Genomic DNA, 111,416 nt, shown 5'->3' on the forward strand with positions numbered 1-111,416 from the left:
AGACGTAGGTCGACTTGCTCGTATTCGCGTCGCTTAACTGCGGTGTTCCCCTTGCGTCGCGTGACACGTGTAGGGAGACGGCGGTTCATGGGACATAATGATGGCGGGCGGATGGCGTTTGGCGTCTCAAAGGTGATTATGAGGCACTTAGGAAAAAGCGTTTCCTAAGGAATATAAACCGCTCCTCGAATATCATCAAGGGGTTTTATCATTGTTGTGCCTAAGCTTCCCTTCATTGTCTTTGCTCTGCCCTTTTCTTTGTGCCTTTTCATTTCTTTGCTTCGTCAGTCAGTGCGTGGTTTCTTATCTGCTGGCGTGTTATTACGTTTGAGAAATACCTAGAGTAAGCTTTAGCTCATGCCGCAGTAACTTTGCTGCTAGGTTAGGATGGCTAGATGTCGTGCGTTTGTGAGAGAAACGTCACCACTATCAATGGAGGAAATGGAGTTTGATCCTCATGTTCATGGCGATCGTGGGAAGAGAAAGGTTGCTGATGGAGAAACGAAGGGTCATAAACGACCGAGGAGAGATAGTCGCCCTGCTGGCGGCATTGTGTTGTTCGTCGCGCAGCCCGAAGTGGGCTTAGCTGCTGGTCGTTCGGTGGCCGCTTAATTTGGGGCAAAGGTCGCCGATCCGCGGGTGAGAGTTCATCCCCGCAATGTAAGGATGTGGGGAGCGAATTCTACTACCTGGGGAAGACGGGGAAGAAGCGGATGGTGAAACGTTCGGATTGTAGCTTCCACTCGGCTCCCATAGCGACTAAGCGTTCGGGAAGGGATTGTGCTAGATGGTGATAAAGCGAGAGGTGGAGGACGAGGACATGGGGACACTACTGGAGGCGATGGATATGGCGCTTGTTTGGTGAGCTCCTCGATGCCTTAAGGCTGTTGGCCGACTTCTTCGGGGAGAGTCGGTGTTCTAACGTTGCTCATGCACGGTTTCTTGCGAGGGTATGATAATTTGAAAGATCTTTGTCGCGGCGTCTTGATCGAGACTAATGGTAACCCTCACGTGGAGTGGGGTTGACGAAGCGTGGGGGTGGACAAGAAGAAACTAGAAGTGATGTCCACCAAGTACCGAACGTAGGCTCTTGAGAATTTCTTGGTGGACGGATATGACCGATTTGGAAAGGGAATTGGGTGTTGTATTTGCTTATCGCGAAGAAATGTCGGAAGGTGGTATGGCGAAGAAGGCGATAATTGAAGCTGTATCGCCTATGCCGCTATTTGGACGAAAAGTATGACATGTTGAGGAGGAAAACGATTGCGGCGAGGAAGGAAAGCCCGAGATCGTGTGATCTTTGAGGTCATTTCGACATCTTGCTTCGACTAAGCGACCGGAAGACAAGCATGTCATTACTGAGAATTGATAAGGTGATCTTTATTTGACTCTGTTAGTCTTGAGTTGTAAGTGTAGTCTACATTTCTCTCTCTTATACGAGAGCAAACAATAGAGCTGTGTTTTCAGGCTTGCCTGAGCAGTTCAGCATTTTCATTCAGAGAACTGGTTTCCACGAAAGTGGCAGTTCGATACTTGGTGAATTTTTGTAATGATCCTCGATCTGGATTTCCTGGGTAATCCCAGTAGATCGGTGGATGTATTTGTTATGACGTATGGTCATATAATGTTATTTTGGATGTGTATGCATGCTGCCGTGTACTTGTGTGTAACTAGCATCCTGATTCTGATTCTAGAAATATGCGTCCTGTTATGTAGTCAGCCCTAGAAATATAGGTCGTTGATGTGACAGGAGTTGGAGAGGCTACGGTGCCTGTGAGCTCCGGAGAGCGTTTGCTCGCGGAGAGCGTTCTCGTGTGGTCGATCCTAGAAATATAGGGCCCCGACGTAACAAGACTTAGAAAGGCTGTAGAGCCGGTAAGCTCCAGAGAGCTGTATGCTCGCGGAGAGCGTTCTCGTGTAGTCGATCCTAGAAATATAGGTCCTCGACGTAACAAGAATTGGAGAGGCTATGTAGCCAGTGAGCTCCAGAGAGCTGTATGCTCGCGGAGAGCGTTCTCGTGTAGTCGATCCTAGAAATATAGGTCCTCGACGTAACAAGAATTGGAGAGGCTATGTAGCCAGTGAGCTCCAGAGAGCTGTATGCTCGCGGAGAGCGTTCTCGTGTAGTCGATCCTAGAAATATAGGTCCTCGACGTAACAAGAATTGGAGAGGCTATGTAGCCTGTGAGCTCCTGAGAGCTGTCTGCTCGCTGAGAGCGTTCTCGTGTAGTCGATCCTAGAAATATAGGTCCTCGACGTAACAAGAATTGGAGAGGCTATGTAGCCGATGGTGAGCTCCAGAGAGTATGCTGAGGAGGCGTTCTCGTGTAGTCGATCCTAGAAATATAGGTCCTCGACGTAACAAGAATTGGAGAGGCTATGTAGCCAGTGAGCTCCAGAGAGCTGTATGCTCGCGGAGAGCGTTCTCGTTTGCGAGAGTATGCTGCTGGCTGAGAGTGGCGAGCCAAGTAAAACGTGTTGAGCGTCTATGCTGTGTAAACTGGTTGACTTGCCAATACAAATAAAGATAGTAACTTGTATTAAATAACACAGGAAACTTATTTGACATTAATGTGAACCAAGAAATATACACCATGGATGGCGCTATTGGTAAAAAAAATTCAGTAGATAAGTATTCCAAGGTCGAGGCAACATCTTCCCCTCTTGGGTTCTTATCCAGTATGCTCCATTGCCGACGACGCGTTCCACGATGTAGGGGCCTTCCCATGTGGGTGCTAACTTGGAATCGTCCTGCGTCTTTTTGAGCACTAGGTCTCCAGGTTGAAAAGACCTAGGATGAACTCGCTTGTTGTAGGAGTTCTTCAGAGTTTGCTGATAAGACGCGACTCTGATGGCAGCTAGATCGCGCCTTTCTTCGAGCAGGTCGATTTCTCGCGCTAAAACGGAGTCGTTGTGTCCGGATTCTACAAGTTCTGAGCGAGTCGTAGTGACTGTCAGCTCGGTAGGAATTACGGCTTCTGTGCCATAACACAAGGAGAATGGTGATTCGCCGGTGCTAGATCGGCCGTGGAATGCGGTGAGCCCACAGAATATTTTCCAACTGATTTGGCCACTGGCTTTTGTTCTTTTCGATCTTTTTCTTTAGATTCTCCAGGATTGCTTTGTTACTGGCTTCTGCTTGGCCATTACTCTGAGCGTACTGCGGAGTAGAGAACGCATGAATGATCTTCCACTTGGCTAGGAACTCTTTGACTGTTCGGCCTTTGAATTGAGGCCCATTGTCCATTACTAGTGTATGTGGTAAACCAAATCTGGTGATAATGTGAGTCCAGATGAAGTTTCGGACATGGGACTCTTTGACGTGTGCAAGAGGAATGGCCTCGACCCACTTGGTGAAGTAGTCGGTGGCAGCTAGGACAAAGCGGAAACCAGTACTCTTCTGTGGGATGAATGGTCCCATAATGTCCATGCCCCACATGTGAAATGGCCGCGCTCGCTCGCTATCTTTGTCGGTTGAAAGCAGGTTGGATGATATTGTGGCCGAACGTTTGGCATTTGAGACATTTGAGGACGTATGCTTTAGCATCGATCTGCATCCGGGGCCAGAAGTATCCTTGAGAGATGGCCTTGTGAGCTAATGAGCGGCCGCCGGCGTGATTTCCACATTCTCCTTCGTGGATTTCTGCAAAAATCAATTGACCACAATTGCGGGGGTAATGCACCGTAAGTGTGGGCCCCGGTGGATTTCTGAGCGGCTTGTTTTGGACTAAACAATAACGACGAGCTTGATATGGGACCTGCGGCCTTGGGTGCGCTCCTCGGGGGCGCGGCCGTCTTGGATATAATCGATGATGGGCTGCATCCATGTTTGGCTCAACCGACCGGGCGGAGAGAGGAAATAGGTAAACTTATCATCAAGGTGTGGTCGATTTGGTATGCGGTCGATCGGCGACTTCTATGAGAACTTGTCGGGGAACGCATTTCGGTCAGGTAGCCAAGTAAGCTAAACCTGTCTGCGTGGCGGTTCTCCTCACGCAAGAAATGATGTATGTGTACCGCTTAAAAAAGGCAATAAGCCCGATGAACGACACGAAGATACTTGGAAAGGTTACCTTCGTGGGTAGTGTACTCTTTTTTGCAACTGGCGAATGACCGATTCGCGAGTCACTAAAGACTTGGATCTCTTCGACACCGAGCTGAAGCGCCATCCTTAGTCCCCTAATTAGCGCTTCGTACTCCGCCTCATTATTGGAAGTTGCAAAGTCAATGCGGACTGACTTTTCAATCATATTTCCGTCGGGGGAAACTAAGACGACTCCGATGCCACTTCCACCGAGATTACTCGAACCATCCACAAAGAGAGACCAGGGCGATTTGACTCTCGTTTTTGTGTCTGGGAGCTCAGTTTCTTGTTCCCAGCTGGGGTCCTCTACTGGGAAATCTGCTAGGAAATCGGCGACGACCTGACCTTTCTGAGAAGTGCGGGGGACGAACTCTATGTGGTGTTCTCCGAGTTCTTCGGCCCAAACTGCCATTCGAGTAGTCTTGTTTTCTTTGTGAAGGACTTTCTTCAATGGAAGGTCGGTAAGAACTTTGATTTGATGTGCCTGAAAGTACGGCCTGAACTTCCGTGCGGAATACAACAAAGCAAGTACAGCTCGTTCCAGGAAGGCGTAATTTTTTCTTTTAATTTTGGCGTGGCGTCTTACTCGTGAAGTAGATTGGCTTCTCTGAATTGTTCTCCTCTTTAAAGAGAACTGAGCTGATGGCGAAATCGGATACGGCCAGATAAAGCCCCAGTGTCTCTCCATATATTGGTTTGGCTAAGACGGGAGGCGTGGTGAGATACTCTTTGAGAGTAGCGAATGCATGATGACATTGATCGCTCCATGAAAACGGCTCGCCTTTTTTGAGGAGCTGCAGGAACGGTCTACACTTATCTGAGGCCCTTGATATGAACCGGTTGAGCGCCGCGACCATTCCCGACAATTTCTGTATCTGTTTCTTTGTGCGTGGATCGGGCATATCTAAGAACGCTCGGATCTGGTCAGGATTTGCCTCGATCCCGCGCTGCGACACCTGATACCCTAAAAACTTGCCGGAGGACGCCCCAAAGAGGCATTTTTCTGGGTTCAACTTCATGCCCGTACGGCGTAGTCTGGAGAACGCTTGTTCGAGGTGGGTGAGGTGATCACCAGCTTTTTTGCTTTTGACCACCATGTCGTCAATGTAGACCTCCATGGTGTCGCCTAACATGTCTTGGAACATGTCAGTGACCAGGCGTTGGTATGTCGCTCCGGCGTTCTTCAAACCGAACGGGAGGACGTTGTAGCAATAGATCCCTTGCTCCGTAATGAACGAAGTCTTCTCTTGATCTTCCTCGGCGAGTGGGATTTGGTTGTACCCACTGTACGCATCCATAAAGGAGAGGAGCTCATGACCACAGGTTTGGTCGACAAGTTGGTCAATGCGAGGCAAGGGAAAACTGTCTTTTGGCGTGGCCTGATTGACATTTGTGAAATCGACACATAGGCTTAACCGTGCCATTCTTTTTGGGGGACGGCGACAATATTTGCAATCCACTCGGGGTAGTCTACCTTTTCGATGAAACCGACTTGCTTGAGTTTTCGACCTCGTCGTTGATGGCTTTTTGAAAGCGAGGGATAGTCTACGAGGTCGTTGTCATTTGACCGGGTTTAGCATTGGGGTTCACATTTAATTTATGGCATGCGATTTGAGGATCGACTCGGGCACATCAATATCGACCAAGCAAAACATCTTTATTCATAGATAAAAATTTACAAAAGTCGGGTCTTTAACATGGGGTCGAGGTTGGCCCCTACATAGACGAACTTGGGGTCGTCAGCGGTGCCTAAGTTCACTCTTTCTTTTTCTGCCACTGGAGGTGTTACAACGGATGGTGGAGCGCTGCTTGGTAGTTCGCTCTCAAGGGGGTCTTGAACGTGCTCTGGGCTAGTCTGGCTAGCAGTTGGGGTCTGAACGACTTGAGCATCAGCGTTGATGGGGGCATCCCCAAGCTATGGATACAGCACTGGAGGTATGGACACTGGTGGTACGGCTGTTGTTGGCACGTGTGTTGGCCCACCACAATCCGAAGCGATTCTTGACACTCTAGTCGATGGGGCGGCTGATTTTGTATCAATGCTGGGTAGCTTTGCTTGTGCAGGAATGAGTCGGGGGCGCATCGCAGGTATTAACTTCTTTGGAGCCCCCGCCGCTTTCGCTTTGCAAGTCGAAACGGACTCCGCCACTAAATCATGTGCCATTGTGTAACTGGTGGGCTCGTGTATGATGGGTGTCAGTCCATGGGCAGTCTCACTGGTTGATACTATCTGGTTATAGTGATACGCTTCAAGCTGATTGCTTCTAAGCTCCATCATTCCCCTAGGTCCTGGAAAACGTAGAACTTGATGCAATGTTGATGGAACTGCTTGCATCTGATGGATCCAGCATCGCCCTAGTATGGCATTGTAGGACGACTTAATGTCGAGAACGCAAAACCGTGTATTACAGGTAATCTTATCCTCTCGAGATCCCACCGATACTGGTAAGATAATGTCACCAATGGGGTCGGCTCTGGAGCCATTGAACCCGTAAAGGGGGGCGATTGGGTCTACGAGAACGGACTTGGGGAGGTTCATCTCTTGCATGGTGTGGTAAAATAAGATGTCGCAGGAACTGCCAGGGTCGATCAGGACGCGCTTGACTGTCCAGTCGCTGATTTTGACATGAACTACCAATGCGTCATTATGAGGAAGGCAGACTTTGCTTAAGTCGGCCTCTGTGAAAATGATATCGCCTGCGCTGCGACCTGAACCCCGCGGGGCGTGGGCTGCCTGTGAAGTAAAATGATAGACTTCCTGAAGAGCGCCTACCCGACGTCTTTTCTCTCGGGAAGAGGTCACGGAATCGTCCGGAAAGGTAATCACATGAATAGTGCGGGCATTGTCCGATCGATCCGGACGAGTCTTTGCCTTCTCACATGAAACGATAGGGGGCGGCATTTTGAGGACGATGAACTTTGGCGGTGAGGTGGAGATCGACAAAGCCATCAACTTGTGATGCAGTGCAGTCGCCATCGGGAATGCTAGTGTATTGTTTGATATGACCATCTTCCACCGGTCTTGGAGATAATGCTTGAGCCCCCAAAGATGCATCGGTTTCATGGCACTTTGCTTTGTGAAATGCACAAAAGGCTTGCCAGTCGATCGCGGGGCGATGTTTGGCCGGAAAATGGGGCGCTTTAATCTTATCCAAGATGTATCGGGGAACGATGTCGGACGGCGAACTCTGGCTGTTATCCGGTCGTGCATGAAATGCTGGTGCAAAGCGACTGGCGCTTCTTGACCCGTGGTAACGATCCGAGACTTCGGCGACCTCGTGGTTCTCTGCTAAACCATGGAGTTTTAAAGTTTCCTGCAACTTGATGTACTTGTCCACTTGGCGTAGAGCTCGGACAGTGTCTCTGGGCGTTCCTTCATCAGCGACCTAGCGAGGTCACTGTTTCGCACTCGGCAAGCATTAGAAAAGGCCAGTGTGGCGAAAGATTCTTTCAAGCCACTTTCCATGCGCGGCCGATTCGACCTTGAACCGCCCTAGGAATTCCACGAATAGTTTCGTCCTCCTTGAATGATAATTGAAACAGAGAATCAAGATCTGCCTTCTTCCGCCTGTTGTGGACGCATCGGGTGGCGAACAAATCGATAAAAGGCGTTGAAGGTGTTTATAGAATCAAACTCGATGAAAAGAACAATCGAGAGCGCCATCCCCGAGGTGTTTGGAAATAATCTGCAGTGAAGATAATCAAACTCGGGTGAGTAGAAGTGCCAAACTCGAATATAGCGAGCCACATCGACCCGGGGCATGTCTTTGCCGTGCATACATGGGAAAGCGTGGCTGGATAAAGTCGTGTGGAGAGGATTTACTGAGGACCTCTGCGGTGAACGGAGATGCGCGATACGTCTTAAGCATCTTGTGCACAATCTGTGTCGAATCCTTCTTCGCAGCGGTCTGGCCAATCCTTTGGGATAACTCATTAATCTGCTGATTAACGTCATTGATGCTGTGCTCGGCTCCGTTGCCGACTTGTTGTTGCTGGTAACTATCCACCTGAGCACGTAAAGTAGCGTTTTCCTCCCTGAGCAAGGAAATGCTCTCATTCGTTATTCCCAACTGGTGGGCAAGGTTCTGAACTTGATCTTATATGCTAACCATGCTTCGTGGGCTGGAGAGTTAGAGATGGATGAACTGATCTAAAGTGGCTCTCCAGTAATCGAAACCACAGACGGCGCCAATGTAAAGGAGTGTTTTGATCTTCTCCTAATTACAACAAGGAAGAACGGGAGGGGTTTGGATTTTGGATGTGACCGAGGTCGCTGTGAGCGAACTGCCTACGTATCTTCTCTCGTTTTTCCTTTTCTTGGGGAGAGAAGAATCAAGTCTGACGTAGTTCCAGTAGGTGGTATTTATAGATTTCAGGGAGAGGAGATCCTTCTGACACGTGTACTCTTTTGTGCAAATGTAGGGTGGAGATCGCGGATGAGTGTTGAATTGGATTTTGGATATGCCCTGTTATGATTGGGGGTAGATGCGGTAGTCCCTATTTCCCGGTGATGAGATTACCACTAAGATCTTGGCAATCATTACACCCGGTGGGGTGTGTTTCTATCCGAAGCGTTTTGTATCTGCCAAAGTGTTCGTACTGAGATATCTTCGTTCGCACCACCTACTCGAGCCGCTCGCAGGTCGGTCTTGGAGGTCGCCTTGGATTCATCTATCTGCCAAGACTCGTGTACTGCTAGGGCTTTTTGTTCTCAGGTCTGTCTTGGAGGTCGATATCTTCAGTTCGCTTATGCTCCTCGCGAGTGCGATGCCCTATGAGGATATCGCTCCCCTACAGACAAAATGCACCACTGCAAAAAGAGCAGATCAAACAATATTTTTCACCTCAAGGCAACCTGATTGGTGGCTCCACAAGAATTGACGGTCATGGCGCACTCTCACATTTCTCTCCTGCCCTTACTGAAGTGTACGTATCCCTAACAAGGAGATTATTTTTTCTGTATGTTTGAAGCTTTGGATGCTCAAGTTGGTTGTTTCTCCATTGAGCTAGAGCCTCCAACGTTTGTGTATAAAGTATAAACATTGTTCAACTACTACGAAGGTGTACTTTTAGTGCTAGGCAGTTCAACAAATTTTTATTAGGCTTCACACTACTCAGATTTTCTAAAAGAAACTCTGAGTATGAAGTATGAACTAATAACTTGATAAGTTGTAAGTAGTAACCCAATTTTTTTTACTTTTTTATTTGCTCCAAGTTAACCCTTCTACTTTCAGCCCATACGAGGAAAATGATCAAGAAAGTAAAACAATTCCAGCCAATATGGAATTCAATTCGAGTTCCACTTTCAAGCCACCCCTTAAGAGCAATCTAGTCGATCCGCGAAGAAGCGGCTTCAATATTGATAGGTTTGTCCAACTTGCTATGAGATCTTTCTTTTTTGGGTTGAAAACGAAAGAAGTTTTCTTTTCTTTTTGGGCTAATGATGGTTAATTGATCAATTTTTCTTTCGAGCACAAAAATTTTCAATTTGAGTTTGAGCATAAAAAATTTGTGGTAAATAAAAACAATATATAACTTTTTTTTTTATTTGTAATTAACAATATATAACAATTGTTGTGTTAAAACTTATAACTATTTTTATAGTTTCTAATATCCATGACTGTACTCATATCAATAAAACTATCTACATTTTTGGATTTTCATAAGATGTATGGTGGTCGACTTAATCCTTCTTTTTATCTTTTTCAGCCAGAAAGAGAAAAGACTTCACGTGAGAGATGCTTCGGGTTCCACTTTCGTTGACCAGAAAGGAAATACAAGTATTGAAAAGGTGACATATACATGGGAAATGTTGCTCGAAAAATTTCCAAAAAAATGCCCTCCAGGAGGTGAAAATTCTGTTGTTCTGTACACAAGTCTTGAAGTCATGGGTGACACCAACCGAGTTCGTTCCACATTTCAAAATATACGGATTAATTATTCGATGAGAGACATATCAAATCTAGCCTATGAAGAGGAATTGACAGAGCTAATGGGGAAAGTGGAGCTTCCTGCACTGTTTGTGCAAGGAAGGTACATAGGTGGAACTAATGAAGTGCAGAAGTTGAATAAAGAGGGTAAACTAAAGATTCTATTTGGTGGGATTCCAAAGTATTAACATTTCGAAGAAATCGGAAGACTTTGACATTAAGGAGAACATCGATCTCTTACTACTTGGACTCTTGGAGGTTTTGGGTTTTACTTCTTGTATGCTTGAATATTCTGTCTTTTCTTGGGACTAAGATTTGCAATGTATGTTTGGAGACTCTTGCAAGTGTTCTACACTTCTACTTCATACACTGGTTTTACCAAAAAAAAAAAACATACACTGGCTTCAGTGCTTTATACCAGTGTAGTCAAAGCATTGAGGCGCACCTAAGGCGTAACACCATCTTTGTGTCTTAGGTGCGAGGCGTGCACGCAATTTATTAAAGTGAGGCGCACAGTAATAAAAAAATAAAATAAATATTAAATATGACATAAATTATTACTAATTTGCTTAGCAAAACATTAAAATTAATTTTATGTGATTGTAAATATTAGCAAAATGAAACTTGTATTTCTCAATACAATCTAGTTCAACTTCAATAAACTAAAAGAGTGAACCAATCGAATTAAACCAAATAAGTTTTTCACGAAATAGAACACATGATTCGAATTTTGGAATCCCGTAAAATTTCATTTAATCCATCTCCGTGTCTTCTCTCAATCCATATAACTTAATAAAAAATAATCAAAATTAAAGCTTAGATAGAGCGTACTCCAAAATGAAACTTATTAAATTTGTACAATTTCTTGTACCATACAACCATTGGATCGAGTGTAAATGTGTCAAATATAACAAAATTTGTACAAAAAAAATGAAAAAACTGTGAATGTTAATAAGGCGTGCACCTCAAGAAAAAGGCGCAAAAATCACAAAAGGCACGCGCCTTATGTTAGCTCCCACACCTTGGTCAAGGCGAGGCACAAAGGTGTGCCTTGCCTTGCCTTGCCTCGTGCCTCTTAGCGCCTTAACTACACTACTTCATACACCCTTTTTTTCGTATTTGCAGAGTATACAAAATACTCCTATTTCGTTTGTTCTTCCAAACCAAGGCCAAAATATTTCGATGTCGGGTGATATATCGGACCCACCCTAAAAACCGATATATATTTGATATATCAGTAAATATTTTTTGTTGACCAATCAAAATTTTGTTTTGTATGTCGATATATCAGAAAATATTAGAAATATCACCGATTATATTGAAAATATAGTTAATATATTAATAAAAATCGGTCAAAGTCAACGATCTATATTAGATATATCATATATACCATATACAAAATGTGTCAATATATCCATCCGATATATCACAATATATCCATATCAGGTATCTCAAAAATTGAGATATATCGGCGATATTTTGGTCCTTGTTCCAAACAAGAAGTATTACCTCTCTCTATATTAAAGCGGAGTACATCTAAGGTGGACTTCCCTATCTTATATGGACTACTCTAGATATAATTAGAAGTTTCCTAACAAAACTTGAACTTTTTATGTTAAGCATTTATGGTAATTACGAGATTGAATTGATTTTTTTTTTTTTTTTTTTTTGTTTTGTTAAGGAGACTGAATCGATTAGGAAAGGTCATCTCAAAACGTCTCTCTCTCAATCCTTCAAACCATTGGATTACAAGAAGAATCGATTAGGAAATGTCATCTCAAAACGTCTCTCTCTCAACCTTCAAACCATAGGATTACAAGAAAGAAAGTCGAGGATCTAATTCTTCCATTCTTTTAATTTACTATCCATAAAAAAGTACTTTACCCTATTTGATTAGTGTTTTTTTTTAAGTACTTGATTAATTAATTTGTAAGTTGTTTTTGCACGTAAACTTGCATCTGTTTAGTGTACCTTTATTTAATTTACTTATATGATTAGATGGTTTGGCATGTGCATAAGGGTTCACCTAATTTTTTTATTTTTATTTTTTTGAAATAGCTAGGGGGTGAAGGGTATCCCAATCTTTTATTAATTGCAAAATCTCAGATACATTTTTCCTTCCTTATCACCCTTATCAGTTCATAAAGTAGAGAGTGGTGTAATGAAACCTAATTAATTTCATGCATAAGCCTATCTGAGTTAATTGTTTACTTTTTCAATGGCGCGGTATCGGTATCGAGTGTTTAGGTTTCATCGTGTTGTGTCTTTCAAATTTGTATAATTTTTTTTTTATCAAGGAAGTTTGAAGATTCTTCAAATATTTATTTGTATAATTGGGTGGTTATGTTTGGGAATAGTGCTAATTATGTTGCAATGGGTGTAAGATAGATCAAACATGAGTTGAATTGTGCTATTGAGGTCGGATGTAGATACAATCAACGAGTACTTTGATATTTCATGTTTTGGTGAGAACAGACTGAGACTATCTCATCTCATGGAAATCTCTAGATACATATACTACCGACTTGAACTGTAAATCTTTTGGCAATCTTTATATAGGAGTAGATCTTTTGAAAATGTCATGGGGTTGTTTGCAATCAAACTGTCTTGGTGTGTTGATTATGAAGCCGAGTGCAATGCCATTCTATGAGTTATGGAAATGGTAGCAAACCGAATCACCACCAAAGTTCGGTGAAGAATTGTTCCCAGGTGGCACCTATCCCATTCAATAGTATTGATATGGAGCCATGGATATGTACAATACAATGTTATACCAATTTGTTCACCAAAACAAGTGCACATTATCACCTACCCATTAATCTATGCAGGACCATAAACATGTTTGTCTCCCAAGTATATATGTGTTTTCCTTCTTAGCTCAGTGGTGGAGGGCGTGGTTTTTAACCACGTAGTCCAGAGAGCTCTGCTTTCATGAGTTTATACAAAAAAAAAATGGCCTTGGAGTTTTTTAGTCTCTCTTGTTGAGCCAACTATTGATTTACTACTTCATATGGACTTAGGTTCAAGTTAACTAAACCATTGAGAGCCCACCCAACTACTCAAATTAATGTTCGACTACTCTAGATTTTTAGTTTAAATGGTGTTGATCATTTCTTAGTTGAATTGATAGTTTTGCCTATCCACAAAGTTTGCATAATTGTGTAACTGAAGTTAAAGCCTTCTCCGTCACGCAAAATATCTGAAAGATCCCGACCATATGGCTGGGTCAAAACCGTGTATCAATTGTAGCAGCAGTAACATATAGCCAAAGTGTGACACCCCGCAAACAAATATATGTTTGGAATTGACATCAATTGATATTTGATTCCAATTTTATATTATTCATTATTTCATTGCATACTTGCTTCTGAAGTAGACGTTCATTTATTTATCCCAAATATCTCTTAACCGATAGTCCGCCACACTATCAACAATTTTTTTTATGAAATATTGATCTATGCATTAGGGCATTTCTAATGGGGAGTGTAAACCATATAGAGTGGAAATTTTACACTCCAAATATCATAAAACTCTCTCCAATGGGGGTGCTATACCGTAGGTAATAGTGTATTAGCTAATAGAGAGGGTGGGAAATTCCTCCTCTCGCTATTAGTTAATAAAAACGAGGCGACTTTTCGAACCGACGCCCGAGTGAAATAATTTTTCGGACGTCCACTGGAAGACGTCCCTTTCTAATTCTAAAGTAATTTTTAAGCTTCGGACGTCACTCCAAAGTGGCGCCCCGATTAAATTAAAGAGGGATTTCACTTGGAGTGACGTCCGAGTTTAAAATCTATTTTTTTTTTTACACTCTTCCATTGGAGAGTATAGAGTGTGGATATTTATAAACTATACAATACTATACAATTAGAGGTGTAAAATCATAATGGCACCTACGTGGAGCCTGGGTGGAGGTGTAATTTTACACCCCCCATTGGAGATGCCCTTAATTCAGAAAACTAGCTTTGTGCACATTTTTTAGATTGTTGAGTGAAGTAGAGCCCATGAAGTTAAAAAAATAAAAATAAAAAAGACTTACAACTTTACCCGCGTAATAGATGTTATTTACGATTGTGCCTCCACGCACGTGTCCAAACACGTTTCTCTATTTTCTCAAAAGCCCACCAATATTTGACAAATGTCCAAAAAAATTAGAATTTAAAAAAACTGCAAACTACCAAAATTGTCACCGTAATTGATGCTATTTGCAAAAATGGTAGCGGCAGAGGTTGCTGTGATTTTGGCCATCTCATCTAGGTGGAAAGAAGTCAGATTTGAAAGGGATTGGTCAGAGGTGATCAGAGCTTTGTCTGGCCACACATATTTATGGGCCTTGGAAAGCTTGAGAGCTTCAGTAAACAATCTTTTGTTGTCTTTCAATTCTAATAGTTTTAATTGGGTACGTAGGGAGTCGAATGGGGATGCTCATGAGTTGGCACGATGGGTTCACCATCAACTGAACATGAGTAATCTTCCAAAGTGTATCTTGGAACGGAATCTGGTACCTATGGTTTTATAATTACATAATATATGAGTGATGTTTATCGGAAAAAAAAGATTGTTGAGTGAAGTGGATCCCATGAAGTTGAAAAAATAAAAAAATAAAAGACTTATACTGTCACCGTAATTGATGTTATTTGCAGAATTGCCACCGTGACAGAAACAGAATCTACTGTTCCTCAGAGTGATTTTTTGCTCCCAGCGATATTGCTCTCCAAGGGGACTCTAGAGCCAACCACCTGTCCATCATAACTAGAAACCCAGCCTAGCAGTAACCGACTTTATTTCCAACTTCCTAATTTGTCTCTTACCTTATATCAAAATAAAAATAGAATTTCTCTTCATCTTCTCCACCTGAGTACGTGATTCCGCCATCGAAGTTAGTTTGGCTCTACCTTGTATTCATCAAGTTCTGCTCATTCACAACTAAAGTCAAACCATGATTCAGTTTGGTAATTGTGATATTGACATCATATATATTTTTTACTAAATTAAAATTTGTAGTGTTTACTCAAAACAGTGAACAATGTTGTTTCCTCTGGAAAAAAAATAAGGAGGCGAGAATCCCATCGCCGCAATTTCTCTCTTTTTCATTTTATATTTTATAGGAATAAAATAGGAAGTCAAGATTTTCAATGGTTTTTGGCTGTCTGGCTTTCTTATTTTACTGACAGGTGGTTGGCTCTAGAGTCCGCTTGGAGGCTTTGAAGCAATATAACTGGGAGCAAAAAATCACTCTGTTCCTCACACGGTCACACCCTAGATTTTTTATACCGTTTAGATGGGCAGTTAGACATTTCTTAGGCTGAGTCCAATGGTGTGCTACTCTTCATCTCTATCCCTCAAAAGCACAGTGATATACGGATAGAGAGTGGAGTTGGCGAAGCAATGGTTTGAACCATCCTACGCCAGTTGAACTAGCGCGGTTTGAAAAAAAAAAAAAAACCACGCCGACGCCACTTTGACCGGTAGCGAGAATGAAAACCCAAATTTCGAAAAGATGAAACTGCCCCTACGTCCTCTTTTAAACAGAACCACTTTCTTCCTCAACCAATCCGTAATAAAATAGAAATAGCGGGGGTAACCTAGTAATTATTTGTTCTCATAATTACGTGGGGACACTTTGCAAACCACTCCAGGTTCAAATGGCGGTTTGAAATTGATTTCAGATTCCACGCCACTTCAAAAGTACAAGCGGCTTGGGTTTTTACAAACCACTTCCATTCAAGTCAAGCGGTTTCAGACTCTCTATCCTCAATATTACTCTCTATATATAGAGAGTAATTTCGAGATGAGGGACAAAAACCACCGCCACACCCTCCACTTTTGAAGGGATAGGGGGCCATTGCACCCAGCCTTAGCGAAGAAGTCTTGTTGAATACTTGAATGACCAAGTATTTTGTTCCGGTCTAGAGGCGTACACAGATTAACCACCGACCACTTACCACCATGCATTATGTTCATCTTCAATTCTGTTCTCTTCTTGACTTTTCAGCACACTCTCTTTCCTTCAATCGTGCAAGTTGCAGATTAAAAAGTAGCCCAAAGTGACTACAGCATCTGCGTCATGGGGTATTACGCACGCCGTGATTGCAAAGGGCGAAGTGAAACACCACTGATGACTTTTAGAGAAGGTACAAGTAATAGAACGAATATATGTACCTGCTCTGTGCAAGGATACACAATGTACGTAAACCGTTTTGTTTTCTAAGTAGTAAATCTTCGATTACGGATGCATGTAGCACTTTCAGTGTGAGTTGAATAATGTGGAACTCATTGTATTTAGCCTATGTGACACATTACACGAGTTGAATGTATTGGACACAAATCTCATACAGTCAGACTAGTTTGAAACTTTTAATTCTGTCATCATCACCCTTTCTTCAATCACCTTCAAAATATCCAAAACGTGAATACCACGAATTTTCAAAAAAGACGCATCGTGTACTCACTCAGTCCATACGATTTTCGAGACCATTCGTTTACTATTACACCATGAAACGTTATCGCCTGCACCAGGGAATTAGATTGCAACACTCCTCGTTGTGTATTGTACAGAGTACAAACTACAAAGAACTGAGTTAGCTGCTTTAACAGTATTTTATCGAGTACCCGAGATCCTCATTGCAGGGGCATCGGGATGAAATTCGACTTCCTTCTGCCATCGGTCTAAGCATTGGACTACGCACGTTGGTTCAATTTTTCAAGCCAGCACTCGAGTGTAGGTGATCCTACAGTCTTCTTGATTGAGTCGGCGTAGGTCATATGGGCATGAACTTTCTCTTTCAATCCTTATAGTAAAAAACATTTGAACCCCACCAAATTCCCTTTCTAGCTTTGTAAATTGAGTAAGAGTAGTTGGAGTATATGATAGCCGGGTATTCTGGAATACCCTTCCCAATATCGACAATTTAAAATTTCTTTATTTACTTAATTTAGAAGAACTTCCCTCACTAAATTTAGAATAAATCCCACTATAATTTTAACAAGGTCCATTTTTTTATTAATTTAGAAACACCTCTCTAATGTCACTTAAATTAAATAATTATCTCTATTTCCCACATTGAAATTAAAACAATTCCTATTTTATTATTGATAATTTAAAAGAACCTCTTTAATGTCACTTAAATAACATAATTATCCCCATTTTGTTTTAAAAAAATAAATAGATGAGTCTCTTTTATATAATTACAATTTACTATTAGAATCCAAAAAAACCATAATAACTATCGATCTCGAGGGACGGATTTCAAGACTTAAATCCCTATTTTATTATTAATAATTTAAAAGAACCTCTCTAATGTTACTTAAATAACATAATTATCTCTCATTTTGTTTTTTTAAAAAATAGATGAGTCTCTCTTATATAATTACAATTTACGATTAGAATCCAAAGAAACTATGCTAACTATTGATCTCGAGGGACGGGTTTCAATACCTAAATTTAGAATAAACCCCACTTTTATTAATATAATTTGAACAAGGTCTATTTTTTATTAATAATTTAGAAACACCTCTCTAATGCCATTTAAATTAAATAATTATTCCCATTTTCCACATTGAAATTAAAACAAGTCCTATTTTATTATTGATAATTTAAAAGAACCTCTCTAATATCACTTAAATAGCATAATTATTTCCCATTTTATTTAAAAAAAAATAAATAGATGAGTCTCTCATATATAATTACAATTTACGATTAGAATCTAAAAAAACATACTAACTATTGATCTCGAGGAACGGGTTTTAAGACTTAAAACCCTATTTTATTATTGATATATAATTTAAAAGAATCTCCTTAATGTCACTTAAATAATATAATTATCTCTCATTTTGTTTTTAAAAAATAAATATATGAGTCTCTCCTATAGATAATTACAATTTACAATTAGAATCCAAAGAAACCATGCTAACGATGGGTTTTAAGACTTAAAAAAACCGATGCCTAACACGGTTTGCATACTTGTATTGACTTAATAGGAAAATGCTAGGAAGGTTCACGTACTAAGCTCTCTACCAATCCAACTCATATAAAGGAAAGAAAAGAAACCATTAAAGTGTGTAAACATAACGAACTTGAGTTATAGGGTAAAACAACCATACTTCACTCTGGTTATCTGGTAAGTGTACGCTATTATGGAAGTTTAGTTGTATATAAATTATCACAAGATGTCAAACTAATTGTCCTTTTTGTTTCGCACTAGTCAGGAACAAAGATATGGGAGCAGACCATATCTTGAACTTCGGTGAAAGCCGAGTGATCTAGTCATTCCAGGTAAAAGCTTTAAACCATTGGGAATTTTTTGGACAGTTGTTAGTTTACCCTTCATCTTTAGTTATCCCATCTCATTATGTCAGTTTAACATGACAGGAAACTCGTCAAGAAACTGGTGTGACATACTCACATTCATATCGTCGAAGATCTAAGTTGTCCACTGTTGCAGAGGTACTCATAGTTGTGGCCTTGTTTGTTGTTACATCCATGCTTTTCACAAAGTTAAACTAATGCAGGAAGTGAGATGTTTTTGTTATTTCATGAACTCTGTTTCGGACCCAAATAAGTGTAGGATGTTACACTCCCTACTTCCTCTTGCATAGTGCAGTAGTGTCTACCAGGCTACCACCAATATCAGATTGACTCAATTGTTGACTTTGAATTATATAATCCATATGCTTTTTGAAGTGAAAAAAAATCTTTATGGAGGCTTGATCTGATCAAGAAAAATGAAAGATAAACAGATTTTTTTTAATCTGCTTTCTGTTCGGTCTTTTATTTATTTGAATTTACCAAAAAAATTCTTTTTTGAATTCACCGTGTACCCCCTCAGTTTAATTTTCCTTATCTTTTCCCCTTTCAGGCATAGTGTGGTTAAGTCATCAATCTGTATCAGTCTGTCTTCCATATTCTTCTTTGTTGGACCAGAGGTCATGGAGAATCCTGGTAGACTAGAAGAAAATTTTGATGTTTTTTCAGCTGAGATTGGAGTTTTGAAACATTTAAGGGACGAAGTTGCAAGAAGAGGCGAACCACGAATGAACCGGTGGCTGGAAAACGTACAAGGAAAAGTACACGAGGAGAATGAAGTACGAAAAGAGTTAAATGAAATACAAAGAGGTTGTTATCCAAATAATATAAAGGCAAGAGTCAAGCTTAACAAGAAAGTGATTGAAGGTCTAAAAGCTGTGAAAGAGTTGAAGAAGGAAGGCAATTGCAATGTTTTGGCACACAGAGTTGGCTCAGCTGCTGTCCCACAAGGGACTATGCTGCATGGGAATGACGGCTCAGAATCAATTGAAAAGTTCTTAAGTGAAATGGAAAAGGAGAGACCATTGCGATTTTCACATAGGAAGATTAGGAGCTTTACATCAAATTTGTCTAGTCGAGTAGGTTCTGGTGCCTACGGAGAAGTCTACAAGGGTCAGTTTCCTAACGGTGTGCAAATAGCTGTTAAGGTACTGAAAGACAATGTGCCAGATGTCTTGAAAAACCAATTCATGGCTGAAGTGAGCACAATGGGCAGAACTTACCATCGAAACTTAGTTAGACTCTATGGGTTTTGCTTTGATGCTGAGATGAAAGCACTTATCTATGAGTATATGGAGAATGGATCTTTGGACAAGATTTTATATGAGAACCGCCTTAATGTGGAGTGGGAGCAGTTGTATGGTATTGCAATTGATACAGCAAAGGGGCTCTCGTATTTGCACGAGAATTGCCATAAGTTTAATAATTCACTATGACATAAAAGCTGGGAATGTGCTTCTCGACTCAAATCTTTGTCCTAAGGTTACGGATTTTGGAATGGCTAAGCTTTGTAACAGAGATTTGAGCCATGTCACCTTGACTGGATTTAGAGGAACCCCTGGTTATGCAGCCCCAGAGGTGTGGATGCCATTGCCTGTGTCTTACAAATGTGACATTTACAGTTTTGGCATGATGCTGTTTGAAGTTCTAGGGAGGAGGAGAAATTTTAATAACAGTTTAGGCGAAGGAAAAATTTGGTTTCCGAGACAAGTTTGGGATAAGTATGAGAAAGGACAGCTTGATGAAATTATGGAAAACTGTTGCATTGGGGAGAAGGATAGAGAAAATGCAAAGATATTGGCTTTGGTCGCACTATGGTGTGCCCAGTACTTGCCTCAAGAGAGGCCTTCTATGAGCACAGTGGTGAAGATTCTTGAGGGGGAAATACAAGTCAGGTCGCCTCCCAATCCATTTGCACATCTGATCTCTTCAGGTGTAGGCTCGTCAGTGACTTTAGCAAGCACTGAGACTATGCCGTCCCTGGTCTCTTCCAGCACAAGCATCACTAGATATGGTTCGCCCAGAACTGGTCTACTAGCTCCTATGAAGTTGTTGTCTTATTCACGGGTTTCTTCAAAAGTCTCTCCTGGCCTTGATGAACGGTATGATCACTAGCGTTGTTATACTTCTTTTCCTATATACATATATTATTTTTTGACAGATTTAGTGGTGGATATATGCGTATAGAACCTTGTTCTTATATGTTTGACGAGGCATACTGTCTAACTTAAGGTTATATAATATGTTGATTATTTGAAGAAAAATTTCCGGATCATTTGATTCAGAAGCATATTCAAACTCCTGTCTCACATTTGCATATAATTTATAAAAATGTTGAGTCACATGAAACAGTCAGTTCGGAAAAAAGAGTTTGATGTGGCATTATATAGTGCCCTGCTTATTTGCATTTGTTTTTTTATGATTTATTTTGGTGCACTCATGTCACAGACAAGTTGAGACTGTACATTCGTCCCTTGAACCTACGGTTGAAGTTGAGAACAAGACTGAAGAGGATAAGCTGGACAGCGTCAAACCTGAAGAGCAGAAGGAAAAGGTTCAAACATTTCTGATTTCGATCAAATAATACCATGTTTCTTTTAGCATTTCTTGCTAACATATATCTATTTTTCAATATCTCATCAGTTGATTACTGTGGTGTTAAAGGTCTACATGCACTGTGAAGCTTGTGCTCAAAAGATTTTGAAACATCTAAAAAGAGTGGAAGGTGGCTTACGACCAAATTCATCAAGTTTCTTTATCAATTATCATTCCTTTTTTTATCTTGATATCTTACGACCAAATGTAATTTGTTTTCTTCTTTTAAAATTTCAGGAGTTTATTCTGCAGATGCTCATCTAAACAGCTCCCAAGTAACTGTGAAAGGCGTAGCACTCAGTCCACTTAAACTCGTAGAATATGTTTACAAGAAAACCAGCAAACGTGCGGAGATTGTGAAAACTGAATCAGAGGAAACAGAAAAAGAGAAGGCTATGCTGAAAACAGAACAGATAAATAAACAAGAAGAAAATGGTGTTGTGAAAACGAAAAGAGAGAAGAGAAAGGAAGAAACGACGAAAGAGGCAATGGATATTATAAACTCGGATGAAGACGAGAAGAAAGAAGAAAAAATGGTCAATGTGAAAACACAAGCAGAGAAGAAATGTGAAGAGAAAATAGAAGAGTTCAGTACTGCAAAAACAAAACAAGATATGGAAGAAGAAAACGGTAGCGCGAAAAGGGAATTGGAGAAGAGAAAAGAAGATAAGGGTATCATAGAAACAGAACCAAGGTGGAGAGATGAAAAGAAGGGTAAAGAACTGGAAGGAATAATTGCTGAAACAAGGTCAGATAAGAAAGAAGAAGAAGATAATGCCAAGGAAAAGATGATCGAGAAGAGGGCTGAGAAAGACAAAGGAGGACAGGGAGATAATACAGAAAAAGAGACAATACCTAAAGATGCAAAGCAGGTGGAAGAAGAAGAGAGAACCAAGGGGAGAGCAGAACCCAAGAACAGTGACTACTACTTTTACTACCCTTATGAATACCGTCCCCAGATACATAGTTATGAATACACTCCCCAGATATTTAGTGATGAAAATCCGAACGCGTGGTGTTCAATTCAGTAAAAGTGGAGAAGCTACAAGGATTGAACAGAAAAATAAAAATAAAAATAAAAAAATATGGCGAGTAGCCAGCCCCTATATATATAATAAAAAAAACATAGCCTCTTGTCAAAAAACAAAAACAGAAAAAAATCCTGCATTTTGATTTTCCTAATTTTTGTGTGTGAATCTGCCTATAGAAAGAACCGTTCTTTGTGAGGATATTATGTAAAACTTTACATGTAAATGGATGAACAGTTTATTTATATACTTGTAGCTCTTCTGTATTGTTTATATATAAAATGGAGAACAGCAAAGTCTAGTTGATCTTTGGGCCTTCATATTTTGACAGATGATTTTTACTTATTAAGTAGACTGACGGAGGCGATCTACAGGGGAGTCTACTTAAAAAGGCGGTAGACATTTGATGATCCTAGTATCAACTAGTAGGAGCCACAATTGATCAAGATTCTTTAGGCAAAGAAGCCACCCAACCCTTTCAGGCTTGTGGACTATTAAGATGCTGATTCAAGTTTGAGCATCAGACCTATTAATAATTTAACGAGAGCTGGAGATATCACTGACTCTGATACAGAATATTTCTCCCCAAATGGAAGCAAATGTGATTGATTAGAGTTGTATTCACTACGATAAATAAACATTAAATTAAATTTTGTGTATGCAGAAAATTATTGATGATTGATAAAGTGTTGCGAAGTGGGCTTACAGTACGCATCTGGAATTCAGCACAATCCAGAGACAGCCATAACTCGCAGCTTGTTGATCATTTGCTGCCACCTCTCAGCTTAGTCCACCTCTAAACATGCAATCAGTTCATATGCAAGAACTTGCCATGTTAAAAAGCGTATAATATCTTCCAAACGTACAATTTTCACATTGAAAAGGTCTATGATTGATGCGTTGCAAACAGTATAGATATCAAGATAAGTGAAAACGAGGCATTTGAGCTTGCTAAACAAATCAGTTAAATTAAGCTAAATTCCGAGTCAACAATCTGCTTTTCAGAGTCTTAGCCCAACAAGAACATAAGACCATTACACTAACAAAAGCTGATGTGTGCCATTATCTTTGATTAATTAGATTGAACTTTCTATTGACATTGGAGGCACGAAAATGAGATGAACTTCAGTGGAAGGAAGATTTGGTTCCTAGTCACGATGGTTAAAGCATTGGTGCTGTGGTGATAGAGAGTTTTGGATGGTTATGACGGGCACAGTATTAGCGTTTATTTCTGTCAGTCTTGGAGAATTACTGAGGCACAAACTAATTGTATCTAACAAGTTCGTTTCTCAGGGAATCTAAATGCTAGTCATTTGTCCAGATAATCGAATAAAGGGAGTAATTAAACTAAATGGGATAGCGGTTATATTATGCTAACACTATCGCTCAAAATCAAAGCAACAGTGACTGAAGTATCATGATCTAGTGAAGCTCATATTACAGTTGTCTTCTATACGCATTACTTTGTGAAGGAATGATTGTGATGCACAGGCTGAACAATAATATCAGATTGGACCGTCTTTGTAGATAACTGCTGACATCTATAGTGGGTGGAGAAGCACGTCATCTTGTGGTAGCTCATCTATGAATTCGAACGACGAATTTTTTTGAATTTTGCATGAGGTCAGATTGTTATATGCATCTCAATGTAAGTCATAGGACTAGGCTCTTACATTTGCTCCCAGCCATAGACGTAGTCGGGCTTATTGAAGACACCAGTACATTTTACTTACATAGAAGTTGACCGAAAGTCTGAAACTGAAACTGTTTGCACTGCGAACAAGACATCAATCATCCAGAACCATTGTAAATGCTGTAAATTATCAATAAATGATCAGAGTGTATCAGAGAGAAGTTACCATCTAAACTAACCTATTTTAGGAACAAATACCGGCTTAAATCAATTGATGCACCTGATTACACATATGTAGTACGTATTGCCTTAGTGATGTATTGGCCTTTCTGGGGCCTAGTACAGGACACGGTCTACAAAACTACAAATCATACTTCCTCTCCAAACTGAACCACATTTGGAGGTCATTACATTAAATCGTGTAGGCCCAAATATATGCCCATGTTCTCCATTTAGCTTTTCTGTTTTCTATTCCAACTACCATTTTAGAGGGAAAAAGAATCTAATCATTTTTCAAAAGATACACCATCACTTCTGTTTATGCCGAGTTGCCAACAAACCCCACCAATGCACCATGAACATATCTATCACAATTATTTTTCTTAACAAACTACGCACCATATTCTCAGCCACACGTATAAAACCTTGTAAGTATATGCACAACAGCACAAGCAGACTCAGACAATAAGCTAGTCAAATAAAAGATCAGAATTTGATGAGCTGATAATTCTCTATAAAAAAAAATTATTCATCTTATAAAAACATCTGTGTTACTGGACATGCTATATTTTGAATAAAAAGTTGTGTCGGATACATATCTACACGTTTGTGTCGGACACATATCAGATTAACTCAATCTTTATATTTCATTGTGTCACACTGTCACAAACATTGTATCTGTATCGGATATGAACACACCTATCCGTGTCAATGTAATTTAGCAAAAAAATATATCTCATCGGTCACACTCCCTAGTCCCTACCACGTAGGATGAGAGTCATACTCTACCAAAACTTTTTTAGATTTCGCTTCCTTGGTTTTTTATATAAATTTTTTTATGATAAATGGATTTTACTCATTCAAGCTGTCAATTCAAATATAAACTAACATTATGGCTACTTAATGACAAGAAACTCTTAAATTATATAGGATTGACCGATTGAGAATTACAAACGAGAGCAGCACCTGTAGCAGGAGATTCCAATTAAGAAAGACAAATACCCATAACAGGAAAAATATGATCAAGTCCTTGATAGACCTTAAAAAATTGTCCTAATATGAAAAAACTTCCAAAATATATCTTAAGCTAGAGCCCAGATTAGACCAGCAAAAGCTATAAATCCCAAAAGGACAGGCAGCAAGAATAATACAAGGTCCACACTAGTCTACTCTTAGCAGATAATAAGTCCAGGAAAATTTTGAAGTGGGGAACAGCAAAATCCATGCTTTCAAGCACACCTCAGTTTTAATCAGACGACATACTCTTCAACTCTTCTTCTCCTTCATTTAATTATAATCAATAATGTACTACACTGTGAAGAGACAAAAACGCAAGTAAAGAGCAACACTGACCGACCAAAAATTTGGAATATGAAGTCCAGATCATAACAAATATGAATCAAACAAAATATAACAACTAACATTATAGTGATTGTTCTTATAATGAGTGCAATTATAATCAACACCACACTTATTGTGATATTATTGATAAGTAAACATCGTGATAAGACTAATCAACGGAGAGTCTGAGACTAATCCTCTCTCAAAATATCCAGTGTCGAGTCAGAACCAAGGAGGATTAACTAAACAAGCAACAAACTATACAACAAAGTAACAAACACGTCTCTTTTCAATTTACTTGGAACTGTTATAAACCCAAGGACACAAAAGACATAGGCCTGCTTTATGAGGAAAACAGAAAACAGTACAGAGGTGGAGAACATGACAAAATGAGAGAAAAAGGCCTATATGACAACCTCATCTCGTCCAGCTAGATATAAACCCCAAAACCCAGTTGGGTTCTCTGGATTTTTCATAAAATGACTCTGCTTCTATGTTGATGACAAGTCAGAAAATTAATGGTGTAAAAGATAAATAGGTATGGTAGAAGGCTTATTCTGCTCCTATTTATGAACATGCTTGTCTTATATTCCCTCCAGCTTGTGAGTCGTGAGTGGGTTCATCTGTTTTCTGTATTTAAAAGTTGCTTTTAATTTATGACAAAGGCAGAGAAGTAAAGGTGATAGCATATTCAGGTGTCAAATGCAATAAGGAAATGAGCAGACCTTCTTGTTCAAATTTAAGAATGGGTTTTCTATTCTTTTTGTGAAAGGCTGCTGTTTTTGCACAAAACCTCTCTTGCTTCTTATTTAATAGCCAGAGAATTTATTGGTGTTAGGATTTCCAGGTGGTGATGAAACTTCTTCTGGCCATCAGTTATGTGGGTTTTACGTATCTTTCAAAATGGTGATTGAGATAGGTCTCTCTTTCTGACCTGTGTGCAAAGCTGCTTTTTGGTTGATAACGGGTCAGAGCTGTAAAGACATGCGTGGGTTGGGTTGGCATGGCTTGGCTTCCCAGGTGATTAGGATGTCTGGTGATTAGATATAGATCTTTTCCCAACTCAAGAACTCCAGTTTTCTATCTTTGTTGGTGGGTTTTTCTCTTCAGTTTTCTTTCCCTCTCTTCCTATTTCTACAGTAAATGGAGTCTTCCCAACTCTTTGGAAGCACAGAAAAGTGCAGCAGTAGTGAATCTGGGTGGACCTCCTATATTCTTTCTTCTTCACGTCATCATAATGATCACAGTGATCACAAAAGTGTTGATGTTGATCATGATGGCAATGGAAACTACAAGCGTCATGATGATAGTGATGATTCTTTGGCTTCTGATGCATCTTCTGGTCCAAGTCAACTTGAAAATGTATACGGGAATGGGGAGGGTGTACATTTTAAGCATGATGAACAAGAAAGCACTAGCAAGTATCATTCATACAAGAAATCTTACAAACAGAAGGAGAAGAAAACACATGAGCTAAGAAGAACAAAAGATGAAGACGATGGTGATGATTACAAAGGTGTCCTTATTGCAAGTAAAGTTGCTCGTCCTATTCAGAGTGGAACCAAGGTAAGAAAAAACAACAGGAAAAGCAAATAGAGCAATGTCTAGCTTTGTCTGTGTAAGATGGCCATAGTTAGAATTTATGTTTCGTTAGATTTGCAAAATAGAGATTCCATGACAATGTTCAGTAGATCAAAAATGGCTGTTAAATCACAAAATCCAATGGTCAGACCAGCTAGCACATGCATGTATGCATCCAAAAATGTCTATGCATGTTTCTGTTTTTATACACAAAGACAGTACATATGCATGTGCAAAAATGTCAATAGAATGAGTTGGTTTGGGCTGGTTGCAAATAATGCTAGAATCATCATGAAGTACTGGGTACCATCACAACTTCACAACCACAGAGAAAAACCCAGATCAAAGAGTGGAGGTGTAGAGTCAAATAGAAAAGTAGGTAAGCATAGAGAAGATTAGGGCTGGAAACGCCATATACCTCATAAAAACGCGGAGATGTGGTATACCGTATACCATAATAATTATTATAAAATCATTCCATTTCCAATTCAGTGGATTTAAACTTAAAACTTTCATACCGGAAAACTAAAGAAAAATAAAATAAAACAATCTAATAGTTTTTGTTGAAAAAATAGAGCAAGCACTGTCTTTCTGACATTTACTTTCATAAGGAATATGTGTGATTATTATTATTATTATTATTATCAGTGTGTGAAATTATTTATTTATTTATTATCCGTATCTAAATTGTCATTATGACACGACAGAAAAGTCTATTTTGTGATTGGAAGCAGACACATAAATACACTTAAACATCAAGACTCCATATTAAAAAAAAAATCATGTCAGATACATAATGGATACAACACACAGACAAATTGAAGGTTATAATCTTATAATGGTTATATACCTGAATTTTTTGGCATTTCGCCGTGTCAGATACACGATAGTCACCAACGTCAATGTTACTTAGGTTTCTAATAGGCAACACTACCTCAGGTGATCAATCTAGGTTAACGAGGTGGTTAACGTGTTGCTTGTTAATTTCTGTTATTGGAATTTCTTTTTGGAAGAGAAGAAGCCCCAGCAAGATTGAATATTTTTATGGTTTACCTTATTATTCGATGGACTACAGATAGACCAGTTGATGGTCACTTTAGGAGGTATGGCTTTCAAGGGGTCTCTAGATAACCAATGCAAACACATCAGACAAGGCTACTAGACATACACTTTCTTTTCTTTTTTACCCTGTCATGGGGTCTGGTTACCCAGGATAATCACTTAATCACCAAGGCAAGACCTCCGAGATCACAAACTCTCGTGTCTTCTATTGTTATCAGTCCTTCATTTGATTTATGCCATACAGTTTCTGCCAAATTAACAAACTGTAAAGCATTGATTAGATTAAAATGATACTTCCTAATGACTGGCCTTCAAAGATATCCATGTGACAGTTAACTGGGACTCCCTCAGTTGACACGAGTAGATAGGAAACTAAGCATTTTGTGGAACTCTACACGAGATGATAACCACGACTTCTTCTTCCTCTCTCTTCTAAGCAGCTACCGAGTACCAAGTACCAACTACCATAAGTTCCAAGGGGTTGCACCAACACATAATAACCAATGACGTAGGTAGTGGTTCAACAGCACCCATTCAAAAAGACTTATAAGCCATATCAGTTACCAGCATGTAAAACTCCAATTGCTCATGTGTTGCATGTACTCAAGCACCCCCCCACCCCTCCTTTCTAAACTCAAATGCTGCTTACAGCCTACCCAAAGTCGTATGGTTTATGTATTGACCTAGTTTTCCACATTCCTCTATACAGGCACAACTACGGTCACCGGACCCTTTACCTGTGAAAATTCAAATCTGTGGAAAATGGATGCCACTTGTCACTATTAGAACAAAATATTATGTGTGGTGAAACAGCTTTGGACCTGAATATGTTTTTTTTTTGCTCGGTAAAGTGAAATATCATTATTTATTTGCTTGGACCTGAATGTGTTTAAGGGTCAATCAGAAAAGAATTATCACTTCGGCTTTTATTAAAATGTACATTGGTTCGTAATGGACTAACTCAAAGACCATACGATCAAAAGTGTTGGTAAATAATTTCAATCATGTATTTACATAAAACAGGGATAAGGTATCATAGAGAAGATAGAGACACAATCAACAGACAGCAAAACAAAACAGAGAAAAAATCATCAGATATGGCACTTAGTAGGGAGTGATGATTCCACGCACCTGTGAGACATAAGTTTGACCAAATGTTTTCAGTTCATTATTTGCGTCCAGGGCATTTTTTTACTAAAGTAAAAAGAAACGACAGAATGGCTAAATCTTTGAACCTTTAGCAATCTTGAACCATTTGGTATGGAATGCTCCCCGTATATCGGTCCTCTCATAAGTGTGCGCTCCAAAGTAATCTCTTTGAGCTTGGACCAAATTAGCCGGAAGCCTAGCCCTCCGGTAAGTATCAAAATATGCAAGACTAGCAGACATCCCTGGAGTGCTGATACCCAAGTTGATAGCAAGACAGACTACTCGACGCCATGCAGACTGACGTTCGATCATCTCCTTTGCAAATTCTGGATCCACAAGAAGGTTCGCAAGATCCGGGTTCCTGTCATAGGCCTGCTTGATGCGGTCCAGGAAGACAGCACGGATGATGCAACCTCCCTTCCATATCCTTGCTAATTCCCCCAACTTCAAGTCCCATCCTTTCTCAATGCTCTTTGCACGAATCAAATTCATCCCTTGTGCATAGCTACAGATCTTTGATCCATAAAGAGCTTGTCTCACGTCGTCAATCAATCTCTCTTTATTAACAACTTGGTCGGTTAAAATATCACCCAAGCCACCGGCTTTGAAGATCTTAGCAGCTTCAACTCTCTCTTCTTTCAACCCACTGAGGAACCTTGCATCCAACGATGAAGCTATTGTTGGAGCTGCAACTGAAAGATCAGCAGCTTGCTGCACAGTCCATTTACCAGTACCCTTCATACCAGTTTTATCCAAAACCTTGTCGACCAAATATCCATCCCCCTTGTCATCCTTGATTCCATAAATATCTGCCGTTATCTCAATCAAGAAACTCAGAAGCTCTCCCTTGTTCCATTCCGAGAAGACATGATGTAATTCTTCATTAGATAGCTTCCCAACTGATTTCAATACATCATAAGCCTCAGCAATAAGTTGCATATCACCATATTCGATCCCATTGTGCACCATTTTAACAAAGTTGCCCGAACCCCCCTTGCCAATGTAAGTAACACATGGACCACTATCAAGAACTTGAGCAGCCACCTTCAGTACAATGTCTTCGATGTTCTTATAGGCCTCAAAGGACCCTCCAGGCATCAAAGATGGCCCATGTCGAGCACCCTCTTCGCCACCAGAAACTCCCATTCCTAAATAAAGTAGACCCAATTCAGCCATAGCTTTCTCCCTCCTCTCAGTATTCTCATACCACTCATTACCACCATCAATTATACAATCACCCTTTTCCAAGTAAACCGATAAAGTATTGATTGTTTGGTCGACAGGGGCGCCAGCCTTAACGAGCATGATTATAACTCTAGGCTTTTGTATTGAATTAACAAAGGATTCAGGATCATGGAACCCGAATAACGGTAGATTTCCTTCTCTTTTCGCACGTTTAACAGTCTCGTCAACTTTGGAAGTAGTTCTATTGTAAACAGATATAGGGAATCCTTTCTCAGCAATGTTAAGTGCTAGATTTTGCCCCATTACTGCAAGTCCTGCAAGGCCAATTCTCGACAGGTTCGAAGAATGGGCAGCCATTTTTCGGTCTGTTAAACTAAAAAAACACTAAATCAGGATTCACCAAAAGAAAAACTACAAACAAATACACCAACATCATTACTTATGTTCTTCTAAAACTAACTTTTTTTAAACTTTGCTTGAAAATCAATTAAATGGTACCTCTAAAACTTAAAATTCCTAAACAATAATTTGAATTGGTAATAAAACACCAACCACTTTATAATCCTTCATTCGAGAAAAAAAAAACTGTATTCACTGACATGTCACATGTGTTTCTAAATGTTAAGACAACAACTAATGTACAACTTTCAATCAAAGCATACCAAACAATTGAGAAACAAAAAATGCCCCGAGTAACGAAAATGCATAAAAACAACAGTAATATTATAATATCAGATTACAGTTGGTAAAGATAGAACTTATTACCAGAAGAAAATAAATATGAAAGAATGCTTCGGAACGGAAACCAATGAAATCTAGGATTTGGATAGATTTTCATGTTTTGGAATAGAGTTGGTGAAAAGCAGTGCTATGTTATTTTCTTGGACTCCTTTTAAGGCCCAACATTTTGATTATCTTCCAATACTTCCATTATATTTTGATTATTCACCACTGACTTTGTCTTTTATGTTTTGATAATTAACACCTGCTTTTACGCGATGCCAGATGACGCTCGCGCCTAACATATGTTCAGTTGAAGCCAATAACCAAAACTTCGCCTAACTTCAATTGCTCATCCCCAGTGCTCAGTGCAGAGCAATAATCCAAAACTTTAAATTGTACTACATATTTATAGCCATGTTATGTTGCTCTTAAATTTTTTGGGCAGAGATAGTTAGGTAGTACAGAACAGACTCCATATGCAAGAACCAGGAGGTGTGGATGAATACCATGTGAACATTTTTCATTTCTAAGACTCATGCAACAGTGGTCCATATAAATTTCATTGTACGATAACAGTACAATACAAAGATAAAACATAATTTCTGTCCCACTCCCCCTACTGCATGTCTAGGTTAATATGTCTCATCTCCTGATCTCCACCACCACAAATTCTGTATGATTAATAGCAAGGAACAAGAAACTGGAAGATCAGGGTACTTCGTTTATGTCTTGAGTGTAGATATAATCTGTATGATCAACCATAGCCTTGCTCATTGCGCATTCCTCACTCTCCTTTACTAAACCTTGACATTCATCATCACCACCTTCTGTACTTCTTCCCTAGAATTAATGATAGATGAAACAGTATTAATTTCTTCCCTAGAATTAATAAGGACCAATATGTAACAATAGACACACCAATATAGCACAGAGAAGAGAACAACAAACTTACTGGTGTTGATGGAATGGGAACCTTAGAATGTGGGGGTGCTTTGTCTATCTCTCCCATGGTGGTGGTGGTGCCAAATGGTCTTGTTCCTACAGCTTTAGAGTGTAAGAGAAGAGCAAGAATGAGAGAGAAATAATACATCTTTGCTATCATTGTGCTCCAAGCGCAAACTGAACTTAGGATGTGATGTGAATATATTGTTTGGTGAGAACTAAACAGGACAGAATTTTGAAGACAGAGACAAATGAATTGGTGGAGAGAGGTGTAAATGTAATTAAGTTAAAAGTTAATGAGCCGAAATGGTATTAATGTTTATTGAAAAATGGGAAGAGAGGGTGACTTACTGGAGTTGGTAAAAGTCAAATGTCGCCACCCAATCCAGGCATTCATCTCACCAGATCCTCTCGTCTTCAATTCCTTGGGAACATTACCTTCTAGCTGATAGAGATTTTCTGACTCTGTGAATGAGGTAAGAGAGAGAAATTATCATGGGGAAACGTTACTTTGGTCTATTTCTCGTACGGCAGCAGGCAAATGGTTTAAATGGTGGTGTGGTAGAATGGTACACAACTTTGAATTTGTTCTATAATCAATAGAATGGTGAAACCGGGAAACATTACAGGCCTACACCCTTGTTTACCTTGAAAAGAGGTCACATTCATGGTAGTATGGTACTATGGTAATGCATTCGCAATACCGCAACTCATCTCCCCACGTATTTCATGGTGCAATGGTAATGCATTGGCAGCACTGCAACTCATCCCCCCCCCATGTATTTTCTATACACTATTTCATCTAGAGTCTAGACTTATCTTGCACGGACGTGGACTTACGCGGCAACTCGATTATATCTCAAAAAAGTAAGACGAAGACACGGCAAAGGACGCGGAAATTAATTAATATTTATAATTCTATTTTATATAAATTAAACATTAAAAACTAAATTAAATGTATCAATATTCATAAATTCAAAATTATTAAAAATAAATAGCCACAAAATTAAGTTTAATATTTCCTAATCAAACTTTAAAAACATATCATAAATCTTAACAAAACAAAAAAAATGAAAAAATTGAGTTTTTTAATATTATTTTGATTTATTTTATATTTTTTAAGTCAAAATCTGCATCCTAACCATGTTGACCGCGTCCTGACTGTGTCTTGACAGTCTTGACCCGCGTCCAGTTTAGTTGACTGCATCTTGACCGCATTCATGTCCTACGCGGACACAGCCTATTAGGAGGTGCGTCCGTGCTTTAAAAGTCTACACTTATTTCAATTCATTATCTTACCTTGTATTCACTCCATTGTTCCATACTTCCATCATGCATTATGCATAGCGCTCTCAATTTATAATTTTGTATCACTAGGACATCATGAACCATACCGTTTTCTATACTCCCTCAGACTTCCCGGCAACCATGAGTAATAAATCATTGTTTCCCATCTGTCTCGGAGACGAATATACTGAGCTTCCATGCATTGTCAAAATGTGACAGCACAATTTTAAATTAATCATAGAATTAATTAAATAAAAATAAATCACAAAATCTGGTAAGTGAACATAAGTATAATTAAGAAAGGCATTCGCATATCGAGCCAATATTGACCAAATAAGATATGCTATAAGACTTCCATGAATCGGTAAGAGCAATTAGAGGAGAGGATCAAGGGCTTGTTTTTAGTTAAATTATCTTTTGGAGATACAAACCAGTTACATCATCACCTGGTAATTGGACCTTAATTTGAGGGATCTCTTTGATCAAAGTCAGCTCTTAACCAATTTGCGCCTCGCTTCGGGAACCAATGTCATTAAGTAATCAGTATCTATCATCATTTCCAACTCGGCCCATATTAAAATTTCTAGCCCAAGCCTGTTATTTTGATACTCTGCCGACTTTTTAGTTTCTAGTCAACCATCCAGCAATACGCCACGCGTGGGTCCCACAACTAAAAAAATCAACGGCCACTAAAACACTTCCACATAAATATTGAACTCCTTTCGTACAGTCTAAAGTTTAAATTACCATAAAACCCTGCTGTCTTTCTTTCTTTCTTTCTCAGAGTACAGACTCTGAACAAAATCTGAGATAAGAAAAATGGCAGGTACTGGACACCGAAGTACCCGATCATCATCTTCCTCCGGAGCAGGATTACTACGAAACATCTTTTCCTACAGGATATTTGTCTCGTCAATGTTCACACTTCTCTTTTTAGCTACACTATCAATCATCTTCACAACCAATCATGATTCAGTAAGTCTTTACATTTTTTTATATATGTATATATATATATTACATTCACATCCTCTAACTTTTACTAAATTTTCAAACAGGTCCTTCTACCTTCATCAACAACAAGTCCTTCACTTAATAATTATTACCATAACAATTACATACACAGAACATTTCTAGCATTAAAATCAGATCCGTTAAAAACACGTTTTGACTTTCTACATAAACAAGCTAATGACCATATTGCCCTTGTTAATGCTTATGGTTCTTATGCTAGAAGACTTAAGCTAGATAACTCCAAACAACTTCGGGTTTTTGAGGAATTGAGTCAAAATTTTACTAGTTTGATTACTAGGCCTAGTTATAAAGTGTCGTTATTCGATACTGAACAACCTATAGATGAAGATGTGTTGAGAACATTTGAGAAAGAAGTTAAAGATAAGGTTAAGATTGCTAGGCAGTTGATATCGGACGCAAAAGAGAGTTTTGATAATCAGTTGAAGATACAGAAGCTTAAGGATACTATATTTGCTGTGAATGAACAACTTAACAAGGCGAAAAAACATGGGGCGTTTTCGAGTTTAATTGCGGCGAAATCTATACCCAAGAGTCTACATTGTCTTGCAATGAGACTAGTTGGTGAAAAGATAGCGCATCCGGAGAAGTATATGGATGATGGGGTTAAGTTGGAATTTGAGAATCCAAGTCTTTATCATTATGCTATTTTTTCGGATAATGTGATTGCTGCTTCTGTTGTCGTGAATTCGGCGATTAGTAATGCGGATGAGCCTTGGAAACATGTTTTTCATGTTGTTACCGATAGGATGAATCTTGCAGCAATGCAAGTTTGGTTTAAGATGAGGCCACCTCAAGGCAGTGCTCATGTTGAGGTGAAAGCAATAGAGGATTATGAGTTTTTGAATTCTTCTTATGTGCCAGTTCTTCGACAGCTTGAGTCGGCAAATTTGCAGAAGTTTTACTTTGAGAATAGGGCTGAGAACGCTACTAAAGATGCGAATAATATGAAGTTTAGAAACCCCAAGTACTTGTCTATGTTGAATCATCTTCGGTTTTATTTACCTGAAATGTATCCGAAGTTGCATCAGATACTGTTCTTGGATGATGATGTTGTAGTGCAAAAGGACCTGACTGGTTTATGGAAGATTGATATGAATGGGAAGGTGAATGCTGCTGTTGAGACTTGCTTTGGTTCATTTCATCGTTATGCACAGTACATGAACTTCTCTCATCCGTTAATCAGAGAGAAGTTCAATCCCAAAGCTTGTGCTTGGGCTTATGGAATGAATTTTTTCGATCTTGATGCTTGGAGGCATGAGAAGAGCACAGAGGAATACCATTATTGGCAGAACCTGGTAAGTCACATGTCTCACTTTAGTTACCTTTCATTTTTTATCCATATTATTCCGTGTATGCTTTGCTTTGAGTATGTGCATGAAGTTCTGATTTTGTCTTTCTTTTGCTTGCTAGAATGAAAATCGTGCATTATGGAAATTGGGAACACTGCCACCTGGTTTGATCACATTCTACTCCACAACAAAGCCACTCGACAAGTCGTGGCATGTGCTTGGGCTTGGGTACAATCCAAGCATAAGCATGGATGAAATCAGCAATGCGGCAGTTATACACTACAATGGAAACATGAAGCCGTGGCTTGACATTGCCATGAATCAATTCCGGCCCTTATGGACAAAGTATGTTGACTATGAAATGGAGTATGTGCAAATGTGCAATTTTGGACTCTAAATTTATATATCCTTTTCTTGGGTGATGACCTATTGCCACGAAGAAAGGAAATTTTAGTCCTTTTATTTATGCTGGGAATCTTCATCAACTAATTATTTTCTTGCGGGGCAAAGCTCGGTAAAGGTAATCTTTATTCATTTTGTGAAGTTGTATTGCCATTTTTCCTTATGTAATATCTTTTGTAGTTGTCAAGCCTCGAATCATTCTTTTGTAATGTTCAAATATTAGTTCTATTTGACATAAAAGTGCTTCCTCTTTTACTTGTATACTTTTGCTGATGTACTCAGCACCGGAAATGCAAATGTACGATAAATGGCAGAGGAATGTGTTATAGTCAAAATCCTGTAGTTTCATCTTGCAGTTTTTAAAATTGATCCACTTTTTTAAACTGATTGCCGGATAGATTCAAGAATATAGTACCCCTAGTATATAACTTAGCTGATTATATGGGCAATTTCTATTCATTGTATTATTCAACCTATAACCTATAACACACCAGTCTAAAGAGAAATTCATTTCATGTCAATAAGACTCTACATGTTCTTTCACAAAATGGAAGTTTTAGGTAATTTTGAGTCAAAGTCTTGATTTTGTGGGAGCTTTTCACCACTAATTAGTTGTGATTGTGTGGGAATGTTTCTGTAAGTAGGGTGGAGTGGAAGAGATTGGGTGATATTAGAGCTCAAGTGGGAAGAATCCCACTGAAACCAACATGTAGGATGTCACCCTATTGTTTTCCAAAATATGTGTGGGAATAATTCTCACAAATCAAACATACCCGAAGATTAAATAATCAAGAAACTAATTACAGAGACGAGCTGAGACATGTATAGACAGATGTAAGTGAAAAGAAATATATAATAGAACAATTGTAGATGTAACTTTAACGTGCTGAGGAGATCCACAGAAGCATGAACCAAGTTCTACAAGGAAATGATAGATACGAAAGGACGTGTTGAGGTATTGAAGTAGAAATTACTCCTGGTGGAAAGAAAAACATTAGTTAGATTGGATAAAGAAACAGGATGAGCCTGCCAACTGCATTCCTCACAGGTATGATGAAGATGATAGTGTGAGTCTATGTTGCCCCCTCTCTGTACTCTCTCAACTCATGTACTCTGAAAGTCTGAATGACTGAATCCCTGTAATTTTTTTTCATTACTGGAAACTTAAGCTCACTTGGCCACTAATACAATCGATGTTGTCCGAGTTTTTACTTTAGATGCTACTTTCCTGAAACCAACTTCCTTTATAATTTCCATAGTTATGGAGCAGAGGCTTTACTTGTGTGCAATCTTTGACATAAATTTGGAACCTATGCTGTACATGCTTCTGGGTGTGGAAAAAGGTTTAGGTATTAAATTGTGCATTCTGTTTTCCGTACCTTCTCTAGTTTTCATCTTTCATAATGGATTCCTTGTATTCTGTAAGCACAATTAAGATCCCTGTTTTGGTCACCTTAGGAGCAAGCTCTACATTATAAACATAATTTCAAGAAACCCTGTATGGCAGTATCATTATCCGTTCAAGCTTAGTAAGATATACTCATATAGGCTTCCTCGCTACTTTGATTGTTGTGTGATATGTTTACGATACTACTATGTTTTTAAACTTTTACAAGCAATCATATACAGGTTCTCTCCATGTTATATAGTATTCTTTAAACATTTTAGCTTCTACATTTTACCGTTCTTTTTATCTAAACATTGGTAGATTTAGTAGTTCTCGCCATCTAAACATTAGTAGATTAAGTACAGTCCAGTTTCCATTTGATATCATTGCCCAGTACCAGACTGGCTCACTATTTTACTTTTATCCATTCAAATTGAGTATTATTTGTTGTAAGGTTAGCAAAAATGCAAGTAAACCTAATGGACTTTCCACGTCAATTATGTTTGTTAAGATAAACCAAAACTGAAATCTGAAAAAATCAAGTTTCTTGATTATTTCTTTGTTTGCCATTGTTTTAGGAAGTCGCCTAGCCTCGTTTTGAGAAGTCACCTATGGCTCCGGAGACCTAAGAGCCGCCCCTGAACGTGTTGTGAAGCATATTGTCTGCTTGTTGCAAGTATTTTCAGTTCCGAGGAGTTAAACATACTAGGTACTAGGAGAGAACAGATCATTATAACTAACTATTATGTGCAAGCCATTAGATTATATGTATATTTATGCAATTTTTGGTCTCTTCTTTCTCGTTCTTTTCCTTTTATCATCCACAGACAACTCTGTTCATAACCAAATTACCATGCGTTTGGCATTCATCTTCATATTCATTTTACTGCAAATAAACATGAGAAAATATGGCGTGCTTTTAACTTTTCATGTAGATTTTGTTAATGCGATCATGCACCTCATACGGAACTTGTGAAACCTCGACTTATAGATAAAACCATTAAGCTTTAGACGTGTGGTGTGCTCAGGGATGGTGCAAGATTCCATTACTAATTAGCTTGCTTACACTGGGGTAATATCATGTATATGCCTTCGGACTAGGGGTGACTTCGGATCGGATCGGATTAACCTCTTTCGGAATTTTTCCAAATTTTTTTCGGAACCTAATATGCTAGCCAAATCCGATCCAATTTTTTTTCGGATTCAAAATATATTTCCACTTTCGGAAATTTCGGAATAACTCGGAAATTTCGGAATACTTGGTAAATTTTCAAAGATCTCTTTACTTTCAATTATTTTTGGAATATCATACGCTAATGTTCATTGTAGGGAGAGAAAACCATGTCCACAACACAAATGTACCAACAACAATACGCACTTGTTTACTGAGAAAACCCATTTTCATTCAAACAAGTGATCCAAGAAAAAACGAGAAAAAGAACCGCGACCACCAATAGCAAGCATTGCATTTCGTTGAGGTTTGGGTATTTGTAATGTTTCAATCTTTTTCGTGTGTGGAAATTGAAGCGTGAAGTATCTGCATAAATAATGGATTATGGTCTTGGACTCTAAGTAGTTTTACATAATATTCTATCTATTGGAATTTGGCTTTTGGATTGGTCTGGAAGTCATTGTATGACTCAATGACATTTTTTTCCATATCATTGTTGTTATAGCAGACGGTGTAATGACAGTAGAGTGGTCCAATTCAAGTGGGGAAGTAGCGGCTAGGTTATGTTTTTGTTTTGTTTTTGGAAGTAAAAGACTAGAAAATGAATGAACGGTCGAGATCTAATCAAGTGGATAGTGAGAGAAGTATATATTTTCATAATAAATTGGCAATAATATCGGAAATTTCGGATCGGATCGGATTTTAGAATTATATTCAAATCCGATCCAATTTTTTTTCCGAATTTTCAGAAATCGGAAAATCGGCCCATGAAAAACTACACGAGAACGGACCAATTTCGGGTCGGATTTCGGAAAAATCAGAAATTCGGCAAAAAGAGACACCCCTACTTCGGACCATAATTTATTTAGATTTTGAAATAATAAATATGAAATGCTTTCTTCTTTTGCTTCTAAAATTTAACTAGCTTTCGAACCCGTCCTACGAACGGGTGTCGTTATATTAAATTATTGTAAAAAATATTAGCAACTATGCATAGTTATGAGATATGAAAATTATATTAATCAGTCATTCAAATTTCTTGCACCAATCTCTATAAAAATGAAGCATCAAACCTTGATAAAACTCATCGACTTCTTTTTGTTGTTAGATTTAATAATAAAAGTTTGATTGAAGTTTTTGTGAGAATTCTCAATATGACGAAGATAATATTGAAGCTACTTGAATAGCATGACATTCTTAATCATAATAACAAAATTATGATAAACACTACTTAAAATGCAAAACTATATTTGTCGAGACATTTATTCCCCCTATATATAATACAAACATGTTTTAGGGTTATTAGTTTAACGCATTTGCATCAAGTTTATGATTTTTCATTAATTATTCTTTGAGGTTAGTTCAATGTGGTACATTGCATTCAGTTTCCAATTTCTCATTAATTATACTTTGAGGTTAGTTCAATGCAGTTGCATCAAGTTTCCAATTTCTCGTTAATTATTATCTGAGGTTAGTTCAGTGCAATTGCATCCACTTTATAATTTTCCGTTAGTTATTCATTAAGGTTAATTCATTACAGTTGCATCCAGTTTTTGATATTTCGTTAATTAGTCTTTGAGATTAGTTCAATGCATTTGCATCCAGGTTCCAATCTCTCGTTAATTAGTCTTTGAGATTAGTTCAATACATCTGCATTCAGTTTCTGATTTTCCGTTATTTATATTTTGAGGTTAGTTGAATGCAGTTGTATCCAATTTCCAATTTCCGTTATTTAATTTTTGAAGTTAGTTCAATGCAGTTGCATCCAGCTTCCGATTTCTCGTTAATTATTATTTGTGGTTAGTTCAATACATTTGCATCCAATTTTCAATTTCATGTTAATTGTTCTTTGAGATAAGTTCAATGCATTTGCATCCAGCTTCTGATTTCCGATTAATTATTATGTGAGATTAGTTTAATGAATTTGCATCTAGTTTCCGATTTCTTGTTTATTATTTGATAAGATTGCATTTGTATATAGTTCTCGATTTCCAGTTAATTATTGTTTGAGGTTAATTCAATGAATTTGCATCCAGTTTCTGATTTTCCGTTAATTATTTCTTGAGGTTAGGTTAATGCATTTGCATCCAATTTATTATTTATGCTTTGAGGTTAGTTCGATGCAATTACATTCGGTTTCTGATTTCCCGTTAACTATTCTTTGAGGTTATTTCAATGCATATTTGCATTTAGTTTCTGATTTCCCACAAATTATTCTATGAGGTTAGTTCAATGCAGTTACATTCGGTTTTTGATTTTCTATTAATTATTTTTTGAGTTTAATTCAATGCATTTGCATCCAGTTTTTGGTTTCCCATTAATTATTATTTGAGGTTTGTTTAATATATTTGCATACCGTTTAAGATTTCCCATTAAATATTTTTCAAGGATTTGCATCCAATTTCTAATTTTCCGTTAGTTATTCTCTGACGTTAGTTTAATGCAATTGCATCCAGTTTTCGATTTCTAGTTAATTATTTTTTGAGTTTAGTTTATTGCATTTGCATAAAATTTTTGATTTCCCAATAATTACTCTTTTAGCTTAGTTATGTATTTGAATTTAGTTTTTTATTTCCTTTTAATTATCCAATGTGGTGTATAATACAAACTTCTATTGATCCATCTATAGTGTCCTTGCAAACATGACATAAAAAATAAATTATGTTTGATTTACTATATTGGATCATCAAAGATTATCCAGTTCCCGATTTCCCGTTAATTATTCTTTAAATTATGCATGACTTACTATGTGAAATCTGCAAAGATTATCTACGAACGGATGTTGTTATATTAATTATTCTAAAAAATATTTGCAAATATGCAAAACTATTATATATTAATACTATATTGATCACTCATCCAAATTTCTTATAATGTAAAACTTTACTCTCTATTAAAGAAAAACTCACATTTGATAAAACCCTTCAACTTCATTTGGTTGTTTAATAATAGAAGTTTGATTGAAGTTTTGTGAGATTGTCTAATAAGGCGAAGTTCCTATATATTGAAGCTACTTGAATAGCAAGGACTTACTAATCATACAGAAAGAGATAAGATAAACACAATTTTAAATGCAAAACACAACATATAATCCAACTATGTTTTGAGGTTAGTTCAATGCATTTGCATCTAGTTTCTGATTTTTCGTTATTTATATTTTGAGGTTAGTTCAATGCAGTTGAATCCAATTTCCGATTCCCGTTATTTTTTTTAGGTTAGTACGTTCAATGCGGTTGCATCTAGTTTCCGATTTCTCGTTAATTATTATTTGTGGTTAGTTCAATACATTTGCATCCAATTTTCAATTTCATGTTAATTGTTCTTTGAGATAAGTTCAATGCATTTGCATCCAATTTCTGATTTCCGATTAATTATTCTGTGAGATTAGTTTAATGCATTTGCATACAGTTTTTGATTTATCGTTTATTATTTGATAAAGTTATATTTGCATCTAGTTTCCGATTTCCTGTTAATTATTCTTTGAAGTTAATATAATGAATTTGCATCCAGTTTCCAATTTTCTATTAAGTATTTCTTGAGGTTAGTTCAATGCATTTGCATCCAGTTTATTTTTTAAGATTAGTTCAGTGCAATTGCATCCGGTTTCTGATTTCCCGTTAATTATTCTTTAAGATTAGTTCCACGCATTTGTATCATGTTTCCAATTTATAATTAATTTTTCTTTGAGGTTAGTTCAATGCAGTTACATCCAGTTTTCGATTTTCCGTTAATTTAATCTTTGAGGGTTAGTTCAATGGATTTGCATCAAGTTTATGATTTCCCGACAATTAGTTTTTGATATTAGTTTGATGTCTTTGCTTTCAAGTTTTGATTTCCCGTTAATTATTCTTTGAGGTTAGTTTAATGCAGTTGTATCCATATTCCGATTTTCTATTAATTATTTTTTAAGATTAGTTTAATTCTTGCATTTACATCCAGTTTCTGATTTCTTTTTAAATATTATCTGAGGTTAGTTCGATGCATTTGCATCCAGTTTTCGGTTCCCCATTAATTGTTATTTGATGTTAGTTTCATTTAGTATTATATATGTTTTAAAATATTTGTCATTATTGCTTTGCCGTTATTTTTTTTTTCATTTTCTATTATATATTTTGTAATGTTATTTTTTGTATAATTTAATTTTCTATATGTAATTTATTTTGGTTTGGTATATAATTTATTTAAGCTCAACGTTCACTTTAACTTAATCTCGTTATTCCACTGAATTGTCTTCCTAAATGAACTGAAATTTTGGGAAGATAATCATTATAGTGAGTGCTTTATAACCACAAAAAATTATGTTTGAATTCATTTTGTAGGTGAAAATTTACGTACGTGCTTATTGTAAGTTAACTTAAGTAGTTACTTTTTAGAAAATTACCGATATATATATATATATGTGTGTGTGTGTGTGTGTGTGTGTTGAAAATTTATAAATTTATAAATTTAATTGGAATATGTCATAATTATTGTGATTTTTGGAATCCTTAACTATGAATAAATGTTTAAATCTCATTGTGGATGACGCATCAAATCGAAATGGTTTTAGGAAAATCGTTTTCGGTGGAAACTATTGTTTTTAGCAATTTAGTTTTTTGTCTCATATTTTTTTTCATAATTAGCTATATTGTTTAGGAAAAGTTGGAGACTCTGTGAAACTCTAGATGAAATTATTTTTTCGTAATTAGTTATAGTGTTTAGGAAAAGTTGGAGACTCTGTGAAAACTCAGGATGATATTATTTTTTAAGTAATTAGTTATAGTGTTTCTAAAAAGTTAGAGACTCTCTCAAACTTTAGATGAGATTGTTTTCTTATTTATATCTTACTTTTTTATAAGTAGTAATAGGTTTAGAAAAAAACTGGAGTCCTTGCGAGTGTTCCAAAAAATATATTGGTGAGGGTATAACTATAATATATATCTAAGGAATTGGAATATGTCGTAATTATTGTGGTCGTAATTGTGATTTTTTGAATTCTTAACTGAATAAATGTCTAAATCACACAGTGGATGACGTATCAAATCGAAAGGGTTTTAGGAAAATCGTTTTCGGTGGAAATTATTGTTTTTAGCAATTTAATTTTTTGTCTCCTATTTTTTTTCGTAATTAGCTATATTGTTTAGGAAAAATTGGAGATTCTGTGAAACTCTAGATGGGATTGTTTTTTCGTAATTAGCTATAGTGGTTAGAAAAAATTGGAGAGCGAGTCTATGAAACTCAAAATGAAATTGTTTCCTTATTTATATCATACTTTTTTATATTTAGTAATAGAGTTTAGGAAAAACTGAAGTCTCTATGAGGGTATAGCTATAATATATATCTAAAGATAAAGATAAATATTTGTTTCCTATTTTATCTCCTATTTTTTCTTAATTAGCCATGACACGTGGACACTCTATAAACGCTTCATCAATTGAAGAGAGTAGAGCTATAATATATACTAGCTTGTAGGCCCGTGCATTAGGGGTGGGCAATGGGCCGGGTCGGGCTAGCCCGGCCCTAAACATTTAAAGCCCTTCATATATTAGGTAGGGTCGGCCCGCCTAAAAGTCGGCATAGGGTAGGGTCGGGTCCCGGTCACAAGTCTAAATCTCAAAGCTACGACCCGACCCTAGCCCCTCTTTTAAGGGCTTTAGGGTCGGGCTTTGGTCGGCCTATATATTTTTTTTTTTACTACATCAGTTTTAAAACTCATTTATATTACAAAATGTACAATAATTTTACAAACTCAAAGTCCAACCAATCTAGTAATAATCCGTATAAGTCCAAAAATTTAAAATGCACATCTACAATCTAATAAACTCAAGTACATCGAGAGAGTTCGAATTTGTTCTTCCTCAGACTCAAACCTCACTAAAATTACATTTAACATTGAAATACACATAGACAAATAATTATATTATCATTTTAAAGGAAGAAGTAATAGATATAAAGAAGAAACATAATAGTTTTGGTTAAGGGTCATGGAAGTTGTTAAACTATTTGTAATATCATAAATTATTTCTATAATAGATTCAAACAAATATAATATTACCTTTCTTCTAATTTAAAAGTGATTCAAGCTTTGTATATGGAAATGAAAATATTGGCTTTTGAACAAGTGATGGAGAAAGGTTTGAGATTACAAATGTCATTTTTCTGACAAAGGGTGTTTTTTGGTTTCTATGTTACAAATGTCTGCTCTGTATTTTGCTTTAATGGTGTGGAAGGAAACCTTTAGTTTTAGACTTGGCTTGGATGTGAATAAAAATATAATTTATAAGAAATAAGTGAGAAAAGAAATTGAGAATAATAAGTTATGGACTTTGACTTGATGATCAAAAGGAATAAAGTCTTATTTTTATTAGGCTAGTGCTCATTGTTCTTCGTAGGCTACGCTAAGTTGACAAGTTTTTGTTATATAAAACAAGTTATTGGAAGTACCCTTGGGTGTAAGTGATAAATTACAAAAGCCGACAATGTTATTTTAATTGAAAATATTTAACAAAGAGTTGGACAATTATGGTATGTGTATTTATAGTGAAAGTATGAAGCTTGGGGGCGGTTAGGGCTTGGTTAGGGTCGAGCCTATGTTTTAGAATCTTAGCCCTAGCCACCCTAGAAAGGCATTAGATTAGGTAGGCCGGCCTAAACTTCTAATGAGGGCTTTAGTTGTGAGGGCTTTATAGGGCTTAGGGAATCGGAGATTCGGTCAGGTAGGGTTAGTGGTCGTTAGGGCCAAATTCCCACCCCTACCGTGCATACGCACCGGCTCTTTTGAAAACATGTAGTTTTTTTTAGAAAATTGAGATTACCGTTTTAGTCGTTAACCCATTTTAATTTTCTAACAAATTATTTTTAATGAAGTTTTAATTAAGTCTTGTAGGCCCGTGCATACGCACCGGCTCTTTTGAAAACATGTAGATTTTTTTTAGAAAATTGAGACTACCATTTTAGTCGTTAACCCATTTTAATTTTCTAACAAATTATTTTTAATGAAGTTTTAATTAAGTTTTAAAAACCCGTTTTTTCAATTAGGAGAGACATCCTGTTTTAATAGGAGAAGGATTCTCACTTTAATTAAAAGTGCTACTATTTGAGTTTTAGTTCTAAAAGGAAAGGAGATTCCCGTTTGAAGTTGGATTCTAAAAGAAAAAGAGTTTCATGTTAAATTAACTATTAAGTTGATGACGTGGAATTTTGTGGGAGCTTGAAAAATACCCCTTGCGGGAGCTTTAATATTAAGATATAGATATAAAGATTAATTACATTAGTGCATAACAAATAATAACTAAGGCGGGTGATGGTGGATTTTGTTTGGCGGTGCCAATGTGGTGCTTAAAGCATCTTTAATGGTGAGACCGTTTGAATACAGACCAAATAAAAAAAAATACCAACCCAAACACCAAATCGGCTCCCATTTGGTGTTTGGTTTGATGTTATGTCAAACGTACTACTGCGTTTAGTTGGATGTTATATCAAATGTACGACCGGTGTTCAGTAAGTTGTGTCATATCATCGTACGGCTGTTATGCGAAAACTAGAAATTGAGTAACGTTATTAGGTTGATATGATATGTTGTTGAGTACCCCCCTAAATGAGCCAATTAGGATGGACTAGGTCGATAACTCTGATATGTTGGTTATTGAAATCCAACGTTAGTCTCTCATGTTCGGATTCATCTCATGACAGAAAGGTATTTGTGTTCCTTCAAGTCTCTCATATCCCGAGCTAACCATTTGGTTTCTGTATGCAAGATCAACTTATTGGCCATGGATACCACGTGAGACATTTTGATCCATCAGTGGCCAGTGGCCACAGACGAAATTCAATTTGACAAGCCACAAAATCAACAGAAAAGTCAAAAAGTGCAATTGGAGCGAAAATGCCGGGGTCTTAGTATCACTGACGATCTGAAGTATTTACAAGCTCAATAAAGTGTGCATCATTGGGACAGATACTTGTCTTCCCATTGTTAGTTGTTACTGTAGAAACTTGATAAGAAGTGGGCAAAGCAGTTGTCATACTTTGGGATGCCCTCACGATGACAAATATTACTAATTGCTGGACTTCTTCCTGCTTGGCACACTTGACGGAGCTTTTATTGTAGAAGCTGACAGTTTACTGTGGTCTTCAAAGCTCTTGATTGGGTCTGTAAAGGATCTTGTGCAAGGCCACCTAGGGCAGCATAAATACCAGAGCTTAGCTTAAGGAAGCTGTGGTTACCTTAAAGATGATGCACAAAGTGATGGACTTAAGATGCAAACCTGCTCGCCTTTAGAGTCATGTCGTCTATTGTCACTTCTTTTTCATATATATTTCCTGTAAGTTAAACCATTTGAAAGTTGTAAAGAGAAATAGTACATGAAATTTAGCCCAGCACACTCTTCCCTTTCAGTTGTAACAGAAACTTATGGAAAGAGAGAGGCACTAGAAAAGAACGTCACTTTACTATACAAAAGAAAAAACGTAAACAATGGTAGGAATATTTGATTACACAATCTAAGGCAGAGTTATTCATTTTAGTGGTTAGCAGCAGTCCAGTAGTCTCAGCAACTAGGAACTGCAAGGATTTCCTTGCCATAAAACTTCTTGTTATATAGAATAACTGTCAACTTCTACGTCCCAACATCAGTTCTTTGGTTCATAGTTACCATTAGTCCATTACTACAAGAGATAATCTCAATGGAAATAGATAAGTTAACCATCTCTATGCAATCTAAAGATTGATTTACGGAAAAAACTTTTCCTTAATTGTTTCAAAATTTCCCCCTGCAGCTAAAATCTTCTTTAGTATTTATAATAACACATACAATCATGACAAAAGGCTGTAACTTAATGCATAAAGAACATATATAGTTTCATCCTTTGACACATGAGAACAGTTAGTACCTCCATACAAGTTCTTCCCGGAAAAGTATTTGGCCTTTAAGTAACGGGTATAATCAGCATAATATTTTTCATATCTCTGATTGTCTTCTTCAGTATTCATATCCCTAAAGAAGAAAACAAATGCAACCATCTGAGCTTTAGTCAAGAACATAAATTAATCATTCTAACTCTAGAGATTATAGTCATAAAGAGAAAAATGCAGATTATAATCATAGAAGACAAATTTTAATCAAACTCAATAGAACGTATCTTTTCATCTGAAGAATGAGTATCACATTATTTTTCTCAAGAGTTCATTATTCTTCTCAATATTATAGATACAACAATATGGAATTGTATGATCTTGCTCAAATAGGGTCGTGGGCTGCTAGATACATCTTCAATTATGAACTCCTATCATAAATGATCTAAATCGCGTTAAACACTGGCATATATAATAAAGGGCTGGTGCTAACTGGTTACCAAACACCATAGCTGAAACTAAACAAAACCCAATTCTGACTATTTTCAATTAAACATGAAAAACAGAAGAATGAAGAACTTACTGAAAGCTGTCCCAAATGTCAGGCATTATATCTTCAGGTTCAAGTTTATCTTCTCTGGTTATCACACAACTCTTCAAGATATAACACAAGAGAAAAATAATACGTAAGTTCAATAATACAAGTGTAAATAATTCAACACCAACTTTGTTTCAACGTGTGTGTGTGAAAGAATGAAAAAAAGAAAGTTAGATAGATATACCTGAGTGGGGTTGGGAGAGTTGGAAAAATGGATTTGGTCTAAAGAAGAAGATGGAATTGAACTAGCCATGCTCTCTCTGCTACTCTTTTTAACAACTCTCAATTTGGAAGCTCCTTAAATCTGCGCATTTGGCTGCTCAGCTCAGAACATCTCGCGGCATTTCGCGATATTTCGATTTTGGAAGCTGTCGAGATCAATGTCCTAAAAAGCGATTGGGGCCTAGAGACAATAATTCTATACAGGAAAATTGAAACAGTTGACCGATACAGTAATGTGACACAGCAATATCAATATTGCACCACCATGAAAAATTAATAATTTGCTATAAAGAGAAAATGATAATAGAAAGAAAATAAATATTTTGAGACAGAGAAAAGAGATACTTAATTCTTATTTTCAACCTGCAACATCATTGTGTATCGACTGTGTCATTTTTCCTGTGTACTCGTTTCCGAGGTGTATGCCCTCAGTTGCAAATTTCGTTTGCTTGATATTTTCGAAAATCCTTCCCTGAGTATCGTTGAAATACTGTTCACTGGTCGAAATGTAAAAAAATTCAACAAAATATCGATCGAAATGTCTTCATCCCGTCGTCTGAAATGGTGAAACTTGTCGATACCGTGGAAACTTTGACCAAGTAATTTTTTCCTTTCGTTTTCGCATTTTGAAAATCTTCATCTTTATAAACAGATAAGGTCACAACCATTCTCTCATCTGAAAATTCATTCTTTGAAAATGGCTTGCACGACGACAGTAGTTGGTTTAAGACCAAATCTCAAATCTATCAACGCTACTACTACTGGTTGTTCAATCAAACTATCCTCGTCGCGGTCGGGGCGGAGTCAAATGGTTATAAAAGCAAGTGGTGAACATGATGTGGCTAAAAAATCTGGGAAAAGTATTCAACAATGTGAAGCTGATGTTGTTGCGGGGAATGCTCCAGAAGCGCCACCTGTTCCTCGTAAACCCGCTGCGCCACCTGGAACTCCTGTCATCCCATCATTTGTATGTATATGGTTTTAGTAGTAATGTAGATGATGATGATGAGTTTTTTTTTTAATATATTGGGTATTGGTTTGTTTTTAGTCGTTGAAAAGCCGCCCTCGTCGTAATAGAAGGTCGCCAGTGCTAAGGGCAGCATTTCAAGAGACGTATTTGTCTCCTTCGCATTTTGTTTACCCACTGTTTATTCATGAAGGTTAGTTGTGATATACAATATATATATATATATATATGATTGGTTGCAAAGATTAGTTTTAGTTTTAGTGTATGACTTGCATTTTGGTGGTTCTGCATATATGTTTTGGGTCTTAACTCGCGAAACGTGCAGGTGAAGAGGACACTCCTATAGGAGCTATGCCTGGATGCTATAGACTGGGATGGAGACATGGTCTTCTGGAAGAGGTGAGTGAGCTAAAATTTCTATAGTTTATCCTCTTCTATGGTTACAAACTGAAAACTTATGTTCACTATGGAGATATGTGATACATCTCAAACATGGTATGTTGTCAGATTTCTTTATTGGCTGCCTCAGTAATGCCTTTGACAACAACCTTCAACTGTTTTTCATTAAGATTGGTGCCTTGGGGCACCTTTGACGACATAGCAAACAACTCTCCTGCTTCATTATTTCCCCCCATTCTCTAGTCTTATTATATCAATTAATAAATTCAAGCTTTAGAAATAATAGAACTTGACTTTAATATCGTAAGCACTTCTTTCAAGTGTAACTCAAATTGTTGGTCCTTCATGAAATATTTTAAACGTTTAGCTTGTATGCTGTGATATATGAATATATGAACAATGGTCTCTTTGTATTATTGTGAACTGCACTCCACATTTGGCATGTTTAAAAGTGCTAGCTTCGTGAGGATGGTTAAATAATCAGGACTCAGGAGTCACCTTCATGACAAACCCAATTCAACGCTGTGACTTTGTGTTATTTAGTTTCTCATAACTCATGGAAACTCAACTCAGTGTGTAATGTGGCCAATTGCTATATTCAGATGAGTAAATGACTGGTTTGTGTTTGTTATGTTCTCGTCACCTTGGAAACCATATTGACAACAGTTCATTTTGATATTTCTAGCATAAATGAATTTTGATGGATCATGGATTATCCACTTTTATCATCAAGTGGATACAAATTGGATATTTCAGAGTCAATAACTTTTTGGACTATGAGAAAAGTTCATAGTATTCTTTGACTGTACCTGAATCTGCCAAACGACAATTTAGTTGGAAAGGAAGGAATCAAAAAACCTTCAAGGACATATAAGATGACAATTCCAGTGTCAAGTAAATTCTCTTCCAATGGGCTGCGATAGAGGGATATTTCATGGGCACAAAATTCCACAATTTGTCTTCGGAGGGGATAAAGTGAGCAATCAATAGCTTTTTGTAGGAGATACTGATTTAATGGGCATTGGCACTGTTTCTTTCAATCACCTAGGCCTCTGGATATCTTTATTCCTTTTCTGTTCTTTTTCTGATCAAGAAAATTAGAAACACTTAAGAAATCAAGTCTTGTGAGTTTTTTAACTGTGAAGGCACCTAATTGGAAACTTTGAGCTTGAGCATGATGTGATACAGGTCGCTAAGGCCCGTGATGTTGGAGTCAACAGTATTGTGCTATTCCCTAAAGTTCCCGATGCTTTAAAGGTTACCTCTTTTTTCACTTTTCCATGTTGCATAAATCGTCATCATTAAATATCTCGAGTAATTTATTTATTATCACTTCTGTTCCCGTAGACACCAACAGGAGATGAAGCCTATAATGAGGATGGCTTGGTGCCTCGAGCAATCAGGCTGCTTAAAGACAAGTACCCTGACCTTGTGAGTCTTTATATTCAAACTATTTACCTTTACACTGTTTCTTTTGGGGTCTGGTAGTGTTTATATTATGCTATATTTCTTAGGTTATATACACTGATGTTGCTTTGGATCCATATTCCTCTGATGGACATGATGGTATTGTCAGAGAAGATGGTGAGCGTATTACTTGAACTTTTGTACCGCTTTTGGCTTACAATCTATTCCAATATGCATAAGCTTTAACTAATATTTGGACATGTCTTCCAGGAGTGATAATGAATGATGAAACAGTTCACCAGTTATGCAAACAGGCTGTTGCTCAAGTAATTTTTGAAGGCTTAATAAGATGTGATTCATATTGATACTTTATTCAATCCTACTTTGCTTCAGATGGAATTCAATTCTTTTGGCATTGTCAAAATTATAGGCTCGAGCTGGTGCAGACGTTATCAGTCCAAGCGACATGATGGATGGACGAGTTGGAGCTATTCGAGAGGCTTTGGATGATGAGGGGTTTCAAGATGTGTCCATCATGTCTTATACAGCAAAGTAATAGACATATGCCCCACTCTTCTAAGTTTTTTTCTTTTCTGTAGGGATATCTGAATGGTTGGTCTGTTGCTCTCTGCATGTGATCTAAGTTAGCAAATACAGGATAGGCAACTTCCCTTTCTGTGTTCTGTTCTCATGTAGTCGTGTTTAGTGTTCATTCTCTATGTCAACAGTAATAGAACATATAGAACCCCTCCGCATGTAGCCATTTGACCTAACTGTCAAATGCCCCTCTAAGAAAACTTTGTGGTCAAATGTTTTATATATGAGTCTAATTATATCTCCAACAGGTATGCAAGTGCATTTTATGGACCATTCCGAGAGGCACTGGACTCGAACCCACGTTTTGGAGACAAGAAAACGTATGCTATTCGCCAAACTTTAGTTTTATTTTATTGTTGATTCAGGTTGGTTTTTTCTGCAATTTGTGCTTACTATCACCTATATATTTGGCTTGGCAAACAAAAGTTACCAGATGAATCCAGCAAACTATAGAGAAGCTTTGATTGAGACTTATGCTGATGAGGATGAGGGAGCTGACATCCTTTTGGTAGGCATTCACCATTTAAGTGTTGCAACTTATTTGACATTATGATGGCAAAAGAGTACTAAATGGATTTAATCTGCATTTACAGGTAAAACCTGGCCTCCCTTACTTGGATGTTATACGGCTTCTCCGAGATAGATCATCTTTACCAATTGCTGCATATCAGGTATCTTTTCAATTGTACTCTCTGTTCTCTGTGTCAATAAGTCATGTGATGCAGTTCTGGATTACCTATGGCTCAGGCCTAAGAATTTATGTTGTTTGTCCTCCACAATTTTTAGAAAGTCTTTCTCAGGCTTATTTCTTATTCTTAAAACAAAAAATATCATAGTTGAATTGGAACTGTACTTGTACAGCATTCAAAGTTGAGTGTGCCACCATATGCCTAATCTGGTGCCTCTTCTAGGGTTATTCACTTTAGTGCAAGCATGAAGTCTTTGTGCCTTCTAGCTTAGTTGGTAAAACCTTTGGGTGATGATACTAGAGGTCTGGGGTTCAAACCCCGCTACACACTATTGAGTTACTGATCTCTTTAAAAACAGACTTGCCCACACATTTTTGTAAGTGCCTTCTAGCTTAGTTGGTAAAACCGTGATGATACTAGAGGTCTGGAGTTCGAACCCCGCTACACACAATTGAGTTACTGATCTCTTTAAAAACAGGCTTGCCCACACATTTTGTAAGTGCCTTCTAGCTTAGTTGGTAAAACCTTTGGGTGATGATACCAAAGGTCTGGGGTTCGAACCCCGCTACACACAAATGAGTTACTGATCTCTTTAAAAACAGGCTTGCCCACACATTTTAAGAGTTACTGATCTCATTTAAAACAGACTTGCCAATCAAAAAAAATGAAGTCTCTATGTATAATTGTTAGGAAACCGGAGATTCATATATAAAATAATCAAACTATACAAGCCTTTTGGGTTTATAGGACTATAGCCTATAGGAACGGATAAGGATGGTGTATACTGGTTTGGAACATCTTTTATGGATAGGTGTCATTTTTTTTTTCACTTGTGATAATTCGAATGTCATTCGATGCGATGAACCTTTATTAGACTAGATAATACACAATTGCAGGTACCATCCGTATTAATGAAAAGCCTCTACTGTCACTTGTCAGCAAATATGTGCAATTCATTATCCACTTTAAAACAAATTGACGTCTGTATTGAAATTTAGGAAATGACAATAGTGCCCTCACAGTTCTTTGCAACAGTTCTAGAAGAAATGTAGAAGACAAAATGAAATTTTTTGCATACTTATTGCGAATTAGATGTTATAAATATTGCTTAAACATCTAGTCCAACCCTGCTCAAGTGCAAAGCATCTGGATGTATCATTTCTAAAGTTGTTTTTGCTTTTTGAATTTTGGGTAGGGAATTTTATGGTGGTTTTGGTAATTTTAGTTGAGTTGTAAATTGTTGTCGACTTGTCAAACAAAAGGACATTTGTAGCTTCTTTTTTTCTCACCAACACCATGCTGTATATTCATTTTTACAAAAAAGGTGTAGTATTGTTAATTTGTTTGATTCAGAGGTGGTGTCTTATACATACCATTTTACCAACCACCATAATTTTGATTTCCAAAAGATTTTTCTAATAATTTTTTTATACTTTACAGAATGCTGATCCTTGAGTTTAATTTTTAGATTGATGCTTCTACATTTAACTCATATTAAATGAGAAAGAAATCAAATGTCAGAATGATATTATTGAGCTTTTTGGCTCATTTCATGTACACTGGCATCAAATGGACAAACCAAATTTCCAGGAAAAAATATAAAATATATTAGCAACTCATGAACCATTGTGATATTTATCTGAGCATACAGCTCTTCCCAAAAATAATTTACTACGTTAGCAACTCGAGGGCTCCTGTCCCAGTTCAATAACTTAGTAAACATCTCGAGCCCTGCTAGACTCAGTTAAGTTAAGCTATTAGTGCTCCCACCAAAATTGAAGAACAGTACTTGTTTTTGTAGTGGAAAGCCTTTTCATGTGTTTTTGCTTTTTATGGTAGTTTTAGTATGAAAAACTCGTGAACTCATGAACAAAACAAGCATCAGCTCCAGCGCCCTGTCCACCATACCAACTCCTGTTACCCTGTCCAACTCTGGATGGGTAATGGGACCTCCTTTAATAGGTATTGGACCATGTTGACCATACAAGTTATCCACTCCGAGCTTTGCTCTCTCTGTTTTAGTACACCTGATGGAATTACTATTTTTGTTTTCTAGTAATATTGAATTTCAGTTTATTATTTTTTTTTTGTCCCTCCAATAAACTTCTTTTGTTTCACAATTCAGGTTTCTGGTGAGTATTCAATGATCAAGGCTGGTGGCGTTTTGAAAATGATCGATGAAGAAAAAGTAATGATGGAATCATTGATGTGTCTCCGACGAGCCGGAGCAGACATCATCCTCACATATTTTGCATTGCAAGCAGGAAGATGTTTATGCGGTGAGAAAAGATGAAGATATATTGCTCCGAATGTACCATTTTGAAATGTGAGATGCAACTGTGGATACATGAAACCTAGCTATTTAAATGTGAGGACACGACATTATCAAATTATGAATTGAAGAAAGTTGCGCAAATGCTGTCACTGTGTTTGATCTAATAGAGCCTCATGCAGGCCCTTAAGAGGATTTAAGTAGAATGAAGCAAGAAAAACAAATAAACAAGGACTTCATTCTGTTGTAGCAAATCCATGCAACTGATAATGACTGGTTTGTAGGTTTGACCGTGAGATGAGCTGTTGCAGGTACCTTGTCTAATCTCTCAAATGTTTGTAAGAATTATCGATTTGCAGGTTGTTGATCATTTGGCGAAGTTCAGAAGCTTCTTCTTTGAGGCGAGTGTTCTCTTGTACAGCTTGGTTGTGGCTATCTGACACATGGTTGAGCTTGTCAATGAGCTGACAGTTTTCTGAGCGGAGCCGAACAACTTGTGACCAAAGTTCATCCAGGTGCTTCTGCTTACGCATTCTTGAACGACGAGCCGACTCTCTATTAGAAATCATTCTCCTTTGTTTCCTCTCATCTATAATGCTCAGTTGATGTTCCTCCGCTTCATCGGACGTTGAAGTATTGCTGAAACTAGATGACTGTTGGGTTAATTCATGAATTGGAGGGGAAATCTGATATTGATTTGAAGGTCTCAACAGTCCATTGACATGAAGGGTGTTCATGTTGTTTTGCATGGTACTAAAGTGACCTAAGTATTGATGGTTAGCTGGTTGCAGGCACCGGAGTCGACTGATTTCTCCTGGTTGCATGGTCTGGTTATAGGATGGAAAAGTGTTAGGAAGGAGACCTGCTTAGAAATTTGCAGTGTGCTTAAAGAAGAAGGGGGGAGCATGGAGAGTGGGAGGCGTTTATAGGATGGAAAAGGTTGAAGTGGCCCACGTTTAGCAACTAGCTTAACAGTAGCAGAGTAACTCTAAAGGCAGACAATATACCCATGGCTATGGTCTTCATGTGTTATGAGTGCATTAGAATATGCATCCACACGTGTACCGTGTACGAGCACAATTGTTTGCATTATCTGTGATGGATCTATAGGTAAACACACAATCTCCTGTGGGTGATTGACAAACGCAGGATATTGTTTATTAAATTCTATGGAACTACTTTTTTATAGCCACAACTCGAAATGCATCGTCCTGAATAGAGATTGGAGTATGGGATTGGGCTGATAAGCTCTAGGTTATTTTATGCTTCCATGGGATGAGGGAAATTTTTTTATTGTTAGGAATTAAATATATGCATGTATCATGATTGTGGGTATAATTTGTGTATTTTATGTACTTGTTTTTATGCTTTCCATAGTGTATGGATCAAATATGTGTGATAGTGTACAAATGAGACCTGGATTTACATACGGACATATGCATATGGATTTATATACAGATAGATGGAAAATATTTTAAGGAATTTTTTCCAACAAAAGTGAGCCTAAAGTCGATTTCCCTATTATGACGAGTTTAACCAGTCTCAGAAGCTCCAAAGTCCAAACAATTAAAGAAAACAAAGAGAAAAAGATTATTCCCTTGAGTAAAAGAAGTGAGATTGTTTATGACAGGATCATCTCACCAGGTATTATCAGCAAGTGCGGCATGTTTTGTGGTGATTTTTTTTTTTTATCAGAGGTTGTTAATGAGCCCTACCCCTTAATTCATAATAAAAAGCTTTTGAACTGGATTACAATCTCTCATACTCTCTTCCTATTACATCATCATCTATAATTTTCATTACATCATTAGTAAAAGAGTATATACTAATATCTACATATGCCTCATCAGGAATAGTACTAACTAAAGAATCAACTAAAGAATCCGCTAGTTAGTTTGTTCGCTTCTCTGTAAATGTAGACTATACTGAACTCCTCCAGCTCTATCTCCATTCTTCTAATGTTTCTCATCATTTTATTCGCTTCCCATGAAAAAAACAGATTTATGTATAAAAGCTATTACATTTTTTTGAAAATCTGTTTGTGCCTGGAGTTTCCTAATGTTCTGAGCAATTGCTAACTTCATACCTTTTTCCACGCCTTGAAGTTCCACCAAAACAATAGTGTTATATTCTGACTTTCCTTTTGCTGCTGCCGTGACTCTCCCCTTTCATCTTTGAGCACAACTGCCCATGCCCCTTGTTGTCCTTGCATAGTCCCCTTGTTGTCCTTCTTCGTGGTGATGTATCATTCTATGTCCTATTTCGAGAGAACGTAGATTCTCTTGATAATAATCTAGCTTGTCTTTTCTAGTTTTAACAGAGAAAAACCTGGCATGTTTTAGTTACATGTTTTTTCTGGATATATGGTCTAAATTTTAGGGTGTCTGATTGACACAACTCTTTGTCCAGGTATAGATTAATTTACTTCTTCATCATATTAGAAGATAAACTGCTAACACGCCAGTTGGGGTACCTAAGATATAAATTTCTGCATTTGGCACATTGACAGGGGTAGAAAATGGATGAAATATACAAGTTTTAGTGGCAATAAACTGGCAATAGCGACAAGTCCATAGTCTACCACTTTCATCTCTTTGATACTTTGTAGCTTAAGTCCTGCCTGCATTGAAATGGCAGTGCTGTTGGTCGTAGTGAGAGCGAAGCAAAAGAGCGATGAATTACTGACCTTTTAAGTGGAGTTGAATGTGATGCATTGTGAGCTCATCTGATCTCTGTTCCTACAGAGATAGAACCAAAAAATAAATTATACAAAAAATAATTAAATAAGTAAATTAACAATTTGCTTTGGCACTAATAATAGCCTTGAATTGAACCAAGTTTGAGCGAAGAAAATTGTCCAATTGTGTCTTTATTGGAAATTACTTTGGGGGAAATAATGCATATCACCGACAGAGCCAGTGGGAAAAAAGAAGCAAAGAATAGAGAACACCTCAGAGTTTTACCATGGTTACTAACATATCTTATCTAATTTTTAGCCTGTCATGTCATTGTCTCACAAGATCATAGAAGAGAACAATAAACTTTTTTCTTGTATATTCTTCGTTTTCATTTTCAAAACTCGAGTCATTTCTCAAAGGTACTATTTACGTGGAAGTAATCACTTCTTCGATGATTTTTTGACATTGTGATTTGTGAAGCATATAGAATCCTATCTTGATTTAAAAGTGTACCTCTTTCAGGCATTTTTTCCTCCTAGTGACTAATCTATTGTGAACAAAATTACTGAAGCCTTTTCAGGCATTGTTTCCTACTCCTTGTTTCGTTTTGGAACCATTTATTTACTTTCGTTTTGGCTACAGTTTGTATGTTGTAATCTTTTATATGCAATCACAATGTGTATACCATGTTGATGTTATTACTTACTTTCTTTTGATAGTTCTAAATATTGATGAATTTGTGTAGTTTCGTAGAAAAACTACTTTGTCATATCTACTTAACCAAAAATATCAATTATATACGAAAATCGTGCTTTCCCCACTTTTGTGTAGTTCAAATAATTTTGTAGCTTTCCCCAATTTCCAGTCATTCAACAGATTGCTAACTCGTTCTTCGTAACATTTCTACTGGACATAAAATTCCCTCCGTACTAAAAGTACAGGCGTACAGCGCATACACTATATATATATATATAAGATGAGTGCATATGATGAGAAAGTGTACATATAGTGATGTACTCATGTATATACCCCAATACCCCATACACTACTTCAGATTTCCATGAATTTCAGCGCCATGCCTATTTATAGGCTGTCGTTTCAATGTTTCGCAAGGTCTCCAAATCAAACAACAAATTTTCTAGGAATATTTTCCACTTTCACTAGTGACTACAATACAAATATATGACAAGGACACTCAGATCTCAAGTGCTAGGCTCATTTCTGATATTGGGAAATGTAAAGTTTCCATCTGCATAAACTTAATAAAGAAGTTTGTTTTGTAACTTTTTCAAGTACAAGCAAAAACAGTATTCGGTATTCCTGAGTTTGTGTGGCACAAATCTTATCAAAGGATTTAGCATGACAACGAGGCCTGGGAGCTTGGATGATTGCATTTACTAACTACCTTTTAAGTTTTAACTAATGTGGTAATTATTATAATCTAATGGCTCCTCGTTCATATAGGTATTGTGAACCTAAAATTTAATAGTCCCATATGATAGAAGAGCCAAATTCTTATGGGTTAATAAAGTGGGATCTATTACAATTTGTACGGAAGCCTTTTCAAATAAAACCTCATATCCATGACAATACGTTTGTCCAAACCCAAGAGATGGTTAAGTTGGGGATGATATTGGTACTCTAGTTAGATCCCTAAAGTTTATAGGCCCGAGGGCAGGCTTTATATGCATGTAAGCTTCAAATTACAACTAATCATTTTTTTTTAAAAAAAAAAATAATCTAGATTCACAAAGTCTCATGCACATTTTTTTTTTCAATGAACCATCTACCAAATAAAACTTCACCTAGAAAATAAATTCAAACCTAATTTTTTGTGGATATGATATACTAAACATTAAGATCATCTCTACAAAATTTCAGGTCATTTGGAAACATTTAACATTGACAAAAAATGATTGCAAAAACTCAATATTTCTAGACAGTTAGATTTCTTTTTGAGAATGAAAACAATTTTTATCTATGTTAGAGGTTTCCAAATGATTGAAACTTTGTAAAGATGATCTTAATGTTGAGTATATCATATCCACAAAAAATTAAGTTTGAATTCATTTTTAAAGTAAAGTTTTACTTACGTACTTATTTTAAGTTAACTTAAATATCTACTTTTTAGAAAAGGACTATATATATAAACATGCTTGAATTCATCAACATAATCAAAAGCATGAAATATATGAATGTGTTAGAATCTATGTTTAATTTGGTTCATGCTTTTGATTATGTTGATGAATTCAAGCATGTTTACATTTAAAGAGAGACTCCTGTTGATTACGTAGCCTCCCAGTACTTAAATGAATGTAATAGTTCTAGCTATATGTTAATATTTCATTCTCCTTTTTAGGGACGCGGTATTGGCACCCCGATAAATGGGACTAGCACCTTTTTGACAAAAAGTAAAATAATAATGATTATTTATTATATGTCATTTTACACCCCACATGCCTATAGTTCTACGGCAGGTAGTTGTCGCGAGATCTCATATCCCACGGCAAGCAATTGCCGCGAGATTGCACAATCCACGGCATCGGGTTGCCGTGAGATCGCATATTTCACAGCAGGCAGTTGTCGCGGCATATTTTTTTTGTGTTTTTTGTTTTCTTTCACTTCAAATTTTGCGTATTGAACACACACGACACATGGATGCCTCGTTTTCTTCTTTAAAGTTTATTTATACACTCCAAGAACAACACCAAAACCATGACAAAAAAAATATATAATCGAGCCATAATTTTACTATCTCGCGACAAATATTTTCATATGCTATAAAAAAAATTTGTGATCAAATTAATGAAGAAGAGTTTTGATAATTAACACAAGCAAAAATTTCATTTTAGTAAACAAAATCATCTCGCGGCAACTAACTTTTTTTTATGGTGGCTATTAAAAAAAAATTAAAAGACCCACGTCAGCCACCTTCCATTGGATATGGGATATCGCGGCAACCCGATGTCATGGATTATGCAATCCCGCGGCAGGTGCTTGCCGTTAGTGTTTTTTGTGTATTTAATGGAAATGTGCTAATACAGTTGAATTAGTTAAAGGGGTGCTAGTCCCATTTATAGAGGTGCCAGTCCCTTTTTTATGAAAGACTTAGCACAATTGTAAGGATGGACTAGATACTCTGTGTCAGAGATTTATTAATGAAAGCTACGAACGTTGTAATCCCACTTTTAAAAAACACACAAGGATATACGAAGAATTAGGACCCAAGAGAAGATCACGAAACTGTATACCATTGAGTAATTGAGATTAAGTATGATGGACATTGGTCCTATAATGGCGCCTCAAGTTACGTACGGATGTAAACTGATTTAACTGCTACCCACATAATCCAGAACCAAACAAAAGCAACTGGGTCCCAAATGGCATTAGGTGCTATGTGCACCATTGAGCCACCTTATTGCTCAGCCATCAATTCAACCAAACTCCGAACGCTCTACTCTCTCACACAAAAACATTTTCTTTCTTCTACAGACTTTCAGCTCCCCATCATGCAATTAGGCTCTTAACTTTTTGGTATTCTCACTATAGTACCATGTGTGCTTTGTCTCTCCACTATAAAACCAATGCTTTCCCTTTATAGTTTCTCTTTTGAGGTCATCAGCTTGGCTGTGAGGGGATAAGTTCATCATCTAACGCCATCTTTCTCATAATATAATCAATCCATATCTTTCCTCTTCAGTCCATTTTATATGAGATCATTGAGAATATTAAAAATGTTGTTTGCCTATTTTTTTTTTTTATTTTTGTTTTTAATCATTATATACAATATATATTGTCGTCTACTAGTAATCCGTGTTTACTCGGTGGATTGGATTTGTACGTACTTAACTAGTTCTTAATCTGCAGGTGCATTCTAGAGTAAATAATTTCGCGTGTGATTAGACTTGCTTACGTACTTGTTAGAGGGTCTAATAATTCCACTAATTATGTGGCTGATAAAGGATTAAAGGAGATCATATATTTTAAGTTCCATAAGTCTTGTTAAACTATTGAATTAAGTCAAACTCACATCTTTCGTCATTCTGCTAGGCTTGTGGCTGTTGTTGTCATTTAAGTTAATTGTTCATGTTTGCCATGTGTCCACTGCAGCGTTGAACCTGTAGCAATTACTACTGTCATATAGGTCTCCTCAACATTTCTTGGTGAAGTGGCACATATACATTAGAAGGCGGTTGTGTAGCTAGATATGTTCTGATGCCAAAATCTGGAATTAAGCTTGCTGCTGACTGCATTACAAATAATCTAACAGTTAACTGTCATATTAACAAAAAAGTGGCAACTACATACTGGACTGAAACCTAATATTGGATCCATGATCATTCATAATTGCTTGAAGTAGTACTAGACAGTAGATTATTACTCTTGCCAAAATATCAAAAAACGGGTAGCCCAAAATTTTAGGACCCACTATATTTAACAAACCATCTTTTAGATCGAAATGAGGCGCCTAGTCTGAATGTGAACCAAAGCCACTCACCAAGACCACCAAATTTGAGTGAAGTCAGGACATGCAATGAGAGCAAGTTGATTGTCTGCTTTCTCTTGGTTGATCCATTAATAAAGGGACCTCTGTTTCCTTGTATTATTCTACCTGTGTCTTGTGTTTGTGCGCACGTTTGCTTATGGTTTTAGCTGCACTTTTCACTGAACAGTATGAGCTATAGAACACTACTATTGTATGATAATTAGCAACATGACAAAGGACAATGATGTCCATAAAATTGATACCCCTTCTGTGACTTTAAGAATTTAAGCCATTTTACTGATTGGAGCCAACTCTTAAGTAAATCGACACACTGGGATTCAAATTTTCTAGGAAAACACGCATGAAGAACAAATGAATTCAATCACCTGCAACTCCGCAAGAAACTCTTTGTAGAGTTTGACTGGACCGTCAAATAGTTTAGTCCGGTCACCCGTGAATATAGGGTACGATAGTGAGATCGTTTTGTCAATATAGCGTATGATGGTGAGACCATTTTGAGTACCCGAATGCTGTGAACTTCTTCTTATGAAATCCAGAAAAACAAAATCTACAGCACCTTCAGTCATTCACAGGGCTTCTTCAAACATGTTACTCGAAACTTGTCGAACTTAAAATTGATGCATTTGTCAAGGTTCAAGACTTGGAGTCTATGGTTTGGGCTTTTTCTTGTTCTCAATCTTGAGCTGGACTTCAATTACATTCCATCCAGACCCAACGCACTTTAAGAAAAGTTTGAGATACTGCATTTACAATAATTATGTCTCTAGTTAATGTGCTTTAACATGTTTACTGGCTTGGGGAAAAAATTGGTCTTGTCTTTTTTCCACCTACGTGCTGACTGAGTATTTGAGTTGTTGCTGCCCAAAGCCCAATGTAAAGGAGTGAATTGCGTATGAAGGATGAAATTGGATCAGGGTTTGATATTATAGTTTTACAAAGTGAACAGCTTGTCTGGGTGGTGTAGTCGGTTATCACGCTAGTCTCACACACTAGAGGTCCCCAGTTCGAACCTGGGCTCAGACAGACATATACTACTGAATGTTTTAGATTGATTACATGGTGACTTGATTTTGGATGGAATTTTTTGTGTTGCTTGCAATCCTTTTAGCTCAACACCAACATTTTATAGGCGTGTTTTAGCTCAGACATGTACGCAGACACGCAGTCCGTGTGAAATGTAACACGCAGGTGTTTTGAGCACGTCACACTTTAATTTGTTAATTCAGTCACTCGCAAGATGCAAATCAGGTCATACTCTGCTTGCTCTTGCCGTCACAGGCATTCATCAAGATCGCAGATTTCTTGGAAGATATAAATGCTCGCTGGGAAAGAAATACTAGATACACAGAATACACTTCAAAAAAGAAATGCCCCAAAAAGAACCCCTTCTATTATTCATCCATATTCAATTAACCATAACTCACATTTCATGTCTTTCTCCATCCATTGCAATCACAGCCGGCAGATATTGTGATTGAAATCACACTGCTGATTCCAGCTTTGACAATAACCTCCCAGACCTATTTCACTTGTTGGACAACCACAAACATCAACGCACATCGATGGATCACGACAAAGATACTCACAATCGTGGACATAATTGCAGTTTCTAAATACATTATCTCCCATTGTTTCTGTCATCCCATGTGTGAGGGAGTGATATTCTCATTCAGGAATATCAGGCACGTGTCCAGTATAACGGAAATACCATACCGACTTCATGCCCTCATTCTCTGAGCTGGCTTCAGAGCGATTCACATCATCAGCTCGCGCATCCAATATACTAGATCGCTCCAGAGTGGCTTAGCTCACACATCCTCACGCAGAACGTTCTATCTAATAACATCATCCATCTTCTAGATGCAATAATTTTTTTTTTTTGTTTGGTGGCTTTGTTTTTAAAATGAGATCGGTAACTCTTTGATACCCCGGACCTCGGTATCATTTTACCGACTTTGCTAGTCGGCACCTGCTAGATGCAATAATTACCAAGCCATACTTACACAATCCATTACCGCAAAATACGAACCATTGTAACCACTCTCCATCATTACAGAATTTCTACCAACACCAACCATACACTCCTTCTCAATCTCAACCCTACATCTATGCTTTTCAATACACATGTTGCGTGGATCCTCATGTTCAACAACTATAAATACCCTCAGTATGAACTACACCAGACCTGATTCTACTCTCCCCCCAGAAATGAGAGATAGATACACAAGCAGTTCACTCATAACGAACTCGGTCTTTCCAATCTATTATCCCCATCTCCTCCACCTTAATCACATATTGTAAAGTCTAAACTAAATAACACATTTACATTTGCGCCGTCTGTGGTCTCGATTTCTTGAGAAACCACTTTACATAAGCAAAACCCTCAAATACGAATAGCCTGGAAATCAAATTGCGGTTTTGACCCGAATCCGACCGATCAAACCCATTTCAGCGGGTTTGGACCTTAATAATGAGTCCGAATAAGAATATGGGTCGGATATGGATTATCCATTTTTAATTCGGATTCAAATATGGTTTTACTCTAAACGGTTCGGATCCTCCTAGATCCGAATCCAAAATATAAAATTTTGTTAATATATATTCCAAATAATAATAGGTCTCTCTTGTTTGTAGACCGTAGGTGATTGAGAACTTGTGGTCCGCAATTTTCATCCAGTCGGGTTGGATTGGAATTATCCCATTTATATAAATGGTTGGATATGGTATGCCATTTTGGATCCATTCGGGTCATGGATCGGATCTGGTTTTGTATTGAAAAAATGGATCTGGGCATGGATATAGTCTGATCCGACCCGAACCCGCTCCATTTCCAGCCCTACCCACGAAGCATGACAAGCCTCGAAGCTCAAATCCAGAGTTTAGCTAGTCAACTAGGTACAATGAACGAGTACATCACCCTGCTCAGGTACAATCCAGAGAATGTTGCATTGCGAGCACAAGTGGACGCGCAAAATCCACTTAGTGCCATAGCAGAGGACGGAATCAACGAAGTTAATCAGCATATTAACAAGTTATCGCAAAGAATAGATCAGAGTGCAGTCAAGAAGGACACCACTCAGATCGTCCAAAAGATGCTAAAGACGTATCGTGCTTCCCCTTTCACTGCTGAGGTACTGAGTAAACCCTCTCCTCCAAATTTCATCCAGCCACGTTTTGTAATGTATGATGGCAGCACCTGTCCCGATCAACAAGTGGCTCGCTACATTCAGAGCCTCGCACTCTATAGTGCCCAGGAGTTCGACCATCTCCACTGCCGTTTGTTTCCTGCTAGCCTGAAAGATGGCGCTCTTGATTGGTTCTTTTCACTCGAGCCAAACTCGATAAAGAACTTCGAGAATCTCACCGATCTATTCACTAGCCAATACGTCCACAACAAGCATAAAAAAGTTAACCTCGATTCACTTTTCTAGCTCTCATTAGGCGAAGATGAAACCATCCGCGCCTTCTTAGGTCGGTTCAAAACCGAACTGCTATGCATGGAGAATGGTCGTAAAGAGTCATTTGCCACATTGGCATTCACCAATGCTTGCCGTGTGCTCTCCATATCGCTCTTGAAAGAACGTCCAGAAACTTTGTCTGAACTATATGCTCGGGTAGACAAATATATCAAGTTACAAGAAGGCCTGAAATGTCAAGGCCTCACCGAAGAACAACAATTGGCAGCAATCTCTAAAGACGCCCCACCTTCAAAAAAATGACCCAGACAACAAGGACAGAAATCTGGAAACAAAATGCCCAACAGCCAAGAGTTTGTTGTACTCATCCAATCTCCTAGTTACATACTGAAAAATATCAAAAAGTTGCCTATTACCGACTTGAAGTGTGGCAGCCAGAGGATCGACCAGATAAGCCCTACTATGCCTTCCATAGAGCAAAATGTCATGATACCAACAAGTGTTGGGGGCTCAAGTACTACCTCTAAGACCTCGTCGAGTCGGGTCATATCAAGCATTATACCAATATTGTTGATGGTGACCTGCGCCATAAACTCATGGCCAGAAGGCGTAGCAGATCTCTAGCTTCGCCATAATGTTCAAGCTCGCTCTCGTAGAGGAAGGACGTCCTAGTGACCGCTCCCGTCATGACCGCCATCAACACTCATCAGACAGAGATAACGACAAGACGATCAACATGATCACGTTCCAGGATGATTTTGTTACATCCACTAGAGAAAAAAGGAGGCGCGCAGGCGCTCTCCAAGAAATCTACTAGTTCTCCTCCCAGGCAGCACCTGTCCCACGCAGTTGGCGACATACCTTTTACGGAGGCCGATCTCAACAAGGTTTGCCTCCCCCATAATGATGTCCTAGTTGTCCACGTCAAAATCAGCGACTAGACAGTCAAACGTGTCCTGGTAGACCCAGGTAGTTCATGTGATATCTTGTTCTATCAGACCATCAAAGAGATGCACCTACCCAGATTAGTCTTCATAGATCCAATAGCCCCTCTCTATGGATTCAATGGCTCTCGAGCTGATCCAATTGGCGACATCATACTCCCCGTCTCCGTTGGATCTCGAGAAGACAAGGTCAACATCACCACGCGATTCAGCATTCTGGACGTCCATTCATCCTACAATGCCATCCTAGGACGTCGCTGGATCCATCAAATGCAAGCAATACCATCAACACTCCATCAGGTACTCCGCTTTCCTGACCCCAGAGGTATGATGGAGCTTCACAGCAACCAGCTCGAGGCTTACCATTGCAATCAAATCCTCTCAGCGAACAAACTTGCTGGGGCTTCCATCCGAACCAAGGGCGAGCTCACCATCACCACGATGGCCAAAGACTTAATCGCTGAGGTCAAACCCAAAACGCCAAAGGAGAGCACTAGAGGATTTGTCAAAATAGTCCTCCACCGGTCCGGGACCCGGGGTAGCCCCACCCCTGTTGCTCCACCCGGTCGGGACGGAGGAGGTCCCCGGCCCCTCTTACTCCACCAGTCAGGACCCATATTGTCATAAACCCTAAATAAGTTTTTAGAACTAAACCGTTAAAACACAAAGATCGAAGAACGGAGACAAAGCGGATTGTGCATCTTGTAGCTAGCTTATGATTGGATTATCTGCGTCATTTTTCTATATACTATTCGCGATACGAAGGTGAGTAGTTATTGTTTTATTTATTCACTAAACCTAGAATTTTTACATGCATAAAGAAACGACTTTACTGTCAAATGTTTCCGCTCCTTAGTTTTATGCTCATTCTCCTATCCATATTTTTTATCGTGTCGAATTGTTAAAGAGTGTTAACTTTGGGTATATTGATTTGCGGAACTAGTGTTGAAACTATGAAATGGTGTCGTGCAAGCCCAAAATAAAGAAATCGTCCTACATTTTTTGTTTGAACTCTTTTTTGTTGTGGTTTTGAATTTGTTGGTTGATGTCGAGGGTTAAGTGTTTGATATTGGTTGTTGGTCGATTAGATGGGGCTGTTGAAGCTTGAAGGAGCATTAATGGAGGCGCAAGCCCCAAACATCGTCTTGTCCTATATACTTTTCGAACTGTGAAATTGTTGTTATGTTGGTATTTTATTTTGAAATGTTATATTATGTTATGTGTTGGTTGATTGATGATTGGTGGTGGTGGTGGTGGGGGGGGGTTTGTTTAGTGTTGTTGAAAAGCTGGAAGGAGGCGTTAATGGCGGTCGGATATATGGTTGGGGAGTGATTTTCGAAGTTTAGGTATTGGAGTTTTGTATTTGTTAAAGTTGTAGGGGTTTTGGTTGGGATTATTTTCGGTTAGGTTTGGAGTGGTGGCGAGTGGAAGTTCGTCGTGGTAAGAAGGTGGTGATGGTGGAGGAGCTGGCCGCGGTGAGGTGAGGAAGGCGACCTCAGTTGGACCTTAGTTGGGCTTGGGCGGAACTAAGTTAGATTGTTTTCTTTGGGCCAGTTTTATTTCTTTTGTTTTTGGGCCGAACCAATTAGTGTTTTGGGCCAGTTTCATTTCTTTTGTTTTTGGGGCGAACCAATTAGTGTTTTGGGCCAGTTTCATTTCTTTTGTTTTTGGGCGAACCAATTAGTGCTTTGGGCCAGTTTCATTTCTTTTGTTTGGGCCAGTTCTATTTTTTTGTTTGGGCTGGGTCCATATGATTTAAAATGGGTCCGATTGAGTCTTTAAGCTGTTTAGACTTTTGGGCTTTGGTTTTGGGCTTTGGCTGTTGACCGTTGATTGTTTAATTGCGTTACTTTTTATATATTAAATATTATGGACTAATCCAATGGTAGAATGTTGTGGAAGCCTGTATAAACTAGTTTGTCATTATCTAAGAAGGATTTGACGGTGACATTGTGCAATTATGGACATGTGACAAGAGTGAAATTTTAAGAGACATGATATTTCTAAAACGCTATAAAAATGTTATGCGGTACGTTTTGAGCAATTGTGACATTATGTGGTATGCTGAAATTTGTTGTTATGTTAAATAAGACGATATGTTAGGATATCTATTAAATGCGATATTTTTGAGAAATAAATGTAAACGCCCCATTATTATATTTGTGAGATGCTACTATGAGGTAGTATAATATTTGTGGATATTTCCCAAGGGATTGGGGCTTAATGCAATAATTTATTTGGCACGTAAAAGAATGAAATTTGTTATGAGATGATGTATTGAGATATTTCTAAATATTGTGGTTTAGTGCAATAATGTATTTTGGCATACACTTGATAGAGTGAAATGGTTATGAGATACTAATGTATGATACCTGAATAAATTACGTAACAAAAATCCTAAAACCTAGCTACCACAACTCATGTGATTTGGCCCTTGTGTTGGGCGTATGTGATACGATTGTCCCTTGTATAGGGTGTATGAGATGTTGATTGACCCATGTGTAGGGCAATTGTAGCCGAATAGTGGCTTGATTATCTCGTTCGCAAAATTAGAACGAGACGCGCGATATTTTATGTCGAATAGTGGCGGTACCCACGTAATGGCGACGATGTGGGGGTTACGGTATGTGATATCCCGCTTAGGGTAATTACGCATGGAGTGGTTCATTACGTGAGGGGAGGCATGTTGATGTACATGTTCGGCATTAGGGAGCGATTGTGGTAGCCAGGAAAACTAGGTAAGATATAGAGACGATGTGATTCTAGAGACACTTGAAGAAACTTTAAATAATAATTGTGATGATATATCAAAGTGTACATTAAATATATAATAAATAATTAATTGTAAGTTATATTGTATTCACAATGGTTTTACAGAAGGGTGGGTTGAATTGATTATTTATGTAGGTGTGACCCACTCTGTGATTAGGCTTACACCAGTGTAAGTATAAAGTAAGTTTTAGTTTTGTTATTTTGGTATTAGATGCAGTTGATCTAGTACGATTTGAAGCTAAAATGCGAACTTTCTTAATTATTGTAATTAAGAATGTTGTATCGCCTGGAAGTTAAGGCACCTGGGTGGAGGAACTACGCCTTATTGATTATTATATATGTATAAGAATGATTTGTATTTTAGGGCTACTCGTTGGAAGTTTATAAGGCACCTCTTGGAGGAACTAAATGAACCTTATTGATTCTTGAAAGGATTAGCATGTTGAAGAAGTTGGCGTTGTGGTTCTCAGCGTCTCATAATATATTTTGTTTTCCCTTGAGGTGCAATAGATTTTCAATTGAGACAATGTTTTTTTTTTTTATATTTTCAGTTGTAATTATAATTAAAGAGTTGTTAAAAGGAAATTTGTAACTTAATCCTATTTGTGAATTTTTGTAATGAAGAGGACTTTTGTTTATTTAAAATTTTTTGTTGGAATAGTTAAACGGATAATGGGTTTTTGGAAGTGGAGAGTGCATCACACCTCGAAAATCGAAGAGTTAGGAACAAATATTGTTTTTCTAATTTTTTTGAAATTTGGGGTGTGACACCCTTGTTGTCATAACCACAGAGGTCGCACCAACTCCTATTGCCAAGACCTCCATTCCTCAGATTGACAAAGCATCACTCGCGACCAGCTCCACTGAGGTCATTTCAGATTCTAAAGCAACAATTCAAACAGAAGAAAAGGAGCGAGTGAACCTAAGGACTGAGGACGATCCCAAGTTTGTCTATGTAAGGGCAAACCTTGACCCTACTCTCAAGGCACAGCTTGTAAACTTTTTATCATTAGATAAAGACGTTTTGTTTGGTCGTACATCAATGTACCTGGTATAGATCCTAGTATTGCACGTCATAATTTAAATGTCAACCCCAATGCTAGGCCAGTCCGTCAGCGACCTAGGAAGCTATCCCTAAGATTTCAAAAAGTAGTTAATGATGAGGTCAATAAACTAAAAAAAGTAGGCTTCATCAGAAAGGTAGACTACCCAGAGTGGATCGCTAACATAGTAGCAGTCCCAAAAAGGAACGGTACAGTTCACCTTTGCGTAGACTTCACCAATCTTAACCAAGAAACACATAAGGATAGTTTCCCCTTGCTAAGAATCGATTGACTCGTGGACCAGACATGTGGCCATGAGCTCCTGTCATTTATGGATACATACAGTGGATACAACCAGATCCCACTCACAGAATAAGACCAAGAGAAAACTTCATTCATCACAGAGTAAGGGATCTACTACTACAACGTCCTCCCATTCGACCTCAAGAACGTTGGCACGACCTACCAACGGCTTGTCACTGACATGTTCCAGGACATGTTAGGGAACACCATGGAAGTCTATATAGATGACATGGTGGTCAAGAACAAGAAAGTGGTTGATCACCTCGAGCAGGCGTTCTCCAGATTACGTCAAACTCAGATGAAGCTGAATCCCGAAAAATGCTTTTTTGGAGCGTCCTCCGAAAAATTCCTTGGGTATCAAGTATCACAACAAGGAATTGAGGCCAATCCAGACTAGATCTGAGCATTCTTGGAAATGTCCGATCCAAAGACAAATAAGCAAATACATAAACTATCAAGAATGGTGGCAGCTCTCAACCGTTTCATATCAAGGGCGTCAGACAAATGCAGACCTTTCCTGCAGCTTCTTAAAAAGGGAATAATTCTCATGGAGCAACCAATGCCAGCAAGCATTCTCTACTCTAAAAGAGTACCTGACAACACCACCTGTCCTGGCAAAACCAACAGATGGTGAAACATTGGGGCTCGACCTCACGGTCTCTGACTTTGCTATCTGTTCAGTTCTCTTCAAAGAGGACCACAGATTAGAAAAGCCGATCTACTTCACAAGCAAGATGCTAACACCAGCTGAAAAAAACTACTCTTACATTGAAAAAGCAGTACTCGCATTGCTATACTCTGCAAAGAAGTTCAAGCCTTATTTTCAAGCACATCCACTCAAAGTACTCACCGACCTCCCACTGAAGAAGATCCTTCTCAAAGACAACAAGACAACTCGTATGGCTATATGGGCAGAAGAACTCGGTGAACATTACATCGAGTTCGTCCCGCGCACTTCTCAGAAAGGACAGGTTGTTGCTGACTTTCTAGCAAACTTTCCTGTCGACGACCTAAATTGGGAGCCAAAAACAAATATCACATCCACCAAACAGCCAGACAAGTCAGCCTTGTCACTCTTTGTGGATGGTTCTAGCAATCCCGGAGGAAGTGGGATTGGAGTCGTTCTAGTATTACCAGATGGCACTATGGTTGAGAAAGCAGTTCACATCGATTTTGCGACCTCTAACAATGAGGCAGAGTACAAAGCTCTAATTATGGGACTTAGAACGGCACTACAACTCAGTGTCCAAAGCTAAAGTTTTTAGTGACTCGCAACTGGTTGTTTGCCAAATTGCTAAATAGTACACTACCCATGAAGGTAGCCTTTCTAAATACCTTCAAATCGTTTATCAGTTACTTCTTTCTTTTAAGACAGCCACCATACACCACTTCTTGCATGACAAGAATCGCCACGTGCGGACAGTTTAGCCTATCTAGCTACTCAAACACCGAACTGCGCCCCTAGACAATTGCTCATCGAAGTAACGGACCGACCTGCTTATCAAGATGAGCACGTCCTGGCAATCAGCGACTTGTGCCCACTCTCTGACATTCAGATAAGTCAAACTGGATGCAACCCATCATAGAATACATCCAACATGGCACAACCCCAGAAGACCATACCAAAGCCAGACAAGTTCAATATCAGGCACGCCGACTACTGCCTAGTGAACAACAAACTATTCTAAAAATATGCTGGTGGACCTCACTTGAGGTGAATAAGCCCAAAACAAGGTCAGTTGATTTTTGTAGAAATCCATGAGGGCGAATGCGAGAATCATGTTGGAGGTCGCTCCTTGGCTCACAAAGTGATCTCCCAAGGGTACTTCTGGCCACAAATGCAAGTCGATGCCAAGAAGTACGTACTTAAATGCATCAAATGCCAAACTTTTGGCCACAATATCATCCAGCCAGCTCGTGAGTTAATCAACATCGCCAGCCCTTGGCCATTTCACATGTGGGGCTTGGATATCATGGGACCATTAATCCCACAGAAAAGCACCGGATTTAGATTCATCCTTGCTGCCACTGATTATTTCACTAAGTGGGTGGAATCAATCCCCTTAGCTCATGTCAAAGAGTCACATGTCAGAAACTTCATCTATGGACACACATCATTACCAGATTTGGCCTACCCTATATATACACTTGTGATGGATAATGGCTCCCAGTTTAAGGGAAAAACAGTCAAGGAGTTTCTGGCAAAGTGGAAGATCGTTCATGCATTCTCCACTCCCCAGTACACCCAAAGCAATGGTCAAGCAGAGGCTAGCAACAAAACAATCTTGGAAAATTTGAAGAAAAAGATTGAAAAGAACAAAAGCCAATGGCCAAATCAGTTAGAGAACATCCTATGGGCTCACTAAACTACAACTTGTTCTAGCATAGGCAAGTCACCATTTTCACTATGCTATGGCACGGAAGCCGTTATTCCTACTAAACTGACAGTCACCATGGCTCGGTCAGAGCTCGTTAAATTTGGGCACAATGACTCCGTTCTGGCTTAAGAGGTCGACTTACTGGAAGAATGCCGCATCCTAGCAACCATCAGAGTGGCATCTTATCATCAGACTCTAAAAAATTCATACAATCCTAGTGACTTAGTCCTGAAAAAGACTAAAGATGACTCTAAACTGGCACCAACGACATGGGAAGGCCCTTACATAGTAGAGCGAGTTGTTGGCAATGGTGCCTTTTGGATCAAAACACAGGATGGTCAAGCATTACCACGTCCATGGAACACTTACTCTTTAAAGAAATTTTATCAATAAAGTTCTTTTTCATTTCCATTATGTTTTTACTATTATTGTTGTTACCATGTATAAACGACTCTTTAGTATCAAAGCTGGTAATTACAATCTCCAAACACACGCACAACTCGCTCTCTACAGTTCTTACTAGTTGATGACTTATAACTCTAGGCTCAACTCAGCGAGAACGCTCTCCGCGAGCAGCATGCTTTCTCAAGCTAACACGATCACTCGAGCTCATAGGTTTCTTAGCCTCTACAATTCTTACTAGTTGATGACCTATAACTCTAGGCTCAACTCAGCGAGAACGCTCTCCGCAAGTAACACACTTTCTCAAGCTAACACGCTCACTCGAGCTCATAGGCTTCTTAGCCTCTATAGTTCTTCCTAGTTGATGACCTACAACTCTAGGCTCAACTCAGCGAGAACGCTCTCCGTGAGCAACATACTTTCTTAAGCTAACACGCTCACTCGAGCTCATAGGCTTCTTAGCCTCTACAGTTGTTACTAGTTGATGACCTACAACTCTAGGATCAACTCAGCGATAACGCTCTCCATGAGCAACATGCTTTCTTAAGCTAACACGCTCACTCAAGCTCATAGGCTTCTTACCTCTACAGTTCTTACTAGTTGATGACCTACAACTCTAGGATCAACTCAGCGAGAACACTTTCTCTACGTGAGCAACACACTTTCATAAGCTAACACGCTCACTCGAGCTCCTAGACTTCTTAGCCCCTACATTTTGTATTTGTTGTAGACCTACAACCTTAGGCTGCAACGACGAAATGACAAAACAATATGTACAAGCACTTGGACATAAGCAAAATCAATGCATTCCATAACATCCACAATTCGAACTGCCTTAACAAACTCAGGAAACTAGTTTATAAATCCAGATCGGTATGATTACAAGTTTTGAAACTATCGAATTGCTACTTATGTGGAAACCAGTTCGTTCTGTATCTTTGTAACAATAAAGAAATGCAAACTGCCCAGGCAAGCCTAGGACACCAGTTCTATTGTTATGTAATCTCTTACAAAATTGAAAATAGACAAAGTAGTCAAAATGCTTCACAACTTACACCAAAGACAAAGACATCCAGCAGCCATGGTCAAGCACCAGGAGTAATGTGTTTGTCCTCAATAAGCACATCAAGAGCAGCATTGGTTGAAAGAGCGTTCCTTGCATCTCTTGGTATGACAAACACACTTGTACCCAGAGCCCCACAATCACACTCCTCTTTCATCTGTAAGTACGTCTCCTCCAACATTGCATATTCTCCACACACTCGGTCATATACGCCCTGCGCCTTTCGTGCAACGGCCTAACAATGCTTAGCGTACTCCGTAACTACAGCCAGCTTCTCCCGCAAATCAATCATTGAGCTGACCAACACCGACTTCTCATCTAAAGCGTCCTGATGTTTTTTCATCACAACCTTTAGTTTCTTCTTATAAGTCTCCTATGCAGCCCGCATGCTCACCAGCTTTTCCTTGGCCTTGCTCACATCACTTTCGCCATGGTCAGCATGTTGGACAATATGCTTCAACTTATCATACCCAGCAGGGAACTACAAATAGAACATCAATGATATATTCGCCAACAAAACAATAAGAAACCAGACCAGATGAAGAGCTTACCAAACAACACGCCATGTCCATGGTCCCTAGAGTTGTCCCCAAATCTTCATCTCCAAGCTCTTCTTTATCACCATCCAACACAATCCCTTCCAGAAGACAGGTCGCTATGGGTGCCAAGTGGAAGCTACAGTCAAAACGTTTCACCATACGTTTCTTCCCTGTCTTCCTAGTATAGAAGAACTCGCTCCCCAGGTCACCAACATGCTTCCCTAAAGACCTAGTTCGTAGCGTTCTCACCAGAATACATTTTCCTTTGCCCAGTACACCACGGTCCTTTGTGTTCAGGTCATTTCTACCCATACAACTATGAGACCTGAACATTATACCTCCAGTTCGCTCGCGTGAACCGGCATTAAAGTGACCTTCAGCTTTGGACCGTTTGCTGCTCCTCGAGCCAGAAGCAATCGCCTTCCACTTACCACGATCACACTGCTGATGAGGCGCAAAGTCAATATCATCCATCACAAGAGGGCAGGCTTCCCTTGCCCCTCCTTCGTCATGCGCATCTCCAAATCGCCTGGCCATCGGGTATTCTAAGGACAAACCAACGTTCAGTAAGTTAACAAGAAAGAAAGAACAAACAATGAAAGACACCAACCTGAAACGATCAAGGAACTTGCACAAGAACCTTGGAGAAGCAACTTGAAGAAAGTGCATAACCAACACCTTGGAACTTCTCACAAAAATTCGTTTTATGTTCCATTGTGTCCTTTCCCAAGACATGTCCTAAATACATCGAAACGCCAAACAGCATGCCACTTGGCGACTACCATGTTTGAATCTCCAACTGTTCATATTTCCACACGTGCCACGCATGTGCTAAGGTCCTCTCTTAGCAGAACACTCCGACATGGGAAACGCTTCATATGCACAAGACGTTCCCCCGACCTCCCAGGTTACATGACCTTAATACCTATCACTATTTGGACCTACAACACTATAACCGATTAAAAAGCAGGACGCTCAATCAGGATCACAAGCTAATTAGCCTCACCAACTCTTACCAGAAAAAGCCTACAATGCTAAACAGGTACAATAACATCAAGGAGATCGCATTCACAAAATCACATAAATAAGCAAGAAGCAGAAGCATGCATTTCATAAAAGCAAAAGAACGAACTAACCAACCAACCTCAGGCCCCAGTTCATCTACTAACCGAGCTGCTGAGTCTACTAAGGAAATCCAACTTGGTTAGCCAACATTCATCACTACAAGAACTCCCTAGAACAATCTAGGAAGCCAGGTCGTTCGAAGTACAACAAAGAAAACCTAATAAGAAAAGCGAACTGCCCAGGTTATCCCAGGAAACCAGCTCTAATGTATCACAACTTACAAAGATCAACATACGAAAAAACACTCACAAATCTCCAATTCAAAAAACAATGGGCAAGTTCTCAGTGGACAAGGGATCTAGGTCGCCTTCAGAGATGTTCTTGTCACCAGCAACAGTTGAGGTACCAGCAACATTCACTTCCACAGGCACACCAGGAGCGACCTCATCAATATGGGACTCAACAACCTCCATAGCAGTTTTAGATAAGATAGGAGTATCACATGCATCTCCCAATACGTATAACACCGGTGTACTGGGAGCCCCACGTTCATGCTCCTCTTTGAAAGCTTTGTACTCTGCTTCCAGCTCGAGATAATCAACATCCAGAGCGTTGTAAGCTTCAGTAGCCTTATGAGCGACGTCTTTACAATGCTGGGCGTAACCAGTCACCATGTCAAGCTCCGCCCTCGCAGCATTAAGCTCTAACTTCGTTCCTTCCAGCTCGGTGCTCATCAGGATCTTCTCCAAGCAAACATTCTGATGCTGTGTCTTCAGTCCATCGAGCTCCTTGAAGTCAATCGCATGTACGTCCTGGATATTTCTCAACTCCTCCTTCAGCTTGGCTACAGACATTTTCTGATTCAGCAATCTGAGCGATCTCCTTCAACTTCTGGTATCCACTCACAAGCTACACACACAAAAATACAACAACAGTCGATCTTTGAAATGCAAATACATAATTAATGAGTAAGCTCTATAGAGCGTCCCTTACCAAACAGTGAGCAAGATCCATTCACCTCATATTTTCAGCAAGGTCCTTGGAATCCAGCTCTTTGCGGTTGCCATTCAGAGCCATCTGATCTATCATACATGCCGCAATCTTGCTCGACTTGTAGCTGATATCAGTTTGCTTCACTGTTCGCTGCACCCCTTGGTCATCCACATACACCACTTGGCGGTCCAAGTCATTATCAGCCACGATAGACTTCCCACTCGCCTTACTCGGGACCTTCAACCTCACCATCGAGCTGTGGTCTAGAGGGGTTGGTGGCTGGCTTTGACCGACCCCAAAGGTCTCCAGATCTAAGATGCTAAGGTCGGGCGCATCCCTCGACCTGGAACTACGAGAGGTCTTACCCCCAACTTGTTCACCACCAGACACACCTCCAGCACCGGAGCCGCCCCCAATCACATGCCTTGCAACCTTGGCAACCTTAGCAGCTCTCTGCTCAGCCGTATCATCCTTCCTCTTCAGCGATTTGCTTCACTCACGAGGAACAAACTCGATCTCTTCCAAGTCAAAAGGAGCGCTACCAAACCCTCTCCCCCCTTTAGGTCACTACTCGACCCACCAGCCCCTGAGGCTCTAGCACCACCTGCGGGTCACTTCTGACAAGAACGGTTTTAGTTCCTTTCTTCTCTAGTTACCAGCTCATTCGTGTTCCTCTCCATTACTGATTCATTGGAAGCTTCGCAAATCACTTGACCTCGAGCCCTTTTCTTCTGGATTTTCCTCTTCTCCCTGATCGCACGACCTCCTCTTTCTATAAAGTAGCTCGCTAGTTCGGGTAATTTCTCTTGCTTCTGAACTCAAGTGAGTTTCGCAAATGATTTAATCACCCCACGTTTGGTTCATTTTTGATAACGACCTCTGTAAAAACAGCAAAGAAGCAATTCAAATACAAACTCAATAGTCATAACATCAAACTAATAAGACAACACACTAATACCCACTTGAAAAGTTACAAACCCTAGTGTTTACTCCAAATCCTGTGGCACAATACTTCCTAGCTACCAACAATGGCCTTCTCTCCCAAGCCTCATTACTCACACCATCCAGCACACTAGACTTTCTTGTTCGTGTTTGCAAGATAAAGTTATGAGCCCGAGACCGTTTCACAAAGAAATGCTCAGCAATGTCAGCGACCCCAATGTGATATTCAGCACTCGCATTCAACAAGTCAAACACCCTCAGCAACCGCCAGGTATTACCCACGAACTGGCAAGGCGCTTTCCCACAAAAGTTCAAAATTTCACAAGCCAGCTTCGAGAACGGTATCCTCATACCAACTTTCAGCTGCCCTTCGCAGACTACTACCCTGTAGTTCACCGGCGTATACCTCGAGCTGAACACGTTCGCTTCCTCTCCCAGTTTGTGTATCTCCAGGTTGCTTACAATGATCCCATAAGCTTCTCTCAGATCGGCGAAAGCATTCACCTGCACGTTTATCTACAACCCTAGGGGGCAGCCCACTAGAAGACGACCCTCGTCGCAACCTGAAGTGCTAGCTACAACAACCACAGAATTAGATCGCGCATCATCCTCATCCTCACTTTCACACCTCACTGACTTTTCTCTTTCTTCTTCATACTCACCACAACTCAAATGTACTTCTCGAATCTCCTTAGATCGAGTATCATCAGAGTTAGACATCTCCTTTTTCTTAGCAAATACTAAACCTAAACAAGAATAGCTAAAGCCGACCTAGCTACTGGACACACAACGCTGGCACAGAAGAAAAATGAAGAGCAACAATGGCAGAAGCACTAACCTGAGAAACCCTAGCTTGCGTTTTTGCTGGAGGAGAAACAAAAAATGATTTTTCAGATTTCCAGATTTGGTTTTATACAGCCAACCCTTCAGTTCCCAATGCATATCATGATTACACCCTATACTCTATACGACACGCCCCTACAAAGCTGTCTTTTCAAAATCCCAAAAAACGAGGCGGTAATTTTTCTATTCACAACTTCTCAGATTCTCCCACATGTCAGTCACGTGCCAACTACCGTCTCACATCAGTTTGTCATACAACACGAGCTAACCTCAGAAGCATGGTTGGTATTTCCATTCACGTCGGTTCGCTTCCTCACTCATGCTCAACACGCCACCGTTTTCTCTCAATAGATCGCTTCAATGTACAACCACCTACTAAGACGAGGTTGTGCGAGGGAGTGATATTCTCATTCAAGAATATCAGGCACGTGTCCAGCATAACGGAAATACCATACCGTCATGCCTTCATCCTCCGAGCTGGTTTCAGAGCGACTCACATCATCAGCTCGCGCATCCGATCTACTAGATCGATCCAGAGTGGCTCATCTTGCACATCCTCACGCAAAACGTTCCATCTAATGGCATCATCCATCTTCTAGATGCAATCATTACCAAGCCATACTTACACAATCCATTACCGCAAAATATGAACCACTATAACCACTCCCCATCATTACAGAATTCCTACCAACACCAGCCATACACTCCTTCTCAATCTCAACCCTACATCTATGCTTGTCAGTACACGTGTTGCGTAGATCCTCATGTTCAACAACTATAAATACCCTCAGTATGAACTACGCCAGACCTGATTCTACTCTCCCCCCAAAAGTGAGAGATAGATATGTAGGCAGTTCGCTCAGAACGAACTCGGTCTTTCCAATCTATTATCTCCATCTCCTCCACCTTAATCACATATTGTAAAGCCCAAACTAAATGACACCTTTACACCATGTACCACTGATAGCATACCTAGCACACATTTACAGGAAAATAAAATGTTGGTATATACTTGTAAGTTTATTTGACCGTTTGGTAACAATTATAACAACCGATTTTGATCTTGACCAATATTTCTTGTGTATATGTCTACTATAGCAAGAAGAACAAAAATAACACGATGAACAAAAGAAAACTGAAGTCCTAGAGTGTGTATCTAAGCTATTTGTACACATATTCCTATATATGTATCTGGGCTATATGCCTATATCACAGGTAGGTTTGCAACCAAAAAATTGGCATTTGATGATACGCATAAACATATACAGTGAGATATACCTACTGCAACAAAGAACAGAACAAGTAAGCAACCCAACTTGAGGGAATTGGAAGCTATCTCCATATATTCTTGCTTTAGGAGACAAATTTTTAATTTTGTGGTTGTGTTTGTAGAGTAGAAAAATGTGTGTTTTATTTATAGGAGTGCTGTGTATCGAACTAGCCTACATAATTATCGAAAAAAAAAGAAAAAAAAAACTAGCCTACATTGAGGAAAAGTATAACGTATTCTTTTGGTCACCTGGTGCTTCTATTAAAGATATTAAGTAGCCATAAATTATTAAACTGCGTATACTTTTTCCATAACGTGTTAGATTTTCAAATCTTCTAAAATTTGGTCATAAATTGTTGCTAACAGGCACAAGACAGTTTACTAAACTTGCTAGAGGAATGTAGGAAATTATAAAAGTATAATGTATGTATGAGTTCGAACGTGAGATTTCAAGCTAAGAACACATTGATTTCTGCTATGATGATGAAATAGTTCGAAATTGTTCCCCAGCATGTTCACGTGATTAATCAGTTGGCTCTTTAGTGAGGTGACTGGGTTCATTCTAAACTTGTTACTACCGGCCAGATTACTCTTGATTGAGGAATACACATGTAGTGCAAGTATGCAACAACATTACCCAGGAGACCAGGAGAAGCAACTTTGTGACATTGAGCTTACTAAGGGCTTAACTTGATGTGAAATTCTCTGAGGTTAAGACCTCTTGCGTATTCCGGGATGACAGCGCCCTAGAATTAAGTCAATATCTAACATAGAATCAGAATAGAGTATGGTCGATGTATCCCAGCTCAATAGCTTAAGCGCAGTCCACTGCTATATACAAGGTGTTGCGCGCATTAAGGCTAAAATCGTGAATCATTTTATTGTGCGTTCGTTTGTAAAAGTTTTACTGTAAAACCATGCCAAAATGGCAAATTGCCACTAAGCAATAGAATGTGTTTTTTGTGTTGGGAGATGTAACGGACATCCTATCAAGCACGTGATGTGCATGCAGTCCACACACAACGACTCCACCAACTCGAATACAAACACTTGCTCACTCGTCAAAATCAATTCAGCATTGATGACTCGTCACTCGACTTATCTCGTGACATCATCACATGTCACTCTCATGATTGTTATCATTAGCATCAAGTTTTTACCCACTACAACACTCAAATTATTGCCATCATTACATCTTTAACCACACTCTTTCTATATCAACTCAAAGCGATAATAACCTAGAACCATTGCACTGCGTGCGGTGCGGCGAGGGCGTGTCGCTCATCCTAACAAAGACGTCCGGTCCATACTACCACGCGTGTCCTACCAATTACTTCGCTCACAACACCTATAAAAGCCAACCCCGGAACTATGGCGATTCGGTCTCACCCCAAGGTCTTTGAATCGTAGACATCTTCTTTCATTAAGAGCAGCTATTACCACCCATCAAAGCGCTCCATTTCCTAGATTAAAGTTAAGTCAAAGGCTGCCACGAGGGTCTACACAAAGCGGGAGTGCGGGGCCTCCAAATTTTGACCCAAAAAGGGCCCCAAACTATAAGTCCATTTGGCCACATTGATAAATTTCCGCACCATTACTATGTTCAGCGGCTCAAACTTCTTTAATAGCGGCATTACCAGCCATAGCAATCCACCTACAAATCTATTTTTTTCTAAGTTTTAATTTATCCGATTGTAAAATTAGGCCTCTGCTTTAGGAATTGACTAGGGCCCCGTCAACCCAGGCCACCCTTGAGCTAAGTCATAAATACTTATTGTAATGTCCTATTAATCAGATAGGATAAAATAGACATTTATAGAAGACATAACAACCACCACTTACAACAGGCCCATCTTGTCCCCATCGAGCTACCCAAAAGCCTAAAAGCCGAAACATTGGCCTATACCCTGTTGTGTATTTGTAATGCGTCGGTTTTAATTAGATAGACCCAAAACTTGGCTTCTTGCCATTGGCGACTATAAATTATGAGGTAATTAAGCAAGTTTGGAATTTTCGAAACAAGTGATAAATAAAATTGAGTAATTAATGACGAATCCTTTTTAATTTATTGTCTAGAATGTCTCCAACAACGTAAGTTGTATAAATTCTTGACTATAAGAAAATCATATTGGGGCTCCGCATTTGCATTTGCAAATACCATACACACAGTGTGCTCCATGAAGGCAACCCTAGCAAAAACAATCACTAGGCTTCTTGCAGGGTCCTTCGGCAGGCTGATTCCTTTCTGTCGTCACAGACATCTTTGTAGTTTGCAGAATTTCTTGATTAGCACACTCATAGTGCTTTAATTCAAGATTACACGCACCTACATACCCAGGGCCGACCTTGAGGACAGTTCACACAGGCGGCCGGCTGGGGCCCCAAAATGAGGCCCCCCAAGTATAAAACCAATTGAATTGTAATGTTCTTTTTTGGCTCTAAATTTGGCCCAAATATGAATGAAGCCTTCAACTGTTCAACAAATAATAAGCTCACAGTTCTTTTTTTGGCCCAACATTGGACTCTAAATTTGGCCCAAATATACAAACATTAAGCCGTAATCAAACAATATGTAGAAGCCCAAAATCACCTATTAGAAAGCCATCGAACCAATCCTATTCTACTAGCAAATGTAGAGATCTTCAAAAAAAAAAAAAAAAAAACAACTACTAAACCGGCTATTCTTCTCCCCAAGTCAAGTCCTGCTCTCTTAGTAGTGCTAAGTTTTTGTAATTGAATTTTGGTGTTAATTTGTTAATGTGAAACATATATTTGATTATGTAAGAGTAGATAAGGAGTTTGGACTTAATTTTCGATCAAATAATAATAATAAAAAACAAATCTTTATATATATTTTTTATCTTTTATCATTACAGGCCACACTTTAGAAACTCGCTTAGGGCCCTGCAAAACTTAGGGTCGCCTCTACATACCCATAACCATTTCAAATATATATATATATACTGAATCACTACGACAATGTACGTAATGACTGAACTTGCATACTTTCTGTTGACAACATTGACAAAACTTAGACATATTCATTGAAAATATATCAATGACTAAAGAAAGAGGAGACAAATGTTTACCTACTTAATGCAACAAAAGAAAGGAAAACTACAAAACCCAATTTGAGGAAAGCTTTCTCCATATTCTTTTTCTTGTTGTTGATCGATAATACTTAACTCTCAATATTGTGTAGTATGGAAAATTGAAGATGTGAGCAATATTTATAGATATACTTTTTTTTTTAAATAAAATCTCGGTGTACGATACTTGCAATCTTATCAAAGATTGCATATTAGATTTGGAACCTTGCTACAAGAAAAGAATCACACATATATAGTAAATTAAGACTCACTTAATTAATTCTCATTGCATTTTTTCTTTTTTTTGGCAAGTTTGAAACACCATAAATCGTTCCATTTTCAGATTTTTTTTTCCTAGGAGTCATTTGGCAACCGTTATAAGTAAAAAGAATTATATTTTTAAAATCAAATCTAACACAAATAGTTTTTAGATAAACATTTATGGAAGAAATGATACCAAACAACCAAATACAAATCAATTATTTATTTAATGACCAAACAAAAAATAGAAAGAGAAATTACCAAAAACCAAAAAGAAAATATGAAAATTCATTTCAAAAGGAAAGCTCCATAATTTTTGTTTCTCATTCTTTAAGCAATTGTTTTTGTTTATGTTTTAATGGATATTATCTTATTTTGAGAATAAGAAAATGGTTTCTAAAAAAATTTACCAAACAATTTTTTCTATATCCAAAATCAGTTATGGAATTCATAATACAGTATTTGTCATATAATAGATTATCATACTGGTTGCCAAGCGGGCAATTTTTTGTGTTTATGTTTTAATGGATTATCTCATTTTGAGATTGAGAAAATGGGTTCTAAATTTTTTTTTACCAACAACTCATCAAAAGAAAAAGCTCCATAATTTTTGTTTCTCATTCTTTAAGCAATTTTTTTTGTTTATGTTTTAATGAATTATCTCATTTTGAGAATGAGAAATTGGTTTCTAAATTTTTTAGAATATAATCTGAGAAATATAATGGTTCTTTAGTTAATTATACGAAGTAAGTCTATTTCTGAAGATTATATTCCATAAGGAGAATCTGAGTTAAGAGAGTAGTGATATATGTGAGGGTAGTGGTATTATTTTCAGTTATTTGACTTAAAAGTTAACGGTCAACCCAAATTGACCGTGTGTTTTTTTGGAGGGGGGGGGAGGTGCAATTGGAAAGAGACAGTTTTAAATCATCGAATTCACAGTTAGTTAAACTTGTCTATTAATTTAGAGAGGATTGATAAAGTTGCCAATCAAAGGCTTTAATTAATTTATTTATTATTCAGCATGTGCTTACATCAAACTGAGCAAAACAGCTTGATTCGAACAAAATCAATCATTCTTGCACTCACATGTACATGAACCGTTCACACAACGTCGTTTAGGAGTAAGGCAGTAATCTTCTGTAGAGCACGGATCACACTCCCCATCATTATCGCACTGACGGGCAACAGGCTGAACATCGATGCAAACACATTTACATTGACCGTTCACACATTCTTGTTTACGCACGGTACAGTAATTGTGGAAATGATGCATGCATACACAATCTCTTGCTCGATTGCACCTGTGAGCAACAAGCTGAATTGTTGTTGCTCTTGCATTCACCTTCCTCGTTGACAAACCTACAACATTAATCATGAGAATGTTATTAATTTTTAAACAAATTGAACTTGCAGTAATGCAATAAAATCTCTATTGCCAATGTCTCCCTAATCTCCATGATATCTTACTACATACACTCATGCATATTACCTCGTTTTTCAGGGTGCCAAAGATTCAAAATATTAATCATTCTCAAACTAAACTCGAGAGAAAATATCGAAATTAAATACCTAAAACAACAAGTGAAAGGACTACAAGAAAACCAAACTTGAGAAAGGCCTTCTCCATGTTACTTTACTTGTTAACGATAATACTTAGCTCTGAAAATATTGTGTTCGTATAGGTATGATTGTATGAATAGTGAGCAGTGCTTATAAGAGAAAAACTTTGTATGGTAAAATCTCATCTGGGATACATGGAATTTTGAGCAGAGATTGCTCATTAGATTTGGAAAGAAGATAGCTAGAATCACTATCACAATGTCTGATTTACATTGATGTCATAGGATGTAATATTTTCTTGCCTAATTTGGACCAAAATAATTTGATGTTAGTTGTTTTACATTAATCATTTTGAGTGGTAATCTTTTCTTTTCCCCAACTTTGGTATGACTTTTTACCACAAAATCACCTTTGGCTTCGTTTGATTGACGAATTCCAAGTTCTGGGAAACCAGTGTTGACTTGTTGAGAATCACCATCGTTTTACTAGGGTAATTTCTATATATAGACCCCTCAAGGCAAACCCCACTTTAAACAATTAAAATATCAGGCATATATATGACATTTGTTATAATGACATTGAGTGAAATGGAATGGGCATATATATGATGCTTTTAATGTGGAAAAAAAACTATTTAAATAAAGAGAAGTTTCAATCAAGTGACCAAGACGAGGTAACTCCATACCCAACTATTGTTCATAATTATTCCAATATCAATTATTATGATGACGATTTGTACAAAATGTGATTACAAAGTATTTCTGCAAACTCAATCTATGAGGACAGCTTCTTCCGTTTATGGTTGATTTTAATGGTAAGTGTTGGGAAATGTGAATAACTTTATGTCTCAGCCGTCTCAGGCCAACTAACTTCCTAAGACGGCGCCCCCACTGGAGCAACCTATGAAACATTAGACAGTCTAATCTGGTCATCGCTTAGTTATTTTGATAGGCATTTTTCTTGTGGCAAAATTTTAGCTAACATCATAATTATTCATTGTAAATGTTATAGGATCATCTATACAATCATGATGAGGTACCAATTGATCTACTTCAGACTCACAAAACTCAAATGCATCTTTGCAGGGGCACTACATAGATTAAACCGAACAATTTAACACTAACATAGTATGTATGGACGAATATATGCTTTGAAACTTACTTATTTGATTTAATATCTTCTTACCCATGTATTAATAAATGCTTAAATTGATTTATAGGTATTTGATAGCCGTCAAGATTTGATTGATTGAACACAACATAAAGGAAATGAAGTGGGAACTATTATTGTCAGTGGAAAATCTCAAAATGCAATTGGTGGGAAGGCTCCTAAACTTATTTTGATATGTGAGTGTGGTGGTGAATTCAATCTCATAAAAAAGTATAAGCAAATGAGAAGGCAGCAAGAAAGATCGGAACAAAAAATATGGATTGTTCTTTTAAATTAAAAAAGCGTGCTTTGAATGTGGTAGCTTGGACAGATAATGGACACTAAGAGTTGATTGTTGTCGTCATAATCATGGGTTGGCAAAAACTATGGAGAGTCACTCTTATATGAGAATGTTTAATAAGATGGAAATTATTTTTGTATATGAGATAAGTAGAGTTGGAGTCAAACCAAAAAAGGTCATAAACGCTGTCAAAGTAAGAGATCTATGTTAAACTCATTCTCTATGAGACAAATGTATAACGCAAGACATAGAATTAGACTTGATGATGAAATGAAAAATAAAACACAGTTGTAAGAGTTGGATAGATTGTTAAGGGAAAATGGATATGTGGAGCATAGTAAACGTCGGGAAGGAAGCAATGAGGTATGTGAATTGTTTTGGGCTCATCCGGGTTCGATCCAAATGGTTAAGAATTTTCACCAAGTTTTTCTCATGGATTGTACGTATAGGATAAACAAGTATCATTTCAAGTTTTCTCATTGATCTAAACAATGTTAATGTGTTTGGGATCAATTATGTTAATAGTAACCATTACATTATGCTAGATTTGGAAGATGGTTACCCAATTCCAAAAATAGTGTTGTTTTGGAGCAGGAATAGTCTAGAAATAGAAAAAGGCTGGGAAATTTTAGTGAAAACCCCGCATGGAGGCATTCCAAGGGTTGAATGTTCAAGGGATTGCTCAAGCAACAACTTTTGAAGGAGATCCGATTTTTGTTGACTAGTGTAGTTGGGCAAATAAATATTTGAAATACTTTCTACTTTTACAGAGGATACATGAAGAAACGTTTTTTGCAATGAAGAATTTTTGTAAAGACTTTGATAGAATGGAATTGAATTTCTTATATATTTTGGAACCAAACATTTTACATGTTTAAAATTGATGTTTCGACTTTCATTATTTACGTGTATTGGTCTGAAACGTTTTGCCAAAATTTTAAATTAGTTAGAGTTTATTGGAACCGACTTTAAAAGAAAAGACGTTCAAATTAGGCTAACATTTTTTTTTTCTATTGTTCATTTTTGAAAAAATATCTAACGGTCCAGAAATGTCAAGTTTTTGTAATAATTTTTTTGCCAATGTTAAAAAATTTCAAACAAATTAAATTTTTATAGAGATGATCTTTATGGTTAGTAGATCATATCCACAAAAAATTATGCTTTAAATCATTTTGTAGGTGAAGTTGTGAGTTGTTTTAGATTTGGTACTTAGTTTAATACTTATTTTAAGATCCTTTTAGGAGACATCCTAGGGTATTAAATACTAATTATCAATAATGTATACCTCACGCTTTAGTAAGTTGGCTCACACTATTTTAAGTTGGTTTCATTGTCTGAATTAAAACATATATTTTTACTATATATGGCAACGAAATCAACAAATTCTGATCTCACATTTTTAAAATTATGCATGTATGCATGGAATTAGTAATTAATACAATAGGACGTCTTAGTTTTTCCTATAAATAATGATCAAACCTTCAGGTTTCACACCACAAAAACAAGTCCTAAAACACACTTGTAATAACAAAATAAAATAATAAAAGATATGGAGAACACTTCTTTCAAACTAAGTTTTGTACTAGTTTTTTTGTTTGGTACAACTCTATTTCCTTCTCTGGTTGTTCCTATAACAGCAACAAGGATGCAAGCTGAGGATGTTCCTATAGTCATCAATCTAGCTCAGGATGATGGTCCAGTATGTGCATTTAACAGAGACTGCACATCTTACTGTGAAAAAATTCGTGGTCAAGGGTGCGGTGCAAATTGCCTTGGCAGTCGCTGTTATTGTGTGTGCTAAGAGAAAAATTAAAAAGTTAGATTTTGATTAATTATTATGTAGAATAAAAATAAAACGCCTTGCTCTTATGTTTTTTCTTGGTTAAAGGAGATTTTGATAACAAATTAAGGCTTCTTGCTTCGTGACATTTTTAATTTTCCAATCTGTTATTTCATTATTACAAGTTCTATTTTTTTTTTTCTCAATAAGCAAAATTTTGATGGGGGGGGGGGGGGACTACGCACACAATAACACTTTAAGAGCTTAACAAAACCTGTAATAGATATGCTCTGGAACCTCCCATTTGGTTATCTATGAGGGTTTTACAATAAAAATAATTTGATCATTGTCTTGAAGACTGACTGAGTACTTTGCTAATTGGTTTGTTGTGAAATTGGTTTCTCTCCAAACTGGAGTCAATTTGCAGTAGTCTAAGTGCTCTAGTGTTTTATGCATTATTACAAGGTCTAGCTAATTAGTTAGGGCTATGTTTGATTGCTATATCAAGAAAATATTTGTTTTCTCATAGTAAAATTTCTATTTATCAAAGAAAATGTATTTTTGTTGTGTTTGGTCGCACATCGGAAAATTTGAAAATTTTCCATATTGACGTTTGACACCAACATTGTCGTAGAAATTAAACATATTTGATTCATCACTTTATTTAACTTTATTTCTATATGAAAAACAAGAGAAAATACTTCTCATTTTTCTGCAAGAATTTTTTTCTAGGGGGCGGGGGTAAGAAAATGTTCTCCAAAGAAGATGGGAAGATATGCATTTTTTTGAGAAAAATGTTCTACATACTTATAGTTAATCAAACAAGAGAAAATCAAGCATGCCCTTAGCTGCATTAGACATATTACACACTAGAGGACTTGTGTTAAAGTTCTAATGGTGTGGGGTAACTATTTTCGTCTTACTATATAGAAGAATATGGGTTGAATGGATAGTGAATTGTATGTGTGTCACAGGGGCAAAATTGTAATTTTGTCATTTGTTTTGTCATTTTCTAGGGGCACAATGGCCATTACACTATTTTAAAATTGTTTTTAAAACCATATTTCAAAACCGATGGGCCGTTATAATGTTTGTCAAAAGTTGGACAAAAGGGGCTATAATGGTAAATTCATTTTAATTTTTTAATTTAATTTAATTTTGTTAGTTCGTGGGACCGTCTATATTGGGAAGTGAAACACGTGCATGAGGCTAGTTTAAATCAAGGTTCAAAATATCGATATCGATGAATATATCGGTGTACCCAAAAACCGATATATATCGGATATATCCATTTTTTTGGTGATCAGTCTAAACTATTTAAAATATCGGAAATATCGGATATATCGGAAATATATTGGAAATATCGGATTTATATTAAAAAATGGTCAAAAAGTCAAACGATATATATCGTAAATATCGGATATATCGATTATATCGGCGATATAAACTTTTATATCGGAATCTCTGATATATATCGGAAAAAAGTATTATACTCGGTGGATATATGTCGGAAATATCGATATCGGTGTACCAAAATACCGATATATATCGGCGAGATATCGGATATATCATCGATATTTTGAACCTTGGTTTAAATCAAAGCCTAATATTTCCATTTTGGCCGATATATCGGAGGGGACAAAGACTGTTATATATCAGATATATCGATATATCAGTTGATATATATCTTTTTGTTGATTAGTCGTATTTTTAGGTATGTCGATATATTAGAAATATCACTGATATATATTGATATATTAGAAATATCAAAGATTTTAATAAAAAAAAATTGGTCAAAGATGGTCAAATATCGGTCAAAGTCAACTAAGTCAACAATATAGATCGGATCTATCAGTCAATATATTGATATATCGGAAAACCCGATATATATCGGTTTGAAATTGTGTATATATCCATCTGATATATCTTAATATCTCCATATTGGGTACCTCAATAACCGATATATATCACTGATATATCGGTCTATATTTTCAACCTTGGTTTAAATAGATGTTGATTTAGTACGGTTAGAAAGCTCATTTGTACACAGATAGAAAGGTGAATGAAGGGCTGACGTGCACGGTGCACCAAACATTTTAATTGCTCGTGGATACATTATAAAATTTACTGTACAATTTGATTTTTTTTAATAGAAATCATTACTATATATCTTAAAAATCCTGCTCTCACCTACAGTACTACAATAGTACTTTATTGTTTTTTTATGTGCGACTCTTGGTCACTTTTTTCTTTTCAGTTGTACCCCTATCAATTGCATACATTGGACGACTTTACCCATGTTTTATGCTTACAAAAGACGCCTATACCCCTTCCATTCATTTCAATTGCAAACTATCAGATCCTTCATTTCAATTTTCCTCCTTTACTTTTTATTTTTTCGTTATGTTTTGGGTTTCTATTGTTCGTTGTTTAATGTGGTTTGTGTTTATAGAGTTTGAATTCGAAGGTGTTAAGACACTAATAAGTGGAGTAATGAAGAGATTCTTTTAGTTGTTTTCTTTTTGTGCTTTGGTTGGTTGGAAAACTCTACAACAAGATTTACATATATGAAGAAGACTTTATAGTACATAAATGAGGAAGAAGGGAACTGATTTGGTGGTCTGATACTGTATATAGGTCTATCTTCGTCACATGGGCATTTAACATTTGGATCCAACTAGATTTATTCACGTGCTTCGCATGTGCATACTGGTGGTAAAAGTAAACCAGAAGTGATATATACCTGTGAACATAAACTCAGATATTTCGTTCCAGTTTTAGTAATCGAGCATTTTAATGTTTGTAGGTGATGCACTAGACATAATAATAATGGTATAATGTAAATCCTTAAACAGAGATGTGCTGATGCATCAACTTGTCTCATTAAATGACCAAACAAAATTATGATAATCTAGGCTCTGCATCAACCATGATTTTCGTTATGGGGTTTTGGTAGCTAATTAGTATTTTTTTTTTTACCAGAGATCTAATATATATATATGCATCCAATGGTTCAAGCCCATAACAAAGATGTGGCTTCGATAGCAATTGCTAATTAAAAAAGTGTATATATAAGTGATTATTTGAAGTTTTGAGTAAAAATGAAAATAAAAGTAAAATGGCATTAAAATATTAACACAGGGACCTTAAATGAACGCAATTGTGTCATAGGCGCAAGATTATTGATTATCCTATCCTCAGTGATTGTGTGTTTTAACAATTATATCTATTATGAATATTATCTAACAATTTTGGAATAGCATTAAAGTAAGAAGATTTTCAAAGAATCTTCACATATGCTATTTCGTGCTATTTTAAATGTGTTTTGATTCAACGAGTAAAAACAATATATTTTTTTGATGTGAATATTGAATTACGTATATATTAACACAACTCCAGCCTTGGTTTTCCTTATAAATAATGCCCAAATTGCCAAGAGATCATTTGTAACAACTCAAGAAATTAGAAAAATAAAGTATGGAGAACGTTTTTTTCAAGTTGAGTTTTGTAATAGTTCTTTTGTTTGGTGCAAGTCTGTTACCATCTCCTATAACAGCAGCAAATATACAACTTGAAGATGATGCTGAAGTGATCGATCCAACTCTACAACCTGGTCCAGCATGCAGATTTGGCAATGACTGCAAATCTTCTTGTGATTCAAATTCGTGGGCCACGGTTTGTCGCTTAAATTGCCTTGATAGTCATTGTTATTGTAGGTGCTAAGAGAAGAATAAAAAGAATATATATATATCTTAAAAATCCCGCTCCCACCTACAGTACTACAATAGTATTTTATTGTTTTTTTGTGTGCGACTCTTGGTCACTTTTTTCTTTTCAGTTTTACCCCTGTCAATTGCATACATTGGACGGCTTTACCCCTGTTTTATGCTTACAAAAGACGCCTATACCCCTTTCATTCATTTCAATCGCAAACTATCGGATCCTTCATTTCAATCTTCCTCCTTTACTTTTTATTTTTTCATTATGTTTTGGGTTTCTATTGTTCGTTGTTTAATGTGGTTTGTGTTTATAGAGTTTGAATTCGAAAGTGTTAAGACACTAATAAGTGGAGTAATGAAGAGATTCTTTTAGTTGTTTTCTTTTTGTGCTTTGGTTAGTTGGAAAACTCTACAACAAGATTTACATATATGAAGAAGACTTTATAGTACAGAAATGAGGAAGAAGGGAACTGATTTGGTGGTCCAATACTGTATATAGGTCTATCTTCGTAACATGGGCTTTTAACATTTGGATCCAACTAGATTTATTCACGTGCTTCGCATGTGCATACTGGTGGTAAAAGTTAACCAGAAGTGGTACCTGTGAACATAAACTCAAATATTTCGTTCCAATTTTAGTAATAGAGCATTTTAATGTTTGTAGGTGATGCACTAGGCATAATAATAATGGTATAATGTAAATCCTTAAACAGAGATGTGCTGATGCATCAACATGTCTCATTAAATGACCAAACAAAATTATGATAATCTAGGCTATGCATTAACCATGATTTTCGTTAAGGGGGTTTTAGTAGCTAATTAGTATTTTTTTTATCAGAGATCTAATATATATACGGTTAGGCTATAGTGTCACTCTTATCTCACACTCCTCCTGGTCCCTCAGATCTCTTCTCAAGATCATCAGATCCAATTCACTTAAAAATCGCGAAATTTCAAAATTTCAAAAACAAAAAAAAAAAAAAAAAAACGCGAAATTGAGTTCTTCTTCTCCCAAAATTCATAACCCAAAATCAACAACAATAGCTATGATTCATAACCCAAAATTTCGAAACCCACGAATTGATTTTGAGTTTGATTCACATTTTGATTTCGAGTTTGATTCAAAAACTGATAAAGTGATTGCGCACACCAAGGAGTTTATCAGGAAACAGATAGAAAAGGAACTGTAAGTACATAATTTCGTGATGGTTTGGCAAAAATTGGTTTTTTAGTTGTCCACAGATCATTGATAATATACAAAAGCAAAAGCCATAAATATTGGCAAAATCAATTTGTTTAAAAACATAAGCTTGTTTTGAGTAATTACCTTGAATATGATATGCTCAAATATTGTTTAAACATTGCTTAATATTGTTTGAATATATGACATACACAAATATTGTCTATAATATTGTTTTAACTAGCATTTTCGGTGAACTCTGTCAAAATTTTGAACTAGCATATTCGGTGAACTCTGTCAGAGTTTTGAACTAGCATTTTCAGTGAACTCTGTCAAAATTAATTGGGATTTTCTTCTGTTTAACTTCTGTTTGTTCATTGTTTTTTAATGTTATTGTTTTAGGGTTCCATAGTTATTACATATTCAGGTGATTTTACATTTGCATATTTGCATATTTTGATATTTTTTAATTTTTTCCTTATATAGTGAAATTCGATCTATAAATGAGGTGCTCTATATGTGGAAGTTCAGTATTTAATAGAGTCTCGAGATCCGAAATGAATCCTAGATGACCTTTCTGTGTTTGCGAAAAAAAATCTAAACATTTGCCTGATGATAAGAAATGTAGGTATTTTAAGTGGGCAGATGAAGAAAATAATTGTGGAAGCTCATCGTCGTTGAATATAACTGATGAATTGAAATATAAAAATTATTCTATTCTAGCTCCAACATTTTCCGTCGAGCTTCTATTTGCACAAGGAGGAGAACGACTGATTCGGAAATTCACTCAATCAGAATGTTAATATTTAAGTTGTTGTTAGTCTGTCTTCTCTTAGCGGTTTTGTGTATTATTAAGTGGCTGGTTACGATGTTATTGTCTTAGACTGGACATTGGATTTGAAGGTGTCAGATATGTTATTACTTGATGGTAGATGGAATGAAACTATGTGATGATTATGGTGTATTGGGTGTGAAAGGGAGGAGATTTTCACTATGTCGTGTGGCATTGTTGATGATGAGTTATCCTAAGTTGAGGTTTTTGATGGAAATTGTGGAGTAGTGCTCGACTTCAGTTCCTTTGGATGTAGCTTCTGCTTTGAATGATGTTGCTATGGAGGTAACCATCAGTTAGACTCGGGGATTTGGAACTGTATCTTTGGGAAATTCAGGTGTATTTGGTTAGTAGTTTGAATTTAGTATGTGTAAATCTTGGAAGAAGTATTATTTTGAGTAAAAGTTAGTTTAATCTCTGTTTTATTTGGTATTTCATTTGTGTTATGTTCTATGATTATTTATGTTTATTTTTACTTGTATGTGTTTGTTACGTTTCGTCGCACTTTTGAATGGACGTAGCTTTTCAGAGCTTCGTTAGAGCTTCTTTCACAGGTTTCTGCACTCAGTTATTTCGTCTCTATTGTGACAATGAACTTTGAATGGATGTAACTCAGTTATTTCAGAGCTTCGTCAGAGCTTCTTTCACAGGTTTCTGCACTCAGTTAAATCCAGTTTAGTAATTGGTTTGATTCAATGGTTGCCGCAAAGAATTTTTGCTTGAGTAGAGAGGATGACATCACTAGTTTCAGCAGCTTATTGCCCATTAAATCCTGTCCATTACTTCTACAGAGTTCCAAGAATTCAAATGTAGCAGACATATTGAAGTCACTAAAAACAAGAGTAGAGTAGACAAAAGAATGGCTATAGATCTTGAGAAGATGGGCAACTTGTCAAATTTTGGCAACAGCATATAGCAAGAAGCAAAAAAGTAGAGATCAATTGATCTTCCTGGTAGAAAAATAGCTCAAAGTAAGACTGACATATATATATATATATACTAGCCATTAAGCCCGACCTATGGTTGGGCCTGCTACCTTGATAGATGAATATATGGTTCAATAATTTTTTTTAAATATGTATGTATTTTATGAAATCCATTAAGAACTTTTAGTTCAAAACATTAAGTTGTGATGGAAGAAGAATCAATGAATTAGAACGATTTATTTATTATTAATTGAACTATTATTTATCTACTATTATTTATCAATATGGTTGAATAAATTTTCTAAATATGTATGTATTTTATGAAAGGCATTAAGAACTCTTAGTTCAAAACGTTAAGTTGTGATGGAAGAAGAATCCACGATTCTAAATATGTTGTTTGTGTGTCAGAATATTTATGTATGAACATCATAAATCATTTTCCTAAATCCTAAACTAAATGTATGTGTTTATGTTGATACATGATATATTGATGCAATTTGTTCGAAATGGAAGTGTAAGTTGAGTTATTTTTGTTTTATGTTTACATGTTTATATTTGTTATGATTACTAATTTTCTCTCTCTCTCTCTCTCTCTCTCTCTCTCTCTCTCTTTTAATGTTTTGTAGTGATTGTTCTTGTAAATTTCGTAATTTTTTTTGTTCTCCAAAAGACAAATGGTCTGCCAAATCGCATGCTCGATATAATTATGAGTGTATGACTGTTTTTGGTTTTTTTGAATATCTCATTAAAAAAATTAAGCAGAAGAGGTGTTGTATACACCGTGGTGAATCTAATGTTTACGCGAATAGTGAAACTCATCAGTCGGTTCTAAGGATGAGGAACAGATTAGATGAGTAAGTTTTATTTATTTATTTATTTTATTTGTAATTTATTTACTTATAATATTATTAATTTGATGTTTATTATTATTATTATTATTATTTTTTTAATTTTTTGTTTTGTGAAGTATTGGTATTCGTTCGTATGCTATAAAGATGTTCTGGTTAAATAATGAAGCGGATAATTTATGCGCGTATTATAGGGAAAACTTTAAAGGATTAAGTTTCTTGAACTGTATGGAATATTTGGTTGATGTTCTTTCGAAGTATATTGATTTGGATGAATCTGATGAAGAGGTTGTTCCCTTTTATATCATCTAAATGGCTTTTTGTTTTTCTAAGTAGTTTTATTTTTGTTGAATTGAATGTTTTATGTTTGATTTGACAGGTTTGGTAGTTAACCTGCGTTCGGAGTAAAATGGCAGAGTATGTATAGGGAAAACAAATGTGTCGCTGTTGCGAACACAGAAATGGATAGGAAAGTTGAAGGCTGAAGTTAGTTTTTTAGTGTTTGGATGACTTTTTTTTTTCGTTTTGAATTGTAATTTGTCTTGATACTTTGCAAGTTTATGTGTTTCAGTTAGATTAAATATTTTCTAGCTTATGTTGATCTTTTGTTATTCTGTAATTGCTCCAATTAGTAAGTTTTTTGGCGTTGTTTGAGAATGTTGTCACAGACTATTGGTATCCTTGGCAAACACTTTGAATTATGAACTTCACATTCTTACCCATGTTTTCTGTTAAGCTCACCCATGTGGAGAGAGTGCAAGCCAGAGCATGTGAGGAATATAAAAAGTCATTTAAGGATCTACTATATAGACTCAAATGAGATCACTTGTAGTAGTATTATTGTCTCAAATGAGATCACTTCTACTCATTTTTAAGTTTGACTACCAGTTTGATTTACCAATTTTATTAGTTTGGAGATAAAATTGTTGCTGATCGAATTTGTTCCAATCGAATCAAATTTCTCTTATTAGAAAATGCTATTAGTGCAGACTGCAGCCATCAGGAATGCTCTATCTTGCTGGATAACTTTCAAACCATGTTTGCCATCCTGATTAGTGTGTGATTATGTAGTTTTTATTCATGCATCAATTCAAGAAGTTGTGCTTGTTACTTCCATTGGTAATTCCTTTAGCTTCAGAACTAACATATGTCAGAACTAAAATATTTGTCAGACTACTCTATTGTTCTGATATATGTCAGAACTAAAATATGGAGTGTCTACCAATGTCTTCTACCAATATCATACTTGATCAGAAGGTCCATTTCACATTCAATCTGAACGGTCTTACCATGTGATAAATTACACAAAAGAATTTTCAAAACTAAAATTACAGAAGTTCAGAACTAAAATCTGTCAGACCACCCCTAATACGAAAGATGTTTGCTTCTTAGCAACTGAGGGCAAAACTGCTGCAGGCCTTGTGATTTGAGGTCTGAAGATATTTGCTTCTATTAGCAACAGCAGGTGGAGCTGAACTGCTGCAAACCTGAAAATCACACGTAAACAACAAAATAGTTATCTTCTACAAAAATACCAAAATGCATGTATACCAAAACATACACACAACTTCAAAATAATCATCTGTGAAGTATATGCAATTGTCTTGCACCCAGGGAAGACTGATGGAGATAGACATATTGAAGAATTATCGCCCAAAAACAATGGTCGTTCGCAAAGACTCTTCACTTCATCCTACTTAAAGGCCATCGAGTCTAGTTTGAATATTTCAAACTCAGCAGTGAAGTAAGTTGAGCCCTTACTGTCCAATATCCTTCTGACTTGCAACAAATCCAGATGACTGCACCAAATATATCCTCATCGAATGGAATCTAGCCTTAGGGGAAGATGCTACAAACATACTGATAGTTTGTGAGGAATTTGAAATTTATGCGAAGCTGGATTCATGACCAATAAGTTACGAAAAGGAGATCTTTTGTGAAATCGATTTGAATTGAGGTATATAACGTTCGATAGAAAATGGTAACAGAGGCGTTAGTAGATGGTAAAGTTATTACCCTTGAGCAGTATCAAAAACCACAGTGGCTTCAGTTATAAGAAATCCTCCTTTGCTGGTTCATTGAGAGTAATACAAAATTGCATGCGGTTGAGGGACATTTCTGTAAGATCTCTGTCTACCCATTGGTGCCAAAACAACTCTATAGCAACATAAAAAAGATCAACTAACATTTCTTAGCATCTAATTTCCAGCCTATGAAAAATATGTTGTGTATAAGAGAGACCAAAACAGCATAATCATACCTGTGAGATAATTGGAACTTGCCCATCTTGTAAGGTGTGAGAAGAGGGATTGTCTTTTCAGTAGTACCCATTGTCTCTCTTTCTTTCTTTTCTATTATTTAGAGTGTCGAATTAATATCAATTCATCCACCAGGTGTGGGGTTTTATAGCTGAATTAGTGTGTGTCCGTCGATGAATCAAAATCAAGAAAGTGATTGGATTTGTAAGGACGCACACTTGTTTTGATGGAGTTGAGGTTTATGATAATATACAAAATCAATATCAATATTTAAGTGTCTATTGATAAGGAAACCAAGAGAGCAAGTTTTGACTCGTCGACTTTCATCCTTTACAAAATATTTTTTTGGAGACAGATAGAAAACTCTCAACCTCCTTTATATAGCTTTATTTTATGGAGGGAAAAGCAAGGGTTTTTTCAAGAGACATTCCACGAAGGTGAGTCCAAGTCGTGTCTCCAGCCATAAAGAAGGCCAATCTACTACAATGACCATAAACAGCCATAAGTACACAATTGGCATTTGATGCAGGGTTGGGAGAGAAAACAACTTTGTATAGGCAAGTCGTATCAAGTTTAAATTCAGGGAGCTTAATCTCATTATTGACAACCAAAAACGGGTTAAATAATCGAACATCTCTATAATTCTGGTCCGTCATAACCAGCCATTCATGGCTAGAACCACGACAGACCATATCCTGATGGCTGGGTAGTTCTTGTTATTAGTATCAAGCAGAAGCATAAGAAAAAAAGGTTCTATGAGTTATTTAAGAGATACCTCTACAGCTTTCATCTTGGGAAGCTGAAGTAGTTTTTGAGACACGGTGGATGAAACTACTGTCTTGCTCTCAATTTTCAACAATTGAGGAATGAGTGTCACTGGAGATGGAGCAACACCCCTATACATTCCCCTGGCTCTCAATACCTAGAACCAAATGTGTTTTCCCACTGCATAGTAGTTCCAGAAAATCCAGTATCCAGCTTCTGTCCTTTTGTTCTGTCAGAATCTGTGTCATCATGCTCCAATATCTCTCCCAAGACCTCAACCAGGTCCTTGCAGTAAGAAATAGGGTGAAGCTGGTGAGAGTGCTAGATAACATCGATATTGTAAGTTGGAACATAAAAGCGTTTAATGGACCTTTCCTTATTTCTTTTTATTATATGAAGAAATCCTTTGTATCTGGCCACAGCCTCTTCAAGCAATACATCCTCGTTCATGATTACAAAGTTTACTCCTGGAACTGAAGCAGTCTGGGTTGCGTATCCCTCAGAATCTCTTGGAGGTTAACACACCTAAGAACAGGTACATGATATTATAAAAACAATTAGCTTACCAGAAAATTTTACTCAATAAATGAAGATCGTTCACATGCCAATTTCAAGCAGGATCAGATAAGTAGATTCTACAAACAACGATATAGAACCAACACCTCATCGGCGTCATCACCCATTATAAGATTCTATGCTGAAAAAGTTTGCATAAAAGAAACAAAACGTGGACTACAATAGTAACTAAAATATTAAGATCAGTTCAGAAAATTCTATTTTTGTAATTTTGGTTCTTGGCCAGGCAAAGACATCCCCCACGAGATGAAATTCACACTGGTCTACCATCAAAATATTGTCAAACTTTGAGCACCTCTCTATATCCATGTCTACTTATTATCATATGAGTGATATGACAATATTCCCTCACCAGCACCCTCCAAAAAACATGATCCACCATCTCCTCTATGGAAGTGGCTAAACCAACCAAATATAGTTAAGCTTTAAGTTCATTAATATACAACCCCTATTCGGGTTCGGAAGAGCACCTCAATCCCTGAGTTTGTGTGTTGCCTGGGCTTGAGTCGAATGGCTTGCGACATGGAAGGCATTCACGTGGCTCTGGACCTGAACCAATCCAGTCAAGGTGGACCATCATTTTGGCAAAGGGAAGTTTGGCAATATTAAAACCTCAGAACTATATATCGTGATATGAAAGTTTGAACTGACTCCAAAATATATAGTAGATTTTGTTAAGGAGAAAATGACAACGTGTCTAATATATGGCCTACAGTGTGAAACAAAACAGGACCCAATCTCGAGTAAATCTATATGTTATTTCTATCGAAGCTAAAAAACTATTCTAATTGTGTTTTTGATGTAGATAATCATCTATATCAAGTTATGGTGAAATTCAAAGATTCCTATAAAAAAATACCCGAAGTTAAGAAATTAAAAACACCAAAGTTAATGACTCACCTGTATGAGCAACATGATCATCATTTCCGTTAAGAACAGACAACGCTTTCATCATGGAAGATTTCAATTCCTCAACCAATTTTCCCATTGCAGTTTGAAATATGGGAATAGATTTTTGTTGATGAATAACACCATAATTGCCCTGCAACAAAATAACAATTCAAGGTCTTGTTTTTATCAAGCTAGATTTTTGTTTTGGTGAGGTTTTGACATAGGGAAGGATGCTCTTTTGATTATCTGGGTTTCTTTTTTTGGGTTATTTCTACGGGTGAACACCGAAAAGAGGCGTGGATTTGGTTTTTTTTGCCAAATGATTTATTTTTGGAAAAAAAAATGAGTTGTCTAAATTTTCAAATAATTTCAAATTCATCCAGGTTTTCAAAAGAAATTGGTACCAAAATGCAAACAATCAGAAGAGAAACACTGATTATAAAAATGGATAATACCTGATTAATCAAATCTATGACATGCTCTGAAGCTTCAAAGATCAACATAAGCCTATTTGATATCTTCATTAAACCAATAACCCACACAATCCAGAAAATACTCAACAAAGAAAAGGATTTGATTCTTACACCTAAACAAAACCCCATTAGCTATCCACGAACATGTCAATATTTCATAAACGCCTATATGAACATTATCATATCAATAATAAGAAAAAGAGATAGAACACAAATAAAAGCCAACCATAAATCTTTTTACGTTAAAATATATAAATTTATCTGAGAAGATCCTCCAGCTCTTTCAACAGCAGATCCAAACCAACCATTAGCACAAGACTTCAAAACACCCATAAACAAACAAACTCCACAAAAGACTAAAAACATCCAATGCCCCAATACTCTCTTCTCCTTTAAACTATTCTCAAACAAAGGAGCAGCAGCAGCAACCTCAAACCCCCATCTCACAATCAGAGTCTCACTCCGAGAGCTTAGTCAGTAAACTCTCTCATTTTTAGTAAGAAGGGAAATGTCTCACATTAGTTTTAGTTCTACGTGTACTATTGGGCCTAGGTCCAACATATTTTATATTCAAATTTTAAGCGGGTATTTGTATCGTCAACTTATATTCAAATTAAGTTACAGAACACACTCCCATACCCCAAGATCGGAGACTTTAACTTAAGTAAGGAGATTGGTGGAGCTGGCAAATGAGTTGCAAGAGTCTGCCTAGTACATACTCTTCTGTGGAAGCGACATCAAGGTACAATAAATTTGTTCATAATTGTTGCTGAAATTGAATATGTAGTTCTTTCTCATTCAATGGTAGCTTGATGTAAGGTTGTTCAGGCGTAGGGTTTTATCTATGAAAGAAAATGTTTTTAGTTTGTTCATTGTTCACTCTCTGTTTCAGGTACCATTTTAACGAAATGCGATATGTTCTCTGTTTTTTGTTCAATTTCTGATTTCTGATTCTGAACCCATCGTTGACAAACGACATAAATGTGTCTGCATAAATCCTGATATCTTACATCTTTTGCATGTGGACAATGCCTTTCTTTGTCGTGCCTCACTTGTTGAACCCCGCAAGCTATGTCCCTTCTCCAAGCATTTCGAGTTTTTATTACGCACTCACTTAGTTCCAGAACTTGTGGTGTCCTCTCTTCTGCCCCAAAATCTCCAATTGTCATATGGTTATCCAGTTATCCTTTTTGAATTTTACCTGTTTTCTTGTTGAGAATGTACCATGGAACCCCACACATGCCTCGATTGTTTGATTGTATTTAGGTAGATGGTCCATCATACTACTGACTGTGTCACTCATATTCCCATGTTACAGAACTGTTGATTATTCTTCCACTCTGTTGTCTTTACGCGGTACATACCCAACCCGGCCTCCTCATCTTGTAATGCAGATCATGGAGCAACGAATAAATTAACTTAGACCCACTATGAGATTTATCCCCAACCACAAACACATTTTCAACAACACAAAAGATGGGGTTTGGAACTTGCAGAATGAGCAGACAAAAGAGCGTACTGCAGTGGCCCATTTAATAATTGATGATGAACACATGAAAGTATTTGAAAATCGTGTCAGTCAGATTCTTATGTTGTCAGGGTCAACAACATTTACAAAGATCGTCAATAAATGGAATACAGCTCTCATAGGTAACATTGTTACCTTTGGTTTTCATTTAATTTTCAGTTTTCTTTTCTTGTATTTTCTTTCTTTTTTTATTTGTAGATGTAGAATTTGAGATATCACAGAGACTCAAGTACTTTTGATTGCCTTTGGCAGGTCTTATGACATACTTTGAGGAGGCAATTATGCGTCGCTAAAGAAGCTGTTAGATTTGGTGGTCAAATGTGGAAATAAAATCCAAACACATATTAAAATTGTATTAAATTCAAAGATGCCTAGCAGGTAGGAAATATGGTTACCTTCTTACCAATTGAATTTCTTTCATTTTTAGGTAGGTCCTAATTAATAATTTGTTATGTAGGTTCCCTCCTGTCATCTTCTATACACCAAAAGAAATTGGAGGACTGGGTATGCTGTGAATGGGTCACATATTGATTCCACAAAGGGACCTCAGATACAACCAACAGACAGATGTTGGAGTAACCATTTCCGAAGTAGTATGAGTCATGAAGAGGACCAGTTCATCCTGAATATCTATCGTTACATCTTGGTATTTACGGGAGCCCCTAATTCACAATTTTATGCGTATCTAAAGTTGAAACACGTATATTAATATTCATATATACTAATATCTGTCATATTTCTCAAATGACCATTGGAAAGTGAATTTGTAGATTTCCGATGGTGCGAAATTTTGAGTATGTGTTAAAGAGGCGGGAGGCACAATTCCAAAACAGCTTTAACTTTCGAGGATATTGAGGTAATATTATTTTCACATGAACTCATATTTGTATAAAATCTTGAAAATTTGACATAGGTGCCATCATTTGGTTCTGCGGAGGTGTTGAACTTCGGGATTAGGCGAATGAAAGTCCTTCTAAACAATCAGGAGATATAATAAATTTGTTGATACTTGAAGCAAGTTCACATAAATATTGACTAACAATATTAAAATAATTAAACTAATTCTAAAAACTATTCCCATTCCTTATTCATAATTGCTGACATATTCAATCTCTTCTTTTCAGAATATATCTTCCTGCACATTTGATAATTGATATCTGTGAAATGAATAGTTTACCTACGAAATGAACGATGAATTCAAAACGTAAGTAAACTAAAACTATTCTTTTACACTCAATTATCAAAGCTTCTACTCTCGATGCGAATTGCACTAAGTGGAGTAGGAAGTTCGTTCCACTCCTAGTCCTTTAGCATGGACTGTTTTCTAAGTCTAAGAAATCAGTCTTAAGTCTAATGAGAGCTTTACGAAATGTTATGCTAACAAGACGCGTTAATTTAAATAACAAGATATAATATAAACTAAAGTTAATCTACGGAAGCTACGGGAATACGATTGTTTGAATCTAGATAAAGAAATAGAGGGGAATTAAATCCACCTCGAATCCAACTTAATAACCTATTATAGATTGTCGTATCTCGATTCTTACGTTTTCACGGCAAGAATTTTGAGTCTAATCCCTAGTGTTCATGGCATTCCTACCGGATACTAACTAGCATGTGAGGTCGTCCACCCATTCTCATGGCGAAACACGACCTTCTAGAGTGGAATAGATTCTACAACCAATTCTATACTAACCACTAAGTTTTCATCAAGGCTTCATCAACCCCTCTAATGGAGGTTTTAGCCTTGAGTCATCAAACTAACATTTTCCATTGAATCTAAACTAAACATAATGTAAGAAATTGAGATTTACTTAATTAAACAACAATGAATCTAATTTAATGGCTGGAATGGAATAAGATCAAGAATTTAAATTAGATCTAGAATGGAAATGACAAAATTCGAAATTGACAACTAACTATTTTATTTATCTAATCACTCAAGAACAATGATTCAAAGATTTAATCTAAAAACAAGAATTGAAATAGAACTAAAACTTAATTAATTAATAAAACTAGATCTAGAATAAAATATATTAATTTAGGTCTAACTAGCTACCATTAACAAAGAGCTAAGCTTTTGTTTTTATACATCCAGATCTAAAAATCGTGCATGGGCTTGGAGCCATGTTTTGGGCCAGAGAATCAGGCCCAAAACCCAATTCTTCAAATTCAAAAAGGCCTCTTCAAACTGCAGTTGGCTTCTACAGACTTTTCGTCCACTTCTGCTCCTCTGATTGGGTTAAGGCTTGGACCATTGGAAAGCTCTTTCCGAGCCGGTCGTTTTGATATAAGGTAGGACCAATTCCGAGGTCTGAGTCCAAAGATATGGCATTCGGAAGTTCTGGCGACTTTTTGCTCCTTTATCTCGCTAAAGTGGCACATTTCGCACATAATGGACTTTGAAGCCCTGAAATGCATAAAACACGTAATCAGTATTAACTCTTACTTATTATTCACATAATTGGTCTAACAGTATGATTATTAAGGGGTTAAAACTACAGTTTTGGGCTCTTATCAAACCACCCCAAACAAAGATTTTGCTTGTCCTCAAGCAAAGATGAGAAATTAGAATAAGTGACCAAAAATGGAGTTCTAACTACTCTCGTTTTATTTGAGTGCGATTGCATTGACCATATGCAACAAGGCCTTAAACCACTAGGAATTCCCTAGTGGACGAAGTTATAGCCTCGTGAGAGTTTTCCAGTGAATGTACTCACAAACTTCATCTATACTACTGGCGACTAAGAAATAAAACTATTGTTTTCTCCTTCATGTCTCAACTATCTATACATCTCACTAGCAAATACATAAGAATAACCCAATTAACCCTACGCTAATATATGCATAATAATCAATCATCTAAAATAAACATATAATAATGAGTAATACTATGAAATGTAATAGCAGTCCGTTTTCGAAAACTCGGAATAAGCGTCCTTAAGTAGGTCCTCACATAAATGTCAAGACAAAAACCACTCTGATTTTTCCACTCAAGTTCATTTGCTCCAGGTGTGCGGTGGGCACACTTTACCTTACAATCTCAATGACAACAAAGGAAAGCGGAGTCGATCAAACACATCCGCCACTTACTATCACACTAACCTATTCCTAATTGAGCTAGAGGTCTTTATTAGGTGTTGCGGGGATTAGGAGATGGTTTAAGAATGAAGGAAATGGATATTCAAAAGGACAAGTCTGAGATAATAGAGTCTTCATATTATGTAACTTAGAGAAAACCTTGTTATTTTCTTTTGCTTCTATACTTTGTTTTCATCCTTAGCCATATTTTTCTTTTTCTTTTCTTTGGCTTTTGACTCCCTTTTATTCTATTTTTGGAGTTTTTATTTATTTCTATATATTTTTTTTTTTCTTTCTTGGATGGAAACTTCTTTTCTTTTTCTGAAGCAACTACTAATTTTTGTTTACCATGGGTTTTCTCTTTTCTTTCTTCCTCATTCTATTCTCGGACTTATTCTAAATTGGGTAGGTTGATTTATATTTTTATTTTGTTTTGTTTTGTAACAGGGGTAAAGGAATTTTGGTTTATGAAAGGCTAAGGAAAGGCTCAGAGGGGCGACTACCGGAAACTAATTCATAGGTTTGAATTTCGGCTATATCGATCCAAAGAGGGCCTAAATTATCGCTTAGGATATGGTTTAGTGATCAAGCAAGTGGACGTGTGATTTCTCTATCCGGATTTTACTTCTCCCCTTGTGTCATTTCTCAAATGTTTGGCTCATATAAGGCTTTAGGCTATATTCTCACAGGATTTGTAGAATAAGTACTCTAGCCTAGATTTCTTTAAACTTATTGCTAACAATCATAGATACTCATGTAATAAATTTATAGATAGATGCAAAGATTATTACCTACATATTAACCTAAGTTTCTAACAATTATTTCGATGCAAAAGCTATGTGAGACTTCTAAATTGTTAAGAGCATAGAAAGAAAACAATACCAATATTCCTAAGTGTATAGCATACTCTTTTTTTTTTATTTATATTTTTGAATTTTGAAATTTTAACTAGAAAACAAGTGCATATTATACATATCTATATCCTAACAGGATGTCTTAATTACACGTGTTTCTATCGCCCCAAACAAGAAACATGCTTTGTCCTCAAAGCATTTAAATAAAGAGGATAGGAAAAATACCATTGAAGCGTGTGAAATTCGGGGAACATCTGCAAAACAAGGTTAAAACATACAAATATAGTAATATAAAAACCGACGTAACTCTATAAGAGTTCCACCCATTATGGGGTTAACATAATGAAATTGCTTGGGACATAAGCGACACTAACTTAACTAAAACTTACACCCGCACCCCAAAGATTTTACGTCGCCATCCTCCTCTTCTATATGAGGTTCTTTTCGCGATCCCTGCCATGCCATAACAACTTGCCGCCTTCCGCGTGTATCATCAACTAGTGCTAACCTCTCTAGTGTTACTTGGTGCGATGGGGTGTAAGGGGCAACCAAATGTGGTTGCACACCGCCATCCCGCCAAGTCATGGCTCGGAATGATCTTACCACACGATTGGTGGGTCTCATGGTTTCGACCCTTTCCTAATCTGCGGTAATCGCGGTACATAATATGGGTAAGCAAAGCGCGATAATCGCGGCAAACCAAGACGGGCATAAGAAGGTACTTATGCCTCAAGGTATGGCCTCGCGCGTGAGTAGCAACTAAAACTCGGGGAATGTCATACCGACGACGTCCCCTCGCCTAAAGCAAGGAAAACGTCACCAACGGTATTATTGGCGTAGTAAACTGCCGTTTCCTAGAATGTTCATCATGATGAACAACATGGTCAGGCCTACATTCGGCGATAGGCTACTTTCGGGGTGATGTTATATTGGTCTTGGTCCATGATACGAAACACCCTCCCCATAATACTCATGGAAATAGGCATATTCATATAGGTATGAGTTATCGTCATATATCCCCCGTGTGCATATATAGGTCGTAATGGCAACCTCGAAACCAAAGCTATCAATTGCTTCATCAATTTCATAGTCGTGCCATCAATAGCAAGGGGAAATTTTTGTTCTCCTTCTTGGGTACAAAAAAAGTAATATTATTATAGAAGAATTCAGTTAGTTTAGGTGAAAAAGAATCGTCATCACTCACCGGAAGATGCCGCCATCCTAATCGCGATCGATCCGCTCATGAACGATGCTCCATAGGTATCGGTTCCCATCAAGTCTTCAAATGACTGTTCAGAATCACTATAGGAGGTGTCATCTCAAAACTACTCAGTAGAACAGCTGCGAAAACACGGAAGAACCCTCGTAAAATCGGAATTTCCCTGCTTACGGAAGGAGGGAGCGGGCGCTTCGTAGGTTTTGGAATTACAGGTGTTTGCGCTGGTCGCGCTTTACTTGAAGCAGCGCGCTTCGTGAGATTTTTCGATTTGATGATGTAGGAGAAGTCTGCTTAGGCGCGCTCTTAAGATTTTTCGATTCTGATGATGTAGAGTATGAAGTCGCTCTGCTTGGGCTGGCGGCTTCGTAAAAATCTTGAAAAACGAGTTTACGGAAAAACAAGAAGAAAAAAGCTTGGAGTGAAAGGTGAGAGATGATTGTGGGGTGTAGTGTGGGTTGTGAGTGTAGAATGATGGAAGTTTAAATAGGTTCGGGTTTCAAAACAAATCGGCAAGTTGCCAAATTGTTTTTAAGGCAATTTCGGAAATAGAAAACCGCCAAACCGAAAGCGGAAACTAACCATAGTTTTGATTTCCTAACAACCCTAGTATCTTTTAAACTTGGTTTAGAATAGTAACTTCTAAACTCTCCTACATATCATGCTACCACTACAAAAAATCATAGATATGCCGATATCGGCCTAATTTTCAACTTTGACTCCAAGACAACCTTACGAAAGATGATCAAAATAAATTATATTAAAATAATATGAAATCCAAGCAATCTAAAACAAACAACTTAATATTTAAATCTAACTACTGAAATAAAATTCCACTAACAAAACAATAAAAAAAAACAATGAAATAACATGACACAACTCATGGTGAACACCTAGGCGTGTGAAGAAGATGGTCCCTGAGATGGAGACTGGTTCTGTGGTGAAGAATGGCTTGAGCCATCCGGCTCTTGGCGACGACGCTCATGCCTCTCGGACTTCGGTGAGACGGACTCATCCACGAAAGTGGCATCACGTCGTAGCATCTCTATCTGAACAAAGCTACTGCGGCTTCCATCTCGATCTTGAAGATCGCATCTTGGGCTTGGTGATTCCGGTGGATAATCTCCAAGTTAGACAAGATATCTTCGACCCCCTTTCGAGCATTTCAACTCGCCCGAAAGTTCGTTTGCTTATTTCGAATTACAATTTGTCTATGTCGGATATCTTCACGGATACGATAACCAAGATCGCGAAACCGGTTTGCGACATTATCATTCGATTTCTAAATTAGAAGTATGACTATCGAAATTATCCTCAACCAACCATGTCATATCTTCCCCTTCATTATCCGACTCAACTTTATTCTCTGCGGACAATGGCCAAGTCTCTTGGATGCATTCCTTATAAATACTTGCATTAGAATGCAATTTGATCTTAATAGGAGCAGATTTAGCGGCGGCTCTAAATGAGAGCATAATCTTAGTGATCAATACGGGAAGAGGCCATGCTCTTTCCCCTCCTCTAATCACATTCAAAATTAAATCGAGGATGCGAAATTACACTCATTTGTTTGCAAAATCTAGAGAACGTCGGCGATTAATTGAAGTCCGATGTCGCCGACTTTGTCTTTCCCGAGGGCGTTCCTACCAATCCATCCGAAGCTATTCTGACCCGGTTGATTGGTTCTCGTGGTCGTCGGCAAACGAATGAGATATATCGATTGTATTCACCCTCTATGACCGTATCTTTCATCGAGGCGAGAACTGCAGCGATATCTGGGATTCCCGAATGGTCGTATCTAGGTTGGTTGGTTGCGTGATTCCTAATAGCTCACCCAACAACCGCTGTCACCGTTACTTCCCTCCTCGTTCCTCGCTTTATCCTAATGAAAAATCCTATTTCCCTCCAATTCTCGTTTTTCTTATAAAACCGTTCTACCAAATCATAGTGATAGAACTCTCCCGGCCGAATACCCAAGTATGTTCCAACCCCTCCTCATCATATCGGCGGCCGTAATATGGTGCGAAGTGGTCGGCCTCAAACGCGTGCTCGGCGAACATTCTTCGTCAGAAGCGCCATTGAAGTTTGAACCGATTTGGGGTTTGTAGATGGTGGTGGATGCAAGTTTGATGAAAACCAACTAAACACAACGGTGGTGGTTATGGTAGGTACGGTGGCAGGTTTGAATACTTGAATTGGTGGGTGTTTTCTTGGTGGAAACGGTTGGAGATTGTGTTGGTGTTTCACAAAGGGCGTGGGTGGTCTTTCTATTTTGATGTATTAGTTTTTATTTTTATTTATTTATTTATTTATTTATTTTTGGTTGCTAGGGTTTAATTTAAATTAGTGAAAGGCGGTTTGAGAAGATGAAGTCGCGATTATGTTTTGGAGGATGGGCGCGGGCGCGCTGTAGGTGCGCGCGAGTTGGGCCCAAGCCCAATTCGATTTTTCGACTTTTCGCGATTTTAAAGCTAACTTCAAACTAAATTTCCCGCTTCGTTATCGGTCCGATTTTTGCGAATGAGATATGGAAATGATCAGGAGAGAATTTCCAATCCAATGATCCATAAACTACTCTATTCCGACCATGGGTGACATATAAGATAGTGGAAAATGCCTCGAAGTGCGTGCATGACGTAAGTTATGCGAACGATTGAACACTAAATTAGATGACGTCAACCCCAATGAACTATACTAATGGACCTAAGCAACACAAATAGAAAGTTCGAGCAATCCGGATGGAAAGACTGATTTCCCACCCCCAAACAAATTTTTAAACACAAAATTTGTTTTAACATGGGTCGTTTAAAGTCAGATTTCCAAGACTTGTTGGATTGCTAGTTCTCTGGGTTTAGATATATATCTATATCTAAAAATGAAAACAGTTATTATTATGATTATTATATATATATATATATATATATATATATATTTTTGGAAAAACAATAAGCAAATAAAGACATAATTCACACCATAGAGAAACATGACTCAAAAATCCGAGAAAACATGCAAGAGTGGAAAATGTGAACTATGTGAACCGTGGACTTAGGATCCGGTACTTACAGTACCACACACTCCATAGGGAGGGCCGGTTACCTTAATGGTGCACTTACCATTAAATGGAAGTGAAAGGAAGTACACCAATGACAAGGATCATTCCTCATATATAAGGTCCTGTAAAAGGACTTCCTCTATATCGGGGGCGAAATTAAATTGAAAATGTTTTAATCGTTGACCGTTAACTTGAAAGGTATTGTTGTCCTTGGGATTTACCAAGGTAATTGCCCCCGTAAGGGGTGACTTGAGAACGAGAAAAGGGCCGCACCAACGGGTTTTAGTTTCCAGGAAAATATGTAGGACGGGAGTTGTAAAGCAAAACCTTTTGTCCGACCACAAACTCTTTTGCGAAGATATGCTTATCATGAACACGTTTCATGTTGGCTTTATAATCCTTGGCGAGATCGTAAGAATCGCCACGGATTTCTTCAAGCTCATTTAATTGTAACTAGCGTTTGACACCCGCCTCATCAATATTGAAGTTAAGGCTTTTTATAGCCCACGACCACGGTGCTCTAATTCAATCCGCAAATGACATGGTTTCCCAAATACAAGTCTAAAGGAGACATACCTATAGGAGTTTTGAAAGCAGTTCTATATGCCCATAAGGCATCCGATAGGCGCCGACCGATCTTTCCTATCGGGTTTCATTGTTGTTTCTAAAATCTTTTTGATTTCCTATTAGAAACTTCTACTTGTCCGCTAGTTTGTGGATGATAAGGAGTTGCTACTTTGTGTGTAACTCCATACTTTTTCACTAGGGATGCAACAACTCTGTTGCAAAATGTGTTCCACCATCACTAATGATGGCTTTAGGAATGCCAAACGACAGAAAATATATTCTTTAATAAAAATACAACGGTCTTATGGTCATTGCTCACGCAAGCTAGGGCCTCTATCCATTTAGACCGTAGTCCACGGCAACTAGAATATAAATATAACCGTGGGAAACGGGGAAAGGGCCCATGAAATCAATACCCCAAACATCAAAAATTTCTACTATCAAGATTGGATTTAATGGCATCATATTACGCATTGATTAAGCCAAGTTGTTGGCAACGAATACACGCCTTGCAATGTACTTGGGCATCCTTAAAAGGGTAGGCCAATAAAATCCACATTGAAGAACTTTAGCGGCTGTTTTCATTCCACTAAAGTGGCCACCACACTCTTTGTCATGGCGAACGATAGAACTTCATTATATTCCCATCGGGAATGCAACGAATAATCGATCCGCACAATACTTAAAAAGGTAGGGCTCATCCCAGTAGTATAACTTGACTCTGGCCAAGAACTTCTTACGTTCATTTCTTGACCAATTATAAGGCATAACATCAGCCGCTAAATAATTTACGATGTCCGCATACCATGGTGATGAAAAAATAGCATCTGTGATGCTCATCGGAAAAGAGTCCGGTATGGACTCAGAATCACTACTATCGTCATTTGTAAGTCTAGATAAGTGGTCGGCAACTACGTTTTCGACCCCTCTTTTGTCCTTTATTTCTAATGTGAACTCTTGCAGGAGAAGAATCCATCGGATTAATCTCTGCTTAGCATCCTTCTTTGCAAGAAGGTACCT

General features: G+C 37.5%; 8 protein-coding genes, 3 long non-coding RNA genes and 1 other non-coding gene across 20 annotated transcripts; 7 read left to right on the forward strand and 5 right to left on the reverse strand.

Annotated features, from left to right (window-relative positions):
• The first annotated feature begins 8,886 nt into the window (after nt 1-8,886).
• On the forward strand, nt 8,887-10,351 carry LOC147521725 (uncharacterized protein At3g28850-like). Its single transcript, XM_086584174.1, has 3 exons — nt 8,887-9,010; nt 9,319-9,450; nt 9,794-10,351. Exons 2-3 carry the CDS (start codon nt 9,365-9,367, stop codon nt 10,200-10,202), a joined length of 495 nt encoding a protein of 164 aa, XP_086440300.1. The 5' UTR covers nt 8,887-9,010; nt 9,319-9,364; the 3' UTR covers nt 10,203-10,351.
• Nucleotides 10,352-18,046: 7,695 nt separating this feature from the next.
• Nucleotides 18,047-22,248, forward strand: LOC147521726 (uncharacterized). The gene is given in 8 exon segments (XM_086584297.1): nt 18,047-18,134; nt 18,219-18,289; nt 18,386-18,460; nt 18,873-19,737; nt 19,739-20,421; nt 20,768-20,873; nt 20,963-21,044; nt 21,152-22,248. Coding segments are annotated over 5 exon segments (2,460 nt in total). The 5' UTR covers nt 18,047-18,134; nt 18,219-18,289; nt 18,386-18,460; nt 18,873-18,942; the 3' UTR covers nt 21,946-22,248.
• A 2,526-nt stretch (nt 22,249-24,774) lies between these two features.
• On the forward strand, nt 24,775-26,853 carry LOC147521727 (uncharacterized). The gene is made up of 2 exons (XR_015209256.1): nt 24,775-25,673; nt 25,983-26,853. It is a non-coding gene; the product is annotated as an uncharacterized LOC147521727 (long non-coding RNA).
• Nucleotides 26,854-28,857: 2,004 nt separating this feature from the next.
• Nucleotides 28,858-31,050, reverse strand: LOC147521728 (6-phosphogluconate dehydrogenase, decarboxylating 2). Of its 2 annotated transcripts, none has more exons than XM_086584582.1 (2): nt 30,878-31,050; nt 28,858-30,485 (listed from the first exon to the last, which is right to left on the reverse strand). In XM_086584582.1, exon 2 carries the CDS (start codon nt 30,467-30,469, stop codon nt 29,000-29,002), a length of 1,470 nt encoding a protein of 489 aa, XP_086440708.1. In that variant the 5' UTR covers nt 30,470-30,485; nt 30,878-31,050; the 3' UTR covers nt 28,858-28,999. The 2 variants fall into 2 exon arrangements, with proteins under 2 accessions (XP_086440708.1, XP_086440652.1); XM_086584526.1 differs by having other exon boundaries at nt 28,858-30,477; nt 30,878-31,028.
• Nucleotides 31,051-33,787: 2,737 nt separating this feature from the next.
• On the forward strand, nt 33,788-37,966 carry LOC147521729 (putative galacturonosyltransferase 9). 3 transcript variants are annotated; one of them, XR_015209078.1, is made up of 5 exons: nt 33,803-34,039; nt 34,120-35,391; nt 35,507-35,905; nt 37,047-37,136; nt 37,753-37,966. XR_015209078.1 is itself a non-coding variant. In XM_086584418.1 (3 exons), the coding sequence occupies exons 1-3, from the start codon at nt 33,884-33,886 to the stop codon at nt 35,780-35,782; spliced, it is 1,704 nt and encodes a 567-aa protein (XP_086440544.1). In that variant the 5' UTR covers nt 33,803-33,883; the 3' UTR covers nt 35,783-36,122. The 3 variants fall into 3 exon arrangements, 1 of the variants encoding a protein (XP_086440544.1); XR_015209019.1 differs by lacking the exon at nt 37,047-37,136 and having other exon boundaries at nt 33,788-34,039; XM_086584418.1 differs by lacking the exons at nt 37,047-37,136; nt 37,753-37,966 and having other exon boundaries at nt 35,507-36,122.
• An 8,216-nt stretch (nt 37,967-46,182) lies between these two features.
• Nucleotides 46,183-48,118, reverse strand: LOC147521730 (uncharacterized). Its single transcript, XM_086584797.1, has 5 exons — nt 47,961-48,118; nt 47,762-47,832; nt 47,217-47,320; nt 46,592-46,646; nt 46,183-46,502 (listed from the first exon to the last, which is right to left on the reverse strand). Exons 1-5 carry the CDS (start codon nt 48,027-48,029, stop codon nt 46,382-46,384), a joined length of 420 nt encoding a protein of 139 aa, XP_086440923.1. The 5' UTR covers nt 48,030-48,118; the 3' UTR covers nt 46,183-46,381.
• Nucleotides 48,119-48,597: 479 nt separating this feature from the next.
• On the forward strand, nt 48,598-54,473 carry HEMB1 (Aldolase superfamily protein). The gene is made up of 12 exons (XM_086584718.1): nt 48,598-48,965; nt 49,047-49,158; nt 49,291-49,364; nt 50,553-50,621; nt 50,712-50,795; nt 50,879-50,948; nt 51,042-51,097; nt 51,202-51,323; nt 51,617-51,688; nt 51,795-51,876; nt 51,962-52,039; nt 54,183-54,473. Exons 1-12 carry the CDS (start codon nt 48,696-48,698, stop codon nt 54,348-54,350), a joined length of 1,257 nt encoding a protein of 418 aa, XP_086440844.1. The 5' UTR covers nt 48,598-48,695; the 3' UTR covers nt 54,351-54,473.
• A 176-nt stretch (nt 54,474-54,649) lies between these two features.
• LOC147521732 (basic leucine zipper 43-like) lies at nt 54,650-55,078 on the reverse strand. Its single transcript, XM_086566231.1, has one exon. The coding sequence runs from the start codon at nt 55,076-55,078 to the stop codon at nt 54,650-54,652; it is 429 nt and encodes a 142-aa protein (XP_086422357.1).
• A 1,744-nt stretch (nt 55,079-56,822) lies between these two features.
• On the reverse strand, nt 56,823-57,240 carry LOC147521733 (uncharacterized). Its single transcript, XR_015209441.1, has 3 exons — nt 57,213-57,240; nt 57,016-57,067; nt 56,823-56,949 (listed from the first exon to the last, which is right to left on the reverse strand). It is a non-coding gene; the product is annotated as an uncharacterized LOC147521733 (long non-coding RNA).
• Nucleotides 57,241-62,463: 5,223 nt separating this feature from the next.
• Nucleotides 62,464-62,537, forward strand: TRNAV-CAC (transfer RNA valine (anticodon CAC)). Its single transcript has one exon. It is a non-coding gene; the product is annotated as a tRNA-Val (tRNA).
• A 32,382-nt stretch (nt 62,538-94,919) lies between these two features.
• On the forward strand, nt 94,920-95,748 carry LOC147521735 (uncharacterized). The gene is made up of 3 exons (XR_015194401.1): nt 94,920-95,141; nt 95,255-95,423; nt 95,515-95,748. It is a non-coding gene; the product is annotated as an uncharacterized LOC147521735 (long non-coding RNA).
• Nucleotides 95,749-96,381: 633 nt separating this feature from the next.
• LOC147521736 (uncharacterized) lies at nt 96,382-100,718 on the reverse strand. Of its 6 annotated transcripts, none has more exons than XR_015209651.1 (6): nt 100,081-100,718; nt 99,635-99,776; nt 97,396-98,683; nt 97,152-97,292; nt 96,897-96,984; nt 96,382-96,622 (listed from the first exon to the last, which is right to left on the reverse strand). XR_015209651.1 is itself a non-coding variant. In XM_086585014.1 (4 exons), exons 2-4 carry the CDS (start codon nt 100,147-100,149, stop codon nt 98,658-98,660), a joined length of 237 nt encoding a protein of 78 aa, XP_086441140.1. In that variant the 5' UTR covers nt 100,150-100,211; nt 100,340-100,718; the 3' UTR covers nt 98,169-98,657. The 6 variants fall into 6 exon arrangements, 3 of the variants coding, with proteins under 3 accessions (XP_086441140.1, XP_086441079.1, XP_086441032.1); XR_015209656.1 differs by lacking the exon at nt 96,382-96,622 and having other exon boundaries at nt 96,636-96,984; nt 97,396-97,486; nt 98,169-98,683; XR_015209635.1 differs by lacking the exon at nt 96,897-96,984.
• Nucleotides 100,719-111,416: the final 10,698 nt, after the last annotated feature.

The sequence above is a fragment of the Coptis chinensis genome, chromosome 1 (assembly GCF_015680905.1).
Source record: "Coptis chinensis isolate HL-2020 chromosome 1, ASM1568090v1, whole genome shotgun sequence".
Classification (NCBI taxonomy): Eukaryota; Viridiplantae; Streptophyta; class Magnoliopsida; order Ranunculales; family Ranunculaceae; genus Coptis; species Coptis chinensis.

Excerpts from the sequence above, each read along its gene's own strand:
- LOC147521725 (XM_086584174.1), top strand. The coding sequence starts at position 9,365 with ATGGAATTCAATTCGAGTTCCACTTTCAAGCCACCCCTTAAGAGCAAT. Across the intron at positions 9,451-9,793 it reads AGCGGCTTCAATATTGATAG|CCAGAAAGAGAAAAGACTTC; the intron begins GTTTGTCCAACT and ends TATCTTTTTCAG.
- HEMB1 (XM_086584718.1), top strand. The coding sequence starts at position 48,696 with ATGGCTTGCACGACGACAGTAGTTGGTTTAAGACCAAATCTCAAATCT. Across the intron at positions 51,098-51,201 it reads GCAAACAGGCTGTTGCTCAA|GCTCGAGCTGGTGCAGACGT; the intron begins GTAATTTTTGAA and ends TCAAAATTATAG. Across the intron at positions 51,877-51,961 it reads AGGGAGCTGACATCCTTTTG|GTAAAACCTGGCCTCCCTTA; the intron begins GTAGGCATTCAC and ends CTGCATTTACAG.
- LOC147521730 (XM_086584797.1), bottom strand. The coding sequence starts at position 48,029 with ATGGCTAGTTCAATTCCATCTTCTTCTTTAGACCAAATCCATTTTTCC. Across the intron at positions 46,647-47,216 it reads CGGGAAGAACTTGTATGGAG|GAAATATATATGAAAAAGAA; the intron begins GTACTAACTGTT and ends TTTAACTTACAG. Across the intron at positions 46,503-46,591 it reads ATGACTCTAAAGGCGAGCAG|GTGGCCTTGCACAAGATCCT; the intron begins GTTTGCATCTTA and ends ATGCTGCCCTAG.
- LOC147521728 (XM_086584526.1), bottom strand. The coding sequence starts at position 30,950 with ATGAAAATCTATCCAAATCCTAGATTTCATTGGTTTCCGTTCCGAAGC. Across the intron at positions 30,478-30,877 it reads TTCATATTTATTTTCTTCTG|ACCGAAAAATGGCTGCCCAT; the intron begins GTAATAAGTTCT and ends TTAGTTTAACAG.
- LOC147521736 (XM_086584953.1), bottom strand. The coding sequence starts at position 100,227 with ATGGGGTTTTGTTTAGGTGTAAGAATCAAATCCTTTTCTTTGTTGAGT. Across the intron at positions 99,777-100,080 it reads TCATAGATTTGATTAATCAG|GGCAATTATGGTGTTATTCA; the intron begins GTATTATCCATT and ends ATTTTGTTGCAG. Across the intron at positions 98,684-99,634 it reads TGATCATGTTGCTCATACAG|GTGTGTTAACCTCCAAGAGA; the intron begins GTGAGTCATTAA and ends ACCTGTTCTTAG.
- LOC147521732 (XM_086566231.1), bottom strand. The coding sequence starts at position 55,078 with ATGCAAAACAACATGAACACCCTTCATGTCAATGGACTGTTGAGACCT.
- LOC147521729 (XM_086584418.1), top strand. The coding sequence starts at position 33,884 with ATGGCAGGTACTGGACACCGAAGTACCCGATCATCATCTTCCTCCGGA. Across the intron at positions 34,040-34,119 it reads TCACAACCAATCATGATTCA|GTCCTTCTACCTTCATCAAC; the intron begins GTAAGTCTTTAC and ends ATTTTCAAACAG. Across the intron at positions 35,392-35,506 it reads ACCATTATTGGCAGAACCTG|AATGAAAATCGTGCATTATG; the intron begins GTAAGTCACATG and ends TTTGCTTGCTAG.